Source organism: Balaenoptera musculus, chromosome 9, assembly GCF_009873245.2.
Source record: "Balaenoptera musculus isolate JJ_BM4_2016_0621 chromosome 9, mBalMus1.pri.v3, whole genome shotgun sequence".
NCBI classification, from domain to species: domain Eukaryota; kingdom Metazoa; phylum Chordata; class Mammalia; order Artiodactyla; family Balaenopteridae; genus Balaenoptera; species Balaenoptera musculus.
The window spans coordinates 66,887,198-67,031,376 of NC_045793.1; the positions used below are offsets into that span (position 1 = coordinate 66,887,198).

At 38.5% G+C, this 144,179-nt stretch overlaps 2 protein-coding genes across 5 annotated transcripts; both read left to right on the top strand.

Annotated features, from left to right (window-relative positions):
• Positions 1-318: 318 nt before the first annotated feature.
• On the top strand, positions 319-81,334 carry SCIN (scinderin). The gene is made up of 16 exons (XM_036864544.1): positions 319-916; positions 7,493-7,647; positions 12,351-12,512; positions 27,488-27,637; positions 46,094-46,186; positions 48,384-48,516; positions 48,919-49,007; positions 49,832-50,047; positions 52,221-52,342; positions 58,071-58,161; positions 63,473-63,643; positions 67,232-67,409; positions 67,712-67,833; positions 70,763-70,840; positions 72,538-72,598; positions 80,378-81,334. The coding sequence occupies exons 1-16, from the start codon at positions 718-720 to the stop codon at positions 80,503-80,505; spliced, it is 2,148 nt and encodes a 715-aa protein (XP_036720439.1). The 5' UTR covers positions 319-717; the 3' UTR covers positions 80,506-81,334.
• A 51,997-nt stretch (positions 81,335-133,331) lies between these two features.
• On the top strand, positions 133,332-137,170 carry ARL4A (ADP ribosylation factor like GTPase 4A). Of its 4 annotated transcripts, none has more exons than XM_036864501.1 (2): positions 133,332-133,700; positions 134,852-137,170. In XM_036864501.1, exon 2 carries the CDS (start codon positions 134,938-134,940, stop codon positions 135,538-135,540), a length of 603 nt encoding a protein of 200 aa, XP_036720396.1. In that variant the 5' UTR covers positions 133,332-133,700; positions 134,852-134,937; the 3' UTR covers positions 135,541-137,170. The 4 variants fall into 4 exon arrangements, with proteins under 4 accessions (XP_036720396.1, XP_036720397.1, XP_036720394.1 ...); XM_036864502.1 differs by having other exon boundaries at positions 134,855-137,170; XM_036864499.1 differs by lacking the exon at positions 133,332-133,700 and adding an exon at positions 134,234-134,402 and having other exon boundaries at positions 134,855-137,170.
• Positions 137,171-144,179: the final 7,009 nt, after the last annotated feature.

The following is a 144,179-nucleotide window of genomic DNA, read 5'->3' on the forward strand; positions in this document are numbered from 1 at the left end:
TGAGAACACCCCAGGAGGACTGCTGTTGTTGTTGTTGTTGTTGTTTTAAAAACAAAACTCTCTTGCCCAAAGGAGGCAGGTGACAAAGAGCTTAACCACAGCTCCCTAAACCCCTGGGGACTTAGAGAGCGCTGTCCCCCGGGTAAGACCACTATCCTTCCAGGTTTTCACTCTTTCCAAGAAACCTGACATGCTGTTTCTCATGGCATTTTCAAATTGGGAAGATCAGGACGGAAAAACTTTGCCCATCGGGAATGGCGAGACAGGCTGATAAAATGATGGAGTTGATGATTAACTGTTACCTGGATAGCCAGTTTTTTTTTTAAACGATGCGCCAACCTGAGTTTTAATTGTTGATCTCCTCCAGCTATTGCCTGGGAAAATGTCCTTCCTTGGAGGAGGCATTTCCAGGAGTTTCAGCAAGTTTCCTTAGGATCTTATGATTTCTGAGATTCGATTTCCTTCGGGCTGCGGGGGAAGGACGTAGGAGGTTGATACCAGGCGCTACGCTTCGGAGGAGAACCGATCGCCTACTCTAAAGCAACTCCGGCCTGAGCACTTAGCCCCTCCCGTTTGGGGGTCCCGGGGCTCCGCCCCCGCAGAGCAAACCCTATAAAACCGCTGCGACCAGGGTTCTTCCTGCCGGTCTGGGTTCAGTCCGACTTCAGGGTCAGCGAGGTACCCCGCCAACTTCCCGGAGCATCGCGTGCCCGAGCCATGGCCCAGGGGCTGTACCACAAGGAGTTCGCCCGGGCGGGCAAGCAGGCGGGGCTGCATGTCTGGAGGATCGAGAAACTGGAGCTGGTGGCCGTGCCCGAGAGCGCTTACGGTGACTTCTACGTCGGGGATGCGTACCTGGTGCTACACACGACCCAGGCCAGGCGGGGCTTCACGTACCGCCTGCACTTCTGGCTCGGTGAGAGACGGCGGGCGGCGGGGCCCGGGCGCGCCCAGGTCGGGGAGGGGCGAGGCCGCTGGGGGTTGAGGTTTGCGGGCTGGGGGGCGGGGCAGCGCTAGCCGGACGGGCCTGGAGACCCTTCGCGCCGGTTGAGCCCCCGTGGGCCTCCCCGCGCCGCCCCCCCTGCCCCACTTTGGGCCTGGGCACCTTTTCCCCGCCGGCGTCCGCTCCTGCAAACGCGGCTGCGAACGCGGGGCGCAGCGAAGTCGGGAGCAGTCTTACCTCACTAGCTTTGACCTTTGTCGTGTCCATCTCCTGGGTTTTGGCGCTGCTTCCTCTCGCTTCTCCCCCTTTCACTTTCCAGTCTCCAAACCCACCTCCCGCCCGGGGCGACCGCCCGCTGCACCGTGGCGCTGGCCAAGTTCGGCTCACCTTCCGACAGGTTCAGTCCTGGTTCCCCTGTCAGCGAGGAGATGAGCCAAACAAGTTGTGGGCATTCGCCGCAGACGGCGAGATTCCTTTAAGAAAATTATTTAGTTTTATTTTTTGCCCTTGGGCGTCAGCTTAGAGTTCTCTATTATTTGCGGCGATTAATGTTCTGGGCCGCTTTAAATCAGATTCCAGCCTGCCACGCACTGCTCGCAGGTTTGGCTAAGAGAAATTCCTGTTGATTAGGATGCTGGCGGCTTTATCAATATGAGTAAATAGCTTTATATGGCAGAGTTTGTATTTAGATGAGTTGCTTTATAATAATAATAATATGATTATTTTTAAATTTACTATTTATGTATCTCAACAAGAAGACAATTTGGAACAAAACAGCTCCTTCATCAGTAGTAATTATTTTGGGCTTCACCCGCGCCAGGCTCTCAGGACACCGGGCCTTGAGTGTTCTACTTTTCCCACCTTCTACTTTTACTCGTAAACATCCTGAATGTCTAACCTCTCCCTGTGAGATCCTGTGCCAGTGGGCACACCCCGTCTAACAACGCACGGATTGTCTGAGCCTTATTGCCTATTTTTAAAATCAGCTTGCCTCCCCTAGACTGTGTTTATTTTTAGTTTTATTCATGGGTTTATGGGGAAAACACACAAAACCACACACACATACACATTTTGAAGTCCCTGAAAGTCATTTTTTCCCCTAACATTTGAAGATTTTAAGAAACAAAATGGTAGAGAACATGAAGTGATGTTCTCAATATTAGCGAACACCTGGAGCCAACACTCCAAATGAGAAATCCATAGAGGGAGACAGCACTGTTTCATTATAGCACTTGATATTAAAATTTTGTGCTTGCTTGAGGAGGCTGAGGCTGAGATCTAAACTCATTTTGGTTTCCTAGTGTAATGTCACTGTTCCTATTATCACAGACAGTGATCTGTTTATATTTTATACCCTCCAAAAGAAACTCCCCACTGAAACCTTAATGTATAACTTATGTTCATGAACGAATGATGCCACATAGAATAATAATGTCCTTACCTTGGTTTTTCTGTTTAGAACTTGGATCTGGAATGAGTAAAAGTATCTGAAATACCACATCTGTCATTTTGGTGAATTAAAATGTGAAAGAACTTCATATCATGCTGTAGACAGCAGTGAAGTTTGACTTTGTCAGAGGATTCCAAGGGGGCTTTAAACACAATTGTTTTAATTCTATAGGTTCTTTCTCATCCAGGTAAGTTCTTCAAGTACTGTGTTTTGTAGGGTTTACAGATGCGAATTAACTCATTCATTCAGTGCTCACCAGTTTCAAAAAATGTAATAGAAAATGCTTTGGGCAGAAACATTTTATGGTCTTAAAGGTCTACTAAAACTGAACTTAATAGTGTGTTAATTAATAGGTTAATTCAATAACTTTCAACGTGCCCAGCATTGTGTGCTCAGCATTTTTGCATATGAATGATTTATGAACCTTCCCTGAAAATTTACAATCTCAAAGGTGCAATAAAACAAAAAGTGATATAACCCAGGTAAAATGTGATGAGCTCTGTGAAAGAGACACCACGTGTCTGCGGTTATGGGGAAGCAGAGAAGCCTTGATGGAAAAAAGGAAAATGAGGGGAATTGGGAGGGATCTTGTGCCAAGAGAAAATCACGGGAACCGTGGAAAGTTTAGCGCACGATAGTCAGCAGGACCTGTAGGTGGAACTGTTCAGCAGCTCTTCCTACTTCAGTTCCCTGAAGCAAGCTGGATTTCATCCAATGTATTCTACTCTAAGACCTAAATTCGGGTGAATTCATGAGGACTATTCAGAGGGACAGATTGAGAGAAAGTTCCAAGTGGGAGAGCTGAAGGTTCAAGGGAAGAGAAAGTCTGACTAAAGGAAGTCAGTTGGAAGGAAGATGAAAGACAGTAGAGTTAAAATCAGCCTGGGATAAAAAAGATGGCTGGTGTAGAAATGAAGAAACAGGCCAAGTAAGAGGAAGAAAGGGGAAACAGGAAGAAGTGGGACACAAAACTGGAGAACAGAGGAAGAGTCATCTTTCCTGGTCTCTCCCTCAGTGTCTTTCCATAGTACCCTTGCATATCTCAGATTATTTCAGTTTTTAAATTTATTTTTTGTTTCCTTTACAAAGTAGGAATTTGATGCATGTAACTTAGAAGTTGTTGCATCGGTCCTTCCTGAAAAAACATTTCAGCTTTGTACCTAGCAGTTTAAATGCATCTATCTGTGCTGGGCTCTTTGTAAGGCACGGGGGATCCAAAAAGTTGGGTTACAATATACAATGTACAATACAAGGAGCTTATAATATACAAGGGCTGGAGAGGTTGCTGAGAAACTGGAGTTTTATACATTGCTTGAGGTAGAGGAGAATATAAAATGTACAACCATTATGGAAAAGAGTTTGGCAGTTTCTTACAAAACTGTACATGCCACTACCATGTGATCCAGCAGTCGCATTCATGGGCATTTAATCCAGAGAAATGAAATTTTATATTCATGCAACAACACGTACATGCATGTCATAGCAGCTTTATTTGAATAGACAAAAACTTGAATCAGCCCAGATATCTGTCAACAGGTGACTGGTTAAACAAGTGGCACATCTATACCAAGGAAGACTACTCAGCAACAAAAAGGAACAAACTATTGATAAACACAACTCAGGTGAATCCCTTAGGGAATTATGCCGTGTGGAAAAAAAAAACAATGCCAAAAGATCTCATGCTATATGATTCCATTTATATAACATTTTGGAAATGACTAAATTTTAGATTTATTGTCACCAGAGGTTAGAGATGACGTAGGGGAGGGGGATTCAGGTGGGAGGTGGGTATAGTTATAAAAAGGCAACATAAGGGATTTTTTGGTGATGGAACTATGCAGTATCTTGACTATGATGGTGGATATATAAATTTACATATGTGATAAAATTGTATATAACTAAATGTACAAATACACACAGATGAGTTCAAGTAAAATTGGGAAAATATAAAAAAGATAAGTGGATTGTATCAATGTCAATATCCTGGTTGTGGCATTTTGTGCTGTACTGTACTTATATACTTATACTTTAATATACTGTAGTATACTAAACGGTACATACTAAAGTTTTACAAAATTTTACATTGGGGGAAACTTGGTCTATTGATCTGTGTGTCTGTACCAATTGGTGTCTTCCACCAATACCACACGGTCTTACTTAATTACTGTGGCTGTATAGTAAACCTTAATATCAGATGGAATTAGTATTCTTACCTTATTTTTCTTTGTCAAGGTTGTTTTAGCTATTCTAGGGCCTGTGCCTTTTCACATTAATTTTATAACAAACTAACTCATATAATCTGTAATAAACCTCAATATGATTTTGATAGGAATAGAATTAAGGCTATAGATCAATTTGGGGAAAATTGACATATTTATTGTATTACAAGTCTCACATTCCATGAATACTGTCTTTATATTTATTAAGGTCTGATTTTTTATTACCATTTTGTAGTTTTTAGCATGTAGATCATGTACCTGTTTTGTTAAATATGTATCTGAGTATTTCAGTTTCATTGAAGTGACTGTAAATGGTATTGTGCTTTTAATTTCAACTTTTGCATGTTCATTGTTTCTATATAAAAATGAGACTGCTTTTTGTTATTGATTAATCTTCATCATGCTATTTTGCTGAATGCACTTTTTCTGAAGAGGTTTATTTTGGTAGATTCCATAGAATTTTCTATGTAGGCCATCCTGTCATCTCTAAATAGACACATTTTTTTCTTCCTTTCCAATCTGTATGTTTTTTATTTCTTTTTCCTACCTTTTTGCAGTCGTTAAAACTTCCTGTGTTATGTTGAGTAGGAGTACTTGCCTTGTTCCCCATCTTTGGGAGAAAGGATTCAGTCTTTGATCATTAAGAATTTATGTTAGCTGTATGTGTTTTGAAGATGCTGTTTATCAAGTTGAGGATTTTCCCCTGTGTTCCTAACATGGCGAGAGTTTTTTTTATCATGAATGGTTGTTCAGTTAACTTAGTCATTAAACTTCTCTTTTTATTTATGTTTTATATATAAAATCACATCCCCAAAACAATTTTAGGAAGTTTACAGCATATTTACAAATATAATATAACATAACATAGTATAAAATAACATAACACAAAACAACATAACATGGAAGGCATTGGGAAAATTAGCATAGGGAAAATAAATGAAGTCATAAGCATAACTCATTCAGAACATTTGTAAGTTTTTGAACACTTATTAGAATTTCATCATAATATAACTGAATTTGATTTTAGTTTTCATTTTCAAAGGCTAGTATTGGCTTCATTAAGACCTTTCAACCTCTTTAGAAGACTCTGGTTTATTCATACTGACATTCCCTGGCCTTGCACAGTGCATAAGCATCAACAAATGATAGCATAATTTAACTAACTTACTTCTGGTTCATTCATTAGTCACATGCCTGCCCATTTTCATCTACCTAAAGAGATTAGGGTTTCAACTTGTACTCAAATAAGAATATTTATATCAAATACATCATCCTCAACACCTTTCATATTAACCTTGATTTAAGTTTCCTTCTTAAAGCCTCTCTGTACAAATCTGCATCTATGCCCTTATTAGTAATCTAATTTATGGATGGGAAAGTGGACGGAAGAATGACACTAGGCCCTTTCAGACTGCAAAATTGCATGTGTTTTTTATGTGTTAAATAATTTTCTTTGACCACAAGTTCACAAAATTGATATCATGTCAGATACTCTTCTAGCTACTAAATTTTTTTTCTGAGAAGACACTTACTACACAGGTCCCCTCTGAGAGTGAGAGGAGTTTTAAATAAATCCAATTCTTTATTTAATATACCTGACTGACTTGCTTTCTCCAACTTCAGTGAATACTCTTAATTGGGGTTCCAGTTGAACTATAGTATTGTTACAGCTTCTGAACATTTATGCATCAATTATCCATGGAGGAAAATAACATTCCCCAATCACCTCAAAATTTTACTGGTAATGAGAGTCTGAGTATAAAAAATATCTACTAGTATTGTAATTTCTAAGAGCCTGTGCTTCAGAGTCACAAACACCTGCCTCTGGGTCATGTTCTATCAAAGGTCAACATTATGACCTCAGAGAAATTACTTGGTCTCTCTAAGCCTCCACGTCCTCTGCTGTAACATGGTAGAGAATGGTTTCTGCTACATTGGGTCACTTGAAGATTAAATCAGATTATCCGTGTAAAACACTAGCGTAGTGCCTGGCCCATAGCAAGGGTGCTATAAAGGTATAAATGTTAGCTATTATTATTATTTCTAGAATCATTAATGATTTTCACACAGCTTAAGTAGTGGAAGTTTTTAAATGTCTTTTATAAATTTTGAGGTCCCATCAGGGCTGTCCTGGCTCTGATCTTTGTGTACGTCGAAGACACTGGGTTTAAGAATTGGTGTTTCGACCTCAGTGAGGTTGCCTGGATGGGATCTGCATTAGAATTATGAAAATTAACTGTGTGTTGTGTGTTAAATTCCCGGGGTAATGCTGCGTACATTAACATTCAAAAGATGTTAGCATTCTGGTTCCTTTACCCTCCCTTTTCCTTCCGAGAATATTATCTTATGCCAATAAGATAGTGAAGTGGGGACAACTGGACTCAAAAACAGTGGTAAAGTCAAGTTACATCCATTTTCCCATTCTCAAAGTGTTGTTTAGCTCTGGCCCATGATGTTTGTGTTCCTTACAAATATTAACATATTGACATTTTGGAAGCCTGGCGATTAATTCTGAGAAAGGCTAAAACAATTGAAAAATGTTTTCATAGCCTTATCATTGACTATACCAAATGAATGTGAATCCTACTGGAATATATTATTATATCTTCCTGAACATAGTCTGACAGTGGCGTTTCTTTTAAAATTAAAAAAAAAAAAAGAATTGGAAAGTGGGAACAAAACAATTCTTTTAGTTATTAAAATAGTATTTTATATTATACCATTTCTGCTGATTGTTCTGTTGAAGATGAACAATTTATGCATAAATTTATTGTATTGGCATATAATTCAAAGAAAATTTCTGAGTGTTTTCTTATCAGAAATTCTGCCTTAATCCTGTTTCTTGCTTGATAAATGAGGTGCTGTCATTGGCCGTTTCAGGAAAGGAGTGTACTCAGGATGAAAGCACAGCAGCTGCCATCTTTACTGTGCAGATGGATGACTATTTGGGTGGCAAGCCCGTGCAGAATAGAGAACTTCAAGGCTATGAGTCTATGGATTTTGTTGGCTACTTCAAAGGAGGTCTGAAATACAAGGTGAGCAGCTCTCTCAAACTGTTTTATGACCCCCTTTTCTTTTCCTATCCATCCATGCCTCATATCTTCATAGAATGAAAGTTCATTGAGGGCAGGGTTTTTTGTTTTGTTTTGTTTTTGTTTTAATCTGTTTTGTTCACTGATATATCCCCAGTACTCTCGAGACCCATAATAGGTGCTTGATAAATGTTTGTGGAATATATGGTATAATGTGTGAAATATTCTGACTTAATTTCGTTTGATAGGTTAATTTTTAATGATGCTAAGTCAATATGGACAACTTGGGCATTAATAGTTTTCATTTTTGCTGTTCGAAAGAATCACTTAATTTGCTGCAAATAATCCACAACTTGGGAATTTCAGTTGTTCTGGAATATATTAGTACAGTATTTATAACAACTATAACTTCAGTTAATACAAAGAACTATACACACATTTCCCAAATAGTGTAGTTTGATCTTGGAAATGATACAAATGAAACCACTGAGTTGAACATATGAGTGGTTGAGTCTCACAAACTCCTACGCATACACTGGCATATGCACCCCCCCCATACACACACATAGAATTTATGTGTTTTGGCCTGAAATAATAATCATCAAATGGCTTTACTTCTGAAACAAACAAACAAGCAAAATCCCAAATAATTAAATAGTCTGTGCCTTTAAGGCGACCTTCAACAAAGGATAGCTTTTCCTGGAATTCTCTCAGTGGCGCTTGCAGACTGGCCATCCTTCGCTATCCCCCCTGCCTCCAAGAGTGTTCAGTTAAAGTGTGAGGAACACCTTCTCTAGACAAACACTCCGGCAACAATCTTTCTCAAAATCAAACGTTTCCAACAGGTGTTCTGCAGACCGTACCACCCCACCCGTCTACCATATTAGCCCAGTGAAGACCTAAAACCTCAGAACTAAACTAGAATTCTGAATATACACTAAATTTGCCTACTATGATGCCCGAGTTTATTTCTTCTTTTTCCTGATCAGAGCCTTAGTTGAATATTTTGTGATGCCATTGGGATCAGGACAAAACACTTAAAAGTTCTCTTCTCTCTCTTGAAATCACTTTTTTACTCTAAGCTAGAAACTATTAAATATGAAACTATTACCTCTTATTTTATTTAATTCACGAGTTATTTTATGTGAAATGATCCTGAAACATCTCGTATGTCAATGAACCCAAGATTTTGAATAAGCTGGAGCTTGTAGTTACTAGAAGCATGTACTGTGCCATCATCCTGGTTATGAACCCATTTCTGCCACATATGGCTTGTTTGCCTCAGGGCAATTACATAAGCTTTCTGTGTTCAGTTTCCTCAAATGTGCAATGGGTGTAACAACAGCTTTCTTGTGTAGGTGTTGTAAGGATTAAGGATTAAATTAAATAATAAAAATACGTATGTTATAGTACATATGCCATCATTCGGATTTTATGCTATTATTAATCCTTCTGCCTATTAGCGGGACTTCTGAAATCAAACTTCTGGTTACATACTTAAAAGTGGACATGATAAAAGTAATTTTACAATTATTGGATAATTATCTCCTAATTATCAACATTAAAACCACCACAAATCAGCAGTTTTTAGAAAGAGGATGTTTGCAAATGGAGGTCAAATTTATCAGCAAAAAAAATCATTTTACTGTCTTATCACTAGTGACATTGAGCAGATGACAACGTGTGTAGTTGCAACAATATGTGATAGGAAATGTGGAAGCAGAGCTCGTTTACTACCCAGACAGCAAAGATTATTACGTTACACTTAATTTCATGCTTCTAGGAATATACTAAGCACTTCACATGTATTATCGCATTTAATCTGAAAAACAGCTCTGTGGTGCAGTTTCTATCATTATCATCCTATTAAGATAAGTAAATGGAAACTTAGGGAGACTATGTAACTTGCCAAGCTCTCACAGCTGCTGTGTGACTGGGTGATTATCTGACTTCAGCGCCTAAGCTGGTAACCATGATGCTATGATGCTCTCAACATAAGTAAATCGTTCAAATGCCCAGATGAATTTTTTATTTAAGAATACTCTATGGAAAGGATATTGTGTCTATTTGAAATGCGTAAAACTTGGCCAAGTCTACCATTCCCAAGTCAGCAACAACCACATTTAGTTGCTATATATAAGATAAAGATGCAGCTAGGAAACATTAAGATCATCTTCCCATGTCATTTAATCGACTTGAGTTTTTTTTTTTCCTCTGTGAGGGAGTTGGGGAGGGGTTACAGAGGACTAATTACTTACTACTGGGCTTCCCTGGTGGTGCAGTGGTTAGGAATCCGCCTGCCAATGCAGGGGACAGGGGTTCAAGCTCTGGTCTGGGAAGATCCCACATGCCACGGAGCAACTAAGCCTGTGCGCCACAACTACTGAGCCTGAGCTCTAGAGCCCGCGAGCCACAACTACCGACCCCGTGAGCCATAACTACTGAAGCCCGTGCGCCTAGAGCCCGTGCTCCGCAACAAGAGAAGCCACTGCGATGAGAAGCCCGCACACCACAACGAAGAGTAGCCCCCGCTCGCCGCAGCTAGAGAAAGACTGCGCGCAGCAACGAAGACCCAGTGTGGCCAAAAACAAATAATAAAATAAATAAATAAATAAATAAATAGTTACTTACTACTACTTCCTTATATTAAATCTCTGGCTAAGCACCTTTCCCAAGCTGAACAAGACCCAGCCCCAATCATGATTGTGAATAGCAACAATCAGACATCTGTCAGCCAGTAAAACTGTATTTATGGTGCCCTTGATTTAGGGGATCATCCATCTTGCTTTCATTCTGTGGAATAGGTAGAAAGAGGCTGGGAGTTTCCAGGGTACATTCAAACAGTATTCATAGAAGAATTACTGTCTGATACAGACATATATGAAACAGAAGTTTTTCTTTTGTGCATTTTTGGCATCAAATATCAGAGACAAAATTAATTTTTAAAATACCATTAAATGTTCACAGACTATATATACTCTGATAGTTCACCAGATGAAATTATCCTAAATGTTATATATGTATTCTCAGTCTAAGTCAACTCTATATTTTATAACTTTTTTACAGAACACAGTGTTCTTATGCTATTTTTTATCAGATTGCAGTGTACCTCTTATTTAAAAAAATTAAGGCGGCCAAGCATAGTAATATATCGGTGAAAAACTTGAATTTATTTTTATTGTATAATACTTTGTGCAGTCAAGAAATATGACAATCTTTTTAAAATTATGAAGTGGGAAATTATTATATATTTGTAAAAGCTTGCAGTTGTAATTGTCTGGAAGTCAACATTTAGCATATACTAACAAAACCTTTTTATTCATGAGGGCCTTTTGGAGAAGGGGAGAAGTCTAAAGTCAATGGAAATTTAAAGAATGTGCTATTGATTACATATGAACCTTCACTTCTTTCTTTGGATTTACTGTATAATGTTGATGTAATAAATTTGAAAGTTGGATTATTTTATAGGCTTCTTATACTGCTAATTTTCTTACCATATTATCAGGGAGGCTTTTGATCAATAAGTAACAGTTTTATTTACACTGCATCTTTATTCTGCACGTTACCTCATAGTTAATTATGGAAGTAAATAAAGATTATTGTCCTTAACACTTAATTCGGGAAAAGAATGAAAAAGGGAAAAGCTGATTTCAAATGATTCAAGAAGATGTGCTTGATGCAGTTAATCTGTTTTTCTTCAGTATTTCTTAATTCAGTGTGGTTGTACTTTGATTTTCATTTTGTTTTGGTTGGGGATGTGCAACCAGATTTAGAGTATAAATACTTAAGCCTGGCATATTTTGTAAACTCTTTTTACCTAAATAAATAAGACAGGTGATTTTTTTTTTATTAATTAATTTATTTTTTATTTTTGGCTGTGTTGGGTGTTCGTTTCTGTGCGAGAGCTTTCTCTAGTTGTGGCGAGCGGGGGCCACTCTTCAACGTGGTGCGCGGGCCTCTCACTATCGCGGCCTCTCTTGTTACAAGCACAGGCTCCAGACACGCAGGCTCAGTAGTTGTGGCTCACGGGCCTAGTTGCTCCACGGCATGTGGGATCTTCCCAGACCAGGGCTCGAACCCGTATCCCCTGTATTGGCAGGCAGATTCTCAACCACTGCGCCGCCAGGGAAGCCCCAACAGGTGATTTTTTAATGTTAAAAAACAAGGACCAAAATTAGGAGCAGTCCATACCTGGCCAGCACTCAGCTCCCTTCTCTGACCTGAGGCTGTGACCATGGGAGTTTTGGGCTGCCTGGTCCTCTAGGCTCTCCTCGTCTGTACTTCTGACCTCTGCCTCTCCGTTAACCTCCTGTCACCATTTTTTCTGAAATCCTTGTCTGCCTTCTCACTCAATGGTTTGAGAATCGTTAGTTCCCAGAGGACAAGAGCTACAGCTCTTTTCAGTTTATGCAGCAGGTTTTATACATGGAAGGTTTTCAGTAAATATTTGCAGTATTAAATTGAATGGTTAAAATAGGAAGGATAAAGAGCCTAAAACAAAACAAAACAAAAACCTGTTGATTTGCCAGGAAATTCTCTTCTGCATATTTAATTTTTCACATGCACTTAAGTGGGTATTTTATCTTGGCCTACCAGGCAGCTTGGCACCAACACCTGTGGTTTTCTAAGCTGCTGTGTCTAGTTCGAAGCCTCATCCTTTTCTGTTTGTTTGTTTGTTTGTCTTCTATCTTCCTTCCACTGATCAGGCTGGAGGCGTGGCGTCTGGACTCAATCATGTTCTCACAAATGACTTGACCGCCCAGAGGCTCCTGCATGTGAAAGGTCGGAGAGTGGTCAGGGCCACAGAAGTTCCTCTAAGCTGGGACAGTTTCAACAAGGGTGACTGCTTCATCATTGACCTTGGCACTGTAAGTTTTATACACACATGGAGATGTCTAGAGGAAAGTAAATTGTCTTCAGATCAAATCAGATGTATGTGTCATGGAAGATAATCACTTTTTCTACACACTTAGAAAAAGGTCATGTTTATGTGAGGTGCAATTATATCATATGACTAATTGGCAAGTATTTAAATGACACATAAAGCGGGACTTCAAAGTTTTTATTTTCTTTGATAGGTTTAGAATGGAGTAGTGATTTAGTTCTTCCTACCATAGAACAGAAATTGAAAATTTTAATATATTTCCCCTTCTCCTTGAACAGAGCTTCCTCTAATTATTTTTGTCCCTAAGTGTGTGTGGGAAAACATTGCTTGAGGGGGAAATTGATTCCCCCAGGAAGCAAAGATTCTAGAATTTAAAATGGACGTAGGATGAGTCTAAACCGCCTGCCTGAAGAGTTTTGGGAAAATATTTTAACAAATATTAGTATATCCCTTACATCCACACACATAATACTATTTCACACTTTTTTTAAAAAAAGATTTAATTTTATTTATTTTTGGCTGTGTTGGGTCTTCGTTGCTGCGCACAGGCTTTCTCTAGTTGCAGCCAGCCAGGGCTACTCTTCGTTGCGGTGTGCGGGCTTCTCATTGAGGTGGCTTCTCTTGTTGCGGAGCATGGGCTCTAGGTGCACGGGCTTCAGTAGTTGTGGCTCGCGGGCTCTAGACACGCAGGCTTCAGTAGTTGTGGCACTCGGGCTCTAGAGCGCAGGCTCAGTAGTTGTGGCACACAGGCTTAGTTGCCCTGCAGCATGTGGGATCTTTGTTCCCCGACCAGGGATGGAACCCATGTCCCCTGCATTGGCAGGTGGATTCTTATCCACTGCGCCACCAGGGAAGTCCCTATTTCACACTTTTTAATTTTCTCAGAATTATTAGAAGAAAAGGCACAAGTACAAATGTCAAGTATCATCTTAGTCGGATGGGCAACATCTGACTTTTCTTCCAGGAAAAGAGGCCTCTTTAATGTCAGGAATACTTATCATTATTATCATGACAAAGAAGTATTATTGCAAGGTCTTGTGCTAGACTCTAGTAGGTAGGATTTGAGTTGTGTCTTTAAAACTTTGTAAGGTTTTAAAAAACCTAAAAAAGTATTCCCTGCCACTGAAAACCCATGTGCAATGGCAAAGAAGGCAAGAAGCACAGAGCATGTTTATGTTGTCCTTTTTCTTCTAGGGATCATAATTCTCATCACACCACATACATCAGCATTCCAATCATCATCCATAACATTTCTAGGTCAAGCAATGTTCAGGGACTTATTGCTTCAGTTAGCATGAGGCTTGGACTGTCTATAGAACTTGCTCAAGGTGGCACAGCCAGTAAATAATGAAGCCAGGATTAGACCCTACATATGTCTGATTCCCACCTAAGCCTTTTGCTTTACTGCCTCTCCTTGGGCAGTATTTTGGGGAAGAGCATCAGACAGAGGCCAAAAAAGTTTATTTCATATATATAGAGAGGGGACACTGAGGATTTTAAAAATGCAGCTACACGAAGTTCGGTTTGAGCAATATTAATCTGGCAACAGCATAGAGATTAAATATGCTAAGGTTATAAATAGTTTGCAAAATGACACAAATTATAAACTTCTTTGGGTTCTCTAAGTTAGGATACACCTCTAGTTTTATTACTGCTAATGTATAATTCGACTGTCTTGGATTATACCAGCTGGGTGCACAGTTGAAATTATAATATTAATGCCCAAAGTACAATTCCCAGTGTCACACTTAGACATCTGCACCCAAAATGGCAGTACTCTTGCCCTGTATCTCACAGTGAATTTCATGGAAATATCCTTTTCAACCTTAGATGCTAACCTGTTCCCCTAACCAGGCTTAAGTCCTAACCTTCAGGTAGGCAGAAAACAGATACTAGTCTCTCCCTCCATTCCTCTGCAACCAAAACCACAACTTATACAAATAGATGATCAGGTATATTAGGCTATGCAGTTCCAAAAACAGCACTCAGAATCTCTCAAAGCCAATGCACAATAATTGTCTCCCTCAACTACTTACATTTTATAGCCCTTTATCCCTTTATAATTTATAAAGTATTTTTACATATAAGGTGGTATTGTTCATGGAGAAAGTGGACCTCAGTTTTCATCCGAGTTTAGTGTAATCTCAGGTTCTCATCTATAAAAGTCGGGTATTTGATTAGATGAGCTTTGAGGCCCCTATCTACTTCCCACTGATAATGTAATTCATCACTGCCATTACTTGAAAATGTTTCTTTTCTAAAAAAGTATTTTATGTGTAATGTAATTGCTCTACAAATGCAATAATCTCTTTGTCATGAATAATGTCCAATTGAGCTTTCCAACTCTCTGCTCTTTGATCTTGAGCAAGTCATTAACCTCTTGGAGACTTAACTTCCTTATTTCTTTTTCCTTCTTTTTTTTTCATCTTAACTGTGGTTTCTAATGACACTACTGACCTTAGCTGACTCTGATTCAGTCCCATCTGACACACAGTCATATCTGGAAATGGCAGTTACCATCTCAGTTTCACAAGAGGAAGAAACGCCTTAGAAGGTGTGAGCAAGTCACTTGCGTTAATGCAGGTTGAGTGGTGATCTGGGATAGGACCTGGGTTTTTCTGTTCCTGTCACATCCTTTTCATTCCACTAAGTGAACTTGGTAGTATAGAAGATGATGTGGCTCTCTAACAGAGTGTCTTGCAATAGTTTCAGAATCTGTTGAATTCAGAATTGATTATGTCTAATACAGCTTAGAATCTACTGAAAGTAGTATTATTAATGAAATTATTTATTATTTTGTTGAACAAGTATTGAGTTTCCACAATGGGCTAGATAGTTGAATGCTGTGATAGACCAATTCTAGCTCTAGTAACATATGCTCTCTTCCCATAGGTAGTATCTGCGCATAGAAGTAGTCCCCACAAATCCAGCCTCATGTAATAGGGACAGAGTCTCTATAATAAGATTCGAGGACATTCACCTGTTTAATAGTAAATTTTCTTTATTTTATGTAGTTAATTTTCTTTAATGAATTTCAAGTTACCTCCTGCTCTCATGGTTGGTTAGAGACATTTGGAATGATTTTGTTGCAGAGATACTTGAAGCTGATTTTCTCTTATGTTGTGGAACTTTCCCACACCTCACAGGGATATCCTAGTAAGAATCAAGCCCTGGATTCCTAAGTACTTTAGAACAAATACCCACATGATCTATGTTTGTGTTATTAACCTTTAACCAGTTGTTATGTCGCCAAAAGTTTCTAAAAGGTGATAAGATCTTGCAGTTACCTTGGGGACTTTATTTTTAGGGTGTGTCACAGTAAACCAAGAGAAAGGGAATCAAAATTTTCTCTATCATAGTATTTTTATAACAGTTACTAGTTAATTATTTCATGACCACTTTCTGCTTTAGTGGGCACAAAGGGAAGCCAATGCCATCTCTTCAATCTTGTTTTATTACCCAGGTATGAAAAAGATAGGTTGAACATCTAGAGCTGTCACCAAACTAAAGCCAGCTGGCCAATGCTAAGGTTATGGATATAACCTAAATCCCATATCTTGATTGTGTTTGAGGGAAGTGAGCCTTTTTTGATAAACAATCACTAGTATTAAGGTGATGTGCCATATACCTTAGAAACATTTACTGTGATAGGATTTTAGACCACAGTAAATATTCTCTAGACATGACAGCATAACCTTTTCAACCTAAAGCATGAGATTGTAAAATTATTCATTTAATTACAACATCAACATTTTGGAGGATGATTTGGATAAGTTGTCTTGTATTTAGTGTATTTTCAGAAAATAATATGGGATGTGGCTAGACTTCAGCAAATTGGAATTTACTGAATTGTTGGAAAATGCTTTTGAAATATATATTTTAATGTTGGTGAATTTATAAATCATTACTTTCCCACTATTTTTAAAGATATGAGGAATTTGTAGAAATTAATAAAATTACATCTCAATATTGCAACAAAGCATCAGTAACCCCAGAAAGTGAATGATAATGAAAAAAGCCCATATTCTTAGAGGTTGGTATCTGGAGTTAACTCTTTTAGAAATACATGTCAGAGCCAGCCACTAGTGGAGAATTAGGTTTCACAGGAGTAGGAACCTGTGGTGAGTTTTTAATCGTGGTGTTCTGCATGTTCGGTTTCCTTGTTAACTTGTTTGGTCAGTTATGCAACATTGCCCTACTGCCTTTGCTATTTGTAATCTATCCCGCCCTCTCTCATAGTCAGTCATGCTGCTTTGAAAAAGCAGCCTACACTTCCTCATTGACCAGTTGGCCTTCAACCCACGTCTTCTGACTTTCACTACCACTATTTCTTTGAAACTGTTCTTCCTATGAGCATTAGTGCCTTCTGCTAAATCCAGTGGACGCTGATCATTTCCCACTTGCCCCTGTGCTCAGTTGACACTTGATTATTCCTTTTTCCTTCAGTCTCACTTCTTCCCTGGCTTCCTGTTTCTCCTCCTTTCAAGCCATTCTTTCTCATTCTTCACATGGTCTGCCCACTGCCACAAGTTGTTGCTTTTTTAAGGATTCTACTTTTGATCATTGTCTTTTCTTTATACATTCTTCCTGAGCAAACTCATCCTTCCCCAGAGCTTCAACTGCTCACCCCCTAGTAAATCTCAGCATTATAGTCCAGCTCAGACCTCTTGCGTGAGCTCTCTGTCAGTATATCAGATTGCCTCCGAGATATTTCATCTTGTGTATATCATGAGAACCTCAGACTCGATAAATCTAAAAACAGAACTCATCAGTTTCACCCTCTCATTCCAAAATGATTCCTCCTCTTATTGTCCTTTTCTTGTGAATAGAACCACTGCTCACTCAGGCCCTCAAACCCCAGATCCAGGAGACATCCTGACAACTTCTCCCAAGTGCTGCACATGAGATCAATCACATTCAGTCTGTTTTTCCTTCTAAGTGTCCCTTGAATGCTTCCCGTCCTCTTCATCATCAAAATACTGTCTCAGGACCCTGTGCCTTACACTTTCCCTCAAGTCGCCATGCTTTTGCTTTTTTGCAGGTTTCCCTTGCTTAGAATACTCTCCTCTTCTACTCACCTTTCTCTGCCAAGCATCCAATATCATCTCACCCTCAAATTCAACTCAGATGTGCCTTCTTTATAATGTGTTCACTAATCCCCCTCTCCCCCTTGCCCTGTCCCATGTCACACCTTGTAGAGTTGGGCACGCTCTTAACTTTCCTATCACCATGCGGAGACTTGCCTCTCAGCACTTTCCACACTGCCTGCCCATACATTTATTAGCCTCACTCACTCTCTTTGTTCCTAGTCTATGGCCCAGAACTTACAGTCACTCAACAAACATTTCAACAAATGTCTGTCTGTCCAACTTAAAGCCACACAGTCTCAAATGCAGTCATGTGTATAGAGATGCAATTTTTTTTTCAATCTATAACTCAACCTTGCTTTATTGTCAACCTTCTATTTCCACAGGTAGGTTAAAAGTGTCTTGCCTTATTAAGGTGAATTATGTTTGTCATTAAAGAAAATCAGATTATCCCACCCACCCCCTTCCCCATCCCAGAGGATGCATATGTAATATTATTGCCTGGGATAGGGGACAGGGTTGAGAATGGAAGCATGAGTCTGGTTTGCAGTCTTCAGCCTCCCTCCTCTCTAAGCTTAATTGAGGCATCACCATTTCATTGAATCTTGAGCTCTGGGCTTTGGCCTCTGTCCTAAGACACTTGCTGGAAAATATTCATGGCCTCACTTTGGTCTTCTGAGATGCCCACATATCCACTGCAAGACCCTTTCTGGTTCTATCAGCCACTACTGCATCTGCCCTCAGGAACTCTACTTAGTTTTTCCCATGCCACACTGGAGTTGTGGGGACAGTGTATCCAAATGGTTACCAGTACCCATTGGTCCAACTGCCTGGACACTGCCCAGAGTTGTTTCTGCTCTAATGCTTGGGATCATGGATGAATGTATGACAGATAAGTAGGAGTAGACATTTACCGAGCTCTTCTCAAAAACTGATTGCACCTGATCAAGTTTCCTGGTTCCCTTGTAATCACCTACTTTTCTTGGACCAGACAAACTAGTCTTATACCATTTCACACTGTTGCCTTCTCCGTGGTTTCTGCAATACACTCTGGCCCCTGAGGCCAAGACTGTGGCTCTCGATATGCAAAACCAACTTTCTAGACCACGTCCTCACTCCTCCCCTGCAGAACACTTAACTCTAGGAAAATCAAGGTTTTTTAAGTTAAAACTATGTTGGCTTTCAGACTTTTGCCTCTACTATGACTTAAGAAGGCTTATTTTAAAACTGAAAGCTGAGCAATATCTTCTGTGTTCTGGATAAATTTGTCCTTACTCCAAAGTAATGCATCCCACTAGATTTACTGGGGAGAGCCTTCAGGCCACAAAAAAAGATAATGGGAAAGATAAATCTAATTTTAACTCTCTGAAATTTACCCTGCAATAAAAGTATGGATGAATGGCATTTAGTGTGTGCTTAGTGTATGCTGGGTGCTTGGAGTGTAAAGATGAAAACCAGATAGCCTTTGGCCTCCAGGTGCCATGAAGTGGTGAGAGACACAAACACATACACAAGTCAAGAGTATGACCAGGTAGAATGTGAGAAGTGCTGGAATGGAGCTACACACAGGCTGTAACTGGAGAATGGATGAGGGCCCTAGGAAAGATGGCTGTCAAGGTATTAGGAGCTATATTTTAATTCTCAATCATGGTTTCACACTGGCATCATTTAGAAGAGGTTTTAAAAATACTGATGCCTGTGATTTGACTCCTGAAGATTCTGATTTTAAGGTTTTAGGACGGGCCTTTGGTGTAGGGTGTTTTGTTTTTTTTTGACCGGGCTGCGAGGCATGTAGGATCTTAGTTCCCCAACCAGGGATTGAACCCATGCCCCCTGCATTGGAAGTGTGGAGTCTTAACCACTGGACCACCAGGGAAGTCCTGGTGTAGGTTCTTTTTAAGCTCCACCCCCAGATTATTATATTGTACAGTGAACGTCCCCATTTCAATATGGGAAATGTCTAATGGTGCTGGGAAATTCACAATCATATGTTCAAAGAACCAATAAGTCAGTTAAAAATAGTTGAGTCACCTACTTCTGTGGCTGGAAGAAATTATTTTTGATAAATAAATATATATGATTTGCCAAATACTTTGACTAGTACAGAGAACGCAATTTCACCTTCTCTTGCTACAAAAAGAATGCTCCAAAAGCTGTCACCTTTTCCCAGTAAGTGGCATCACTGCCGCAGCCAAGCTACAATTGTCCAAGTCATTTCCCCCATTCCCGGTCCTCTAGTACCCATCCAAAGGCATGGTTGACCGACCCTGTAGGCTTTAACCTTATAAATCCCTGTATTCTTCTCCTTTTCTCCATCACCACTGCTTTGTCCTACCTCACATATAACTCCTTCCTTTCTGGTCGCCCTGCCTTCAGTGACCATCCACACTCTCTGCATCCAACTTACATCCTTCAGTCAGAGATGTTTTTTAGAACACGTATACATGTCATTGAAGGATATTGAGTTGGCTTGGCTTTAAACAACAACAAAATAGAATATAAATAAGCATTTGTTTATCAAAAGGCAAAAAAAATCATGTTTTAAAGTTAAAAAGAAAAAGGTAGGTCCTAGAAGTATTGCAGAAGACATTATCATTTTTTTTAACATCTTTTTTTTTTTTTAACATCTTTATTGGAGTACAATTGCTCCACAGTGGTGTGCTAGCCTCCGCCCTACAACAAAGCAAATCAGCCATACATATACACACACCCCATTATTGGAGTATAATTGCTTTACAATGGTGTGTTAGTTTCTGCTTTATAACAAAGTGAATCAGCTATGCATATACATACATCCCCATATCTCCTCCCTCTTGCATCTCCCTCCCATCCTCCCTATCCCAACCCTCTAGGTGGTCACAAAGCACTGAGCTGATCTCCCTGTGCTATGCAGCTGCTTCCCACTAGCTATCTATTTTGCAATTGGTAGTGTATATATGTCCTTGCCACTCTCTCACTTCGTCCCAGCTTACCCTTCCCCCTCCCCATGTCCTCAAGTTCATTCTCTACATGTGCGTCTTTATTCCTGTCCTGCCCCTAGGTTCTTCAGAACCTTTTTTTTTTTTTAGATGCCATATATATGTGTTAGCATACGGTATTTGTTTTTCTCTTTCTGACTTACTTCACTCTGTATGACAGATGCTAGGTCCATCCACCTCACTACAAATAACTCAATTTCCTTTCCTTTTATGGCTGAGTAATGTTCCATTGTATATATGTGCCACATCTTCTTTATTCATTCATCTGTTGATGGACACTTAGGTTGCTTCCATGTCCTGGCTATTGTAAATAGAGCTGCAATGAACATTGTGGTACATGACTCTTTTTGAATTATGGTTTTCTCAGGGTATATGCCCAGTAGTGGGACTGCTGGGTCATATGGTAGTTCTATTTTTAGTTTTTTAAGGAACTTCCATACTGTTCTGCATAGTGGCTGTTAAGCAGTTCTTGGAGACTCTCCAGCCTAGAGGGGTATCTGAATGAACTTCTATATTTGGTTAACTAGATCTAAGGGAAAACTAAACACAGGAAAAATAAAGCCAATAGAAGCAAGGGAGAGGAAGAAATCTGCCCCCGCCCGTTTTATAAACTTTTAGATGTATTTAGAATAAAAAACTTAGAAAAGGACAAAAGAGTAGCAATTCCATCTGAATTCTTTGCCCATGTTATGAGTCACCATCACATGGCTGTTTGGGGGTCTCCTTTAACCTTGCCTCCCTTCAAGGGCATCATTGACCATTGTTTTATTTCTGCTCTTATTTCCTGTCCCCAAATGAGGTTTGGCTGCACTTTGTTGTTTGACTTGTTAACTCTGACCATGTAGTTTAAAGGAAATTTTAGAAACCTCTAGGTCTGCCCCCAGTGTGGTTGTTTCTATGAATATCACTCACTTGCTTTTATTTCTTGTTACTGGTGGTCCGAACTAATTGCCAGTAACAGTTTCTCTTTACTCCCTTATTTTTTCCTTTTTGAACTATCCAGTGTGATTTTGTTTTCCTTTAATAGTTTGTACATTGAGTTAATTATAGTTTCACAAACTTCTACTAGAGGTTGTTCGTGGGCAACGTGTACGTCAGCAAATTTCAGCCAAAATTTATGTGGACTTCATTCTAAATTGAATGGATATTTACAGGGAGTTTTTATATCCTTCCCTCCCTCCCCAAATATAACATTTAGTGTTGAGTTGTTAAATCCCTTAGGATCTTAGAAGGTAAAATAGTTGCCTCTGAAACCATGTTTGCTCTACAATTTTCAGTGTCTAGTACACTTAAATAAGATTTACAAAAGGTTTTTCATCTAAATCCCATTAAAGTATTACAAATAAAACAATTTAAATTATAATGAAAACTTTTTCTGGTTGTAATAATACATATCAACCTATCATATCAATTCAGATATTTTGTAGCTCTCTGCAGAATTTCTTTTTTTCAGCTCATGCCCTCTAAAAAAAAGGTTAAGTTACATTATAGGAGAGTTTTTCAAACATGGGGCCGATTGAGTACAAAGTTTCCTTGTGCACAGAGTGGTGAATAGTCTTAACCAACTACCTCTGAATAGAGTAGGTGTTGGGCTAACACAGTTTATTAATAGTACTACACACATTCATCTCATCACTGTACAGCTGTGTTAAAATAAGATGTCTTAAACACATCATCTACACGTAATGGAATGGAAATTGCTCAAATTTAATGAATTGCTCAAATTCTGTTTTAAATTTAAAACATGTTTTAATGTACTGCTACCATTATTGAACAAACTATATTTGTATAAAAAATTAATTAACATTGAATGAAAAGGGTTTTTTTTTTAAACATCTTTATTGGAGTATAATTGCTTTACAATGGTGTGTTAGTTTCTGCTTTATAACAAAGTGAATCAGTTATACATATACATATGTTTCCATATCTCTTCCCTCTTGCATCTCCCTCCCTCCCACCCTCCCTATCCCACCCCTCTAGGTGGTCACAAAGCACCGAGCTGATCTCCCTGTGCTATGCGGCTGCTTCCCACTAGCTATCTATTTTACATTTAGTAGTGTATATATGTCCATGCCACTCTCTCACCCTGTCACACCTTACCCCTCCCCCTCCCCAGGTCCTCAAGTCCATTCTCTAGTAGGTCTGTGTCTTTATTCCCGTCTTGCCACTAGGTTCTTCATGACCTTTTTTTTTTTTTTCCTTAGATTCCATATATATGTGTTAGCATACTGTATTTGTTTTTCTCTTTCTGACTCACTTCACTCTGTAGAGTCTGAAAAGGGTTTTTTAATTAATTTTTTAAACAGTTCTGGCTTTTAGCAATTTAAAATTAAAGTCCACATTTTATTGCATTTCTTGTCTGAGTTAACCACTGAAAATTAAGTCTAGTAAATAAGATAATATGTCACTTATAGAAATAGCACAAAATAAGGTGAAAATAATGAAAGAGTAAGCATAACACAAAACATTCATTTTCATGCTCAGTAAGAAATTTTTTTTGGTAACACTTTCTTTAGTGATTTAGTCATCTTTGAGTTAAAAGGTAAACTTCACTATTAAAAGTTTTATTATTATTATTATTTTTTTAAATAATTTATTTATTTTATTTATTTTTGGCTGCGTTGGGTCTTCGTTGGTGCATGCGGGCCTTCTCTAGTTGTGGAGAGCGTGGGCTACTCTTCATTGCGGTGCGCGTGCTTATTGTGGTGACTTTTCTTGTTGCGGAGCACGGGCTCTAGGGTCACGGGCCTCAGCAGTTGTGGCACGCGGGCTCAGTAGTCGTGGCACAAGGGCTTAGTTGCTCCGCGGCACGTGGGATCCTCCTGGACCAGGGCTCGAACCCGTGTCTCCTTCATTGGCAGGCAGACTCTTAACCACTGCGCCACCAGGGAAGCCCCTAAAAGTTTTATTATTTTTATGAGTATTTCCTAGATATGTTTTTGCTATTTTAAAGGTTGAAACTGGTCTCTAAGCAATGGTGAGGAATATTTTCTACAATTAAATTTATCTGTGAATTGATACTGCACATAAAAACTCCCAACCCAAAGTAATATCATGGAAAATATTTTGGGATCCAAAGAATATTGTAAAATTCTATGTTAAATAATAATTATATTTAGAAAATTATCATTAGCTATAATGCTTTTTAAACACATTTTACCAGGCTTCCTTAATGCTTTACAGATACTAATAAAATTTAGTGTGATTTTCACTAATCATTAGAGAAATGCAAATCAAAACTACAATGAGGTATCACCTCACACCAGTCAGAATGGCCATCATCAAAAAATCTACAAACAATAAATGCTGGAGAGGGTGTGTAGAAAAAGGAACCCTCTTGCACTGTTGGTGGGAATGTAAGTTGATACAGCCACTATGGAGAACAGTATGGAGGTTCCTTAAAAAACTAAAACTAGAACTAGCATATGACCCAGCAATCCCACTACTGGGCATATACCCTGAGAAAACCATAATTCAAAAAGAGTCATGTGCCACAATGTTCATTGCAGCTCTATTTACAATAGCCAGGACATGGAAGCAACCTAAGTGTCCATCAACAGATGAATGGATAAAAAAGATGTGGCACATATATACAATGGAATATTAGTCAGCCATGAAAAGAAAGGAAATTGAGTTATTTGTAGTGAGGTGGATGGACCTAGAGTCTGTCATACAGAGTGAAGTAAGTCAGAAAGAGAAAAACAAATACCGTATGCTAACACATATATATGGAATCTAAAAAAAAAAAAAGAAAAGGTTCTGAAGAACCTAGGGGCAGGACAGGAATAGAGACGCAGACATAGAGAATGGACTTGAGGACATGGGGAGGGGGAAGGGTAAGCTGGGACGAAGTGAGAGAGTGGCAAGGACATATATACACTACCAATTGCAAAATAGATAGCTAGTGGGAAGCAGCTGCATAGCACAGGGAGATCAGCTCAGTGCTTTGTGACCACCTGGATGGGTGAGATAGAGAGGGTGGGAGGGAGGCTCAAGAGGGAGGGGATTTGGGGATATATGTAGATGTATAGCTGATTCACTTTGTTATAAAGCAGAAACTAACACACCATTGTAAAGCAATTATACCCCAATAAAGATGTTAAAAAAAAATTTAGTATGATTTTATATAATCTCTTTGAAGAAGATGAGAGGCCATTTATACAGCTAAGGTAGGGAGAATATAAACATCTATTAGATGAATATAAAAATACAGAGCAAATAAATAATGAAAGTTCTTTACAAGCCTGAGATATCTAGAGAGCTAACTTCTGATCCACTTCCTATATTTCACTGTTATGTAAAAATTGGAAGTTTGCTTTCTCAGGTCTACTAAGAAAAGAATCATCTGCAAAATATCATGGAATAAGGTAGAAAAGGAACCTAAGCTAAGAGCCTAAGTGTACTGGCCGAGTAGGCTGCTTGGCTGCATTGGGTAATTAGAAATTACAGATTCCCTGTAACACCTGCCTGGTGCAACGTGCTCCCGGGAACCAGCAGAGGTTCTCAGCCTTGGTTTAACGCTTAGAATCATCTGGGGAGCATTCAATAAACGCGGCTGCCCAGAACACACCTGAGAGTCCCTAAGGGTAGGCTCAGGTATCCATTTAAAAAAAAAAAAAAAAAAAAAAAAAAAAAAAATCACCATCTTACTCCACCACCTGATTTTAATGCTCAGTGATTAGGCGTCGGCTGATCATTGGGAACCATTTATTTTCACTCTTTGTAACTGTTCATCTGGGCCTGGTATTCAAATGTGAGTCTCATGTTCAGATGCCCAGGTATAGAAAAGAGGTTAGAGCGGAAACAATAGCGGCACGCAATCCTCTGAAAAACGGAAAAGAAACACCCCTTAACAATGTTGAATAACTAAGTTAGATTCTAAAATGAAAGGAATTGCAAAGCACGGTCTCTTTTTCTTTTACTTCTTATAAAGGCTTGAATTCCTAAGACTTATATTTTATTCTTGAAGAGGAGTGTGGAAGAGGCGAAGCAGGATCATGGGAGTGGGGGGCTGGTTTAAGGGGACAGAGAGACTGTCGCTGGCCTGTGTGCTTTCAGGTTGTGCCCCCAGGGAGAGGGATCCTGCCCAATTTCAGGTCATCAGTGAACTATTTTTGAATGGAGAAATGTCTCTGGACTGGAAATGTCTTGTGATTAGAGAAAAGAGCCTGTCTCTCTGAATTTTGGGGTGCCCTTTTATTTGCTGTTATTAATTTATTTCCTCTTTTAAAAATTGCAAACAAAGTCACATAGAAAGTGGCTGCTGAAGTCTGTCTCCTTTATATTGTACTTAACCACAAAGCAACCCTCTCTCCGGATTGACTAGAGGAAGTATGTGTGGAAACGTTTTGAAAACTAAGTGTAGTGCAAACATATTATTAGCATGAGTTGTCTACATGTCAGTCTCTCCTTGCTAGTTTTCACTCATTCATCTCTTTATTCCCAACATCTAGCTCCTAATAGGCAGCTAATCAATGTGCATGACATTTAAAAAAGAAAAGGAAAAAACACTGATTTAGATACAGCAAACACTGAAGGCTTTCTTTCTGCAAATACATGCCCCTTCCCATGTATTAAAGGTACTGTGTATCTTTAAAAATTTTTTTCTGCAAAGGCAGAAACAGAGCTTATATTTTTGTTTTTGTACTTTAATGGAGCTATATTATTCTGTGGCTTTATTTTATGATATACCTGAATATTTTTAACATCGGTGTTTAAACATTGCCCTCAATTTCTAACCACTGAAGAATAGTCTGTAGTATCCACATAATGACATTTATATGGCCATCTCCCTATTGATGGGCATTTGTGTTTGTTTCTTTGTTTTTGCATCCCATGTTTGAATAGTTCTAGATTCTAGTAGTTTGAATAGTTCTAGAATCTAATAAAATAGATTCCTAGAAATGGAATTTCCTGATTTTAAAAGCATATATAATTTTTTGGTATGACACCAAAGTGCCCTCAAAAAAAGCCTGTGTCAGTATCTACCACCCAAACAGTGTGTGATAATACCCACTCCCACATCCTACCAGGCCTGGGTACTATTAAATTTCTTTCTTTCTTTTGTTAAACCACATTTAATGGAGAAAATGACATTTTATTGTTATCTTACATTTGTTACTGTATACTTTCTGAACACTGTACCTAAGTCTAAAATATATATTTTAATCTAAGTGGCAACTAATGTATATAATTTACAATATATCAAACTGCTGTTTCTATTTTTCTAAATTTCTGTTAAAGTATAATTTTGATGTTTAAGTATTTTTTCTATATATCATAATTTATATAACTGTAATCCTATTGTTGAACATTTAATGTGTTTCCAATGCCTCACTAATATAATCACATCAGTGAAAACCCTTGTACATGTGTTGTTTTCTCTTTATGAATAATTTATTAAAGTAAATTCCAGATAGTGATATTACTGGGTCAAAGTTTTAACTCTTTTTATGATTCTTGATAAGAATTGCTAAATTGCTTTACAAAAGAGATAGGTCATGTTTTATGATCATCAAGAGCATATTCCTACTATAACAGATTCTTGATTATCTGAAATATGTTAGATTTATTATTCTAAATTTAAATAATTTATATAAATTTACTTTTATAAATTGTACTTAGTGGATTATATACACAGAGAATGCTAAGGTATATATTTATATTTTCCATGTTTAAAAATGCTTACTTTATAATGCTAACTGAAAGCAACAGGATGCAGAATGAGGTATAAATTAAATATATAAGATTATATATACCTCAATAATAGATCAATTTAATTTAATTGTTTAGACCTTTTTGTTTTTCTCCTAATTAATCACAGTGTGTATTACACCAGGGCTGAATATCCTCCACATATTCCTGGGGTCAAAAGATCTGTCTTTTTCTTTTAGGAAATTTACCAGTGGTGTGGATCCTCTTGCAACAAATATGAGCGTCTGAAGGCCAGCCAGGTTGCCATTGGCATTCGGGACAATGAAAGGAAAGGAAGATCTCAACTAATTGTGGTGGAAGAAGGGCATGAAACATCAGAGCTTATAACGGTATTGAGTTGTGTTGGTTTTTAAAAGCTTGCCACTCTAAATTTTGTGTGCGTTAGTGTGTGTGTTAGATTTAACAACTTCTCTAATACTTAGGCTAAGGTTAGGTAAGAGGAGATATCAGTTTTCTAAGTCATGGTACTAGGAAAATAGAACATCACGACTGTTTTCTCCCACCATTGGGATGACTATCAAAGGAAGTCTTGTGCCTGTCTTCTGTGATATTCAAGGACAAATAGGTGGACAAGACCTTTGAGATCGACTATAGAAAATATTTTGGAAGAAACATAATAGTTTTTTCATCTGGGCTTCTCAAATTTTTTTTAACACAGTGATTTTCTTCAATTTTAAAATTAACAATTATTTCATTAAAAGAATGAAATAAAATCTTATACCAAGAGATTAAATACACCAATATTTTAAATATTTCAGTCATTTTAAACTAAGAATTACAGTATAGGCAAGACACATAATTTTAGTATAGTTGTTAAATCAGTATGAATTGTCTGTATGGCTTCTTATACCTCTGTCATTTACTTAATCAACGTCCAAGTCCTGGACATTTAGTTGTGACCAAGTGTATATATGGTATATATTCCCTTAAGTAAGATTATCAGTCAAAGGGTATAATCATATTCAGGTGTCTAGATACATGTTGGTAAATTGATTCCCATTTATTCATGCAACAAATATTTATTGAATTCCTACATGAGCCAGGCACTAAATGTTTGTACCAATTGCTGCTTCCTTGCCCAAGCACTGTGTTCCTTCATGACTTTACAGAGCAATGTCAGGATTTCCTGTTGTAGTACCTTTTTTTTTTTTTAAAGGTTTTAAAATTAATTATTTATTTATTTTTGGCTGTGTTGGGTCTTCGTTTCTGTGCGAGGGCTTTCTCTAGTTGCGGCAAGTAGGAGCCACTCTTCATCGCGGTGCGCGGGCCTCTCACTATCGCGGCCTCTCTTGTTGTGGAGCACAGGCTCCAGACGCGCAGGCTCAGTAATTGTGGCTCACGGGCCTAGTTGCTCCGCGGCATGTGGGATCCTCCCAGACCAGGGCTCGAACCCGTGTCCCCTGCATTGGTAGGCAGATTCTCAACCACTGGGCCACCAGGGAAGCCCTGTAGTACCTTTTTCAATCTTCCCACATGTAATAGTAGCAGGAGGTATCTCTTTGAGTTTTCCCTTCTCTAATTTCCTGGGATATTATGCATTTTCCCCCAATGATTTTAGCCATTGGGCACTTAAATTTTTCTAAAGACAATCCTGTAAACATATGTTTTTAATATTTTTTATTTAGAGCAATTTAATGCATTAGAGTTACCTGATCCGATGCTAGCCTACATACTCCAGCAATCGAAAATTATATAATGAGATCATTTTATTGATTATAATGTCTTTAAACTTTATTACTTTAATAACCACCAAACACAGACTTTCACATTAATGATGTTTTAGAAATAAGTTTAATTCAATGGGAAGATGATCACGGTACAATGCTAAGAGAAAAGGCAGGCTATAAAATTTTAGGTACAATATTATCTTAATATGTAAGTTTACATTATGTAGCTATATATTCATATATACATTTATATCTGGAAAGAAATATGCTGAAATATTACCAACACTACGAATATATGGCTTTGACTCTTGGGATATGGCTTCTTGTTATTTTCTTCTTCATTTGTCTTTGTGTTTTCAAAATTTATTGTAATGGATGTGTATTCCTTTTATAATTAGAAAAAAAAAGGCCATCTGAAAAAATAAAATAAGGGATGACTATTGAAACCTGAGTTTTCAATAGTCAGACTAACATTACTAATACATTAGACCTTGAAACTATTTAGAGCACATTCTTGATCTTTTAATATTTTTTAAAGACCTCTGTTCTGCAGATGTGATCACCATTTAAGTCATCTAATCCTCATATTTGGGAGCAAAAATCTATAAATAAGATATATTTCTAATTGATTATAACCTCTTGTCTCAATAGCTATACTTTGATAGAAGTGGAGCCAAGGACACAGTTCGCCCTTGTAGGGAGCTAGAGGGAGTGTTGCATTAACTGTCAGGCTAGCTTCTCCATGGTCATCTTGGAAAGTCCCTTAAACTCTCATTGTCTCTGGTTCCTCATTTGTAAAGTGAGGATTAGACAAAATGGCTTCTCTGGTCCGTTTAGGTTCCAATGATCTGTGATTCAACCTTGTCTCTCAGGCAATGGCTGTGTTTAATTACCAGTCATTTGTAGTCTGTTCTAGGAAACGAAACCACTGAGGCCGAGGGCCTTAACTGTGCATATGTATTTTTGATGGCTTTGCTTATTGGATTTCATTCAAAGTTCTGAGAAAGAAAAGCTTAAATAGTCGATGACTATATTATGCTGTTAAATTAAAATGAGAAAATGCAAACCTGAAGAAAAAAATTTGTAAAAATGTAACTTTGATTTTAAAATATCAGTGATAGGGATAAGGGACATACTGTTTAATATAAAATGCTATGTCTGTGTTTTAGGGGCTCTTTGTTTTTTGGTTTCTAAAAAATCCTAGAAAACACTGATTTTGTTTCCATTCAGTACGTTCAATTTATACTGCATTATGATTGACAGCTGTCACTCACAATTGATCTGAACTGAATTTTGAGTGAAAGCCTTTTTTTTTTTTGTTAAAAAGCGTTCAGTGGGGAGTTTTGTTTTCAGAAATGTTCTTTTGTGGCCTGATTACAAGGGTAGGTAGTTGTTTGATGAATTAACTATGGACTTATGATAAACAAGTTTGACTTCTAGGCTTTCTTAATGTTGTACTGTAACAGTAGAATTCAAAGAGCTCATGAACTTGGTTGGGAAAAAAATTACAGCTTCATTTTCACCAGTTTCTTTGTGAAAATTTTCTCCAATTGTGAATGTAGTTGATAAACCACAGTAGCATGAGCAGAACTTGTGACTTTTCAGATCACACTATAGGTATTGCAGGTAACCTCAAAGTATCATTTATGCTCATCACTACTTGGTAATTATGGCAGTTATTAGACCTGCTTTTCAATAATATTATTTAATGAGCAAATGAAGAAGCTTATTTATTACTTTATGTTTGCTTTTTTAAATATATTTTGATTTTTTGACAGTTGTATTCTAATATAATTGATTTCCATTGTAATACTAAGTATTTTATTTTATATGTTTAAAAAATACATTTATCAGTAGGGGTTCATAGGCTTCAAAAATGGTCCAAAATGATCCATAGCACACAGACAAAAAAGGTTACCTCATTTAAGATAATGGAACACTACTTCTTTTTCTGAGACTCTAATGGAACTGTTGACTTTGCTAGAGGATTCCAAAACTCTAAAAATCTTTCAAAATATCTTATAAAATTGACCTGTTAAATGACTCATTTTTAATGAGAATTTTAAAAAATTATTTATTTCCAAAAACTGAAAGTGTATATATAAAGGTTGGTAATGGCTTGAAATCAAGGACTTTTCAACCAGTTAAATGATGCAATTGTCATGACTCCATATTCAATGCTGAATTTTTGGAACATGTCTTTGTAACACATTCAAGTGATCAACACTGAAAATATTGAAAAAAATTTTTTCGGAGAGTCTTTTGAAAAATTGATCTGTATTTAGAGGTAGTTCAACTATCATTTGATCACAATATTATTTTCACACAATTTTAATATGGCTTATCTCTAGGATGATCATAAATTTATCCTTCAAACAAAACACTCTGGAGAGTAATAGTGGGCACTAACCAGACAGGACACAACATGCATTAACAAGAACCGTCTGGGGAAACAGGATGTGTGGTCAGCCTCTTATCTGTATCTTCAGCACTTTTAAAAGCTTGTATGCCTAAGTATGAAAGTAATCCTATAAGCAGAACTAACTAAAGCGTGTAATTAAAGTCATGTATACTCAGTGCTTGTTTTCTCCTAACTGTAAACATATTTACCATAAAAAGCTGCATGTAAATTATGTAAAGCTTTTTTCTTGGTCTTTTTTCTTTTCATATTTAAAATAAATAATCAATGAATGTGAAGGAAAATTAAATATCTCACTAGCCCGAAGGTCTCAAACTTTCTTTGTTGATTCTACTCATTCTCGAAACATTAGGAGGGAGGCTAAAAGTCCCTTGAGGAAAAATGGCTAAGGTGAATCACTTATCAGTATGTTTTATATACTTTCATTTTTAAAAAGATAGCATTGGGTAGATATCAAAAAGAGGATAAAGAAGAGCAAGTTGTTTGAAACAACAACAAAACAACTAATTCTTCTAACCTGGAAAGAGTTTTTTTCGATGTAATTTAATAAACTTGTTAAGTCTATAATCATTGTAAATGGTAGTGAAGGAATCCTGGCAGTAAAAATACTACAGGGAGATTGTTAGCAGATGCTATGTTGTTGAACTGTTATATTTCTTGCTTCTATAAAAACACTGAGGCTCCCTGGAAAGTCATATGCACAATCATTATTTTAGATTTTGGGTAAAAGAAGAAAATTGGAAAGAAAAATTAGAATGTCATATGATGTCTCAGTTAATAAGTGTTTTTTTCTTTTTGTAGAAGCATGTACAAAGTTTATTATTAGAGACATAGCACAACAACAAGTGGGAGAGCACGCAGAGGAACAGTTTGCTTAGTTAAGACAGAAGCAAGGCAGAGATGCACACCCGGAGAGCAAGGGTGTAGGCATCCTCCCTAATGAGGAGGAGCCAATAAGTGTTTATTGATCACTGGGTTGGTTCCCAGTAAAGTTCAGACTGTATTTTTTTTGTCTGATTGAGAAGATAAGCATGCGCCCGATCTAAAACATAGTCCTAGAGTGGTAACAGGTTGTGAGGGTCCTCAAATGCCAGAGAAAACACGGTCAGAATGATACCACCAGTGGTTGAAAGACTTCTCATGATAAAACTTATGTATTTTATTTAATTATCTTTTTAAATTTATTTTATTGAAGTATAGTTGATTTACAATGTTGTGTTCATTTCTGCTGTACAGCAAAGTGATTCAGTTATACACATATATATATACATACACACATTCTTTTTCATATTCTTTTCCATTATGGTTTATCACAGGATATGGAACATAGTTTCCTGTGCTGTACAGTAGGACCTTATAGTTTATCCATTCTGTACATAATAGTTTACATCTGCTAATCCCAAACTCCCAATTCATCTCTCCCAAAATTATGTATTTTAGACTATATGACAATAGCATATAAAATAGATTAATCTCCAGAGGATCTTCCAGTATAGGAATTATGTTCATCTTGTTACTATAAGTCATAATTGACTACTTGAAAATAAGAAAATTTATTCAATCGTTCTTTTGAGAAGTTGATCAGATATTTATGATGTGCTCATCTGGTTATCTTGTAAATAAAATCTAGAGTTGAATTGTGCAGATATTTCTTAAATTATCCTTTAGATGTCTATTTAGGCAAAGAGTAAAATTTTAGTTATACTTCCCCAAAGTACTTTGCCCAATGAAATTTATATCTTAACAGTGCTACTCTAAATTCCTTGAAGACAAGACATTGCCTTTATATCTGTGGAAGCTCACAGATCTAACTCATTGCTCATTAATATTTAGAAAGTTAATACAATTAACTGTGAACTTTGTGGTTCTAGAAAACCAGTTACATTTGTCTTCCTGTTTTCTAGAGGATAGTATTGCTTTAAAAAATTTTCTGTGTTTTAGATGATAGTGTTGGTGAAGATATGAACAAAGCCATATGGTGGATTAAGTTTTAAAACCAACTGCATTTATATAGGAGCAGTTAGTGTTTAGATAAGGATAATCCATAGAGTCTGCTAGTCTTCTTTCTACAGATTGATAGTTAAAACTCATCTCCTGGAAAGTGATAACTGAGTCTTGAGCTTATCTACCTTCCCACGTATTAGGTAGATTGCATACACTCCAGGTGAGAGTACCTAGCACAGTAAGAAATAAGACAGCAGGTGTCTAAAACTGTTCATTCTGTGAATAAAAAAGCATGTCCCCAGGAGCTGCAGTTGGATTCTGCCATCTGTAAAATCTTCCTTCCCAGGTCAGGTCACCTCCCCATTTAGTGTTCAGCAAACTTGGACACTATTTCTGTTTTCGTCCACTTAGTGTCCACTCTGTCCACTCCTCTTGCTGTTTAGTACATATCACTGCTGTCCACTGGCCTCGACCGCTGTGCGTGGCCGCTGCCTAGAGTCTCGGTGCTGCCTCTCCTCACCACTGGGTTAAAAGTGAATGTGCTCCGTGCACTCCAAGGAACTACACAGATGTAGAGCTTTGTTTTTGAAATCACCCAATATATTTGTCTTATCCTTAACATCAATGCTTAACATCAAAGGCGGTGGTGCTAACGCTTCCCAAGGTTGTACAATTTAAATTTACAGAAAGTCAAAGCAGGAGTGATTTTGAACATTTAATCATCGAAGCACTGGAAGAGTAATACAGTTTCAGCATGTAAAGCAAAAGATGAAGAAAAAGCAAGCTGGAATTTGGGAATTTAGAGTTTTGTCAACATTCCATGAAGCTTCTCTGTGGAAACGTTTGCTTTCATAGCATAACCTTGAGTTTACTGGATCTACATGGCATTATATTTTAATCTTTGAACTAAAATAACATTGTGTATTTGAATCATGCTTAATCATTTTGAAAATGATGCCATAGAGAATGGGAGAAACTTTATTTTCTGGGGATGATTTTTGATTAGATAAATCAATCCCCATTTATCTTTGTAAAATAGTATCAAATGAACCAAAGAAGCACCAATAATAGAAGTGGGGGAGCTGTTTTGAAAACCCCCTTCATGATCATTTTGGAACAGTGAGTATAGAGTATTTTTAAAGGGTCTAAAGATTTATAGGAAAATAGTATAAATAAGAATCAAAATCACAGCTTTTTAGCATCAGGGAATAAACATGGGTGTTTTGAGCCCCTTAAATGTGAAACATAGTTATTTTGTGGGTTTGTAACGCACACACACCACTCATTAAATTATTTTCTGTTGTCCTCTTACTTCACTGTTAGTCACAACTCTGTACTTTGTGAGGATGGAAATTTGAGTTGCCTGAGATACTAATTTGGTCAATAGGCACAGTAAACACTTTAACTCTAAGAGACAACAGAAAATGTTTTGTGAGAGAGGTACACTTCTCTTTGTGTGCTATCCAAGTAGTTTTAGCTTCCTTGTTTATCCCTCCTTTATTTTCCAACCTCCTTTTGTAAGTTTTTGGGAAATTGAACAATGTCTGAGACGTATTTTGGAATTTCCTATTTATATCGCATGGTGTCTGGCACATCAGAGACGTTCACCAGAATTTGTTGTCTGATTGAAATAACATTATTATGAGAGCCAAGTGGAGAGAGAAGGTCCATTTATGGGTTTACCATTCAAAGAATTTTAAGGTAAAGGGATCCAAAATATTTGCCACTGTCTCTAGATTAGTCCTCATATTACGTATAGAGAGGAAGTATCAGAGGTACCAGAAAATAGAAATCTTTCCTTTTCTTATATCTGTTGCATTGTAATTAAATCATTTCCCCCGTTTTGCTTTACAGCAATGATACTTAGTACACACCCCCAAATCCAAAGATTATGGTGATGAGTAGTGCATGCTGCAAAGTTAAGATGCTTCCAAGAGCACAATAGTTGCTGTAGCTATTTGTATCTACCATTTATTGATAGCTTACTTTACGTGCCAGGCACTGTTCAGGGCACCATTCATTTATTGTCATTTATTTTAATGAATCTTTTATTTGGATGTCTAGTATTTAATTCAGATATCCATTTTGTTCCTCACCAATTCATCCAGTGGGGGAAGTTGAAATATTCTGAACAAAGATAAGAAATAGAGTAAAAGTATAGTTAACCATATACAACAATAAGATAATAATTTTTCAAATAATCTTCCACTTTGTCACACCCAAGTTCAACATTGAACACTTGTGACCTTACTGATAAGATGTCACTTTTATATAATCAGTCCAAACTAATACTACTTGGCAAGCATTTCTGAATGAGGTCATTTCTCCTTTAGTTTGCTGCTGAAGTAAGGGAACAGTGATAGAACATATCAACAGGATAATGCAATTCAAAGACAGATGGGTTGTATGGAAGGGTGGATCTTTTCTATATTTGAAATGATAAACTAACACAAATATTAAACTAGAATGGCAGGTTTCTAGTCTCGCTATTATTTATATTTCTCCTCATGTTTGTTATAATATTAGTGATTTTATATATATATAGTAAAAAAAAACTTACAGTAAGACTATGTTTTCTTTCAGCAATTTTAGGTCAATTTCTTCTTATTCCTATGCTAAGAATTAACCATACTCAAATATCAAAGGGTCAGATCTCTAAGATTCAGTGATTCACAACTCCTTGACATTCATTTTGTAAATTAAATAGTTAAAATATATAATAATAGTTAACTGTAATATTAATTGTATATGTTTCCTGTTAACATCTTGTGCTAAGAATTAGCCAAGCCCAGATATTAGAAGGTTGACTTTTCAAGAGTCAATGATTCACAACTCCTTAGTATTTATTTTGTAATTATTGTTTAATATAATGAGGAAAAGTGTTCACGTATTGGAAAGAACTCCCTAAGTTAGAGACCATTTAGATTGTGATTTTAAGTCATGTTTATCCAGAGCCAAGGATCGCACTGTGATGGAACTGGGTTATATTGACAGTACTTCTGCAAATGCAAAACTGTTGTTATTGCTATTAGAATTGCTGTTATGTTTGCAAGGGTATCCAATGCATCACAATTTTACAATTACTTTGTTTTGGATGTGTGTGTGTGTGTATGTGTATGTATATATATTTATATATATATATGTATATATATACATATATACATATATATATATATTTATATGTAAGAAGGATTTGTCAGGAAAGCATGGTTTGTTCTTGTCAATACAGTATCCTCTCAGTGGAAACTCTCAATAGGAAATCCTCAGTTCTGGATATTCCATAACATTTTACTAATCAGAAAAGAGGTACTAACATACTATTAAAGAGAAAATCTGTTAGTATCTGTACACAAAAAAGCCATACAAATATACTGGGAAATGAAGTCCTATACCATGTGTAACTGTGAAATTAAATATCAATGCTCTATTTCAATGAAGGCTGGTAGCTAAAAAAGCTAACCAAAACTAAAAATAAATTTTGATGAAATCTGATAGAGGACATGTGGACAAGACAAATATGTTGACTAAAAACTGTTCCAAAGCAAGTAACAAATGCCCCACAATTGAATATCATTTGCTCTGCTATTCACTGTCGTGGTGCTCCATTGCTAGGTGATGGCATAATTTCATCTTGTCATGCCTTACAAGGGTAAGGGCAAATGGCTCACTGGTCAGCTGAATTTTCTGTTCACTTTTTACTCTTTCTAGCTGCATTTTTCTTTACATGATGCAAGTGCTTCTTATCATTGACACAGAAATTCCATAATCTAAGAAACAAATTTGTCATGGATTTTATTTGCTGCAGAGGAGGTCCACCAGGAGCACCACCAGGACAAACATTCAGTGTTTACCATACGACTGGCATTCTTCTGTGGGCTGTACATGGATGAGCTAATTTAATTCTTACAACAGCCCTGTGAAGTGGATACAGTTATTATGCCCTGTCTTGGTCTGTGTTCCTCCAAAAGCCAACTTGGAGACAAGGACTTGGGAGCAGATTGTTATTTGGAAGATGATACTGGAAGCGCGGCATAGGAGTAAAATGAGGCAATAGTTTGTTAATAAGTTATTTACTGCTGCAGACAACTGGGACTTAGTCCCTGAGGGGTCCTCTGAGAAACTGTATGGAGAACACTTCAGAACTGGCCCCCTGAAGGCTGAGGTGGCTGCAGGATTTAGCTGGTAACTCCCATCCCTCATTTGTTGAGGGTCACTCCTTGGGTTTTAACTCCCCAGAACCTCTAGCCTGCCTTGTATTTAGATACAGTACAGCCTAGTGGCCAGATAATGCCATCAGACAGACAGCAGAAGGCTTTGGACTTTAAGAAATTATCTGGCGATGACCTCTGAGGTAGACCAAGGTGAGATGGGCAGGGCCCCAGTAGCATCTCTACATCCTCACTTTATGAAGAAAGTAAGTCGTAGAGAGACTATGTAACTTGCCCATGTAGGAATGGGAATGGGAGACCTGTGGTTCACAGATCATGGCAGATCTTCATTCCAGAGCATGCAAATCTTAAATATGCAGAGAGGTGGGAATCTCATCTGCTGTGAAGTTATTTTATAACTTCCAAAACTTTGCTACACACTTTTGACAATCATACCTATTTTATTACATATCATAAGTAATAGCTTTTGTAGCACAATTTTTGCGCTCAGTGGGCTGGCTTGACCCTTCATATCTCTTAGTGTCAGCATTCAACCTTTCATCCATACTATGGAGGCATTAGGTGCAGGGTAATTGGGGTAGACATCTTCTTTGAAAGAAAATACATTCTTTTAATGTGAGTATAAAAGGTATGCAAATATTTTTCAAGAACCTCAGAGTACATGAAAGCCATTTTGAGTTTGCTCAATTAAATTTTGGTGCTTGGAAGTTTTCTTAATTATGTAGATAAAGAGGAAACTCACAACTCTCTTGCCATAAAACTCCACCTAATCTCATTAAATGTTATATGTGAATCAGGTTTATTTACCTCACTTAATCATCATAATCATTGTGAGTGGTATTACTTATCATACTATTTTAAATATGAGAATAAGGTCACAGAGTCACTTAGCTGTGGGTCCATCCAGCTCAGGTTGTCTGATTTTAGCAAATGAAGGGATTGTCAAAAAGACAAAGGTGGGGTTGCCCATTGTGAAGCATAGAGATTAGGAACCCCTAAGGCCAATGATGAAAGTGTCCATTCAAGCACTGATCGGGTAGAAATGTCCAAATGGCTTTGAGATCTTACAATAAAAGGGTTTAATAATCCCCAGAAGGAGCAGAGAGCCTAAAATCTTTACCTAAGAGTTGACCCAGGACAGTCTCCAGACTACCAGGCCTGCTAATTTGTCCAGGAGAGAAATTCTTTATGTGAAGGTACGTGAAAATCAGAAAGACTTGGCAGACCTGTCCTGATAGTTAAGATGAGTGAGCCAGGCTAACAGAGCTGAAGCCACTAAAGGTTTAAATCATATCACCAAACCAGGCCCCAGGGGCTCTTCAAATACACAGTGCCAGGGCTTCATTCAGAATCTCTGCGGATGGGATTCAAACCTGAGTGTTCTTTATCATAACTCCTAGGTGGTTCTAATATGCAACCAGTGAAAAACAGCTGCTGTAGTTTAAAAAGTTGACATTCTGGCTTACATATTTTAATAACTTGTGAGTTGGATTTCCATGTTAAAGAAACTTGTAAGTTAGCTTTCTGTAATAGTAACCTGTGGATTAGCTTTCCATATTATAATAATTTATGAGTAAACTTTCTCATGAGTTTGACCCTCTAAATCTAATCTCTAATACGTTGATGTTACAGTAATGTTGAGGTTCAGACCTGCATCATGATGAGTTTCCCAAGGCCACAGCATTCTCTGAGTCCTCCTGAGCTACACTGTCAAATACAGCCTCTGTGAGACGTGTGGCTAATTAGGGTTTGATTTAAATTTGCTAAAATTAAATAAAATTTAAAATTTAGTTATTTGGTCGCATAAGTCACATTTCAGGTGCTCAGTAGCTACAGGTAGCTAGTTACTACTGTATTGGACACACAGATATGGAATATTGCAGTCACAGAAAACTCTACTGGACAGCCCTGAGCTAGATAATGAAGCGAACCCTCTTTTGCAGACGCTTGGTTCACTTTGTCCTTTTATCCAAATATGTATTTCACATGCTTTCTCTCAGTCTAAAATACCTTATCCGCTATTTGATATGTTAAATTACCCTTTATTTGACATATCAATAAAGAGATAAAGGTATTTTAAAGGCGGGGAAGCACACCACTGAGAGAAAGCAGGAGAGCAACTGTTGGAACCATACCCAGATTAGGTGGAGCTGGCTAAAGGAGTTCTCGGCTCTTCTCAGAATTGCCTATCATTTTATATGTGTTTCTTCCCTATTATCAAATAGTAGTCTTACCAAAGGCATAAAATGCGTTGAAGTAAGTAAATACACCATAACTATGAAGCTGTACTTCACTTTAACAATTTCTTTCCATATGCTTGAAATGTACTGATTTTTTTACCAGTTAGGGAAAGGAAATAAGACACAAAAACTACTGAGTAATTAAAATTTTATCTCTTAGAACCTGGAAGCTTACTCTTTTTAGTGAAAAAAGAAGCAGAGCCGTTTACAGTAAAATAATTAAGGTAAGAACAGTGCCATGTCTCATTATCTATATAAAGCACTGCAGTAGGAGTTGGAAGCCCTGGGGTTTACATCCTCGCTTCCGTGTGTATAAGATTTGGGCCTAAGGCAAACTCCTAACCTCTTTCAGCCTCATTTTCCTCATCTGTCAAGATGAACTCGGGTTGGGAAGTACATAAGACCCTCTATGTTAAATGTCTGTAGGACTTGACACCGGGGTAGATCATTTTGATCCCAGGTGACCTGGAGTTTTGAGTTATGTACTGTTCTTCCTCCAGGCCACGTATTATCCCCTCTTTTCTTATTGTTCACTTTAATTACTTACTGTAGAGCGTCCAAGCATCTCGACTTTTCTGTCAGACATCAGAAGGAGGGAAAATGCATCTTGTGTGAGCAAGATTGCAAATGTTGGAATTTTGTATCCAAAATATGTGGAGCTGGCTAAAAGATTCAAAATAAAAACAATTGCAAATGTGAAAATTCAGTAAGGATTATGGAAATACGGCAAAGTTTTTAACTGCTTCGTCCTTCTTTCTGAGAAAACAAATTTACACATAGGCCAACTTATGTTTTAAAACAAAGCCACAGTGGGTCGTATAGAAAAACATACAAGACGCTGAGGACGGTCTTGGCACAGGTCATGAAAACCTGGAAATTCTGAAGCTAGAGGATTGTGAATCTAAAGTTGGATTGTGTATTTGCTTTAATGATTTAATATAAATATCTTCTGAGTTATTTTGAATTGAACTCCTGTTGAAGGCAAAGAGTAAACAGCAGGAAAGAAGGTCTATTTAGGCAGAGAACAAAATTGTATTTCCGCAAATTTCCAACCTCTTTAACGTACTTGGAATAGTGTCTTAATGTTGTTACGTGTTTCCGTTATGTTACTGACAAAACAGAGAGGAAAAGATATAGATGCTCCCATTTTTGTATTCACATCCCATCTGTAACAAAATAGCCCATGCGATCTTTGGAGCCACGTAATTTCCTAGCTAAAAACTTAAGAACCCTGGGCCCCTGCTGGCTCCTTCTAGGTCTTTACATTAACAAATGCTTCTCTGATCAAAATGCCTTAGAGCAGTTAGGAATCCAGTAATATTTACTATCCTTTGATGAACCGAGTGGATAAGGCTGAGGCAGAAGCCTAAGGTAGACTATAAGTTAAAATGAAGTGATATTAACTCTATTTGAAGTAATAAAATACTGCAGTTTATTCTACTGGGAGCAAAACAAATTCAAGAGGTCAGCGTTTTTCCTAATAAAATTTTTACAGTTTATTTATTAAAGAAAAATACATGTTTCTTGTTGAAATTTTACAAAATATAGTTGTAGTAGAGAAAAATATCACCCCAAGTCCCACCTTTGAAAAAAGAGTGACCAAATTTTTTCTAATCTTTGTTTTCACATATGCAGCTCTGTGCTTTTACAAGAAAGAGTTCATACCGTAGATAATGCTTTGAAATCTAGATTTTTATTTGAAATGTTATGAAGATTTTCCTGATAATCAACTAATTTTTGATATTATAATGACTGTATAGTTTTCCATTGTTTGGATGTAGCCTAATTTATTTAATCACTTCCTTCCATGTTGGACATTTAGGTGGTTTGCATTTTTTAATATTATATAATGCTGTGGTGAATTCATTAAATTAATTTTTTGCATACATTTAAATTATTTCTTTAGAATAAACTACTAGAATAGAATAATTGGATTAAATGATAGGCATGCTTTTAAGGTTTCTGTTACCTACTGGTCATCACTTTTAAGAATTTTCCTTCTCACCAGGGTGCCTGGTAGAATACTGAATCTTTCCCAACACTAGATACGGTCAGTTTTCTCCTGACCTTTGACAGTTTTGTGGGTAAAGAAGTATTGTTGCTCTGTTATTTTACATTTTTCGGTAGCTCTTTCATGTTTGTTGCACCCTGTTGTATCTTCTCTTTAAGGGCTGCCTGCTCCCACAACACTCTGATAATGATGAGAGAACTTCTCTCTTTTGACCTTTAATGCCCACAGCATAGGCAGAACCAAGAGGAAAGGGGAGTAGACAGAGAGGATCTGGAGAAAGATGAAAGCTACGTGGAGAGGAAGGCAGAGCACCGTAACCATAGTGTATGGGACGCGTGCCATCTGTGGTATTAGCTGGCATTGTTCTGATCCGAATGGGAGAAATAAACGTGGCCCCTGTACAGTCTCTGCTATGAAAAAACTTCTGCTTTATCTCCAGAGACAAGGCCTAAACAGTTAAGTGAAGATCTTTTGAAGTATCTACAAGAGGCAGCACAGCCTGTTAGTTGAGAACACACACTCTGGAGCCAGAGCTCAAATCCCGACTTTGTCACTTACTGGCTGCGTGACCTTGGTCAAGTTACTTAGTCTGTTTCTTAAGGCGTAAAATAGGATAATAACAGTGCCACCTCATAGGCTTGTTATGAAGATGAAATGACTTAATAAATGTAAAGTGCTTAGAATGGTGTCTGGTACATAGTAACATGTAAGCATCAGTTACATTAAATTTTTAAAGTACTTAGTGTGGCACATAATGGACTTGAAAAGTGTTAGCTGAATACATGTAACAAAGTAAAAGGCAATAAATATATAAACAGATTCCAGTATCTGTGGTTGAGACAAGTGGGGTACTATGTGTTAAAGGATAGTTTTCAAAGAAGTAAAATCATGAATCTCAGACAAATATAAAATAACCATGTCAAAGATGTTATTTAAGTCATTCACTAATAAAACAACTAAGATATTATAATGAGTTCAAAGAGGACCCAAAGAACAGACAAAGGTATGGGCAATCAGTGTTGAAATGAATTTGCTAGTAACTGCAAAACTGGCCTCTTCCACACGGCAGAAATTAGTTTCATCTCCACCAGACAACATTCCTGTGCATCTCTGTGGGCAAAATAATTTGCTGCTATCAGTCTTCTACTGGATTAAAAAATAACTCAAAGAGAAGGAAAGGTGCAGACCTCTGTAACATCAGATCACCAGAAGGGTCCTTTAGACACCATCCATAGAAAGAATCTTTTTGTCCATTTCAAAGACTTGCCTAGTTTCTCTTGATTTAGGAAAGTTTGCAACCAATTATTCTGAAAGTTACAGAAATGGCATTAAAGGAACCTATACCAGAATCTCAGTCTCAACACTTAGCAGCTTTGTGAAACAATTGCTTTGCCTCTTTGAGCATCAGTGACCTTTTCTGTAAAATGATGATTGATAACAGTATCTGGTTAATGGGAGCTCTTATAAGATTTAAATTACATGTGTCTAAAGCTCCTGATCCAGTGTGTGACTCATAGTAGACATCCGATGAGTGGTAACTATTACTGTGCTAATTATAATTAACTGAATCAACCAAAGAATAATTGTTCAGTTTTGCTTCTGCCACAGCCAGTCAACCTAGGTAGCAGTTACATAGAGCATTAGGTACAGCCCTGGGGAAGGAAAGTGCATGGCTCCCAGGGGACATGGGAAACATGAGCTTGATTAGAGAAGGCTACTTGCTAGATGCTGGGAAATAATGCCAAGTAGGTCACATCCAGCCTCTTGAGGAGCCTTGGAATCCAGAGAGAAGAGTTGGGGCTCTGTCAGTAAGCATCCAATTCAGAATCATCTGGAGTGCAGAATCCTGGGCTTCACCCCAGATCCACTGACTTAATAGCTGGCAGTTGGGAATCTGTATTTTATCAAGTTACTCAGATGTCGCTTGAGCACATTGAACCTTAAGAATCACTGCTGCAGATAAAAGATATAAATCTTTTTCTGGAGTCATATTCTTGAAGCATTGGAGTAAAGTGAAATAAGATGGGCCTTCCAGCCATTGCACAGGATAACTTTCTGGATGAAAAGATGAGGGGGGACTGAAGGCAGGAGGGAATTGACAGAAGTAGGCACACGCCATGACTTGGGTGATGAAGAACTTCATTAGGGTGGGGATGAATGTAGATAGGAAACAGTGACTCTAAGCATCATCATAAAGAAGGAGAATTTAATGACTAAGAGGCTAGGAGACTCAAAGTGGAGGACAGGAAGTATTCAAAACTGACGACATGATTTTAAGTCCAGGTGAATAGAGGAATAGAGATTCCCTGACACAAACAGAGAATTGAGAATGGTCAGTTTTGTGGAAAGATAAGGTAAGTTTGGAGCATGTTGGAGGATGGTGGTACTTTTAAGTAGAAATTTATAGAAAATAATTGAAGGAAAGGGGGAGCTCCAAGCTGGAGTGTCAGGTATTGGCTAGAACAATAGATGAAACTTTCATGGAACATCCTGAGATAAGGCTTCTCTCTTCGCCTTCCTCTTTAGATTGTCAAAGTATATGTTATTTCATACACAAAGGGTTACATGAGCTAAATGCTCATCACTTGAGAAACCTAAAATGGATGTTTTAAATTTAGGCATTATCCCACCTGTAGAGAAAAAGAAAAGCTGTATTTACAGTTTATTTCAAAGATCAAAATGTATGGCATAGTTGATAAGGTGAACGTATTAAACTATTTTCCTCTTTCTAGGAAGGATGTAAAGTTTTTAAGCGTTGTGCAGGGTGGTTGGAAACTCTTTTGTATATCCCAGTGAGGTGTTTGGTAAATGCTTAGTTGTTGAACTGAATTTTAAAATGGTACCTGGCAATATACAGCCTCCCTGTACCTCTGGAGTTAAGCCTGTTTCTGGTAAATTCCCTGGGTTCAATTTCCAACTATGCTACAGTCCTTTGAGAGGCTAATTAAGATCCCTAGCTAATATGGGAATTGTTGTCTGAAAATTAAAAGTTCGAGTATGCCCCAAATCTCAGACTTACTTAGTCCACTGGGAGACTTCCCAGGATTAAATATGTCCTTAACCCAAACTGTTGATTCCAAACGACTGTCTTGGTTGAAGTACAATTTCTAAAGGGTATATGAGACCTTTCACTGCTCTTGTAAGTTACACATATTTCTACCAAGGTAAAACTGTTTTTTAAAAAAGCACTTTTGGTTGTATTTTAATTTTTGTCTTGATCCTACTTTTAGTAAAAAAAGAAAAACTATATTATAATCATTTAGTGTGGTCAGTAATTAAAGGGTTTTATTGATCACTGTATAAACAAAAAGATGGGCATATTCTGAGAGGAAATAAGTCTTTAATGTATTTCTAAACTCGAGGCTGTGGCATGCTCATGCAAGGATTAGAATTTATATACATTTTTATTGTTGTCTGGTATTCAGCAGTATATATTTTCACACAATATATTGTAAGGAATACTGACTATAAAATGCATTATGCAAGGAATCTCATTGTATATTAAATATTTATTGAATCTAAGTGAATAGCTTCTTTGTATTTTCTAAACTTGAAATTATATCTATGTATTGTTATAAAAATCACATTGTTTTCAATAAATTTATATTTGATTCCCGTCCTTAACATCCTATGATATTTATGTCAATTAATTAAATGAATTAATTAAGGTGCTTTAGAGACTTTTTTTGTGATTTTGGTGTACAGAAATTCAAAGCAGATTCAAATGTATTTTCTACCAAATGCTTTACTTGAACTTTTGGATTGCATCAGATATGCAAAGAACAAATAAATGCATTCATTCATTCGACATTCATTTGTTCTGTGCCAAAAATACAGCAGGAAACAAAGCATGGTGTGGTTAACTTACACTTTATCTAGTCTAAATCAATAATGATAATAGTACCCTACCCTCAGATAGTAATTTTGACCAAGTCTTTGTGATAATAAATTAATAAAACCTATAGATTGCTTCTAGAGGCAGAGGTCATGGAAGAAATTCCATGTGTAGAACTGAACGTAGAACTCAAATTTTAATTAATTCCTACTAGTTTTCAATAATACGGAGACCTACTCTTTCAAGTTTGGGATTTCACTTTCTCCTTCACATCACCAGCAAACTCAGTGTTTACTAAATGCCATTGATTGATTTGACCCATGGTAAAAGGACAATTTAATATAACTGGTGAGACATGTCTGAGCCTGGTCATTTTGATTGCCAATATTTTATAATCTATGACTTTAGAAATGTAAGCTGTTTTACTTTTTTTTTTTTTTTTAACTGTGCACCATTAATGAGTGGTCTTTATCTTTTATTTGTGCACTTTTTTTTTCCAGGTTTTAGGGGAAAAGCCGGAGCTTAGGGATGGAGAAGAGGATGACGACATTATAGCAGACATAACTAACAGGAAAATGGCTAAACTCTACATGGTGGGTTCACTGTGAGGGAGTTCTGTTGTTTTTACTGGACTGCAAGCTGCTGGGGGGGGTGATGTACTGGGAGGGACTCTTTGCTGCAGATGGCAAGTCTCCTCATTGCCCTCAAAGAGAAATGTGTGGGCAGAATCCGTTCTTTGCTCTAGCATAGTTATTTAAATTCCTCTTTCTATTACTTTTAAAATTTTTATTAAAAACAGCAAATAATAATTTGCTGTGATTTAAATAAAATTATACATTGTTGCCGTATTCATTTGCAACAATATGTTTTGATACATTACATTCAATAAAATGTTTCCTTCATGAAGTACAAAAACTTTGTAAGCTTTTTCTTATAAGATCTTAATAAGCTATAAAATCATCCCCTTATTTAAAATATCCTGTTTAGCCATCATGGAGGCTTTCTTTGTTATAAGCGCAAGGCTATCAAATCAAACAGCTGGAAGGAAACAGGGTAAAAACTGTCCTGGGCGTTGGCAGACTTAATTCCATGTCAGCTCTGTGGGAAGGACTGCCTGGGTGACCTTGGGCAAGACATGGCCATTCTGGGTCTTAGTTTTCTTATCTGAAAAAAAAAAAAAAAGAAATTAAATTAGAAAATTACTCAGGTTCCTTCCAACTCCACAATTTTATGATTTTATTGCTGGTGAGGGTAACAAAATCCACAAGATGTACCAGTTGAGGAGACGGTTCAGATGGGATCCTTCAAGCATTCCCTCCCCTTGTAACTTTCTAAGCATGTGATTTGGAGCAGACCTTAATCTCCCTGCAGAACTGAATAGTTTTCTCATCTCTTACAAGAAAGAATTACATTTGCTGCTCGTTAAAGGGATCTTCTGGCTCAGACACGCTGTGATTTTAAATGAAGATCAAGTTACTAACTTGTATAGAAGAACTTCCTTTTTGTAGAACGGAAGGGGAAGTAGATTCTTTTCCTCCTAGATGGCAAAGGAAAATGTGGTTACCACTCCTACATACTGATAATTTTAATATAAGCCACACAGAAATTGTTATTCTAAAGACTTTGTGGCTGCTTATTTTTTTATTACTGTTTCTAAAACCCAAGTGCAACAGTTTAACAAATATCTTTTATGCCACATCATCCAACAAACCTGTTCTCCCTCTTGGACAGCATTATGGGAGAAGGGAAATAGTTTTAAATGTGAACATGTTAATCCTGAAATAATGCTCCCTCTAGTGGATCTGTAATGTATTGCATACATCCAACTCTAAAGTCCTTTTGAAAATATTTAATTTGGGATTCCTGAACAGAGCTGGGAAGCAGAGTCACCTAGGGTGATTTCTAAAAATACAGAGTTCAAGCCCTACCACAGTGCTGCAAAACCCCACCACTGATCTAGGTAGGGCCCTCAAATCAGCATATTTAACAAGTGCCCGGGTGGATTACCTTGCAGCCTACCAGGCCTTTGAAAAACAGTGAATTCTAACGTAGCAAATTTTGTAAGATCACCTGCAACTTAAAAAAAAAAAAAATTCTGTAGTCATTTACAAACTTCAAGAGTCTAGGTAAGTTTACTTGTGACACAATTTTATTTGTGACAGATGATATTTATTTTGATAATTTACACAAAGTATTTAAATGAGGTAAATTACAGGCCCCATATTGAAAAAAATCTGTAAGCATAAACTGTAATGTATCAATGCCTTCCTTAGCACAGTGTCTGGCATATGATAGTACTCAGTAAATGTTGAATGAATGAATGTTTAAGCTTCAGCTTTTTGTGTGTGTGCAATGAGTGTAAGTTTATTCCCTATTTAAAAGATTGTTGAAAAAAAAAGATTGGTGTATTAATAAAAATTAAGAAATAATCTTGTTAAAGTTCATTGTGTGGTGCCTAGTATATATGAAGTCACAACAAACCTTATCCATTATTATTATCATTATTATTTTCTGTGTTGAAACTTAACTTTTTATTAGTAATACTTTTACCCCAGAGGATTTTTAAAAAGCCTTTCTAAGGGTATAACTGGGCTCATGGGGTTTTTTGTTTGTTTGTTTTCTTTGAAATAGCTTTGTTGAGATATAATTTACAGATTATAAAGTTTATGCATTTAAAGTGTACAATTCAGTGGTTTTTATTACATGTACAGAGTCGTGCAATCATCACCATGATCAAAGAGTTTAGAACATATTGATCATCCCCAAGCAAGCTCATGGTTTTCATGTTAGGTTTCAGATGCCAGTGGCTCCATGAAAGTGAGCATGGTGGCAGAAGAAAACCCCTTCTCCATGGCGATGCTGCTTTCTGAAGAATGCTTCATTTTGGACCACGGTGCTGCAAAACAGATTTTTGTATGGAAAGGTAAAAAATGCCATTGGTATTGTTGATGTACTTCAGATTTATACATATTTCTTCGGAAAGGTAAATAAAACATCTTTTCTGACTTAAAGAAACCTTACCTTTCTGCGTGATCTGTAAAATGCAGACATCAAAACCATATTTTCTTCCTACCAGCATTATTTACCAGGGATGATGGGGTGAAAGAAAGCCTTTGGGCACTATAAAAAGAATCTTTTTTATACAGAGTGTTCATTACAATATTGTTAAATATATTTAGTATACTAGGAAAATTCTGCTATTCTTTCAGGGTTATAGTTAAATTCAATTATAATTATGTTTATTTTTTGGTGCACAAGTATTTCTTAATCATATAATACCTTGCTTCTCTGAAATTCTGTCTCTTTCATATATCTTGCATGTTAGGTAGAGATGCTAATCCCCATGAGAGAAAGGCTGCCATGAAGACAGCTGAAGAATTCCTAGAACAAATGCATTATTCTACTAATACTCAGGTATGTGTGGAAATGAACTGGCTAGAAAAAATGTTTTTAAACATGGGAGCTCATGACATCGCCACAAAACTCATGAAAGGATTTGGTTCAAAATAACGTATGCACGGAAGTCATTCTCACATGTGTGCCATGCTGTATCATGTGTCCCTAGAACTATATCTGTGTGGAGGATGGAATTTTGCAGAAATTGGAGGTCAGACCTTCCATGGGACTTTGTGATGAGAATAAGAACACATCCACTTCCTCCACAGCCTTTAAGTCAAGATGATCAACCACAGTTGAATTAACTGAGAGCATTTATCAGTTATTCCTTAGAGCAATTTGTATAGACATGGACTAATGCCCAGAGAATATTTGCCTTCATGGAGATCAACATAGACACTGGATAGTTGCTTTTCTTTTCTGAATCGCTCAGCCTCATCTTTTCTCTTCATTTTTATGTCCTGGCACAAGTAACACAATGAGATCATTTCTTTCAGGTCACAGACATCTTATGAACCTAGTGTAGGAAAACAGTCAAACATATTTGACTGTAATGGTAACATACGAAATAACTTTATTCTTCTCTCAAACATCCAGATTCAGTGGCAATTACTTTAGCTGTAAGAAAAAAAAAAAGCCAGGTTGCATTGTTTTAGCTTCGTATTTGATAACCTTCCCTTTTGCATTCAATTAAGGATCCCAGCTTCTAAGTTTACATCTGTCATCACAAAAAAGAGAATCATCTTTGTATTTCCTCAGGTTTTTTCGCCACTACTAGATTAATGTTTTTCCTTGGTCTCTTATTTTTCTGTTTATAATTATTATTATTTTTTAAATTTCAGATTCAAGTTCTTCCAGAAGGAGGTGAAACACCAATCTTCAAACAGTTCTTTAAGGACTGGAGAGATAAAGATCAGAGTGATGGCTTTGGGAAAGTATACGTCACTGAGAAAGTGGCTCAGATAAAACAAATTCCATTTGACGCCTCAAAATTACACAGTTCTCCACAAATGGCAGCCCAGCATAATATGGTGGATGATGGTTCTGGCAAAGTGGAGGTATTTACATGTTTTTGTTCATTTGTTTGTCCTTGTCAAGCCCATTTATGCCAAGATATGTGGAAATATAACTTCAGGAAACTTTGTAAATTGTGAATTTTTATTATTAATAAAAATGGTTCAAGACTGTATATTAAACCAGGGAGTTCAAAGCTGGAAGAGCTGTTGTCTGGCCTTCAGGCCTAGTTTACAGTGTGTGTGCTGAGATTCTGAGAAGTTAGGCGATTTGTGCAAGATCACCTAATTATCACCTTAGAGGCCTCCGTGCAACCCAGCCATCTCCATCTTGTTTCCTGGTCCAGAAATGCTCCTGCCCTTGGAACTGGGATTGTCCAGTGAGAGCGCATTGCTCCAAAAGCACCCACTACATAAGTCTGTCCTTCCCTTGCACCGTAGAGGCATTCACAAAGGCAAATTGGGCATGTGTCATGTGCCAAAATCACAGATATTTTTAGAGCATTCAAATTGAGTTTGTTGGTTATTGCTATTTTTGGACAAAAATTGTTAAAACCCTCCTAAGAATTCTCCCTAACTAAAATCTCTTGACATTTAATCTGCTGTTGGGTCATCTAACTTAAGGGAAACTGGATAATGTCACTTCCATTCTAGAATAATGTTGGTGGCTCTCCACAGTCTTCCTGGGAACGTCCATCCTCAGGTGGGCCTCCCAGACCTCCATGATTGACCCTTGCTGTCTGCACCTCAGCCTTCCACAGCCTTGAGCACTCTTCCCCTCTGCCATCTGGCTAACATTCCCATTCCTCCTTTGTAACTCCATTAAGTCACAAGCTGCACCTCTTCTGAGAAGCCTTCCCTCCACACTGAAATGACCTTTCTCTGTGCTTAAGCCATAAGTAATATTCTTCATAGAATTTATCATATAAGTACCACAGAATTGTTCACTTACTTACAGGTTTCTCCTCCCAGACCTCTTGTCAGTTCCTTGAGGGAGGGAATTGAATAATTTATCTCTCTATTCCCAGGGCTTATCACAATGCTTGGACCAAAGTATACAGTAAAAAGATTTAAGAGTTTTTTCTCTTTTCAAAGACATGAAGTGTGAATCTAAGCTGTGCAGGGGTTGTGGGAACTGCAAAGGGAGAAGTGCCCCCCCACCACCCCCAACCATGATCGCTGTCAGAGGGGTATTAGCTTCTGGGGCTGGGTCTGTCTCCTGCTCAGACATCCTTTTCTGGAGCTCAACACAAACATGGCAAACGTGGCTCCCAGCACCAAGTGTGTCCCAGCTGCAGTCTCCACGTTAGGGCACAGCATCTCTGAGATGCCCTCCTATGCCATCCCAGGGATATTAACATCCAGGGCTTTCTCTAGGTTTTTGGGTTTAGCCAGGCCATGCTGCCATTGTTCCTCTGGGATGGCGTGGGAAGGCTGCTCTCTGAAAACTCTGCACTGCTCTTCTGCACTTGCTCATCTCCTTATTTCAAAGCAAAGGGACCATCCTGAGCCTCCCCAGGACGCAGGCGGGACGGTGCTCGCGCACAGTGCCTGCAGTCTCTCACTCAAGTGTTACTTTCCCGTTTCATTTACAACTCTCATCTCTCCAACTTATAATCCTTAATTAAAAGTGTCTTTAATCTGTGACGAGGATAAGGAAATAGAAAATAACTAGTTCTGCCTGCTTTTATCTTAATCAGTCTCATGCCTAGATGGTGGCTTTTGAAAATAGAAGTCATGCAATTGGTATTTTTATTATTTGGTCACAATCTGCCACTCTTACCTGGGAAAACAATAGTCTCATGGCTTAAAACACAGGGAAAAAGAAATTAAAACAAAATTACTTCCCAACTGGTGAAAAATTTTATGTAAGTTAAGAGATGTATTTCTGAGCGGAATATTTCAGTTTGTTATTCCACTAGAGTGTCATGTTATTTTCACTAATCGATCAAACAATATGTACTTATTAATCAACAGGCTCAGAACTGAGCTAAGTACTGTGAAGGGTACCAAAGAACTATAAGTGCTTAAAAAGTCAATAACCAAATTGCCAAATTGATAAAAATTTCTTCCTGTTGCTTAATTTGTAAACTAGTTAGAAAAGTAATTTAAAAGTTGCTTAATGACAGATCTAAACCAAAATGTTTTTTAAACCTCTGAGAAGTATCATTAGATCAAGAAAATTTTGATTTTGGTACACATATTTCATTACTTTTAGATTTGGCGTGTAGAAAACAATGGTAGGATCGAAATTGACCGAAACTCGTATGGTGAATTCTATGGTGGTGACTGCTACATTATACTCTACACTTATCCCAGAGGACGGATTATCTACACCTGGTAAGTCTCCCTCTTTCATAAGATCTCAAGTTCCGTAGAGGCCACATTTTGCTCCAAAGTTAAATTTCATTAAATTCCATGCAGTAGGGGGTAGAATTATCCTATAAATACGCCCGTGAGGTTTGTATAGCATGCAAGTAGTATTCTTTCGATATGATTTTGACTGTATTCTGCAGCTGCTGTCCACAAGCAGAAGGGGTTAGATAAGTGTCATCCTTTCTAATCTAGGAGAAAGGTTCTGATAGCCCAAGGGTAGTGTTCCTTTAGTGGATATGCAGTTGAATAACTCATCTCCTATGCAAGCTAACACTCCAACTGGCATCAGGTACCATGTCTTCTTATTGTTAAAATTCACAGAGCCCATCTTGATTGGAGCTGCAGCATTTCAATGATGCAAATCCTCTAAGGCATGTATATAATTTATGATTCTATTTCATACTCCAGAGACCTCAAATTGATGCATCCTTATTCTTTGTCCTCATGAAATTCATAGCAGTAATGAAGAAAAATGCCATTGCATCCATATCTCGTATGGTTTTCGCATAATGACTTGAGTTAATTGAAGGTTAAGTTCACTTAGAGAGAGTCAGTGCCCATGGGGAGTGTCCAACCAAGTAAGTGAAGTACACATAGCATGCTGGACTATTCCAAAGGGACAGGGATTCTGCAACAAATCATGCAATGTGGGATTCTCAAACTTTTTATTAAGTGAGATCAGGAAAAGTAGAATATTTCTGAGAAGACTGAGAAAAAGAAAAGAATTTTCAAAAAAGATCTTAAAGGGGCTTCCCTGGTGGCGCAGTGGTTGAGAATCTGCCTGCCAATGCAGGGGACACGGGTTGGAGCCCTGGTCTGGGAAGATCCCACGTGCCGTGGAGCAGCTGGGCCCGTGAGCCACAATTACTGAGCCTGCGCGTCTGGAGCCTGTGCTCCGCAACAAGAGAGGCCGCGATAGTGAGAGGCCCGCGCACCGTGATGAAGAGTGGACCCCGCTTGCCACAACTAGAGAAAGCCCTCTCACAGAAACGAAGACCCAACACAACCATAAATAAATAAATAAATACTTTAAAAAAAAATCTTAAAGCTGAGGGGTGTAGGCCAAAGGCACAAGGGTGAAGCAGGATCCTGCCTTTGCCTACATGGTGATGGCGATCTTCAGGGAACATATTGAATGTATGCAGACTCAGGTGTCTGCTGATATCGTGACATTTCTCTCTGGTCAGCGTCCCACCAGATGACAGAGACATCTGTCCACACCGTGTGACCACTTAACACTTATACTGGCCAGTGCCTTGAGCTTAACCAAGTAAAGGAGATGAGATGATTATCCCTATCCCATAGTTCTTGGTACCCAAAGGGTGGTCTGTGAACCAAAAGCATGGCCATCACTACGGAGCTGGTTAGAAAAATGTCAGGCCCCATGTTTGACCCACTAAAGCAGAACCTGCATTTTAACAAGATCTCAGGATGATTCATATGCACTTTAATGATTGACAGGCACTGCCTTAGGCAGTGGTTCCCAACACTAGCTGCACATACTAACCTGGACAGTTTTTCACAAATCCAAACGCCTGGCCCCCACTTTATACCAAATAAAGGTGGTGGTATGACTCCTGAGATTCTAATGTACACCGTGGCATTAATGAGAACCGCTGTGTCCAGGGACATTTCTGACTCCACAGTCACATCATATCCTGTCAAAGATGAATGTATTTAGCTATTTAGCTCTATGTTTAAGATGCCATCTTCTTAGTAACCATTTTTTTGAGCAGCATGTTTGTGCCAGCAAAGTTCTAGATGTTTCAATATATTATCTTTCTTCCTCACAACCAGATTATTTTCAAGTGAAAGGTAAAGATAAAAAAGGAAGGAGGACTTAGGCAGTATTAAGTAATTTAACCCAAGGTCACAACTTTTGTAACTGGTGAAGCAACATTTCACACCTTGATCTGCAGCTCTCTTTAAGGCCTGTGTGCAGCTATACCTTGGTAGAAGCTGCGTCCTTATTTTGCAATTTCCTTTTCTAAAATTTTAATTCAGAAGAGTGTGTGCAAAGCGTGGCATTTGTAGGGATAAATTTATTGTTCCGAGTCAGCTTTTCTTTTACATTCTGTTTCTTGGTCTTCCTCTTAATTCTTTTTGGTATGTAAAAAATATAATTAGTTGTAGCACTCAGATCAAAGAAGAAAGACTAAATAAGTAATTCAAGAGAATGTTTTGAGGAATTAGCAGTTTGTAATCCATATCAATAACTATGTGGATATAACTAAAACAGATTAAATCAGGTCATAAATTTTAAACGCAGTAGCTATTCCTTCAATCCTACGAAAGTATTCATAGAGCGCTTTCTATGTGCCAAGCACTGAGCTAGATACTAAAGCTATAGTGGTGAAAAAAAAAAAAAACCTTGCCCAAGAATTTATACTTTAAAGAGAGAAAGATGATTATCAGGCATTTCAATGAAATATGAAGGGTTTAAGATAAAACCAAGCTGAGTGATCTTTGGGGAATTAGGGACAGACACTCAAGCTCACTCCTAGGCTATTGGTGAAGGGCTCTTAGAAGTGACATCTAAGTGGGAGCAAAAATGGGAGCAATGGAAGCAAGAAAATAGGGAAGTTGTTCCAAGCAATGCAGGGAAAATCGTACTCTCCTCGGTTCGTAATGATGTATGGCTAGAGCAAAGTTAAGGAGCAAAAGATAAAACCAGAGAAATTAGAAGGAGCCAAATGGTGAATGACCTTGTAACTATCCTGGGGAAGATGCACTTTATTTTCAGGGCATTGGGAGCCAGTCAAAGAGTTCGCACACGGGAGTGACATGATTGGTTTCCATCTTAGAGAAATTATTCTGGTTAATACCTAAAGAATGGACTGGTGGGAGATTGTTGGCAGAGAGGCCATTTGGAATTTGTTGCAATAATCCAACTGAATGATAATATGGCCAGAGATCAGTGTAAGGGAGGGAAAGGATGAGCAAGTGTGCAAAGTATTAAGGAGTTGACATCTGAATGACTGGTTACAGGGAACGGAGAAGATGACTGAGTCAAGGGTGGCCCCAGATTTCTCGTCTGTGCACAGGTGTGTAGTGTTTTATTCGCTGAGATAAGGAACTCAGGAGGAGGACAAGTTTGATCCTCACTGTAAAGAAATCAAAGAGAAAAAGAAGATGAAAATATGTCACATTTTTAATAGTCATGACCTTTGGGCTAGGACTGGGGCTGGGGGAGGTGGTCATTTAGTTTTCTTTTTTCATTTTGATGTGTTCAAGGTTTCTGTGATGAGAATGTATGACTTTCTGAGATATCAAGAATATAAGTTAGATGCTTGAGTCCTCTTGTGAGTTTTTGTCATTTAATATCATGGATGTTAAATATGTAAGTTTGTTAATATTGTATGGTTTGCAGAACTTCGAAAACTTCCATAAAGGTAGCAAAGAGGCATTTAGAAAATGCCTCTTGAAGACTAGCTTTCAAATTAAACAGGTTTCCAGTTTATGTGATAATTTCAATGCAGGGATGTAAATAGGTTAAATCCAAGAAGCAGAGTTGAAGGTGACAAACTAGAATTAAATCACTTTGTCTCTTTATTTCTGAAACCATTTATATTCTAAAATGATAGGAGAAAAATAATTTCAGCAGTGATCTTTTCTCTGAAATGTCAAGTAGTTGAAATTGAACAAACTTTGAACAGTGGCGATGATGAGTCTCTTGAAGCAGTAAATTCCATTTTCATGCAGCATTTATTTTTAATGAGTAACAAGCACCACAGATTTATAAAGAAGGAATCATATCAAAGTAGATTGCTTTTTTCCCCCCTAGGCACAGGATTTCAAAATTAGAGGCAAAGAGCAACTTTATTATATCTTGATTGCAGTGGAGTCCTTGACCTCCTGGGTCATAGCTCAATAAAGCAAATTGGTTTGAATCTGTGTGGATGGAAGCATGAGTCACTTTGACAGGAAGAGGAAGAAGGGCTCGAGATGAACAGTGAAATATTTATTAAGAGTGTCAGACGGCAAAAGTTTGGTGAGGGTTTTCAGTTTTGCTGGTTGAAATACTCCAGGAAAAAAAATAGTAAAATGGTGACAAAAGTTTGGTGATGTAGTCTATTAGTTAGTTGAATTTTTTTCCTGCAGAAAAAAAAGGAAATGAAGAAACATCCAAGAAGTTGCAGATATGAGGAAGGAAGGACAGGCGATAACAGAGCCTGCTGTTTCCTCAGCTCTGTGTTACTCCCGAGCCGGTGCTCCCAGTGGCTCCCGGAAGTGTTTGCTAGCATGATAAGCTCATGGAAAATTTAGGCAATTAGCATTAAAAGACTGTATCTTTATGGGTGCCTTTGTTATGAAAAGCATTTTTTATTTTTTTAAACGTATGCCTGACACGAGCATATCCTTCCTTTTTTTTTGCACCCCACTGTAGAACATTTTTATATCAATCACTTGACTCTGTTGGTACAATGAAATATTCTGAGATAAATGAGACGTGCTCCCTGAATTCTGTGTTTTGGGGGTGTGTGTCTGTGTGTGTTGACCAGGTTGGGAGGCTATTGTTAATCTGTTCTGGGTATGGAACAGGTAGCTCACTCTCAGACCTTCAGAAGAAAGGATATAATTAATTTTCAAAATCCAGTTCCAGGATTAGTGTTCTTCCCGCTAACCCCTAGTCACACAAAGATAGGAGGATTGGCTCCAAACAATGCTCAGTGCTTTCACTGGCTTTTCCCTCCCACAAAGTCATCAAACAAGCAGATCTCCCAGAGGTTGCTATATAAGTTAAGCCAGTGATTGGAGTTATAGCCACAAGCTACCCTAGAAAGAGAAGTTGCAGATGAACTGGATGAATTGATTCATTGACTCTTTTTTTTTTGGCTGTGTTGGGTCTTCGTTGCAGCACGTAGGCTTCTCTCTAGTTGCGGTGTGCAGGATTTCTCTCTCTAGTTGTGGCACACTGGCTCCAGGGCGCATGAGCTCTGTAGTTTGTGGCATGCGGGCTCTCTCGTTGAGGCGTGAGCTCAGTAGTTGTAGCACACTGGCTTAGTTGCCCCGTGGCATGTGGGATCCCAGTTCCCCAGCTAGGGATCGCACCTGTGTCCCCTGCATTGGAAGGCGGATTCTTTACCACTGGACCACCAGGGAAGACCCGATTCATCGATCCTTGTCTGGATCACTGGTAGTTCAGCTTCTTGTACGGTTTTATTAAAAATTCCTTTAAAGAATTGCTAGAATGACAAAATGGGGCTTCCCCATTGCCTACTTCTGATGATTATTTTCTTGATTTTTCTGGGTCCACACATTTGTTACTAAGATCACCAAATATTCATGGAGAGATAAAGTACTTCTAACATCCAGTCTAATAGACTTGGCTCGTATTCTACTCAAATGGATTATTTTCACTGTGAAGGTGGTTTCCCAAAATAGGCACCTCCAGCTTGAAATCAGACAGAATTGACTACTTAGCAAAGTAATTATGGAACTAAAAATGGACCTGTGAAATGGAGATTAAAGATACCTATCATATGTAGTTCTAAACAGTACATGGGATAGTTCATGGCCCGATGTTAGTTAAGTGCTTTAAAAAAACAATAGCTTCTATGGCTTTATCATGTCAAAACATCTGGTTTCTTCTTGATCTTTCATAATAACTTAAGTTTCTGCTTGAAATGCCTACATTAGAAGATCTTAAAACTTAAATACAAGCTAATTTATTTTACTTTGGTTCCTCCAGGCAAGGAGCAAATGCCACGAGGGATGAGCTGACGACCTCCGCCTTCCTGACCGTTCAGTTGGATAGATCCCTTGGAGGACAGGCTGTGCAGGTTGGGATATTTTTACCCCAAAACTTACACAAGTTAAAGTTTTCTTAGCCCAGTGTCTAGTTAAAACCCTTTTCCCAAGCTGGGATGGGAATTTGACACTTTGTAAATATTATCTTTTTTTTCATTTTAGAATTTAAATATTCCTATTCTCATGCCATACTCGTTCTCTCAGATTCTGGAAAAGAGGGAGCAAACAAAATTTAAAAAACAGAAACAAAAATAAACTATTCACAGATTTAAGAGCCCCAAAGAATCATTCCTTTAGAATCATATCAGATCAATGATAGCCACTTGTTATTAAAACTGTTCTACCTGAGTTATCACTTTCAGGTGATCACTTTCCAGTTTTCAAATCTTTATAAATGTGTAATGGCTTCTTCAAAGGTAGAAAGTAATTAGAAAAGGAAGTCCGATACTTTAGTACATAAAAACTGAGATGTGGAGAGTGAATTCGGTCTTCCAGCTGGTTTTCTTTCCATCTTGGATTTTAGTTCCTAAATAAAGCAAGTTAGACCTAAATTTAAAGGTGCATATTAACTTTTAAAAAATAAACTAACTTTGTTAATTGTTAATTAACAAATTAACAAGATGATTGAATTCTGTAAATGCAGTAACTCCCCATGAAGTTCCCCATGAACTATTACATTCATTTCTTTTTTTTGAATTTTATTTATTTTTTATACAGCAGGTTCTTATTAGTTATCTGTTTTATATATATATTAGTGTATACATGTCAATCCCAATCTCCCAGTTCATCCCACCACCACCACCACCCCCGCTTTCCCCGCTTGGTGTCCATACGTTTGTTCTCTACATCTGTGTCTCTATTTCTGCCCTACAAACCAGTTTGTCTGCACCATTTTTCTAGATTCCACATACATGTGTTAATATACGATATTTGTTTATCTCTTTCTGACTTACTTCACTCTGTATGACAGTCTCTAAGTCCATCCATGTCTCTACAAATGACCCAATTTCATTCCTTTTTATGGCTGAGTAATATTCCATTGTATATATATGTACCATATCTTCTTTATCCATTCGTCTCTCGATGGGCATTTAGGTTGCTTCCATGACCTGGCTATTGTAAATAGTGCTGCAGTGAACAGTGGGGTGCATGTATCTTTTTGAATTACGGTTTTTTCTGGGTATATGCCCAGTAGTGGGATTGCTGGGTCATATGGTAATTCTATTTTTAGTTTTTTAAGGAACCTCCATACTGTTCTCCATAGTGGCTGTATCAATTTACATTCCCACCAATAGTGCAAGAGGGTTCCCTTTTCTCCATACCCGCTCCAGCATTTGTTGTTTGTAGATTTTCTGATGATGGCCATTCTAACCAGCGTGAGGTGATACCTCATTGTAGTTTTGATTTGCATTTCTCTAATGATTAGTGATGTTGAGCAGCTTTTCATGTGCCTCTTGGCCATCTGTATGTCTTCTTTGGAGAAATGTCTATTTAGGTCTTCTGCCTGTTTTTTGATTGGATTGTTTGTTTTTTTTAATATTGAACTGCATGAGCTGTTTATATATTTTAGAGATTAATCCTTTGTCCATTGATTCGTTTGCAAATATTTTCTCCCATTCTGAGGGTTGTCTTTTTGTCTTGTTTATAGTTTCCTTTGCTGTACAAAAGCTTTTAGGTTTCATTAGGTCCCATTTGTTTATTTTTGTTTTTATTTCCATTACTCTAGGAGGTGGGTCAAAAAAGATCTTGCTGTGATTTATGTCAAAGAGTGTTCTGCCTATGTTTTCCTCTAAGAGTTTTATAGTGTCTGGTCTGACATTTAGGTCTTTAATCCATTTTGAGTTTATTTTTGTGTATGGTGTTAGGGAGTGTTCTAATTTCATTCTTTAACGTGTAGCTGTCCAGTTTTCCCAGCACCACTTATTGAAGAGACTGTCTTTTCTCCATTGTATATCCTTGCCTCCGTTGTCTTAGATTAGTTGACTATAGGTGTGTGGGTTTATCTCTGGTCTTTCTATCCTGTTCCGTTGATCTATATTTCTGTTTTTGTGCCAGAACCATATTGTCTTGATTACTGTCGCTTTGTAGTATAGTCTGAAGTCAGGGAGTCTGATTCCTCCAGCTCCGTTTTTTTCCCTCAAGATTGATTTGGCTATTCGGGGTCTTTTGTGTTTCCATACAAATTTTAAGAATGTGTTTTGTTCTAGTTCTGTAGAAAATGCCATTGGTAGTTTGTAGGGACTGCATTGAATCTGTAGATTGCTTTGGGTAGTATAGTCATTTTCACGATATTGATTCTACCAATCCAAGAACATGGTATATGTCTCCATCTGTTTGTGTCATCTTTGATTTCTTCATCAGTGTCTTATAGTTTTCTGCATACAGGTCTTTTGTCTCCCTAGGTAGGTTTATTCCTAGGTATTTTATTCTTTTTGTTGCAGTGGTAAATGGGAGTGTTTCCTTAATTTCTCTTTCAAATTTTTCATCATTAGTGTATAGGAATGCAAGAGATTTCTGTGCATTAATTTTGTATCCTGCAACTTTACCAACTTCATTGATTAGCTCTAGTAGTTTTTGGGTGGCATCTTTAGGATTCTCTATGTATAGTATCATGTCATCTGCTAACCGTGACAGTTTTACTTCTTCTTTTCCAATTTGTATTCCTTTTATTTCTTTTTCTTCTCTGATTGCCGTGGCTAGGACTTCCAAAACTATGTTGAATAATAGTGGTGAGAGTGGACATCCTTGTCTTGTTCCTGATCTTAGAAGAAATGGTTTCAGTTTTTCACCATTGAGAATGATGTTTGCTGTGGGTTTGTCGTATATGGCCTTTATTATGTTGAGGTAGGTTCCCTCTCTGCCCACTTTCTGGAGAGTTTTTATCATGAATGGGTGTTCAATTTTGTCAAAAGCTTTTTCTGCATCTATTGAGGTGATAATATGGTTTTTATTCTTCAATTTGTTAATGTGGTGTTTCACATTGATTGATTTGCATATATTGAAGAATCCTTGCATCCCTGGGATAAATCCCACTTGATCATGGTTGTATGATCCTTTTAATGTGTTGTTAGCTTCTGTTTGCTAGTATTTTGTTGAGGATTTTTGCATCTATATTCATCAGTGATATTGGTCTATAATTTTCTTTTTTTGTAGTATCTTTGTCTGATTTTAGCATCAGGGTGATGGTGGCCTCGTAGAATGAGTTTGGGAATGTTCCTTCCTCTGCAATTTTTTGGAAGAGTTTGAGAAGGATGGGTGTAAGCTCTTCTCTAAATGTTTGATAGAATTCGCCTGTGAAGCCATCTGGTCCTTGACTTTTGTTTGTTGGAAGATTTTTAATCGCAGTTTCAATTTCATTACTTGTGATTGATCTGTTCATATTTTCTGTTTCTTCCTGGTTCAGTCTTGGAAGGCTATACCTTTCTAAGAATTTGTCCATTTCTTCCAGGTTGTCCATTTTATTGGCATAGAGTTCATATTCATTTCTTGAATGAAATATTTATAAGAACTGACATCATCTATGTCATTTAGTTGATCTTTCAAGTAGTGCTTACCAAATCATGCAAAAACTTTGAAGATAAGGCCCTGTGCCTTATAAATGCTATATTTCACAGTTAAATATTTGATATACCCAATGAATGAATTTCCAGTGTCAGCCAATTGAATCCTAAATTGACAATGAAATGGTAATGCTTAGTTTTACCACGAGATGGCGGTGGTTTACAACAATGCATAAATAAACTCCTGAATTGCTGTTTTAAACATTCCTTCGTAGACTGTATTAACAGTACTGAAAAATTTTCAATTTACCTTTCTATCTCTTATTTTCATTTCACAGTGGAGAATGGGTCTTAATCAGTAGCCCTCTTTCTTTCATGTTGGCACTTGAGGTTTTCTCAATGTTATGGGAAGTGCCAAGCCAACGGCAGTTTTAGGAGCTCTTAGCTAACCTCACCCCAAGCTTTGGGGTGTGACTCAAAAGACGTTTTAAGGGCTTCCCTGGTGGCGCAGTGGTTGAGAATCTGCCTGCCAATGCAGGGGACACGGGTTCGAGCCCTAGTCTGGGAAGATCCCACATGCCGCGGAGCTACTAGGCCCGTGAGCCACAACTACTGAGCCTGCGCGTCTGGAGCCTGTGCCCCGCAACGGGAGAGGCCACGATAGTGAAAGGCCCGCGCACCGCGATGAAGAGTGGCCCCCGCTTGCCGCAACTAGAGAAAGCCCTCGCACAGAAACGAAGACCCAACACAGCCAAAAATAAATAAATTAATTAATTAAATTTAAAAAAAGAAAGTAAAAAGACGTTTTAATTTGTTACTCGCTTATTTGAATGTCTACTAGTTGAAAGATATTTGTGGAGTTAGTTACTTTCAGTGCTCCCTAGGCTTCCCTATGATGGTATGTGCATCAGCATTCCCATTCACTTGGCTTCTAGAAAAAGACAGACCAGGGTAGGAGAGATATTTCAATTTTAGCATAGGGCAAATAATTGAAAAAAACAGGAGAGTGACACAAAATTTGAACTCTTTATGTAAATACATGCATCATTAGATTATGCAAGAGATAGGAAATTCGGATCTGATCCAGTATCTGTTGTTAAACTAATAGGTGAAATTAAATAACTTGCCATTTATTTTCCTCCATTTCCTTATCCTGAAAAGTCCTTATATTGTATTTTAAAAAGAGCTTATATTAAGCAAATCTACTATTACCATTTCCATAGGTAAGCTAAAAAGTAGAAAGTCTATTCTGTTTATTTCTGCCAGTTTTTGATGTTTGGATTGAAATCTTTATTCATCCCCAGATTATGATGATTTTTTTCATCTGACAGTGGTAGGGATGTAAAAAGAATGAGTACACTTTTGTCTTATTTTTGGAAGAATCTGAATGAATGCACATCTCCTAACCTACTGAACGAGATCCAAAACACGTGAGAGACAGGTATACCCCTAAACATCTGGAAAGCTTGGTGCCCTTGTAAAAAAAAGAGTAATTTTCATAAAAGACAGCATACATCAGCACTTCGTTGTTTTTCCCCTTTTGGAGTTGTAGATGAACAGACTTGAAACTTTGTGCTTTCTGGAAGCAGAAAGTGGTGCAGTGTGGTGCTGTGTCCCCCGAGAAGGTGCTGTGTCTGGAGTAACGAATGGTTCCTAAGTCAGTGAGGAAGCTCTGCTTGATTATCATTAACCTATATTTTCTGTTGATTCATCGTTCCTCCTGCTCTTGACTTTTTATATATTTTAAATTTTGTTTTCAAAGAGAAAAATAAGGATGCCTTTGGAAATACGGTCTTCTTTCATTGCTCTCTTAATTAATTTCTTTTATCCCCACCGCCCCCAGATCCGAGTCTCCCAAGGCAAAGAACCTGCTCACCTGCTGAGTTTGTTCAAAGACAAACCGCTCATTATTTACAAGAACGGAACATCAAAGAAAGGAGGTCAGGTGCCGGCCCCCCCTACACGCCTCTTTCAAGTCCGAAGAAACCTGGCATCGATCACCAGAATTGTGGAGGTAACATCATGCATTCAATAAAACCTGCCCTGCTCATGGGCTTCCCAGTGGACCTGAGCCATCAACAAATACTAGTCTTTAAAAAAATTGGCAAGTAAACCCCCTTCATTTCTATAATTAATCCAGCGTTCACCATAAAAAGTATTAAAAGCCGGAGAATCAAGTAAAATGTTAACTTCAGATACCAGGCCTCTCATATTTTTCAACCAGCTTATAACAAAACAAATGAATTTTAAGAGTAATGTAACAAATCAAGCTGTCAAAGGCGTGAGGCAGCTTAAGCTCTGTCTTGAAAGGCCTGGGGGAAGATGGATTGAGGGTGATGGTCAGGTGACCACACTAGGGAAATTCAAGAGGGAGGGCCCTTATTTGTACAAGTGTAAGGACCGTGGAAAGCAAGCTTCACCACACTGGGCCGGGACCATAACTCAGCTGTTAAGGCCACACAAGCTGTCTCTGACAGCAGCTGTGAAAGAAGTCAAACCCCAGATCACAGTGTCAGACCACAAGACCACCAGGTATGGGCAAGGCCACCGGGCCCAAGTTTTTAAATGGCTGAGTGCTTTGACCTCAGGGAGGATTCATCACCCTTCATAACCCGGTCACCTTAGTCACCGTTGAAACCCAAGTCTCCCAAGTCACCCCTAACTGCCCTGCACTCTCTGTATATCCCCAAACCTGGACCATTTGCCAAGTTATTCAGCTGAGCCCTTAAAACCAGGTGGGTCATAGCATCCCTCCCCCCTCAACCTCTTCTCTAAGCCACCCCACCTTCTTGCTCCGTGGCTGTGTTCTGAGGACACAGATTCCCATACAGCCTTCTCAAGTGGAAGCTGTGTTTTCCCTCAGTGCCCGCTGACCAGGGACTGGTAGTGGGGTCCCCTCCTTGCTCGACCCTTGCCCTTTTGACTTCTTCTTATCCGTCTCCCTCCCCCATCCCCCTGTGCTGTCTGAGCTCCCGGTCCTTCCCCTCTTATTGTTTGGTGGCTTCAGTCGTTGTCTCACTGTCTCCATCAGTCTGGCTCCTCTCATCCAACAGTTGCGTCTTGACTCCACTTCATCTCACACTTGTGGTCCTGTACTGGACTCCACTCCACCATCTCCTCCTGCCCCTCCAGCCGGATGGGCTTTATCTAGTTTGCCAAAGCCCTGCCTTTTGCCGTCAAAAGCCTCTTGTCTGACCCCGCTTTTCTCAGCCTCCTGCTAGCATTTGCCAGAGCCACCCTTTTCTGTCTTCTCAAAACGCTATCTTTTTACGAGGCTTCTGGAACCCCTCACTTAGCAGGATTTCTTCCACACTTGAGGGCCACTCTTCTGAAGAGTATTTGCACTCCCATCCAGCTCTGCTGGGTTCTCCTCCTCTGCTCGTCCTCTAAGCTCTGGAACCCTCCGAGGCTCAGTCTTGGCCCTCTTCAGAGTGACCTCATTTAGTCATATAATTTAAACTCCGTTAGGTATTGATCTCATCCAGAACCTTCTGTGCATGGATTCTCATGTGTTCAATTATGACTACTTTTTTAAATCTATCAAATTGACGGTGAAGCCTTCACCTACAGGCCCTCTCAGTTGATTTCGGATGCAAGAGTCAAGGAGAATCGTTATGGTCCTGGTCCCTTCCCAGTGGGTACTTCTTTAGGAGGCATCGTGAGCTGCTTGCGATGCAGATTCTTTATTTTCTTGCAGCCTCCCAAACCAGCCTTTGCATTCCTAGCCTCTCTGAAATGCACTAGTCGAAACATTGTTTATAAGGCTTTCTGTTTTCATCTCCTGGGAGGCTAAAGCTTTCTTATGTTCTATTTTGGAACTACCGCCAGGATCCCACACCAGTCTGGGCATGGGCCTCTTGTCACCTGTCTCTTTCCTCTGTACCAGTAAGGAGACATTTGGATTAGAAATTGGAAGTCATAGTTCCTATAGATCTCCATCATCACATCTGATAGATTCCTTTGAGCTTGGTCCATGGAGCCTCCTTCCTACTGAAAGAGGATGATGACCACTTCTCTGAGTGTTACCAGCACCTGGGACACATCTTTAAAACCTCCAGCAGCTGTCCGTTGCTCCTCTAGTGCCCTCTCTGGGGACAGGGTCCTGACGAACCTGGTGAAACCCAACTCTCCACATGGTTGATGCCTTCCTCTGGCAGCTCGACACAGTTGGTCAAACGGCATCATTTGGACAGCCGATCACCAGCTCCTTTTTTTTAAAAAAAAATTTTTTTTGAGATCTTACCCATTTTTTTCTCCTTCCTGTTTTTTTTTTTAAATTAATTAATTAATTTATTTTGGCTGTGTTGGGTCTTCGTTTCTGCGCGAAGGCTTTCTTTAGTTGCGGCGAGCAGGTGCCACTCTTCATCGCGGTGCGCGGGCCTCTCACTATTGCGGCCTCTCTTGTTGCGGAGCACAGGCTCCAGACGCGCAAGCTCAGCAGTTGTGGCTCACGGGCTTAGTTGCTCCGCGGCATGTGGGATCTTCCCAGACCAGTGCTCGAACCCTTGTCCCCTGCATTGGCGGGCAGATTCTCAACCACTGCGCCACCAGGGAAGCCCCACCAGCTCCTTCTTGAGGCACTCTCTTCACTTGACCTCAGGACACCACACTCTTGATTTCTTCCTCTCTCATGGCTGCTCTATCACAGTCTTGTTTCCTGGTTCTTCTCCATCTCCCTGTTAGCACACCTCACATGGAGTCCCATAGTCCCACAGAGAGTCATATACATACTGTCACAGTCATACAATCCTATAGTCAGACAGAGGGTCTCACAGAGGCCAGTGCAGAGACACAAAATGACAAGGTCATAGACGCAGTCAAAGGCACAAGCCCATCCTAGGACCTCAGACTCACTCCCAAGCCTGAGACTCCGCACATGCCTCGTCCCTGCCCCGAGGCTCCACTGTCAGCCTCACCCTCAGGCTGGAGTCTGGTCTCAGCCAGGTGCCTCTCACTCACTCTGCAGCCACACTGACTGGAGCTGTGCTCGTCTGGCTCATCCCAGACGGTGTCCACAGCTTCTCAGTTGAAAGGAAGGGGGTATGTCAGTGCTGTGTTTTTAACCCCCTATAAACAGTCTCTTATAATTTGAGCTATAATTTATCTGAGCCTAGAGAACCTTTTAGTGAATCTATGTTATCTCTTTGCCCGTATTAGACCCCAGTCCCTGTTTTATGATTTTTCTGTGTCCCTTTGATTATTTGACAAACCTCTTTAGTGGGAAGAGAGAAAAACTGAACACTGTGCTTTACGTTTATCATTTGTGAATATTACAACCTCTTTCCAAACATCAATTATAGCCCATCCTCCTTCTTGCGGTCTCTTTGAATATTATCCTTGTTATGTATCACTTAAGTTTGCCTTATTTTATTCTCAGAGCCTTGTGCTACTGTCTTCGGGCGGGTGAGCGTTAAAGTGACACAGCGCAATGTGCTCCTAATGTTTCCAACCCCCTAGGGGTGTCCTGGTGCCCCCTGAATTAATATCCTGGGTCAGGACAGAAGTCTGTAGGTGGTTTGGCACTGTCGCAGCTTCTTGGACATATTTATTGAGGGAGCAGCAGTGCATTTACATCATTGTGTTATTTTTCTTCATACTCTAGGTAGATGTTGATGCAAAGTCATTGAATTCCAATGATGTTTTTGTCCTGAAACTACGACAAAATAATGGCTACATCTGGAGAGGAAAAGGGGCCAGCCAGGAGGAGGAGAAGGGAGCAGAGTATGTGGCAAGTGTCCTCAAATGTAAAACCACGAGGATGCAGGAAGGCAAGGAACCAGGTGTGTATAGGTGAGGCCAAGGACACTAGCCAGAACTTACATTTGGCATACTTGCTAATCATGTAATTTATTTATTTTTGTCATAAATAGGAACTTCGTAATGGTTGTAGGGCATTAAGAACCCATTCACTAGTTGCAAAAGTGGGTGATGGTACCTACTATATTTAAGTAACTTCTCCTGCTCTATTTAAGTAACTTCTTAACAGTGAAGTTGAGGTGAGATACTATCATTTGTTAAGGTAAAGCTGTACCGACCATATGCTTCTGAAAATGCACTGGCTAACTTGTTGTGTTTTCCACAGAGGAGTTTTGGAATTCCCTTGGAGGGAAAAAAGACTACCAGACCTCTCCCCTGCTAGAAACCCAGGCTGAAGACCATCCACCTCGGCTTTACGCCTGCTCCAACAAAACTGGAAGATTCTTTGTAAGTGTCCCGTGAAACCCTGGGGTAGAACCAGCAGCAGTGGGAGAGATAAGCATTCTGGTGTTGCTCTAACGCGTTCCTGCCCTGATTCTCAGTTTTAGTTTACCTGCAAACCACAGGTGACAATCTTTGCTCCACGCAGGGTCGGTTTAAGAGCCAGTGACGTAATGGATGTGAAAGCATCGGAATACTGTAATGTACTGTATTAATCAAGCTCCACTTAAATATATCAGCTGCTTTGCACCTGTGTCAGCATGTGGTCATTTCAGTACGAATATGCGTGTGGTTCGATTCGCTAATTTAATGATTTGATGCTTTCTGTATGCAACAATAGTGTCTCATCAAACTATGTAAATTTTACACTGCAGTTTTCCACGGGAATAAAGAGTTTCACCATGTTGACGGAATAAAAAATATTATGGAAATATTATGATCCTTGGGCAAAATCACAGAAAGCTACACACACACCTGCAAATTAACTGAAATCAGCAGGAATATATATTTTTTAAAATTAATTAATTAATTAATTAATTAATTAATTTATTTATTTTTGGCTGTGTTGGGTCTTCGTTTCTGTGCGAGGGCTTTCTCTAGTTGTGGCAAGCGGGGGCCACTCTTCAACGTGGTGCGTGGGCCTCTCACTATCGCGGCCTCTCTTGTTGTGGAGCACAGGCTCCAGATGCGCAGGCTCGGTAGTTGTGGCTCACGGGCCTAATCGCTCCGAGGCATGTGGGATCTTCCCAGACCAGGGCTCGAACCCGTGTCCCCTGCATTGGCAGGCAGATTCTCAACCACTGTGCCACCAGGGAAGCCCCAGCAGGAATATTTTATGTCATAGTCATAGTCCCATTCACAAGCTTTGAATTCTAGGCAATTCAAAGTAAAAGTATTTGTGTACAAGAGTGATTGTCTATGGGTCTCTAAAATATCCTGGGCTGTGGCCCCTCATCTCAGTTTAATCACAAAAATTCTGCTTTCTCTGTTTGACGTACTAAGTTTTTGTGTAAATCTTTCATTTAAAGAACAAATTCCTTGCCTATAAAATCTGAACTAAAGATTTGGTCACCAAGTCTTGGTAAATACAAGCTTTACTTTTCAACACACACATGAAAATTTAGTAAGTATTTTCCCAGGTACATTGCATGCTTGAAATAAAATGCTTTGAAGAAGAAACTGCTCATATGTGAACCACACTGGAAGCTTACATGTGATTTGACCTAAAAATTAAAGATTTAAATGGTGGATTGTGATAAATATTAGGTGGCTGGGCACCACAGTTGTTCACCTACTTTGCAGGAAATCCATATATTTTATAAACTTGCTGTCAGAAAAATCTGTTGTTTTACTCTTTTGACTGTTGATTTAATTGCATCCAAACAATGGCTTTTTCAGCATATGCTCCTATAATTTCTTATTAATATTATCTACAAATAATGCTGTAAATAACATGTTTGTTTCCAATGGAGATATATGTTACAAAAATAACACCTAGGCTTTGTTCTTAGGTTAAAAAAATCTATTAGTTTTTCGTTTTTGTCATTCACATATTTAAGAGAAATATACTTTTCCTTTACACCTACTCATTTTCTTGTTTGATATTTGGAACGCTAATCCCTTCACATTTTAAGGAAAAGGAGTGTTACTAACAAGTATTTGATCTCATCATCAGAAAGCAGGCTTTAGACATGTAGATTCATACAATACAGCAGAGCCTATTGGTTAAAAGCACAGCTTTTAGAACCATTCTGCCTGTTTGATATCACTTACTTGGCGATATTATTTACTGGCTGTGTGACCCTAGGCTGGTTACTTACCCTCTCTGTGCTATAATTTTCTCATCTGAAAAATGGGGATAATCCTAGTACCTACTTCATAGGGTTGTTGTGAATATTAAATTAGTTGTTGCATATATACAACAGTGCCAGGCATGGAGTAAGTGATATTTAAGGTTTTTGCTTTTTTTAAGCATTATGTAATTGGTAATTATTCTGTAAAAAGAAAATATAAACAAATTTGCCCTCTGTAAATGGTTAGTGTTTGTTTTTTGTGTAACAATCTCAAAATGTCATCAGATTACAACAAACAGGTATTGTCATGCTCAGGGGGCTTCAGGTTGGGGTCATGCCTGTTCTTCCCAGGACAGAGCCCAGGAGCACAGGAGGGCCCCTGAGTCGCATTTGCTAGTATGACAAGGGCAAGGCCACAGTCAACTTCACCTGCAGAGTCACACAGTAGAGGGAAGGAGCAAACCATAATCCAATTTACCATACCTTCCTAAGGATCAGGGGGGGTTTCATCCAGAATTCTTTTAAAAATTTGAACTTTAGATTAATGCATGCCTGCTGGTAATGGGTGCATTAAACTAACCCTCCCCATTACCCTTTAACGTTAACTACGGAGAACACAGTTTAACCCATTTAAAATAAAAATAATGAAGCTTTGCATATGGAATATTGTTATAATATCATCTTATGGAAAATGATTGATTCATAAAAATGACCAGACTTACTGATTTTATTAAAATAATCTTGACCTACAAAATGAAAGATGATTTAACACCCAGATCATAAACTTAAATGTCTTTAGGAACTAGGAAGGCAACAGAAATCTAGAAATCTGTGAAGCAACTTGTCATAAGGAAGTAGAATTAGAGACAACTGTGGCCAGATTGACTGTACATGGTCTCTCTAAGGCCATATGCAATGTTTATGTTAAGCACTGTCCTCTCCAAATAAGATACCCTGAGTTTGTGATACCTGATTAAACAGATAAACAATTATTTAAATCTTTAACTGCCCAAAAGGAAGAAAAAAATGGCTACCAAACTTTTTTTTTGCTATGCTCCAAATAATACAAGGCGTTTGTATCCCGTATATTAGAAAAATCACTGCTTGACTGTTTGGTCATCAAGCTTTTTTATACATTTCAGGTTGAAGAGGTTCCAGGAGAGTTCACCCAGGATGATTTAGCAGAAGATGATGTCATGTTACTAGATGCTTGGGAACAGGTAAAGCTGTATTTTGTTCACAGCAAGAGAGTGTACTTATAGTTGGGACCTGACACAACCTGCTTTGAGAAATAGCAAGTCTACTAATAAACGGACCCGTGGATTTAGGCTGTATTTAAAAGAAACTCTCCAGAGTTTGGCAAAAAATAAAACCAGTGTGGCAAGTTGGTTTCTTAATATGGAAATAATTCCACGGCTACCATCTTTGGCTGTATAGTTTTGGCCAAAAATCCCCTACTTTTCATTTATTTGTAAAATTCACTCATTCCTAATTTATTCATACATTCATTCAGCCACTCATTTAAGTAATAAATGCATTAGTTGGTTGCAATGCATGGGGGGGCACGATGCTTCAGGAAGACCAAAATATTCAGAATTTCTCTTGAAATTTGAAAAAAGTCCTAGGAGACCCCTTCCCTGGGGAAGGAATAGACACAGAATAGTTTTGAATCTACACAGTAAAATATATTACTGTTATGTATATATCTTTATTTGATAGAAAATTAATGGCGATTTTATATGTCACATCTGTTAGTTGTTTTCTCCTGTGAAAGGGAAAAATAAATATGTTAGGAGCTAAATCATATAGAACAATTATAAAACACTTATCTGAATTAGGCCTAGTCTTAGAGCCAACCACAGAGACTTGTTACTTTTAGGTTTGTTCTTACTTGCTAAGTCATTCAGTTATATTACAACTTAGCTTCTTGGTTTAGAATTACCATATTTGAGTTTGGGATCTAGTCACAGATTCTCCCTAAGTGAATGGATCACTTATTTCTAGATGTGAAATTTAAAACCTTATGTCAATAAAACACCTTTGTGTATTTAAGAATTATAAGAATGTTTCCTTATTCAGAAGAATTTAATCTTTTCCATTTGTAGTCAGCTCTGTTGCTTCCATAATCATGGATATTTCAGAATATTTCCTGTACTACATTTCATTTGTTTTTCAATCATACTTTTTATTTACGTGGCCAGGCTGTCATGGTTTGTTCTGTGCCTGCAAGCAAATATTCTAGCACTTTCAGTATGCATTAGAATGTAATCAAAACTAATTTGACCAAAATTTCTCTGCCAACAAGTGATTTTAAAGTGATTTAAATATAAGGGAATTCAGGAGAATTTTTCATCATTGAAGCAGAAAACCTACACATTTGACAAGAAGGATACATACAGAACATAATCTGTTTTTAAGAATCAGTATTTAAATATTAAACATTATAGCACTTTTACCAAAGTGTGACAGGATACAATACCATAGGACAAGAACCCTAGGGCTAAGTTAGGTGATCCTAAAGGGAGTCTGTGGTGCCCACAAACAAGCTACATATGGTTTCCCCAGGGTAATAGTATGGGTATACTGACTGCCTTACACACCCCACGGTTGAGTGCAAAAAACCAGCCAATGTGTGGTTTTAAGGAAAGCTCACTTAATAACTAGAAAATACTATATAAACATAAAATACCAGAATGTGAAATCTGGAGTCAAACTGGCTGGAAATAAATTTAGACGTCTCTTAGTAAGTGTATACATTAGGAAAATGATTGAACCTCTCTGCACCTCCATCTCCACACCCCTGACTTTGGGGTTGTTGTGAAGATTAAGTGGGATTGTATGAGAAGCACTTTGCATAAGGCTTGCACCACATCTACACTCCCAAAACAATGTGTATTATTATTGCTTCATTTTTCAGATTTTTATTTGGATTGGAAAAGACGCCAATGAAGTTGAGAGATCAGAATCTCTGAAGTCTGGTAAGCTAGATCCTGTGGGCAATTACGACAGTAATTCTGAACAGGTGTTACCAAGTTCCTGACTTCTCTTTTTACCACGTCCTCCAAAACCACGTATCAAAACCAAGAAGAATCTTAGCTTTCATCTTCAGAACTAAAGAGTAATGGAATTTTTTTTAAACTGAAGAATTTCAGAAAAGGAACAAGAAAAATATTTTGTTATCTAATTTAGGATGTAATTATATCAATTTAATCTGAAAATTTTTAATTCACTTAAACACTTTTTTTTTATTATGAAAATAGTAAAACCTCCATAACTGTGGTAACTTAGATTTTTTTTTTAACATCTTTATTGGAGTATAATTGCTTTACAATGGTGTGTTAGTTTCTGCTTTATGACAAAGTGAATCAGTTATACATATACATATGTTTCCATATCTCTTCCCTCTTGCATCTCCCTCCCTCCCACCCTCCCTATCCCACCCCTCTAGGTGGTCACAAAGCACCTAGCTGATCTCCCTGTGCTATGCGGCTGCTTCCCACTAGCTATCTATTTTACATTTGATAGTGTATATATGTCCATGCCACTCTCTCACTTTGTCCCAGCTTACCCTTCCCCCTCCCCACGTCCTCAAGTCCATTCTCTAGTAGGTCTGTGTCTTTATTCCTGTCTTGCCCCTAGGTTCTTCATGCCCTTTTTTTTTTCTTTCTTAGATTCCATATATATGTGTTAGCTTACGGTATATGTTTTTCTCTTTCTGACTTACTTCACTCTGTATGACAGACTCTAGGTCCATCCACCTCACTGCAAATAACTCAATTTCGTTTATTTTTATGGCTGAGTAATACTCCATTGTATATATGTGCCACATCTTCTTTATCCATTCATCTGTCGACGGACACTTAGGTTGCTTCCATGTCCTGGCTATTGTAAATAGAGTTGCAATGAACATTTTGGTACATGACTCTTTTTGAATTATGGTTTTCTCAGGGTATATGCCCAGTAGTGGGATTGCTGGGTCGTATGGTAGTTCTATTTTTAGTTTTTTAAGGAACCTCCGTACTGTTTTCCATAGTGGCTTTATCAATTTACATTCCCACCAACAGTGCAAGAGGGTTCCCTTTTCTCCACACCCTCTCCAGCATGTATTGTTTGTAGATCTTTTGATGATGGCCATTCTGACAGGTGAGATGATATCTCATTGTAGTTTTGATTTGCATTTCTCTAATGATTAATGATGTTGAGCATTCTTTCATGTGTTTGTTGGCCATCTGTATGTTTTCTTTGGAGAAATGTCTATTTAGGTCTTCTGCCCATTTTTGGATTGAGTTGTTTGTTTTTTTGATATTGAGCTGCATGAGCTGCTTGTAAATTTTGGAGATTAACCCTTTGTCAGTTGTTTCATTTGCAAATATTTTCTCCCATCGTGAGGGTTGTCTTTTCTCCTTGTTTATGGTTTCCTTTGCTGTGCAAAAAGCTTTTAAGCTTCATTAGGTCCCATTTGTTTATTTTTGTTTTTATTTCCATTTCTCTACGAGGTAGGTCAAAAAGGATCTTGCTGTCATTTATGTCATAGAATGTTCTGCCTATGTTTTCCTCTAGGAGTTTCATAGTGTCTGCCCTTACATTTAGGTCTTTAATCCATTTTGAGTTTATTTTTGTGTATGGTGTTAGGGAGTGTTCTAATTTCATTATTTTATATGTAGCTGTCCAGTTTTCCCAGCACCACTTATTGAAGAGGCTGTCTTTTCTCCACTGTATATTCTTGCCTCCTTTATCAAAGATAAGGTGACCATATGTGTGTGGGTTTATCTCTGGGCTTTCTATCCTGTTCCATTGATCTATATTTCTGTTTTTGTTCCAGTATCATACTGTCTTGATTACTGTAGCTTTGCAGTATAGTCTGAAGTCAGGGAGCCTGATTCCTCCAGCTCCGTTTTTCTTTCTCAAGATTGCTTTGGCTATTCGGGGTCTTTTGTGTTTCCATACAAATTGTGAAATTTTTTGTTCTAGTTCTGTGAAAAATGCCAGTGTTAGTTTGATAGGGATTGCATTGAATCTGTAGATTGCTTTGGGTAGTAGAGTCATTTTCACAATGTTGATTCTTCCAATCCAAGAACATGGTATATCTCTCCATCTATTTGTATCATCTTTAATTTCTTTCATCAGTGTCTTATAATTTTCTGCATACAGGTCTTTTGTCTCCTTAGGTAGGTTTATTCCTAGGTATTTTATTCTTTTTGTTGCAGTAGCAAATGGGAGTGTTTTCTTCATTTCACTTTCAGATTTTTTATCATTAGTGTATAGGAATGCAAGAGATTTCTGTGCATTAATTTTGTATCCTGCTACTTTCCCAAATTCATTGATTAGCTCTAGTAGTTTTCTGGTAGCATCTTTAGGGTTCTCTATGTATAGTGTCATGTCATCTGCAGACAGTGACAGCTCTACTTCTTCTTTTCCGATTTGGATTCCTTTTATTTCTTTTTCTTCTCTGATTGCTGTGGCTAAAACTTCCGAAACTATGTTGAATAATAGTGGTGAGAGTGGGCAAACTTGTCTTGTTCCTGATCTTAGTGGAAATGGTTTCAGTTTTTCACCATTGAGGATGATGTTGGCTGTGGGTTTGTCATATATGGCCTTTATTATGTTGAGGAAAGTTCCCTCTATGCCTACTTTCTGCAGGGCTTTTATCATAAATGGGTGTTGAATTTTGTCGAAAGCTTTCTCTGCATCGATTGAGATGATCATATGGTTTTTCTCCTTCAATTTGTTAATATGGTGTATCACATTGATTGATTTGCGTATATAGAAGAATCCTTGCATTCCTGGGATAAACCCCACTTGCTCATGGTGTATGATCCTTTTAATGTGCTGTTGGATTCTGTTTGCTAGTATTTTGTTGAGGATTTTTGCATCTATGTTCATCAGTGGTATTGGCCTGTAGTTTTCTTTCTTTGTGACATGTTTGTCTGGTTTTGGTATAAGGGTGATGGTGGCCTCGTAGAATGAGTTTGGGAGTGTTCCTCCCTCTGCTATATTTTGGAAGAGTTTGAGAAGGATAGGTGTTAGCGCTTCTCTAAATGTTTGATAGAATTCGCCTGTGAAGCCATCTGGTCCTGGGCTTTTGTTTGTTGGAAGTTTTTTAATCACAGTTTCAATTTCAGTGCTTGTGATTGGTCTGTTCATATTTTCTATTTCTTCCTGGTTCAGTCTTGGAAGGTTGTGCATTTCTAAGAATTTGTTCATTTCTTCCAGGTTGTCCATTTTATTGGCATAGAGTTGCTTGTAGTAATCTCTCATGATCCTTGGTATTTCTGCAGTGTCAGTTGTTACTTCTCCTTTTTCATTTCTAATTCTATTGATTTGAGTCTTCTCCCTTTTTTTCTGGATGAGTCTGGCTAATGGTTTATCAATTTTGTTTATCTTCTCAAAGAACCAGCTTTTAGTTTTATTGATCTTTGTTATCGTTTCCTTAATTTCTTTTTCATTTATTTCAGATCTGATCATTATGATTTCTTTCCTTCTGCTAACTTGAGGTGTTTTTTGTTCTTCTTTCTCTAATTGCTTTAGGTGTAAGGTTAGGTTGTTTATTTGAGATGTTTCTTGTTTCTTAAGGTAGGATTGTATGGCTATAAACTTCCCTCTTAGAACTGCTTTTGCTGCATCCCATAGGTTTTGGGTCGTTGTGTTTTCATTATCATTTGTTTCTAGGTATTTTTTGATTTCCTCTTTGATTTCTCCAGTGATCTCTTGGTTATTAAGTAGTGTGTTGTTTAGCCTCCACGTGTTTGTATTTCTTACAGATTTTTTCCTGTAATTGATATCTAGTCTCATAGCGTTGTGGTCGGAAAAGATACTTGATACAATTTCAATTTTCTTAAATTTACCAAGGCTTGATTTGTGACCCAAGATATGATCTATCCTGGAGAATGTTCCATGAGCACTTGAGAAGAATGTGTATTCTGTTGTTTTTGGATGGAATGTCCTATAAATATCAATTAAGTCCATCTTGTTTAATGTATCATTTAAAGCTTGTGTTTCCTTATTTATTTTCATTTTGGATGATCTGTCCATTGGTGAAAGTGGGGTGTTAAAGTCCCCTACTATGATTGTGTTACTATCAATTTCCCCTTTTATGGCTGTTAGTATTTGCCTTATGTATTGAGGTGCCCCTATGTTGGGTGCATAAATATTTACAATTGTTATATCTTCTTGGATCGATCCCTTGATCATTATGTAGTGTCCTTCTTTGTCTCTTGTAATAGTCTTTATTTTAAAGTCTATTCTGTCTTATATGAGAATTGCTACTCCAGCTTTCTTTTGATTTCCATTTGCATGGAATATCTTTTTCCAACCCCTCACTTTCAGTCTGTATGTGTCCCTAGGTCTGAAGTGGGTCTCTTGTAGACAGCATATATACGGGTCTTGCTTTTGTATCCATTCAACCAGTCTATGTCTTTTGGTTGGAGCATTTAATCCATTTACATTTAAGGTAGTTATCGCTATGTATGTTTCTATTACCATTTTATTAATTGTTTTGGGTTTGTTATTGTAGGTCTTTTCCTTCTCTTGTGTCTCCTGCCTAGAGAAGTTCCTTTAGCATTTTTTGTAAAGCTGGTTTGGTAGTGCTGAATTCTCTTAGCTTTTGCTTGTTTGTAAAGGTTTTAATTTCTCCATCAAATCTGAATGAGATCCTTGCTGGGTAGAGTAATCTTGGTTGTAGGTTTTTCTCCTTCATCACTTTAAATATGTCCTGCCACTCCCTTCTGGCTTGCAGAGTTTCTGCTGAAAGATCAGCTGTTAACCTTATGGGGATTCCCGTATTTGTTATTTGTTGTTTTTCCCTTGCTGCTTTTAATATTTTGTCTTTGTATTTAATTTTTGATAGAATGATTAATATGTGTCTTGGCGTGTTTCTCCTTGGATTTATCCTGTATGGGACTCTCTGCGCTTCCTGGACTTGATTAACTATTTCCTTTCCCATATTAGGGAAGTTTTCAACTATAATCTCTTCAAATATTTTCTCAGTCCCTTTCTTTTTCTCATCTTCTTCTGGGACCCCTATAATTCGAATGTTGGTGCGTTTAATGTTGTTCCAGAGGTCTCTGAGACTGTCCTCAGTTCTTTTCATTCTTTTTTCTTTATTCTGCTCTGCAGTAGTTATTTCCACTATTTTATCTTCCAGGTCACTTATCCGTTCTTCTGCCTCAGTTATTCTGCTATTGATCCCTTCTAGAGAATTTTAAATTTCATTTATTGTGTTGTTCATCATTGTTTGTTTGCTCTTTAGTTCTTCTAGGTCCTTGTTAAACGTTTCTTGTATTTTCTCTATTCTATTTCCAAGATTTTGGATCACCTTTACTATCATTTTTCTGAATTCTTTTTCAGGTAGACTGCCTATTTCCTCTTCATTTGTTAGGTCTGGTGGGTTTTTTCCTTGCTCTTTCATCTGCTGTGTGTTTTTCTGTCTTCTCATTTTGCTTAACTTACTGTGTTTGGGGTCTCCTTTTCGCAGGCTGCAGGTTGGTAGTTCCCGTTGTTTTTGGTGTCTGTCCCCAGTGGCTAAGGTTGGTTCAGTGGGTTGTGTAGGCTTCCTGGTGGAGGGGACTAGTGCCTGTGTTCTGGTGGATGAGGCTGGATCTTGTCTTTCTGGTGGGCAGGTCCACGTCTGGTGGTGTGTTTTGGGGTGTCTGTGGGCTTATTATGATTTTAGGCAGCCTCTCTGCTAATGGATGGGGCTGTGTTCCTGTCTTGCTAGTTGTTTGGCATAGGGTGTCCAGCCCTATAACTTGCTGGTCATTGAGTGAAGCTGGGTCTTGGTGTTGAGATGGAGATCTCTGGGAGATTTTCGCCATTTGATATTACATGGAGCTGGTAGGTCTCTTGTGGATCAGTGTCCTGAAGTTGGCTCTCCCACCTCAGAGGCACAGCCCTGATGCCTGGCTGGAGCACCAAGAGCCTTTCATCCACGTGGCTCAGAATAAAAGGGAGAAAAAAATAGAAAGAAAGAAGATACAATAAAATAAAGTAGAATAAAATAAAATAGTTATTAAAATAAAAAATAAAAAATAATTTTTAAGAAAAATATTTTTAAAAGTAAAAAAAAAACAATGGACGGATAGAACCCTAGGACAAATGGTAAAAGCAAAGCTATACAGACAAAATCACACACAGTAGCATACACATACACACTCACAAAAAGAGAAAAAGGGAGAAAATATATAGATATCTTTGCTCCCAAAGCCCATCTCCTCAATTTGGGATGATTCGTTGTCTAGTCAGGTATTCAACAGATGCAGGCACATCAAGTTGTTTGTGGAGATTTAATCAGCTGCTCCTGAGGCTGCTGGGAGAGATTTCCCTTTGTCTTCTTTGTTGGCACAGCTCCTGGGGTTCAGCTTTGGATTTGGACCCGCCTCTGCGTGTAGGTCACCTGGGGGCGTCTGTTCTTCACTCAGACAGGACAGGGTTAGAGGAGCAGCTGATTCGGGGGCTCTGACTCACTCAGGCTTGGGGGAGGGAGGGGTACGGATGCGGGGCGAGCCTGCGGCGGCAGAGGCCAGCATGACGTTGCACCAGCCTGAGGCGTGCCGTGCGTTCTCCTGGGGAAGTTGTCCCTGGATCACAGGACCCTGGCAGTGGCGGGCTGCACAGGCTCCCGGGAGGGGCGGTGTGGAGAGTGACCTGTGCTCGCACACAGGCTTTTTGGTGGCGGCAGCAGCAGCCTTAGCGTCTCCTGCCCGTCTCTGGGGTCCGTGCTGAGAGCCGCGGCTCGTGCCCGTCTATGGAGCTCCTTTAAGGGGCGCTCTTAATCCCCTCTCCTTGCGCACCAAGAAACAAAGAGGCAAGAAAAAGTCTCTTGCCTTTTCGGCAGCTCCAGACTTTTTCCCGGACTCCCTCCCGGCTAGCTGTGGCACATTAGCCCCTTTCAGGCTGTATTCACGCAGCCAACCCCAGTCCTCTCCCTGGGATCCAACTGAAGCCCGAGCCTCAGCTCCCAACCCCCGCCTGCCCCGGCGGGTGAGCAGGCAAGCCTCTCGGGCTGGTGAGTGCTGGTCGTCACCGAGCCTCCGTGCGGGAATCTGTCCGCTTTGCTCTTCGCACCCCTGTTGCTGCGCTCTCCTCCGTGGCTCCAAAGCTCTCCCCCTCCACCACCCGCAGTCTCTGCCCGCGAAGGGGCTTCCTAGTGTGTGGAAACCTTTCCTCCTTCACAGCTCCCTCCCACTGGTGCAGGTCCCCTCCCTATTCTTTTCTCTCTGCTGTTTCTTTTTTCTTTTGCCCTACCCAGGTACTTGGGGAGTTTCTTGCCTTTGGGGAGGTCTGAGGTCTTATGCCAGCGTTCAGTAGGTGTTCTGTAGGAGTTGTTCCACATGTAGATGTATTTCTGATGTATTTGTGGAGAGGAAGGTGATCTCCGCGTCTTACTCTTCCGCCATCTTGAAGCTCCTCCAACTTAGATTTTTATAAATTCCTTTTTAGGAATGCTGTTTTTTCTGGCACAGTTTTTTTTGTGTGTGTTTGTGGGGTTTTTTTTTTTTTTGTATTATTGTAAAGTAAAGAATAATTATGCTGTAAGAATACTTCCATAAAATTTGGAATTTTTTCAGGCAATAATGAGACTCTCGTGCACATTCCATGGCAGATGAGAGAAGACAATAAGGAATTGTTCATATGGAGTAGCATTGGCTACTTTAGGGCAATGAAAATTTGATTTATTACTTTTATTGGCAGGCTTTTCATTCTTTAGTTATTTTACTTTAATTGAAACTAACTAACTTTGTCTTTTAAACTCTTTTTAGCCAAAATATACCTTGAGACAGACCCTTCTGGAAGAGACAAGGGGACGCCGATTGTCATCATAAAACAGGGCCATGAGCCATCTACATTCACAGGCTGGTTCCTGGGCTGGGATTCCAGCAGGTGGTAAACTGAGTTTTGTAGGAAAAAGCAAGCAAACAAACATTATGGGGCAGCTGTCCCATTGCTGTTTGGTGGGGAGAAAGGGGGAGTTGTTTGTTTGACTTTAGAAAATTAACCTCAGCCATGTGGCTATTTTTTAATGCTTAGTACTGGTTTGAAATTTCTTTTAAACTGGAATTTTCTTACGTTAATGTTTTTAAATAACTTAAAGTAAACTTTTGTTATGGACCAGTATTAGCTCTGCTGGATGCTGGCTTATATCTTTTATATGACCTTTTAAAGGAGAAAAGCTACGCGCAGTCTAGGGGAGTTTGTCAGGAAATTTTACAATTCAGGAGTGATTAGCCAAACTTGTACTTTAATATATCAGAGAAGAAACTTATAAATGCCTTTGAGGTTATTCTCCTTTCTGTGTGTTGTGTTCAGAAGAATCGCATAGTTGCAGTAAGGTTTCCATTAAGATAGCTTTAAAAGTTTGTTGTTTTCCTTCTTTAGCCAATGTGACTTTGATACCATTAACTCTTAAGTGTCATTTTCTTTTCTTTTTTTTTAACTTTTTGGCCGCACCCCACGGCACGTGGGATCTTAGTTCCCCAACCAGGGATTGAACCCACGCCTCCTGCATTGGAAGGCAGAGTCTTGACCACCGGGGAAGTCCCAAGTGTCATTTTCTAGGAGAAACTTCACCTTTTTGGCCTTTTAAAAAGCCTTTGAAAGCACAGCTCTTTCATGACAAAATAATTTGTATTCATATCCACTTTTATATATATCTATATATTTGACAGTACATGTTTAATATCACAAAAGATATGTACAAAAATATCTCACTAATCCTGTCTTTCCTCATTAAAATACATCTTTTTGAAAAGGTTGTTGTGACATTTTATTCAAGTGTGATGTGTCAGTTAATTACACAGTTAACCTTAAGGTTACAAATACTTTTATGCATAAATAAATATGAATTTAATTAAAAAAATTCATTCTCATTACATAGTCAAAATTAAACTTTTCCATGGTTATATAATTTTCAACTTTAAATACCACAGTGCAAATGAAACCTGGGTCCTGTTAAAAAATACACAGAAGCATATTAACAGTTTTAAGAGGTTTTTTTGAGCAAAAATCGATTTGGATCGGGCAGCGCCAAACCGAACACTCCAGGGAGACTTTCGTGGAGAAAAGGTGGAAACAAAGCAAGGAAATTACTAGTGATTGGCTACAGCTTGAAGCCTAGTTGACTGTGATTGGTTGTGCGTAGGTTTGGATTTCGTAACCGTGAGGCATTTACAGGCTTAGATTTTGATTTGCATAAGTCGGCTGCCACGGCGTTGGAGCCGCCGCAGTCTAATTCCTCCTCGCTTAACTAGACAGAAAACAGGCTTTGGGGCCGAAGACGGCGCTTCAGGAAAACAGAAACCGGCTTTGGTGGTAAGCTACGGGGTGGCTGGGTGGGGAGGGGAAGCTATACTTCCATGGGAAGGGGAATCAGAACAGAGACGGCATCTGAGGAATTCTCACCCTCTCGCTGGGGAAATGAAGGGCTGTGTGTCTCAGATTTGGTCCTGGCCTGGGTCCTGGCCTGAGAACGTGGACCCCCGTCCATTATGGCCTGAAGGTGGATGGTCTTGTGGGGACCTGGGGCTTAGGTGGGTGGTAGGGAAGCAGTGAGAAGCTGTACTTCCGGGGACTGTTCATTTAATAAATATTTATTAGGCATCTGCTTGGTGTCAGGCGCTCTAGGGTACAACGTGAATGAAACTGACAAAATCCCAACGGTCATGGAGTTTATATTCCAGGCAAGAGGCTAAGAAAAACAAAATCAGTAAGTGATATATTATAAAAATATATTAGTTCTGTGGAGGGAAAAAGATAAGGAAGGAGGATAGGAAATACTTAGATAAGAGTGAGGTGGGGTACAGATTTCATAGGGTGCTTAGGCAGGAGCGAACCTAGTGATCACACCTGAGCAGACGGAATGCCAAGTACGAAGGCCTGGAGGTGGGAGCAAGCCCCATATAATGGGGCTGAAGTCTCAAGAAGCGGGGAGATTCCTTGGGGTTCTCTCCTGTCACCCCTGGGCTACAAAACATTCATCTTCAGCAGACCTGCTTTTTAAGCCTGAGTTGTGAAAAGGTTGCTTTCCCAAATCCCAAACCCAAGTACTCAGAGGCAGGGATGGTGATGCCCGACGAGGCAGGCGCGGCATCAGCACCAGCAGTGTGGGGAGGATGTAGCCATGGGGGGTGGTCACAGAAATTACCAGCAACAACAGCCGCTGTATCAGGAAGGCTCATGAGTCCTGTGTTAGTGAACTGAAGGGCTGCTGCTGGAGAGAGGGGATGAAGAGCATTTGTAAAAATTACCTGGAAAGGGTGAGCTAGGGAGTTGCTGTTCTCATTTCACACCTAAAACTGATGTGGCTGGAAAAAAACACCTACAACGCGTGTGAAGTCAGTCTCGGGGAGGGGAACCAATCTCTTCTAAAAAGGCGAATTTGGTGGATTATAGAAGGGCCGTTGTTCTATGATATTGTGTAGTCTTAAAACTCCAGTTATAAAAATAGAACTGCCATATGACTCAGCAATCCCACTGCGGGGCATATACCCTGAGAAAACCATAATTCAAAAAGAGTCATGTCCCACAATGTTCATTGCAGCTCTATTTACAATAGCCAGGACATGGAAGCAACCTAAGTGTCCATCAACAGATGAATGGATAAAGAAGATGTGGCTTATATATACAATGGAATATTACTCAGCCATAAAAAGAAACGAAATTGGGTTATTTGCAGTGAGGTGGATGGACCTAGAGTCTGTCATACAGAGTGAAGTAAGTCAGAAAGAGAAAAACAAATACCATATGCTAACACATATATATGGAATCTAAAAAAAAAAAAAAGGTTCTGATGAACCTAGGGGCAGGAGAGGAATAAAGACACAGATGCAGAGAATGGATTTAAGGACACGGGGAGGGGGAAGGGTAAGCTGGGACGAAGTGAGAGAGTGGCATGGACATATATACACTACCAATTGCAAAATAGATAGCTAGTGGGAAGCAGCTGCATAGCACAGGCAGATCAGCTTGGTGCTTTGTGACCACCTAGAGGGGTGGGATAGAGAGGGTGGGAGGGAGACGCAAGAGGGAGGGGATATGGGGATATATGTATATGTATAGCTGATTCACTTTGTTATAAAGCAGAAGCTAACACACCATTGTAAAGCAATTATACTCCAATAAAGATGTTAAAAAACAAAAAAACCTCCAGTTATATGTAAAACCACATAGAAATCAGTCTTTTGGATTTGAAAAGCAGTTTCATATAGCCTAATTAATAAATATAGAAGTTTCATAATTTATTTTCTATTTTTCTTGAAAAGAACTATTGCTTGCTAATTTTTAACATGAAACATTAGATAGCTTTCTTGCCTCTGATTTTCATGAAAGATTTTTGGGATGAAAAACCATAACAAATTTAACCCTCAGCTACTAGTGCTTTACAGACCTTTCTTTGCTTCAAATAATATAGCACACTGGTTTTTCTGTGAAATTTGTGACAGGAAAATAAAAATAGTGAATCTAGGAAAACCAAGTGCTAATCAGAAATCAGTATTCTAGTCAGAAGTAGCATATTTCAGGAATTTCAAATGAGGTTAGATTATGGCGTTAACTTTGAGCGAAAGAGCAGGAACCAAGGAACCTGTGTAAAGTGAACTATTGTTTTGTCATCTTAGCATTGTTTGTTTGTTTTGCGAGATCATCAGAGAATTGGCTTCAAAATAACTTCTATATTGGACAGATTACTCACAGAGATTAAATTTTAGTCAAAAGAATATTAGTATTCATTATATATACAGGATGGGTGTGTTGTTCAAAAAAATGTATTTTCAAAACGTTTTTTCTTGCTGTATCTTCAGATTTTTTTCTCCATTATGATTTCTCTCCTTTTAGTTTTAAAGAGTTATGTTAGGTATTTTAAAAGTATGTTATGGATTTTATATATTCTCTAAAATAGTTCTCTCTTAAAACCATCCTTATTGTGCTACCTAAAATATTAATGATGAAATATTTTAAAGATTGGACCCACATTTTATTGTATATGCCTGGATAAATTCCATATGGTTCAAAAATTTGAATGTGAAAATGAAACTGTGAAAATAATAGATGAAAAATGGAATTCCACTGTAATGGGGAAATCGTCTCTCAAGAACTGACAGAAGAAGAAAATCAGTAAGGACCCAGAGGTCTTGAACAGCATTCTCAGCCAATTTAACCCAATTGATGTGTACTGAACATTCCACCAATAATGGCAGCATAGCTGTTTTTTAAGGGCACTTAAATTATTTGCCAAGAGAGAAAATATTCTGGGCCATAAAACAAATTTCAACAAATTTGAAGTAAATCATACAAACTTATGTTCTGTAACTACAATGGAATTAAAGTAGAAATTCATAACAGGCAGATATCTTGCTAATTTGCACATATTTGGGTAAATGGAAAAATCACAAGGGAAATAAAATATTTTTATTTCAATGAAAATTGAAATACAGCCTATTAAAATGTGTGGGATACAGCTAACTCAGGGCTTAAAAGAAATTTTATAGCATTAAATGCTAACATTAGATGAATGGAAAGGCCTCAAATCAATGATGTAAGCTTCCACCTTAAGAAACTAAAAGAAGAGTAAATTAAACCTAAAGAAAGCAGAGAGAAGAAAATGACTAATACAGAAAATGGGGGAAAATAAGTAAACTCAGTAATAAAAGAGGGGTATCACCACAGAACCTATGGACACTGAAGAGAAAATAAGAAACATAACTTTATGCTTATAAATCTGACATTGATGAAATGGGAAAATTCTTTGGGAGACACAAACTACTAAAGTTAACTCAGGAAGAAACAGAACTTAAGTAGCAACACGTACACACACATTAAACAAATTGAATTCATAGGTAAACCCCTGTGGCAGAGAAAAGCCTAGGCTTAATTAGGCTTCACTGGTGACTTCTGTCAACATTTGAAAAAGCAATTAAACCAATGCTATACAAACTGTTCCCAATAATAGAAGATGAGGCCAGTATTACTCTGATATCAGAACTACACAAAGTGATTATAAGAAAGGAATACTATATGCCCGTATTCCTCAATACATAGAGGTAAAAATCTTTAAAGTTTATCAAATTGAATCCAAATTCAATGGGTTTTATTCCAGGAATCCATGTTAACATTTAAAAATTAAGAATTCTCCATATTAACAGACTAAAAGGGAAAAACCATATGAACGTCTGAATAGGTACAGAAAAGCATTTGATAAAATTCAGCAACCACTGATAATGAAAATTCTCAGCAAATGAGATATAAAATGGAAGTTCCTCAATCTTAAAACGGGTATCTATGAAAAAATGTACAGCTGACATATTTAAGAGCAGAAGACCAAGTTTTTCCCACTAGGATCTGCAACATGATACAGAAGTTTGTTTTCATCTCTTCTGTGTTTTACTGGAGGTCCTAGCCAGGCGGAGAAGGCAGGGTTTCTCAGTCTTGGTACTACTGATATTTTGATAGTTCTTTGCTCTTCGGGCTGTCCGGGCATTAGAGGATGACTAGGATCATCTCTGGCCTCTGCTTAACAGAAAACCGTAACCCCCATCTCTCCCACCCCCTACCTCCAGTGTACCAATCAAAACTGTCTCCAGACATTACAAATGTCCTTGTGGGGAGAGGGAAGCAAAATTGCCCCCAATGGAGAACCACTTCAACGAGGCAAGAGAAAGAACTAAAAGGTTCATAGATTGGAAAGGGAGACGGGAGTACTCTTGGTGAAAGTCATCTGGGTGTTAATAGTCTTTAACTGCTCCCAGGTGATTATAATATGCAGCCAGGATAAATACCTACTAGAGTCTTCTGCAAATCAAATACAGCTCTTTCTGACTCTAGGCCTGGCCTCACTCTCCAGGGAGACTAATTCGATTATTTTCAGTTGTAGGAACAGCCAAAACTGTAACTATTTATCCTTCACAGTATTTGATAACCAGCAAAACATCCCTTTGACTTAAAAACCCTGTTCATGTTCTACTCTTGCCTCAAATCAAAGTTGAGGTAGTGAATACTCTTTTAAAGAAAAATCTACACCCCAGCAGCATAAAGTTTACTTTCTGTTTACTCTAAAAATAGGAATAGCATTAAGGGTGAAAATTATCTATTTGTAAACCTCTTCAAGTACATTAAAACAGTGTTCTGCCTGATTAAAGCAAAAATTAAGAAATTAAAAAATATATGTACCTTCAGAGATGTATACATCCAGACAGCACAGTAGAGGGCACTCCTTGTCCATGTTAATAAACATGATCCTGAAAACACTGAAAAATACAGTCATATTTACTTTTATTTTAGATTGGACATGAATAGTGCTTCTAGGCAGGTCAAATGTGGCTGTGGAAGTATTTTATACTCTTCCAATTTGGGGGTTCAGTAGAGTGCAATCATATATTGCTTTTATAATGTATTTGCTACCTGCTAGGCTATCCTGTCATGTATATCCTGGTAGGTATATATACAGTATATATCTTTCTGAGATAGATACACACCTATATGTATCTATCTATCTCCTATATATCCTGGTATATAGCCTAGTGCTGGCGATACAACAGAAAGCAGATAGTTAAGGATGCCCTCCCTCAGTGGAGCTACAGCCTAGTGGGTGGAGAAGAGAAGATGCAAACACTAAAATACATATTCTACCATATAGCAATAAGTGTTATGAAGGAAAATAGGACAGGAAGAGAAAAATAAGGCCAGGGATTGTGAGATGAGGGATTCTAGTTTAGATAGAGTGAACAGGGAAGGCCTTTCTGAGGTGATATTTGGACAGAGACCTGAAGGAAGTGAGGGAATGAGTCTGTGACGGTTAATGGTATGTGTCACCTTGACTGGGCCAAGGGATGCCCAGATACCTGGTTAAACATCACTTCTGGATGTGTCTGTGAAGGTGTTTCCTGGAGAGATTAGTACTTGAATTGGTAGACTGGGTAAAGCAGATGGCCCTCCCCAATATGAGTGGGCATCATTCAATCTGCTACGGGCCTGAGTGGAACAAAAAGATGGGGGAAGGTTGAATTGGCTCTCTCTGCCTGACTGCTTGAGCTGAGATATCAGTCTTCTCCTGCCCTTGGGCTGACTTACACCATTAGGTCTCCTGTTCTCAGGCCTTTGGACTCAGACTGGAATTTATACCACTGGCTTTCCTGGGTCTCCAGCTTGCAGGTGGCATATTGTGGGACTTCTCGGCCTTCATAATCACGTGAGTCAACTTCTTATAATAAATCTTATTTTGTGTAGATAGATATAGATAGATACCAAGATCTATATGTCTGTCTGTCTATCTATCTATCCTTTAGGTTTTGTTCTGTGGAGAAACATGACTAGTGACCAACACAGAGCCTTGGGCACATCTCTGGGTGGAGACCAGCAGAGCCTTTCTGTGTAGAGGCATAAGAAGCTGCTTGGTTTGCTCAAGGAGTTGTGAGGAAGCCAATGTGGTTGGAGTGATGGAGAGAGATGGAGAAGTGTGGGAGATGAGATCAGAAAGGTAGTAGAAGCATAGATCATATAGAACTTGTGGCATTTTCATTTTCCCTCTGGATGGGATTTACTGGAATGGCATGATTTGTCTGACATTTTGAAAGGATCACTCTGGCTGCCGAGTTGAGAAGAGACTTCAGGATGACAAGCCTGAAAAGAGAGGCCAGTTAGGAGGTGATGATTCTAATCCAGGACAGAGCTGATGGTGCTGGTGGCAAAGAGGGATTGGATTCCAAAATGTTCTGAATATGGAGCCAATGGGAGGATAGCTGATTTGATAGAGGGTGTGAGAAAATGAGAGAAATCAAGTATCAGAGGAGTTGCCATTTACTGAGCTGGGAAACTGTGGAAGGAGAAGGTTTGAGTGGGGAAACAGGAGTTGAACATGTTCATTTTTGAGATGCTTATCCTATAAGCATCAGTTAATCGAAGTTGTTGAGCAGCTATTCTAGTTCAATAGAGAATTCATGGCCAGGGACATATATTTGCTATGAGTCAGTGTATAGATATATTTAAAGACTTAAGAGTAGATGTGATGACCTAGGGTGTGAGTGTCGATAAAGATGTCTAAGGGGATAAATGAGTTCTGGGATGTTCCACCATGTAGAGGTGTGGGAGGTGAGGGAGAGCCAGCAAAGAGGATGAGCAGATCCCAGTGAGGCAAGAAGGAAACGAAGGGAGTCCATGAGAGAATGCTTTCTTGAAGTTGTTAGTTACAAACTGAAGGTATTTTAAGGAAACAACGACCTGTTCTTTCTGATGATTTCCTAATAATATAACCAAATATTCTTGTGAATATTCTAGTGGATGCTTATGGGGTATTTCTCCCCAGATTGTGCGTGAACTAAAGCAGTGATTTTTCTTTTCTTTTTTTTTTTAAATTGGGGTATAGTTGTTTTACAATGTTGTGTTAGTTTCTACTGTACAGTGAAGTGGAGTTCCCTGTGCTATACAGCAGATTCTCATTAGTTATCTATTTTATACATATTAGTGTATATATGTCAATCCCAATCTCCCAATTCATCCCACCCCCCCTTTCCCCCCTTGGTGTCCATACGTTTGTTCTATACATCTGTGTCTCCATTTCTGCCTTGCAAAGTGGTTCATCTGTACCATTTTTCTAGATTCCACATATATGTGTTAACATACAATATTTATTTTTCTTTCTGACTTACTTCACTCTTTTTTTAAAATATATATTTATTTTTAAATTTTTATTTATTTATTTTTGGCTGTGTTGGGTCTTTGTTGCTGTGCGTGGGCCTTCTCCAGTTGTAGTGAGTGGGGGCCACTCTTTGTTGCAGTGCGTGGGCTTCTCATTGCAGTGGCCTCTCGTTGTGGAGCACGGGCTCTAGGCACGTGGGCCTCAGTAGTTGTGGTGCACGGGCTCAGTAGTTGTGGCTCGTGGGCTCCAGAGCACAGGCTCAGTAGTTGTGGCTCACAAGCTCAGTAGTTGTGGCATATGTGCTTAGTTGCTCTGCAGCATGTGGGATCTTCCCGGACCAGGGCTCGAACCCGTGTCCCCTGCATTGGCAGGCGGATTCTTAACCATTGCGCCACCAGGAAAGCCCTTACTTCACTCTTAAAGCGGTGATTTTTTCAACCAGGTTCCATTTTGCTCTCCTGGGGATATTTGGCAATGTCTGATGACATTTATGGTTGTCAAAACTGGGGGACATCTAGTGCTACTGGCATCTAGTGGGTAGAAGCCAGGGTTGCTGCTGAACATTGTACAGTGCACAGGAGGGCCCCTCACAACAAAAGCCTATCTAGTCCAAAATGTCAATAGTGCCAAGGCTGAGAATCCCTAACCTAGAATCATTACATTTCAAAATGGAAATCTATTGTTTCTTCAGAGAAATTTTAAGGAAACAAGCTAAAATGAGGTAATACCATGCAGTAGGACAGCTGCTTCCTTTTTTTACATGATGTTTCACATGAAGGACCAAATAAGAGCTCTTAATTAATTAACTAAACTTGCTATATTCTTGTCATCATGACATAGAGACCCTATACCTAAGACCTAATTATTTTAAAAATATAAAATATATGGATAGGGAATCCCTGGCGTTCCAGTGGTTAGGACTCTGTGCTTTTACTGCTGAGGGCCAGGGTTCGATCCCTGGTTAGGGAACTAAGATCTCACAAGCCACGCTGGCACAGCCAATAAATAAATAAATAAATAAATAAATATACAAAACAAAACAAAATAAAGGGGCTTCCCTGGTGGCGCAGTGGTTGAGAGTCTGCCTGCTAATGCAGGGGACACAGATTCGAGCCCTGGTCTGGGAAGATCCTACATGCCGCGGAGCAACTAGACCCGTGAGCCACAACTGCTGAGCCTGCGCGTATGGAGCCTGTGCTCCGCAACAAGAGAGGCCGCGATAGTGAGAGGCCCGCGCACCGCGATGAAGAGTGGGCCCCGCTTGCCGCAACTGGAGAAAGCCCTCGCACAGAAACGAACACCCAACACAGCCAGAAATAAATAAATAAATTAATTAATTTTTTTAAAAAAAGAGGCGACTGTTGTAATGACTTAAAATTCTTAAAAAAACAAAACAAAACTGCTCCCTGAGGCGCCCCCTCTTTAAAAAAAAAAAAACAAAAATAACCCAAAATAAAGTATATGGATACAGGTATAAGTTGATATTAAAAAAATTTTTTTAAAACAGTACAATATTGATATTCTATATTTAAAATTGGTATTGTTAAATCATAGTATATTTATTTCCTATTGCTGCTATAACAAATTATCCCAAATTCAGTGGTATAAAACAGCACAAATATATTGTCTTCTGGTTCTGGAGCTCAGGTTCTAGTGGCCTCCCTCCTGCATTCCTTGGCTTGTGGCTACTTCTTCCATCTTTAAAACTAGCAGTGTAGCATCTTCAAAGCTCTCTCTCTCTTTCTCTATATGACCTCTGCTATGTGACCATCAGTCACATCTCCTTCTGCAACTCTGACTTTCTTGCCTCCCTCCTTCCCTTATAAGGACCCTTGTAATTATCTTGGACTCGCCTGAATAATCTTGGATAACCTCCCCTTCTCAAGATCCTTCATTTAATCACATTTGTAAAGTCCCTTTGCCTTGTAAGGTAATACATTCACAGGTTCAGGGCCGGATGTGGTCGTCTTTGGGGGGTTGTTATTTCACCTACCACACTGGGTAGAAAGGTATACAATGAAACGAGTATTGTAGTCGGTTGGCATAGTGGATAAAGTCGATAACCTGGGAAGCTGGTAGATTTTCCCACTCTCTTCTATCCACTCCACCAATTAGACTCCAATTTCTAAAATAGAAAATAAATATCATTGTAGCTGGGGGAAAATCTAGCCAGCATTTCATCTCTTTCCTATTCCTTGCAAGGGGCTGTTGTAGTTCCAACCTGACCATCTTATAAACAGAGGCAGAGAGAAATTTCCCATACTATGTTCACATAAGGCATTTGCTGTTTTCACAATTACAGTAACACTACTACATATCCTTTTGTGAGACACTTTGGAGACAAGAGAGTGGGTATGATATTTCATTTGCGTTTAAACAAAAACAGAAGAGTTAGAACAATTAAACATCTAACTTACTAAGATAATTTTTGAGCTTTTGTTTTTTATTTTTTTGGTAATGGTTGAATTTTATTTTATTTTTTTGTACAGCAGGTTCTTATTAGTTATCCATTTTATACATATTAGTGTATATATGTCAATCGCAATCTCCCAGTTCATCCCACCCCCCCTCCCACTTTCCCCCCTTGGTGTCCATACGTTTGTTCTCTGCATCTGTGTCTCTATTTCTGCCTTGAAAACCGGTTCATCTGTACCATTTTTCTAGATTCCATATATATGTGTTAATATATGATATTTGTTTTTCTCTTTCTGACTTCACTCTGTATGACAGTCTCTAGGTCCATCCACGTCTCTACAAATGACCCAATTTTGTTCCTTTTTATGGCTGAGTAATATTCCATTGTATATATGTACCACTTCTTCTTTATCCATTCCTCTGTTGAAGGACATTTAGGTTGCTTCCGTGACCAGGATATTGTAAATCATGCTGCAGTGAATATTGTGATACATGACTCTTTTTGAATTACAGTTTTCTCAGGGTATATTCCCAGTAGTGGGACTGCTGGGTCGTATGGTAGTTCTATTTTTAGTTTTTTAAGGACCCTGCATACTGTTCTCCATAGTGGCTACATCAATTTACATTCCCACCAACAGTGCAGGAGTGTTCCCTTTTCTCCACACCCTCTCCAGCATTTATTGTTTGTAGATCTTTTGATGATGGCCATTCTGACAGGTGTGAGATGATATCGCATTGTAGTTTTGATTTGCATTTCTCTAATGATTAATGATGTTGAGCATTCTTTCATGTGTTTGTTGGCAATCTGTATATCTTCTTTGGAGAAATGTCTATTTAGGTCTTCTGCCCATTTTTGGATTGGGTTGTTTGTTTTTTTGATATTGAGCTGCATGAGCTGCTTGTAAATTTTGGAGATTAATCCTTTGTCAGTTGCTTCCTTTGCAAATGTTTTCTCCCATTCTGAGGGTTGTCTTTTCGTCTTGTTTGTGGTTTGCTTTGCTGTGCAAAAGCTTTTAAGTTTCAGTAGATCCCATTTGTTTATTTTTGTTTTTATTTCCATTTCTCTAGGAGGTGGGTCAAAAAGGATCTTCCTGTGATTTATGTCATAGAGTGTTCTGCCTAAGTTTTCCTCTAAGAGTTTGATAAGTGTCTGCCCTTACATTTAGGTCTTTAATCCATTTTGAGTTTATTTTTGTGTATGGTGTTAGGGAGTGTTCTAATTTCATTATTTTATATGTAGCTGTCCAGTTTTCCCAGCACCACTTATTGAACAGGCTGTCTTTTCTCCATTGTGTATTCTTGCCTCCTTTATCAAAGATAAGGTGACCATATGTGCGTGGGTTTATCTCTGGGCTTTCTATTCTGTTCCATTGATCTTTATTTCTGTTTCTGTGCCAGTATCATACTGTCTTGATTACTGTAGCTTTGCAGTATAGTCTGAAGTCAGGGAGCCTGATTCCTCCAGCTCCGTTTTTCTTTCTCAAGATTGCTTTGGCTATTCGGGGTCTTTTGCGTTTCCATACAAATTGTGAAATTTTTTGTTCTAGTTCTGTGAAAAATGCCAGTGGTAGTTTGGTAGGGATTGCATTGAATCTGTAGATTGCTTTGGGTAGTAGAGTCATTTTCACAATGTTGATTCTTCCAATCCAAGAACATGGTATATCTCTCCATCTATTTGTATCATCTTTAATTTCTTTCATCAGTGTCTTATAATTTCCTGCATACAGGTCTTTTGTCTCCTTAGGTAGGTTTATTCCTAGGTATTTTATTCTTTTTGTTGCAGTGGTAAATGGGAGTGTTTTCTTAATTTCACTTTCAGAATTTTCATCATTAGTGTATAGGAATGCAAGAGATTTCTGTGCATTAATTTTGTGTCCTGCAACTTAACCAAATTCATTGATTAGCTCTAGTAGTTTTCTGGTAGCATCTTTAGGAGTCTCTATGTATAGTATGATGTCATCTGCAAACAGTGACAGCTTTACTTCTTCTTTTCCGATTTGAATTCCTTTTATTTCTTTTTCTTCTCTAATTGCAGTGGGTAAAACTTTCAAAACTATGTTGAATAATAGTGGTGAGAGTGGGCAACCTTGTCTTGTTCCTGATCTTAGTGGAAATCGTTTCAGTTTTTCACCATTGAGGACAATGTTGACTGTGGGTTTGTCATATATGGCCTTTATTATGTTTAGGAAAGGTCCCTCTATGCCTACTTTCTGGAGGGTTTTTATCATAAATGGGTGTTGAATTTTTTCAAAAGCTTTCTCTGCATCTATTGAGATGATCATATGGTTTTTCTCCTTCAATTTGTTAATATGGTGTATCACATTGATTGATTGGCATATATTGAAGAATCCTTGCATTCCTGGGATAAACCCCACTTGATCATGGTGTATGATCCTTTTAATGTGCTGTTGGATTCTGTTTGAGGATATTTGCATCTATATTCATCAGTGATATTGGTCTGTAATTTTCTTTTTTTGTAGTATATTTTTCTGTTTTTGATATCAGCATGCTGGTGGCCTTGTAGAAAGAATTTGGGAGTGTTCCTCCCTCTGCTATATTTTGGAAGCGTTTGAGAAGGATAGGTGTTAGCTCTTCTCTAAATGTTTGATAGAATTCGCCTATGAAGCCATCTGGTCCTGGGCTTCTGTTTGTTGGAAGATTTTTAATCACAGTTTCAATTTTAGTGCTTGTGATTGGTCTGTTCGTATTTTCTATTTCTTCCTGGTTCAGTCTTGGAAGGTTGTGCATTTCTAAGAATTTGTCCATGTCTTCCAGGTTGTCCATTTTATTGGCATATAGTTGCTTGCAGTAATCTCTCATGATCCTTGGTATTTCTTCAGTGTCAGTTGTTACTTCCCCTTTTTCATTTCTAATTCTATTAATTTGAGTCTTCTCCCTTTTTTTCTTGATGTTTCTGGCTAATGGTTTATCAATTTTGTTTATCTTCTCAAAGAACCAGCTTTTAGTCTTATTGATCTTTGCTATCGTTTCCTTCATTTCTTTTTGATTTATTTCTGATCTGATCTGTATGATTTATTTCCTTCTGCTAACTTTGGGAGTTTTTTGTTCTTCTTTCTCTAATTGCTTTAGGTGTAAGGTTAGGTTTTTTATTTGAGATGTTTCTTGTTTCTTAAGGTAGGATTGTATTGCTATGAACTTCCCTCTTAGAACTGCTTTTGCTGCATCCCATAGGTTTTGGGTCGTCGTGTTTTTATTGTCATTTGTTTCTAGGTATTTTTTGATTTCCTCTTTGATTTCTTCAGTGATCTCTTGGTTATTAAGTAGTGTATTGTTTAGCCTCCGTGTGTTTGTATTTTTTACAGATTATTTTCCTGTAATTGATATCTAGTCTCATAGCATTGTGGTCAGAAAAGATACTTGATATGATTTAAATTTTCTTAAATTTACCAAGGCTTGAATTGTGACCCAAGATATTATCTATCCTGGAGAATGTTCCATGAGCACTTGAGAAGAAAGTGTATTCTGCTGTTTTTGGATGGAATGTCCTATAAATATCAATTGTGTCCATCTTGTTTAATGTATCATTTAGAGCTTGTGTTTCCTTATTTATTTTCATTTTGGATGATCTGTCCATTGGTGAAAGTGGGGTGTTAAAGTCCCCTACTATGATTGTGTTACTGTGGATTTCCCCTTTTATGGCTGTTAGTATTTGCCTTATATATTGAGGTGCCCCTATGTTGGGTGCATAAATATTTACAATTGTTATATCTTTTTCTTGGATTTATCCCTTGATCATTATGTAGTGTCCTTCTTTGTCTCTTGTAATAGTCTTTGTTTTAAAGTCTATTTTGTCTGATATGAGAATTGCTACTCCAGCTTTGTTTTTATTTCCATTTGCAGGGAATATCTTTTTCCATGCCCTCACTTTCAGTCTGTATGTGTCCCTAGCTCTGAGCTGGGTCTCTTGTAGACAGCATATATACGGGTCTTGTATTTGTATCCATTCAGCCAGTCTATGTCTTTTGGCTGGAGCATTTAATCCATTTACATCTAAGGTAATTATCGATATGTATGTTCCTATTACCATTTTATTAATTGTTTTGGGTTTGTTATTGTAGGTCTTTTCCTTGTCTTGTGTTTCCTGCCTAGAGAAGTTCCTTTAGATCATATGGTTTTTATTCTTCAGTTTGTTAATATGGTGTGTCACATTGACTGATTTGCATATATTGAAGAATCCTTGCATCCCTGGGATAAATCCCACTTGATCATGGTGTACGATTCTTTTAATGTGTTGTTGTATTCTGTTTGCTAGTATTTTGTTGAGGATTTTTGCATCTATATTCATCAGTGATATTGGTCTGTAATTTTCCTTTTTTGTAGTATGTTTGTCTGCTTTTGGTATCAGAGTGATGGTGGCCTCATAGAATGAGTTTGGGAGTGTTCCTTCGTCTGCAATTTTTTGGAAGAGTTTGAGAAGGATGGGTGTTAGCTCTTCTCTAAATGTTTGATGGAATTCACCTGTGAAGCCATCTGGTCCAGGACTTTTGTTTGTTGGAACATTTTTTAATCACAGTTTCAATTTCATTACTTGTGATTGGTCTGTTCATATTTTCTCTTTCTTCCTGGTTCAGTCTTGGAAGGTTATACCTTTCTAAGAATTTGTTCCTTTCTTCTAGATTGTCCATTTTTTTGGCATAGAGCTGCTTGTAGTAGTCTCTTATGATGCTTTGTATTTTTGTGGGGTCTGTTGTAACTTCTCCTTTTTATTGATTTGAGTCCTCTCCCTCTTTGTCATGATGAGTCTGGCTAAAGGTTTATCAATTTTGTTTATCTTCTCAAAGAACCAGCTTTTAGTTTTATCAATCTTTGCTCTCCTTTACTTTGTTTCTATTTCGTTTATTTCTGCTCTGATATTTATGATTTCTTTCCTTCTACCAACTTAGGGTTTTGTTTGTTCTTCTATCTCTAGTTTCTTTAGGTGTAAGGTTAGATTGTTTGAGATTTTTCTTGTTTGTTGAGGTACGATTGTATTGCTATAAACTTCCCTCTTAGAACTGCTTTTGTGGCATCCCATGGGTTTTGGATCATCGTGTTTTTGTTGTCATTTGTCTCTAGGTATTTTTTGATTTCCTCTTTGATTTCTTCAGTGATCTCTTGGTGAATTAGTAACATAATGTTTAGCCTCCATATGTTTGTGTGTTTTGCATTTTTTCCCTGTAATTGGTTTCTAATCTCATAGTGTTGTGGTCAGAAAAGATGCTTGATATGATTTCAATTTTTTAAAATTTACTGAGGCTTGATTTGTGACCGAAGATGTGATCTGTCCTGGAGAATGTTCTGTTTGCACTTGAGAAGAAAGTGTAATCTGCTGTTTTCAGATGGAGTGTCCTATAAATATCAATTAAATCTATCTGGTCTGCTGTGTCATTTAAAGCTTGTGTTTCCTCATTAATTTTCTGTCTGGATGATCTGTCCATTGGTGTAAGTGAGGTGTTAAAGTCCCCCACTATTATTGTGTTACTGTCATTTTCCTCTTTTATAGCTGTTAGAAGTTGCCTTATGTATTGAGGTGCTCCTATGTTGGGTGCGTATATATTTATAATTGTTATATCTTCCTCTTGGATTGATCCCTTCATCATTATGTAGTGTCCTTCCTTGGTTCTTGTAACAGTCTTTATTTTAAAGTTTATTTTATCTGATATGAGTATTGCTACTCCAGTTTTCTTTAGATTTCCATTTGCATGGAGTATCTTTTTCCATCCCCCACTTTCAGTCTGTATGTGTCCCTAGGTCTGAAGTGGGTCTCTTGTAGACAGCATATAGATGGGTCTTGTTTTTGTATCCATTCAGCGAGCCTGTGTCTTTTGGTTGGAGCATTTAATCCATTCACGTTTAAGGTAGCTATCCATATGTATGTTCCTATTACCGTTTTCTTAATTGGTTTGGGTTTGTTTTTGTAGGTCCTTTTCTTCTCTTGTGTTTCCCACTTAGAGAAGTTCCTTTAGCATTTGTTGTAGAGCTGGTTTGGTGGTGCTGAATTCTTAGCTTTTGCTTGTCTGTAAAGCTTTTGATTTCTCAGTGTAATCTGAATGAGATCCTTGCTGGGTAGAGTAATCTTGGTTGTAGGTTCTTCCCTTTCTTCACTTTAAATATATCATGTCACTCCCTTCTGGCTTGTAGAGCTTCTGCTGAGAAATCAGCTGTTAACATTATGGGGGTTCCCTTGTATGTCATTTGTCATTTTTCCCTTGTTGCTTTTAATAATTTTGCTTTGTCTTTCAGTTTTGTCAGTTTGATTACTATGTGTCTCAGCATGTTTCTCCTTGGGTTTATCCTGTCTAGGACGCTCTGCACTTCCTGGACTTGGGTGGCTATTTCCTTTCCCATGTTAGGGAAGTTTCGAGTATAATCTCCTCAGATCTTTTCTTGGGTCCTTTCTCTCTCTCTTCCCCTTCTGGGACCCTTATAATTTGAATGTTGTTTCATTTAATATTGCCCCAGAGTTCTCTTATGCTGTCTTCATTTCTTTTCATTCTTTTTTCTTTATTCTGTTCTGTGGCAGTAAATTCCACCATTCTGTCTTCCAGGTCACTTATCCATTCTTCTGCCTCAGTTATTCTGCTGTTGATTCCTTCTAGTGTATTTGTCACTTCAGTTATTGTATTGTTCATCTGTTTGTTTATTCTTTAGTTCTTCTAGGTGTTTGTTCTTTAACTCTTCTAGGTCCTTGTTAAACATTTCTTGCATCTTCTCGATCTTTGCCTCCATTGTTTTTCCGAGGTCCTGGATCATCTTCACTATCATTATTCTGAATTCTTTTTCTGGAAGGTTGCCTATCTCCACTTCATTTAGTTGTTTTTCTGGGGTTTTATCTTGTTCCTTCATCTGGTACATAGTCCTCTGCCTTTTCATTTTGTCTGTCTTTCTTTGAATGCGGTTTTTGTTCCACAGGCTGCAGGATTGTAGTTCTTCTTGCTTCTGCTGTCTGCCCTCTGGTGGATGAGGGTATCTAAAAGGCTTGTGCAAGTTTCCTGATGGGAGGTACTGGTGGTGGTAGAGCTGGGCGTTGCTCTGCTAATTGCAGAGCTTAGTAAAAGTTTAATCCGCTTGTCTGCTGATGGGTGGGGCTGAGTTCCCTCCCTGTTGGTTGTTTGGCCTGAGGCTACCCAGCACTGGAGCTTACAGACCCTTTGGTGGGGCTGATGGTGGACTCCAGGAGGGCTCACACCAAGGAGTACTTCCCAGAACTTCTGCTGCCAGTGTCCTTGTCCCTGCAGTGAGCCACAGCTGCCCCCCACCTCTACAGGAGACCCTCCAACACCAGCAGGAAGGTCTGGTTCAGTCTCCTGTGGGGTCACTGCTCCTTTCCCCTGGGTCCTGATGCGCACACTACTTTGTGTGTGCCCTCCAAGAGTGGAGTCTCTGTTTCCCCCATACCTGTCAAAGTCGTGCAGTCAAATCCCACTATCCTTCGAAGTCTGATTATCTGGGGATTCCTCCTTCTGTTGCCAGACTCCCAGGTTGGGAAGCCTGACGTGGGCCTCAGAACCTTCACTCCAGTGGCTGGACTTGTGTGGTGTAATTGTTCTCCAGTTTGTGAGCCACCCACCCAACAGTTATGGGATTTGATTTTATTGTGATTGCGCCCCTCCTACTGTCTCATTGTGGCTTCTCCTTTGTCTTTGGATGTGGGGTATCCTTTTTGGTGAGTTCCAGTGTCTTCCTGTTGATGATTGTTCAGTTGTGATTCTGGTGCTCTCGCAAGAGGGAGTGAGCACACGTCCTTCTACTCCGCCATCTTGAACCAATCCCCAAGCTTTGGTGTTTGAGAGTAGTGTTTTTCTATTCTTAGTCATGGGATATCTGTGAATTTTATGTATATGAAGAGCCAGGAGGAACACTGCTAGAATGACAGTATTCTCAGTGGGTCATCAGTGAGGTTAGCCAACAGCATTCTAATGGTGCATAATATTCAGCCAAGGTTTGAATGAGAAGAATCTTTATTTGAGATTATAACTTCTGAATATAAAAGTGTTTCAAAACAGGTCATATTTTTATAAGGTCAAGTATTATTTTACATGCACTTTTACTGAGGACACCAGAGATAACATCTTTGTTCTTTTTTTTTTTTTAAACAGTAGTTGAATCAGCTGCTCATTTGAGTCTACATTTTATTCTTTCTTTCTGTAATGTTTCAAGCCCCAAGAGGTCATCAGTTACTCAAAGCAGGAAATTTATATAATGCCTATATTTGCTGTAGGATCCACATAACCCCCTTCTTTATGTTCCCATGATGATACTCCTTAAGAGAAGAGGTCACTGCCAAACACAATATATTCTCATGGAATTTCATAAATGATACATTGGAGCAAATCATTTCGTATTCCAGCACCAAAACTAACACAAACTCAGAAGAACTTGTAGGGAAAAATAGCCACAGGATAATGATTCCCCAATTTTTAATGAAAAAGGAATTAATGAAAAGTATGGAAATTATGTTCTGTTTCCCAATAAGGATTACAGGTACACTGTAGTTTGTTAAAATATTCTAAGATCCTAAAATATCCAGCTTTATAGGTTTTTAAAATGCATTTTGTACTTGTTGGCTTTTAAGGTAATTATTAAGTGAGACCGAAAAGAAAAGAGTATAGTTTCATTCAATTTTCTGCACATGGTTTTTCTCCCAGAAAGTGAACTATTCAGCCTTGACAGAACCAGATCCCCAGGACAACATCTAATAGTTAAATATAACTGACAGTCCAACTGATGCTGTTGGACTTCCTTTGCTTTGTCTGAAAGCAGTGTGGTTGGTTATATTAACAGTGCAATGCTAAAGAACACTGTATGGTGTCCTGTTAGGTCTTTTAATTAATCCTCTAATTAAGAGAATGTCAGGTTTCTTGGGAAGAATCCTGGCTCCACCATTACTAGTTGAGCCAAGTACATTAGGCAAATCACTTAATTGTTTTTTAACCTCAGTTTCTCTAAAGGTTAAGCATGCCTCTGCCTGCCTACTCTCCTTACAATCCACATATTAGATGGTCTTCAGTGGTTAGCGTGGGTGCTGGGAAAAAAAAACCCAGCATAGCTGCTGGAAGTCGGGGGAGGTTGTTTAGCTGCTACCCCAGGTTAAGCCAAATGAGAAGAGAAGGAGGAGAGAGGAGAGCATGGCACAGTCTCAGGACATGCAGAATATTGTGAAGAAAGACTATCTGAACACAACCAAAATTAGCAGATATGTCAGAAAGTGGCTATGCTGAGGAAGGGAATTATAAACCTAATTGTCCAACTACTTATGGAAACCTTGATGGGAAAAGAGGGGATATTGGGAAAAGCTCAAGGATTGAGTAGAATGAATAAAACAATAATGGTGGTGAGGGTGGGGTGATGGGGAACAAAACTGAATGCCAAAAACTATTACTAGTTTGCAGTACTTTGTGCTCAATGAGATGGGTTATATATGCAGAGGCGAGAAGTAAAAAATAAGATGAGCAATACCTATGGAGAAAGTAGAGAGAATTCCTCTTTTTTTGGAATTTGGAAGGAATTTTTTTTTGGAAGGAAAAAACCCACTTCTTATAAGAATATCATCAACTGTTTTATATATTCACTCACCTTTTGCATTTAGCATATGTAGTCTCGTACCATCAAACACATCAGTAAGAAGTTTTGATTTTATCGAACATTTCAGAAAGTAGAGGGTAGAAGTTTAGAGAGCTTTGAAAAAAACTGAGTGTAATTTAAAGGACAAAGAACAATAAAAAAGCAGAAAGTATCACAGATAAAAAATATTTTTATTGATTAGTGACTTGGTGTTGATAAACAGCCTGAATTCAAAAGACATGAAATCTAGATTGAAAATATGTAATTTTGTATGTAACTTCAGAACTAAAAATAGTGTTTCTAAATATGCATGCTATTTCCCCAAAGTGATGTCAAAAAAACAAGCAAGGTTCTGTCACTGTAGATTGACTTGTTTTCATTTTCTAGAATTGTATAATATACAATATAAATGGAAGCATACGGTATATACTCTTTTTGCCTGGTTCATACTCTTCTTTCCCTCAGCACAATTATTTTGAAATTTATCTGTGTGTAGCATGTATCAATAGAGCATTCTTTTTTATTACTGAGTAGCAGAGGTGGGACTAGGGTGAGGCAAGGGAGGTGCCTGGGGTGCAAAGTGCAAGCAGGTGCTCACCCTCAGGATCCTGCAAAGGCAGCACTGGGACTTCCAAGACCCTGGGAGTGGGCACCTCCTTGTATTTTGCACCCTAGGCACCTCACTTGCTTTGTTCTAATCCCAGTCCTGCTGAGTAGTATTTTACTGCATGGATATATCGTAATTTGTTTATCTATTTACCTGTTGATGACATATGATTGTGTTGTCTGTTACAAATAAAGCTGTTAAGGACACTCCTAAGAAAAAAAACAAGCAAGGGAATAGCAAAATATGTTCATGTGTTATCTGTATCTGCTGATCATTCTGTATTATCCATTCTTCCCTTTTTCATGTTAGTATTAATAACAGAAACCCACCTGCATAACTTGCAGGTCACATTCTTCGTGTTCCCAGCAGCAAGGTCATCTGACTAAATTCAGGCCAATGACGTGAGCAAAAGTTCTTTGAATTATAAAGGCAGGTGTCTAGTCACTTCCTTGAAAAGGAAGCTCTTTGTCCTCCACACTTCTATTCCCTTTTCCACTGGCTGCGAAACAGCAAGAGCTTGAATAGCCACCTTGGACTCAGAGATGGAAGCCACAGGTAGCAGCTGGCAGAGCTTGCCTATTATGACTGGATCTGCTTGTTTAAGATGAATAGATAAAAAGAAAGAATTTTCTTCTTATTAGAGCCATTGGAGTCTCTTTTTAGAGCAGTTCACCCTCTACCCTAATTAATACAAACATTCGTATGAGAAGTGGAGTTTTACACTGTAAAACTGTTCTAACATATGTGGCCCTGCCTTAATGATAGACTTGCTGAGTGTGAGTAAATAGATATTGCAGGCTGGGAAGCCAGTAATCCTTTTTATGGTAAACATTAAATAAAACTGTTACCCATGGTAACTAAGAAGGCAGATCATGTGCCTACCAAGCCTGTATCTCCTGGAAAAGGGGTCAGGAAATTTCAGAATATTAATGTGCGTTGGCTGTTCCTTGCAGCTTTTAGCAATGCACTAAAAGAGAGAGACGACTCAGGCAAGAATTAATCAGTGTAAAGCAGAGCTGAAAGGGGAGTATAACTCTGCTCTATTCTCAGCAGGTGGCCTTTAATCTAAATTGACTGACGGATTAGTAACTTGGAAAAGCCAACTGTTTCTGTAAACAAAATAACAGTAGATAAAGTTGTCACCCAGGACCTTGCTCAAGAGCCTTCCCTTAAGGGTTCTCAACCCGAACCCAATCCAAAATCAGATTAAGGGTGAGCCAATGTGAGCCAGTCCGAAATCAGATTAAGGGTGTTGTTTTCATACTCAGTGTAACTGCTGTTAATTCAAGGGAGAGAGAGATGATAGAATCTTCAGGGTTATATCCAGATAAAGCCCTTGGCCATAATTTCTTGCACAAACAACTACCTGGAACCAGATAGACAAGGAATCAACTATGTTTTTGAGCAAATAATATTGCCAAAGAACTTGCAAGTCTAGTCTACAAAAGTTTGGGATTGTTTCACGGGAAGGCACCTCCTGAGATTCTAACCCTGCATCTGCAGAGAGTTGAGAAACTCGTGCTGCATTCAGTTTAAACCCTAGAACTTCTTGTCCATCATCACATCTAAAGTGACAAGAGGGTATGCTTTCCAATGTGCGCCATAGATGTGTCCTAGGGGATGATGGACAGAGAAGAATTTCCCAAAGGACAAAGCCAGGAGACCAAAAGGACAATGGACAAGGGAGTTTCCCAGAGGGCAGAGCCAGGATTTCATCAAGGAACTTACTCCAGTGCTAGTGAGGGGAGTCTTATTGATTTCTGCCCAGCAAGATTTCAGCCTTGCTAGAGACAAGCATCTCTGTGTAATTTCCATTCTTCTCCTCCAAGTGGGAATTTTTACTGTGGTTATTCTGGTTCTGTTCCACTGCTGTATATCAGTGTATTTGGGTGTTTGTGTGTGGGGACGTGGGAGCTGGGGGGAGTGGCAGGGAAATTATCTGCCAGTTTGTCAGTCACAGAACCAGATGAAGCCTCCTCAGGACTCATGGAAAGAACTTTGCATCACATAGAGATTCTAGATTTTGAGCTAAACTGGGTTGGACTCTACATTGTTCACCTTTGGAAAAAAGGTGCATCCTTCATGTAGGGTGAAAGAAACAAGAGATAGTTGAGTTACCATACAAATGGGTTATGGTAAAAGCTGCTAAGTGTCTCCTAGTATCCAATATCTCTTAATTCCTTCTAATCATAGAACCCACCAAAATTTTAGCAAATATGTGGCTGTCTAAGTAGAATGAAATTTCTCAGCCTCACTTGGAGCAGACTGTGGCCATGTGACTCAGTGCTGACATTTACCCAATGAGATGTTTGCCTAAAAAGTAATCTTGCTGCAGCAGCTTACCATGTACACTAATAAAGATAGCACTTCCCCTGCATTCAACAAGAATGATATAGGAAGGCATTTATTTCCAGGAATAATAGTGGAGTGCAAAATAATCAAAATATATATTCATAAGTACCATATGAGGCAAGCTTAATTCTATACTTGTTTAAGGCTAGTGAGAAGGAAATGTCTAAAGAGGACTTTTTCATGAAATTAGTAAAGAGCAAGGTTACTGGTTCAGTGTAATTTGTATTTGACCACGTTTCTGTAGTTTAGCTAGTGGCTTTTCTCATCCCCAATTTCAGCATAGGTCTACCCAAATAGTTGGGTCTCAGTTAATATTCATTGAATGGCAATCTCAAAAATGGGATACGTGGCGAGATAATAAAGTAGAATGTTTTGAGAGCCTAAAATGATTATTCAGTCCTGTCACAGAGAGTTTTAAGCTGCCCAAAAGAAGGAGAGAGAAGAAAACACAGCTAGACAATTTCTGAATGCATCACAGCAAACACATATGCACTCAGAAGGCATAAAAGAAAAATATGGTACATTTTACTAGATGAAAATATGCCGTAATAGTACCAAACACTGGAAAACTTAGAAAATAATGTATAATACATATAGCTAACATTATCACTACACAAATACTAATTTCCGTCATTGAAAAGGAACCCTTACAAATCAATAGTCAACAGCCCAATAGAGAAATGGTCAAAAGACATGAAGAGACAGTCCACAGAAAAGAATGAAAATGACCAGTAAATATGGAAAAGATGTTCTATGACACTTATAATTGAAGAAATTCAAAATAAAACATCAGAAACATATTTTTGTCTATCTACCAAACTGGCAAATGTTAAAACATCCAAATATTAGTGGTCATCAGAGTATAGGGACACAGGTTCATAAATACACTGTTAATGACTATGCAAATTGCTCAAAACTTTTGATCTATTGTGCAGTAATATTTTTGTAAAAAAATACACCTGAAACATTTTATATTTATCAACTATATGCACGAATCTAAGATCGAAGACATTTGACTGGGTGCCTGTGGAAGAGAGAGAGATGTGTGTGTTCTCAAGTAAGCTAATAGGTTGACGTTCCTGCAAATTGATATTTTGGTATATTAATCTAATATATAATCAGAGGCAAGGAAAGGAATATCCTTTACCTGGATCCAACAGGGATCCAGATCTACTGTTAGCAGAGATCACTCCCATTTTTTTCCGTTCTGATCCCCAAAGTACATACTCTACTCCATCAATCAGAGGTGCGCAGTTACCCTTGACCTTAGAGACTCATTTACTGAGATCATCAATATTTATACAAGCGTAATTCTTGGTATCTCATCTCCTATCTCAAGTAGCTTCAGATAAATTTTCACACCTCCTGTTTCTAACAGTCCTGGTAAAGAGAATTGCCTCCACATTGTATCTGTAGTGATGCTTCGACTCTAGTAATGGTTAGGAACCCACTGTAGCTTTACACATTAGGCATCTGTCCCCTGGGCTTATCACTCAGTCATACAGCAGTTTTCATATCGGTCATTTTCCAAAGCTACACACTGTAAACATATATCGTTGTATAAATAAACCAGCCTTTCTACTAAAATAATAAGCTGAGACTTATTTTTGAGAATTAAAAAAAAACATGGTAAGTATTTATTATGCATTTGAACTGGGTTTGAATTTTCAAGACTGCATATGTCAAAAATAGGCAGAATGACCATTCATTCCAGTTTGCTGTCGCCCCTGGGTAAGACAAACAACCCGAGGCTTATAAATGCACTTCATAAAGAATGATATAAAAAAGCCATTAGACCTATGAAAAGTGATTTAAACCAAGTATTCATTAGGGAGTGGCTAGAATCAAATGTGTCACATAGCAATACCAAGTAAAAATACTGGTGAGGATGTGGTATAACTGGAACTCTCATCCAAGGCTGGAGAAAGTGTGAATTGATGTGTGGGTTTTGAAAAGCTTTCACTTTCTATTAAAATGAACATACACATATGCAATGACCCAGAAATCCCACTCCATGGAATATACCCAACAGAAATGCATACAGAAGTGCACCAAAGGATGTAATTGAATTTCTAAGTGATAAATTTCTCTCTTGCATTGGCAAAGAAATGAAGATACTGATCGGCAATTTTCTTGTATACTGCAATCAGTAGAAGACAAATCAGAGGTATTATTGTTGTCCCCTGTGTCCGTTGTTGTGTTTCTCTTTTTCATACTGATATGAAAAGCAGCTGACTGTTCTTTGACAACATAAGTCTCCTCTTAAGATGTCATTCTCACTATATAATTGGCTATGATACTTGCATGTATTTCATCAGGTCTCCAGCTATTCAGAATGATGATTTCTAATATATTTTTCTCCTAGTGCAAGAATAAGAATTCAGTAGCCATAATGTTTTCTGTTGCCTGTGAAAAACGGGCTTTTAATTTAGTTAATATGACAAAGTTCATCTTATTTAGAGGGATTATTTTTAATGTTATTATAATAAAAATGACACCTTCATTACCAATGCTTGATCATAAAATGCTTTTCTATCTTTTCTGCAGTGACTGCAAACAGTACCAAATTAAATTATTATTCCTGAAAATTTACTATGACTCAGTCTAAGGTTTTAATAATTCATGAGTTAAGATTAATGTTGATGTTATCCCAATCATTCTGGCTAATGCCAACTCCTCGGTAAACAAGTAAACAAGAATGAACTAATTTCAGTTTTTCTAATTATCTGATATTGGCCTTAGCTTGTGCTAGATCTATAGCTGGAATATATTTTGTCAGATCTTTTTTTCCCCACGGGACTGATGAGCCCTGGCTGGAATGGACTAAGAACGACAGGGAATGGCCTTAACTCCTTAGAAAGGTCAGATGAAGAGATGAAAGTGGACAAGTTTTTACTGGAGCATTCACCCACCAAAGGTGCTATGGAGGTAAAAATGTCTCCTGACATATTGCCTTTCCAGTGAACTGGAAATAGCAGCTGCTTATGGAGTCGTCAGTAACACGGTACCTTTTAGAAAGTCTTGCTCCACATTTTAGGTTCTTGTTAGGCATGATGGAGCTCATGGTGGATAGAGCTTAGAGGGTAAGATAAAACAAGGAAGGGAGGCAGCTGAAGTAAGATTGATTGTCTCCATCATTTTAGAGGAGCCACGGGATTGGAAAGAGTGATTGTGATAAAAGGTGATGCTGAGGGGACTTGCCTGGCGGTCCAGTGGTTGAGACTTCGCCTTCCAATGCAGGGGGTGCGGGTTCGATCCCTGGTTGGGGAGCTAAGATGGCACACTCCTCGCGGCCCAAAATCCAAAACATAAAAAAACAGAAGCGATGTTGTAACAAATTCAATAAAGACTTTAAAAATGGTCCACATCAAAAAAAAAAAAAAAAAGATCATGATGCTGAGACTCCCTTGTATGATCTCTTTCTCTGAGGTGTTCTGGGTGGAGCTGTTGAATTTTTTAATTCCGTTGTGTGAACATAGGCAATGACACCACTGCATATGCTTTTTGAGAGCAGATTTGATCACCCCTTTGTCTATGGATTAATCCACTTCTCTATTGACAGTAAGCACAATAGAAAGGTAAATACAGACTTAGCTGTATTTTTACACCACCTTTAAAAATTAGAAGCCATAAATCGGGGAGCTGAACCTGTCCACAGGGTCAGGAGATTCCCTGAACTGGTGACGTCTGGAGTGGAGATAAGACCAGAGGTGTGCTAGAGATTGTGTGCCATTTTGGTGTGGATGCATAACACCACCATGCATTAAGAAGGAGATAAAATCCAGAAAAAGTGTCTCCATGGTCATCCAGGGGAAGAAAGTGGATTAAATAAGGCGTTATACTACTGTTTAACCTGGAGACAGATATCACAAGTAAACGTATTACAAGTCACTGTTTGTCTTCTAAGCCAGATTTAATATGTTGCTAGAGCCACAGCGGCTGGCTGAAATGGCACAGTGGCAGATCTTGGCCAGAGGCTGTTCCGTGCAAAATATGTAGTCCCCAGTTTACACAGAGCATTCCACCAGCAGCCTTGGGATTTTCATACACATAGACTGCTGCTCGTGCCTAGCTGGTGCTCATGAACACGATCATGCTGAGGATGCTCACTCATTCAGTATCACACGGGACTCAACAGAAGCAAAGTTTTCAGAGCGTAGGTATTGTCCTGTTTGGGCCGCGTCTATGACTCACTGGTAAACTGGCTGCTGAGGTTCCAGAAGGTTTCACAATATTGCTGTTGCTGTTGCTGCTGCTTCTATTGTTGTTTTGGGTAGTACCCAAAACATATGCTACACTTGTGCTAAAATATGCAGGCTATGGGGTAAGAGGAGCGAGAGTTCCAGGCTTATCTGCAGTTGCTCCAGGCTGTGGTGGATTATAATGGGATTAGTGCTACACAGCCCAGAAGGCAGATTTGACAAGCAACTTTCACTTTCAGATGAGAAAGTAACACTTCGGGGCTCAGTTTCCCAGGCAAATTGTGCAAGGATAGAAATTCTGAAGACTAGGAGAGGACAGTGGTTGTCCAACTGGAATCAAAAGCCCTGATGGTGCAAGTCTGGATGGATTTGGGGTGCCCCTGGTTGGGGCAGAAGAAATCTTTTCTTTCCGTGAACATCTGTAACCCTCCCTGAATACGAGATATCAAGAGTAGCCTGGTGTTCATACGCACACATCCTGTTTTGTCAGAGAAATTACCTTTATTTTCGGATTATAAAAATGTCACTTAATTTAAATTTAGCAGCCCTCTGATCCCAGCGTGATAATACATCGTAAAAAAACAAACACCAGCTCCAGAGAGCCTCTGAAGTCGTTCCAGTGTTTATGAGGTTCTCTTGAGAAGGCAACAAAAGGAGGATTAATATTTTAGAACACAGAGCAAGTCTTACCCCGAATCTTCTACTCTTCACAGAAGCTGCTCATTTTTCCTACTTTTTCTCCTTCTCTTCCCACACTCACTGTCCTCAGCTTCCTGCTCTTCGTGTTACTCTCCTTTCTGCCTCTCAACATGATCCAGCCCCAAAATAAACAGAGGGTAGCTGGCTGAGCTGACCAAAGGTGCTTTCTTCCCTAGAAGGGAAGAAGGGGTGGAAGAGTGGCAGATCTTATGTCGCTGTGATAAATTACCACGAACTCGGTGGCTTAAAGCAACAGAAATTTATTCTCTTGCAGCTCTGGAGATCAGAAATTCAAAATCAAGGTGTTCTCAGGTCAGTGCTCACTAGGAAGGCTCTGGGGAGTCTCTCCCTGCCTCTGTCAGATTCTGGTGGCTCCAGGCGTTCCTTGGCTTTTGGCAGCATAACTGCAATCTCTGACTCCTCCTTTCACAGGGCCTCTTTCACTGGGTCTCCTTGTAAGGAGACTTGTCATTGGATTTAGGGTCCACTCAGTTAACCCGGGGTGATCTAATCTCAAGGTCCTTAATTACATCTGCAAACATCCTTTTTCTAAATAAGTTCACATTCCCAGGTATAAATTCACACTACAACTCAAATTTCTTTGTATAATTATGCACAGAGTTAAAGCCTAAATGGATATATATATATATATATATATATATATATATATATATATATATATCTTCCCTTGTTATGTTCTCTGATATAGTCAAGAGTGCAATAGTCAAGAGTGCAAGCTGGTAAAATTAGCTGAGCTGTGATGTGGACGTAGGTAGCTTGGCCCCACAGCCTATAATGCTAACCTCTGTGCCCCATTTATACACTCAGGAGCCAATGCTCCTGAGTGTATAAGTTCCTCCACTTGGTAATGAAAACCCCTGCTACCCAGACCTGCGCTACAACTTAGAACAGCTTTTCCATAGTTGAAATACAGAATATGGTTCAGAGCGGGGGTTGAAAACTGGAAGGGTCTTCCTATATCAAGACAGTTTCAATCTGCCAGGACTAAGATGGTAGCACCCCGCTTCCCTGTCTTTGTCGGGAGAGGAGGGGAATTGCTTGGGCACCTTCAGAAATGTTGAGCACATAAGCAATGCAGCATGTATGTGTTGATCTCTCGGGAGTTAGGAAGATTGTGACCTTGTGACAGTTCAACATGAAGAAATGTCCTTGAAACCTTCTAAGAAAGGAGACTGTGACAGGGTGAGGCATGAAAATGGCTCAGCATCCCTCAGAGCTTTGGTGGTCGTGTCTCCCTGAAAGTATGGCTTGGTGCTTCTGGGAGGCCAGGGGTGTGGTTAACCAGGAGTCAGCCTGGATGGAGGGGCAGTTACACTTTGCTCTACCTGGGTGATGTGTTGTGATGCAAGAACGTTTATGGTGAAGAATGGAGGCTCTTGTGTGTTATCAGTGAGCACATTATTTTGAGGGAGAATCGTTTACAAGAAGAGTAATGTGTTTGGACTGGAAGAAGTAAAGCATTTTGGATAGTGAGAGGAAAAAAGTGAGCCTTTACCAGTAGCTTGGTCTCCTGTTAACGTATGTGGAGCAATGTCCTGCTAGCCTCTGCTCCCTTTTGTAGAAGCAGTATGATGGTGTGATGATGGGGAAACAAACACTAAAGCTCTTCATCCCCTGATGGAAAACTGGTGGCAGTTGGGCAGCAACTTCCTTCCTCCCTCCCTTCCTCCCTCCCTCCCCGCCTCCCTCCCTCCCTTCCTTCCTCTTTCTCTCTTTCTCTCCCCCTCCCCTCCCCCTCTTTCTCCCTTCCTCCCTCCCTTCTTTCCTTCCTTCCCTCTTGCTTTCTTTTTTTTTAATCATGTAAACTTCTCTTTGGCAACTATCTATTATGTAGGAATTTACTTTCCCCCAATTTTTTTTTGGACACTCATCCAAACAATTTCTGATAAATCAAATACAGATATTAAACAGAATGTATTAGCCTTGTGTGAATCAGAAAAGCTGCTTTCCTCATCATTCTTTGGGGAAATCCACTGAAGTTATGAAATGAAGGTTATTCTCTAGAGAACGCACAAAATGATTTCTTAAGAAATATTGGTTCTATCTTGAGAGCATTATGTGAAGTGAAATAAGTCAGAAAAAGAAGGGCAAATACTGTTTGATTGCTCTTATATGTGCAAGCTAAAAAAAAAAAAAAAAAGAGTAGAACTCAGAGAAACAGAGTAGAGTGATGGTTACCAGGGTCTGGGTGGGGGAAATGGGGAGATAGTAGTCAAAGTATACAAACTTCCAGTCATAAGATTATCAAGTCCTGGGGGTCTGACATAGAGCATGGTGATTATAGTAATAATACTGCATTATACACTTGAGAGTTGTGGACAGAGTAGATCTTAAATGTTCTCACTACAAAAAAGAAATGGTAATAATGTGATGGGGTGGGAGTGTTAGCTAGGGCTATAGTGCTATCATTTTGCCATATGTAAATATATCAAATCAACATGCTGCACACTTTAAACTTATACGATGTTATATGTCAATTATCTCCCAGTAAATCTGGGGAAAAAATAAAATAAGAGGGAGAAAAAAAGAAAAATATTGGTTCTAAGTTTAGGAGCAAACATTTGGCCAATAGAGACCTCCCTTCTATCACAGCAGGTGATGAATTTGGATGAAGATATAGAGAATGCTTAAGTAATGGTTTATTTACAAGTAGACTTTTAACTTCACTTATACCTTGAAGTTACTCTTTATTTAAATGTTTTCATCTTATGCTAGCTCACTGAAAATATAAATGCTTCACCACAGATGATGTCATCGCTTAGTGTTTTACGTTATTCATATTAGTGAAACTTGGAAGTGAAATTGTATATTTCATTCGGAGATATGGCTTGTTTTCCCAAAGCATATTCTCTGATGGCTGTCCCACTTGGAATGAGGTTAGCAAACATTAACTCTTCCTGAATCTTAATTTTTAGCTTATATTTCAAATTTTCTTTAATTTTCAGAAAGCATTAATTCTTAAATAATCTAGATTTTTGAGCCCCTGTTTATCTAAGAGTGAGGATTTTTGTGTTAACTTATCAGTACATGTCATAAGAGAATGATTAGCAAAGAACTACAGAATTTTGCACCATGAAAAATTAGACCTGAGAAACCTGCATGGAGTCTTAGTCTTCTGAAAAATACAATATGGAAATTCCTAGACAAGAATTTCAAAGCTACGTTTTACCAATCTCCACCGTTTTTCCCCTAATATGCGGAATAATGACATATTCAGCCACTTTCCTGGCACATATTTTATCCAACAAATATTTACTTACTATCTGCTAAGTGCTAAGACACTGGAAATTGGGAGAGGATGTGTAATAACATTTGAAAGTTGATGTTGATAGCTTAAAACATGAGTAAGACTTCATAAAGTGGTAATAAAACTATTATGTTCCAACTAGAGAGCTTTCATTGTCAAGGTGAGAGAAATATTAAAATCTCTCCTTTGATTGATTACCTGATGTATTCTTTAATCCTGATCTTTATGCTAGGCATTCATTTCTTCAAAATAGCTAGCACTTTTAAATCTCATTGATCTGTTTTATATATACTAACATCTTAAGAATGATATATCTGAGAAAAATAAGCAAGTGGTGCAGGGAAGAATAATGCCAGTAACATGATGGTGGTGATGGCAGGGGGCACACATTATTAATTTCAAGTAAAATTGATCCACCCCACACGATTCACCCCATATTTGTCTTCAGGTATGTACTAATTTCTTGGATCTCTGCATACTGTGTTGAATAGATATATATTTTAATATATACAATATCCTTTCAATCACTAACATATCCATGTTTATTTCATATTCATTCAACAAGTTATATTGAGTGTATATACTATGTACTTCAAACATGCAGTGGTGAGCAAAATAGGCACAGTCTAGTGGGAAAGTCTGAGGATTAAAGAGGAAATTATATCACATTTTAAAAAGTCATTCATGCTGAGAGTATATAGGAAGGTAGGTTTGGAAGTTGAGGGAAGGTGGGATAGGAGTGGCTCAAAGCAGGCATTCTAAAAGAAGTGACATTTAGGCTAGACCTGAAGTAGAAGTAGAATTTAGCCAGGCAAATCGGAGATATGAAAAATTGCTCCAGATGAAAAGAGCAGTAGGGACAATGACAAAAGGGCCTGATAGAGAATGCTGTAATATTTCAGGAATTCATAAAGATTCCTGTGGTAAGTGCTGTTATTTAGTCAATATGTCATTTTTATTTACTTTGTTCTTCGTAACAGAACTCTGATTTTGTTCAAAAGAGCAAAACACCCAGGTTAAAAGAAATATAAAAACAAACAGAAAACTACATTTTTCTTGTTTGACTTAGAGGTAAGGGCTATTTGACAGAGTTCTGGCCAATACATAAGTAGGTGTTGAGGTGATTTATGAGTAGGTTTTGCTTTCATGATGTAGGTGCTATCTCTTCATCCTTGTTGCTTCCTCCCGCATCTCCTATCTGGAATGGGGATGTACTGCTGGAGGTGAAGCAGCCATCCTGTTACCATGAGGTACCCATGAGGAGGAAAGCCAGGAGCTGTGGGTGGTAGCATAGAAGGATATAATAAGGAGCCTGGGAGGTTGATGATATCATGGAGCTACAGTTCTAGCCCTGAACCGTCTACTCCTGGATTTCCTTATATGGTAAATTATAATAATAATGTCACCGCCCTCCCCAATTCAGTTATTCAGGTCACTGTTTACATGTGGCTGGATGTAATCGCTAACAGAAACAGTGCTGCAGTGGCTGGTGCATGGCGAGTGACTCTTAAGGCTGACAAAGCAAGTAGGAGCAAGGTCAACGAAAGACCTTAAAACATGTTAGAGTTTAGACTTTATCCTTGGAGCCTGTGGGGTAGCAGTAAAAGATGTTAGATAAAGAAGCCAGCAGCTAAATTTGCGTAACAGAAAGCCCCCGTTGGCAGCAGTGTAGAGAATGTACAGGAGGGGGCAGGAAAGGAGGCAGGGAAAGCACTGTAACTGGGCAGCCATCCAGATGTGAGACAGTCACGGCATAAACTGGAGTAACCGCTTCAGGGATGGAGAGAAGTGAACAGTTCTGAGAGATACCGAAGTAGTAAAGCAGTAGGAAGAGCTTCACGAATGGCTGGATAAAAAAGAAACTCGATGAGTGAAAGGTGATGGCAGTTTTGTGGCTCCGTCAGCTGGGAGGATGGTGTGTCATTCCGTGAGGAAGGGAGATGGACGTGGGAACAGGTGGGGTTTGAGGGAGGAATCAGGAGCTCGATTTTGAGCATTCTGACTTTGTGATGCCTGTGGGATTTCCAGGAGGCTCTGTGAGTTAAGGTGTCAGAAACACAGGTCTGGAACTGAGTGTATCTCTCCACTGAGAAGATGTAGATTTCAGAGTCGTTGTCATTTAGATGACATTTGGAATCCTAAGAGGAAATGCAGAAGCCCATGGAGGTGTGGAGAGAAAGAAAAGGTAAGGTCAAGGACAGAGGCTGGGGAATAATGACATTTAAGAGGTAGGTGGGAGGGAAAATAAAGCTTTCCAAGGAGCCTGAGCGGAAGAGACCAAAGAAGGAGGGGAGGAAGGAGAGACTCTGGTTTCAGAGAAATTCAGGGAAAAGTGGTGTCAGCAGTCTCAAAGCTGCTGAGTGATCAAGGAAGATAAAACCCAAGAACTAATTGTTAAATTCAGCTCTAACAGTCTTTGCTTACTTCTGGGAGCAGTACAGCGGGGTCTCAGGGGCTGAAGAGGGACTGCAAGATGAGATAATAGAGCTAGTCCAGGAAACTTCTGAAAGAAGTTTGGCTGTAAGGGCAATGAACAGCTTGGTACCAACAGGGAGACAGAATTCTGGTTGAAGAAAGATGTTTTTGAGGATGTGAGAGCCTTGAGCATGTTTACGGGCTGAGGGGGAATAGCCAGTATAGACATAGAGTTTGTGAACACATGAGACAGTGAAATAAGTGATAGTGGGGACCCATGAAAAAGCGGGAGAAGATGGAATCCAGAGCACAGGCAAGATTAGCCTCGGGTAGGAGGGTCTCCGGTTCCAACACTAGAGAAAAAGAGAATGTGGCCAGAGTATGAGGTACAATGATCTGCCCTGGGCAGAATGAGATGGACATTCCAGGCAAATAGATAAAGTTTAAAATAACCACCATAGAGAGAGGGGTGTTTTGAGAAAAGAAAAACTTAAACAGGAGGGGAGTGATGTTGAAAGCCCATTTGTTTTATAACCACGAAATTTGTGAAAGTGCCAAGTTTTACGGGTTGAGTAATTGCATATTCCCAGAAGCATGCCAGGCATATGAGGAAGGCAGAGTCATATTGACTCTTTTGCCATATTTTCAGCTTCCCTTCTTTCTCTCTTTTTATAATTACATACCAAAAATTTTTTAATAAAATTTCACGTACTGGCATTGAAATTTTACGATGCTGAAAATAATACATAAGTACACATGTATACGAAAGAATTCTGCCTTAGGGGAAAGCACAGTTGGGAAGGAGTAACTAATTAGAATCCATTTTTTCCATCCTCTCCACCTATCATAGAAATTATGTTTTCAGTGCAGAGGAAGGCATGGTCCACAAATCAGCTAAGTAATCTGAAAAGCAATGTTTTTTCATATCCTGTTGAATATTTTAGGCTGTTTAGGGCATCCGGCGCTTTTGGCTGATGTTCCCCTCCCACCTTTTGAGAGCCCATCTCCTGCAAAGAAGCTGGAGGCCAGTGCTCCCATCGTTGCAGTTAGCTGGCGGCAGGCACAGGACCTAAACAACCATACCAGACTTGAATTGGGAGCTGGTGGCATCAGTGCTGTGGTATCCACTTGAGTGAGAGCAGTGGTGGGTGCACTCAGTTTACAGAGGTGCCTGTGGCCAAGGTTCTAGCAGTGTTGTCCGGGGCTCACCCTCAGCAGTGTGGGCAGTGTGGGCAGTGTAGTCTGCGGTAGCCTCACCCGGCAACTCCTGCAGTGGTATCTTTGCTGTTGCCGTGAACCAATGGTGGGAGTCAAGTATGGTTCTTGGCCGTGCAGCCTCTAAGCCAGGCTCTCAGGCCCTCCTGCAGATTCAAAGAGCTACCTAACATCTTTATACATTGCCTTTCTGCTTAGCTAATTAAAAGTGATTTCATTTGTTGGTAGCTAAGAACTCTGACTGCTATACACAGACTAAGGTGTTGGAGTTCAGGGTTTCTTGAAAAACAAAAAAATGATCTTCCCATGTTGTCACCTCTAATTCCGGCCTCAGTGAAGGCTGAAATTCCAGAAGATTAGTGGGTGATGCAGAAAGTTCCATGATCTCAGAAGAGTCCCCAAAGTTGCTTTAGTGGATAATTTTGGATATCTCAGAAATCTAAGAAAGAGCCAACAGTTTGCGCCTTCCATGTGTGAAGTGATTTGTTGTCAGAGCTCCTCAGGATGGAAAAAGAGAAGTCTGGCATCCTCATCTTTTTTAAGTCATTTTAAGTTATAGGCAAAGAAGATGCAGAGGGGAAAACAAAGCAAACTTAAATTTTAGTGTCGTATGTATTTGATTAAATATTTTATAGTGTGTTTAGGGCTAAAATCATGAAGTAATATGTGGGGAGATATAAGAATGGTTAAAGAACATATTTTTTCTCTTTTGCATTTTTTTTTTTTATAAATACATATCATCACGCATTTTTAATTCCCCAGAGCCTAGTACAGTGCTGGCAAGAAGGCAGTCTTTAAATATTGTACATATGTACTGATATTCTCTGTCTTTGCATAAATTCATGTTTAATTTCCAAGGCATAAATATCAGTCTGCAAAAGGAATCCATATACATAACACTGTCTGTGTTTATGCCAAAGTTTTCCCAGTCACATGAGTGTTCGGCTTGGTAAGGAGTCCACATGTTCAGCCTGGATTAGAATGTATACAAACAAAGCTGCCAAAAAACTGCGATTTGTGTCTCCATCCACTGGCACGATGGATTGCCAAATACCTTTGCTAAATCTTTGTTTTGTCCTCTTCTTTGAAGTTGTAGCAGGGCTATTTTTATACTTAATGTGGAATGGATTATCTGTGAGATGAAAGCACATAGTGGACACAATCCTGAACTGAACCCCTCAAAGGCATTCTGTTGTTTTGTGAAGTCTTACATATGTAACTGGAGATAGTCAGCTAGTACACGCTAATTATTTGCTTGTCAGCCAGTTACTCTTCAGATGACCAGACATTTTGATATAAAAACTCAAGGAGATCTATTAAAGCCTGATGATATTTTCCCTTTTTAGTAAAACAACTATAATGAGTTCAGTCAAAATGTTAGGTCTTCTGAACATGAATAATAGCCTACCTGCATATCCTGAAGAACTGGAATATTGTAAATAATTGGTTTTTTTACTCTTATAAATGTGCTAGATTTAAATACCCTTGTATATGGGCAAGTGTACAAGTCTTTTCTGAAGAAACATGATTTATTTGCACTGATTAGGTTTTAAGAGATTGCTGTTGTCTCCCCCCTTTTTTTCCACAGTTGTACAACCATCATCGAAATCAATTTTAGGACCCTTTCATCACCCTAAAAAGAAATCCCATGCCCATTAGTAGTCAGTTACCATTTTCCCCCACCCTTCCCCCTTCCTAGCTCTAAGCAGCCACCAATACACTTCATGTTCCTATAGGTTTGCCTACACTGGACATTTCATATATACGGAATCATAGAACATTTGGTCCTTTGTGACTCACTTCTTTCACTTGGCATCATGTTTTCAAGGTTCATCCATGTTACATCAATAGCATACATCAGTATTCATTTATTCGTACTGCCTGATAATATTCCTTTGTATGGATGCACCACATTTTGTTTATCCATTCATCAGTTGATGGACATTTGGGTTGTTTCCGCTTTTTAACTATCATGGGTAATGCTGCTGTGAACATTAATATACGAGTTTTTGTGTGAACATATGTTTCCGTTTCTCTTGGGTTGATACCTAGGAATAGAATTGCTGGCTTATATAATAATTCTGTGTTTAACCTTTTGAGGAACCGCCAGACAGTTTGCCAAAAGCAGCTGCACCATTTTGTATTCCCATCAGCACTTGTATATCATTTTTTTAATATCAAAATACTTTTATATTCTGGGAATTTATTAAAACTTTTAACACATATATACGGAATCTAAGGAAAAAAAAAAAGGCCATGAAGAACCTAGTGGCAAGACGGGAATAAAGACACAGACCTACTAGAGAATGGACTTGAGGATATGGGGAGGGGGTGGGGTGAGATGGGACAGGGTAAGAGAGTGTCATGGACATATATACACTACCAAATGTAAAATAGATAGCTAGGGGGAAGCAGCCGCATAGCACAGGGAGATCAGCTCGGTGCTTTGTGACCACCTAGAGGGGTGGGATGGGGAGGGTGGGAGGGAGGGAGATGCAAGAGGGAAGAGAAATGGGAACATATTGTATATGTATAACTGATTCACTTTGTTATAAAGCAGAAGCTAACACACCATTGTAAGGCAATTATACTTCAATAAAGATGTTTAAAAAAAAAAAAAAAAAAAAAACTTTTAACTTTTATATTCAATAATATAATACTCCTTAATATTTGAGTAAATTTTAAACAAATGGAATTTTAAAATTGTTTGGTAATTATCATTTCAGATTCAAAATATTAAAAGGAAATCGATTTTTAGAAGCCAGATTTTAATATCCATTTCTTCAAAGAAGAGAAAATATATTTTTTGCTTTATTACATATAATTATATTTTGTAAGTTTACAAGATGTATATGAACTTCACAAGATCCAATTACAGTCTACCTTTCATTCCTGCTTTACAAGCTAATCCAATGCCCACCTCTAACCTCCAACTAAATAAATGGAAAGTTCAAGTAGAAAATATTAACCATGTTCATTATTGATAATTTCCTTTTTTTAATAGAATATACACAATTCTTAATATTTTCCAGATATGTTTACCATTTACATATATGGATAAACAACACTAAGAAATAATTTTAATTTTACTCTCAGATAAATTGGTCTTCTGATACTGATAGTTTAGCATCAGTTGTTAAGGTCAGATTTTAACACACACACACACACACACACACACACACACACACACAGATCTATAGTCAGCCCAAGGTATTTCACTGAATGAAGTGCCCAAAAAACACCCCAAGGAGGAAATGAGGTACAAAGACTCTAAGGCACACTTAATTTGCTCATTTTTTCATTCTACAAATATTTTCTAAATGCCTGTCAGTTGCCAGGTATGGGACTAGTTGTAGAATTTATGAGAACTAAGGTTGCGTTTGAGTCTTCCTTTGATCCTGTACCATCTACAGAGGGTGCCCTTCCCACTTCTATCTCAGATCTTCCCTGTAAGCTTGTTGTACTTTCATAGCACAGCCTTTGGGGCCTGGGGTGACCTAGATTCCCTTCTAGTGAAAGGAAGACCCTCACTCATATCAGTACTTAACAGTACTGATTAAATGTAGCTGGATAGTAGCAAATTCCCCCTCAGCCTTCTTCCAAGCCCTCTTTTAGTTCTGTACATAGAGATCACAATATTCATACATACTGACCTGGATTGTATAACAGAGACTCAGTCTCCCCTGCCAGAGCAAACACACCTTTTCTTCTGACCCCCATCTCTTTTGGCAACATCTCTTCCTGACAACTGAAGAATTATATAAAGTAATGTAATTTTTTAAAAAAAATAATTTATTTATTTATTTATTTTGGCTGTGTTGGGTCTTCGTTTCCGTGCGAGGGCTTTCTCTAGTTGCGGCAAGCGGGGGCCACTCTTCGTCGCGGTGCGCGGGCCTCTCACTATCGCGGCCTCTCTTGTTGCGGAGCACAGGCTCCAGACGCGCAGGCTCAGTAGTTGTGGCTCACGGGCCCAGTTGCTCCGAGGCATGTGGGATCTTCCCAGACCAGGGCTCGAACCGGTGTCCCCTGCATTGGCAGGCAGACTCTCAACCACTGCGCCACCAGGGAAGCCCTAAAGTAATGTAATTTTTAAAATTGCTATGCATATAAAAACACAGGCTTCCCTCCAAACTTCTGTCCTCCCCTGTTGTCTAATAATCACACCTACCCTGCATGTATGCCAGAAACGCTGGGAATTTATCCTGCACTGACTTCTGTCCTTAACTTCGATGATTTCCAGCTATTTCTCATTCCAGAAGTTTTTAAAGACCTTACCCCCTAGGTAATCTGATTCAGTAGGTCTGGGTGGGAAAACTATAAAACCTTTTGACGGTAATTAAAGTTGTATTTCTAAGAGGCCATGCATTATCACGAAGTGTGCTAGTAAAAGAAATAGTTCAATGAAAAATAAGAAAGTTGGAAGCTAAAAAGTTTTAGTCATATAGAAAAGTAAGTTTTCCTGCACCTTTTTTTTAATGACAATAAGAGTATGGCTATAAAATAGATACAAAATCAAGCAAATCCAGATTTGATTTCATATAGACTTGCTTGGTATTGTACCCACCAACCCCGCCAGAACTCCTTTTAGCCCTGGCATTCTTATATACAACTAAAGAACTTAAAAAAATTGTTGACATAGGAAACAAAGCTACACAGAGCAGCTGTTGCCCAAGAAAACAGGCTTTATTTTAATGCCTGCTGCTGGTTTGCAATCATTATTTTCCTGCTACTTTCTGCTTCTTGATAGCGTTATAATCAACAGTAGCTTGCAGCTTTGTGAGTAAATCAAAATGTGTAGCCTGCTTAAACAATCATGATGTATCTAACTGTAATCTAAAAATTCCAACTAATAGAAATCTCTTCAATAAACAAACAGACATACCTCACCAGGTGATTTTGCTAACTTTTGAAAACCACTGGGCGGACTGCTCTATATATGTACACCTATGTCACCACCTCTTCAAACCTGCATACTTATTTCAGGCTCATTATCTTCTCTACCACACCAGTTTCACCTTTTGTGCTTCCTAATTTTTTTTGTGCCCCCTAATTTTTTTGTGTGTGCTTTCTACTTTTTGTTAACTTTTCCAACATTTTTCTAGTTATTATAGCTAAATACGTAAGAGCCATATGACACCTCCTTTATCTCATTTATCTAATCAATTTCTAGTACCTGTCAATCTTCTCTCCAAATTACTTAACTCCTGTTTCCCCCTCAATCCATTTTTTCTGTCATTAAGCTCTAATCAGGAGTCTTACCAAGCCTCCCAACTAGTGTTCCTCTCTCTATTCTTACCCATTTTTTTGACCAGAGTAATCTTCCTAAAGCACAGATCTGAGCTTTGCAGTCTTTAAATGAAAAAAATCTTTGATGACTATTTATTCTGTGACTGATATGACCTGCTTGGGGTACAAGTAAAGTCACAAATCTTATTTTTCAAAATACAGCCACCTCAGGATCAAATATTAGGTTAGCAGGAATACCCACACCTTTCTCTTGGGTCCTGTCCTCTTTCCCTGAATGATCCCATAACCATGGGAACTTAAAGAGCCAATCCTACCTCTAAATACTTTGTAATGATAGAGTCCAGGATAATATGGCCAATCTTCTAGTGCCTCTGATTTTCAGTCACTGCCATTTTGGTCTTCAGGCTTGCTGTTCCAAACAGGACCTACTATGCTAATGTGATTATCGGCCAAGATCTCCACAGAGGTTGCAATAGTTATGACATGAAAGAATGCACCTGCATCTGGAGTAAGTCCAGCATGTTAGAAAGAAAGGATGTGCGGCGCTTTTTGATTCACCTACAGTGTGCACCAGAACAAGGCTTTCCTTCTATCTATATCTTAGTATTGAATCTGGGTCACAGTGCAGACCCTTCCCCCCACTTTTCTTACAGAAGTTCCCACTTCTGGCCCATTCCTGCCATAGACCTTGGTTGAGCCCATCTCAATCTAAATGGAAAGATTCAATAAGTTACATGTACTTTATTTCTTTTCCCTTGTCTCTAGACAAAGTTTTGTCTTTCCCCAAATGACAGTTCCATCTGGAGTGGCAGTACTATTTACTGTTTATAAAAAAGGGTCCTGTTCTGTCTTGTTCCCCAGTCAGTCTTTACCTAATTGCCTTACATTTATTTAATGAAAAGGGGCATTTAAAGTGCTTCTTTCCAACCAAAGATATACCTCAAGGAGATTTACACTCACCCCCAGTCAGAAAGGCATCCTGCAAGTTTTAAATGGCAGCTGTGTCTGGATTAAAAAAATAATCAACCTAATAAGGTAACTTGCTGTGGTAAATTCTGTACCAGCAATGTGCTAGACATAGGGGTCACAGAGTCTAGCAGGAGAATAACACGTGAACACAAAGAATTTCAAAGTGATCAGTACTTAAGTAGTGGTAGGTACATGAACTAGAAATGGCACAAGGGAAAAGAGTGACTTAATTCTATTTGGGAAAGTTAGAGAAGCCTCACCAAGGTTCAGGTTTTGGAACTTTATACTGAGCAATAAACAGATCTCCAAGGGAACAAGGGTCAGTGCAGGGGTGGATATGGGACATATGGGCATCATATAAAAAGTGCAGAGTCATGAAATAGCATGACACTGTGAAATAAAATTCATATTTTATGGCAAGACAAGAAAAATTTAAAAATAAAAACTCTCTCTGCCCTGTGACCCCCCTCTCTTCCTTCTGCTGTGCCTTGTGTATCTGCATTGTGCATCAACCCAACCTCCCCATCGGCAGAAATACCTGCTCAGCCATAAAGAGCAACATTCTCCTAGCACCAACCAGACAGCTCCTTAAAAGATAACATTCCTTCTTACTCTTATTAAGGGGCCATGATGACCCATGACCCACTACTTGCTAGATTGTATAAACTGTCAATAATATGTCATTCAATGTACAGCCAGCTGTCTGTCTGAAAAACTTTGTGCTTTGACCTCAAACAGGCGGAATAGTTCTCAGAGCTTTCTGAGAGGCTGTTCCTGGGTTATAATCCTTAATTTGGCTCGAATAAAATTTTCCATTTCTTTCTTAGGTCAACTGGTTAATTTTTTCATCGACAATATGCTACAGAATACTTGGAGAAGTAGTGCCATGTAGATGGAGCACAGGAACAAGGGTGGGGGAGTGGCAATGAGAGAAGTGTGGCAGATGAGGTTAGAAAGCAAGCCAAAAACACTCATCAAAGGTCTACAAATTGGAGTATTCTGACTTCAGGGATACATGGGGGTGTTTTAGAGGCATGCAAATCTATAGTGCAAACGTGGTGCGTTTTGCTGAAATATTAATTTCACTTTCTCATAGGAGGGGGATTTATAGGGATTCTTTTTTCTTTACACTAAAATTTAATCTGCTTATTCCTTTAATAATAACTAGGCTTGTTTTATTAACGCTTAATTGAATAATTTTCTTTCTACCTCTACTGAAACTACTCTCTGGGAGGTCAGCAATGACTTCTTACATGGTAAGGAAATTTTGGCTAGTAACCACTGCTTCCAAAAGTTAGTTCAGCCCCAATCCACTATTATTCTTTTGCAGCATCTTAAACTTTTTTTTTAATTCATTTTTTAAAGAAAGCGTTAAAGGCATACATTAAAAAAGCATAAAAGTACACAAAATCATAAGTGTGCAGCTTAATAACCTATAAGAAAGTAAACACATCTATGTAACCAATACTCTGGTCAAGAAATAGAATACTGTCACCTACTTTTAAGGAGTCTTTGCTCTGGGCCAGACAGTCTACTAAGTACAGAACTTGAATTTTGGAGCTAACTGGGATGGGAGGTAACATTCAGGAGTCATCAATGGCTGAAGTCCAAGTTCCTTACTAAGATACACAAGACACTCCAATATAAGGGTCCATTTTCTTTTTTCTTTCTGAATTTGCCTCATGTCACACAACCCTATGGTTTTATTAGTTCATAAATTACTTGCTGTTTCCTTGGAGCACATCCCAATTCTCTCCTTCTGTGCCTTTGCTTATGCTATTTCCTTTTTCTTCCTGGAACGAGCTCCCTCTCTGGGCTCCTGTCCTTCGCCTGCCTTCCGCCAGCACACTCAAAGCTTTCTTTCTGTGTCCAGCTTCAACATCACCTTTTCCATGATGTGTGCCTGCTCTTCCTGACTGAAAATAAACCCATGTGATCAGACATTTCCACAGCATTACATGTACCCCTGCCCTTATATATTCCTACGCTGGAGTATTGTTATCTTAACTTTACTAGGCTAAGTTTGTTGAAGACAGGTTGATTTAGGAGTCATTTTATATTCACTTACTATTAAAATACCTTCTTAAAAAATAACCATGGTGGGCTTCCCTGGTGGCGCAGTGGTTAAGAATCCCCCTGCCAATGCAGGGGACACGGGTTGGAGCCCTGGTCTGGGAAGATCCCACATGCCGTGGAGCAAGTAAGTCCGAGCGCCACAACTACTGAGCCTCTGCTCTAGAGCCTGCGAGCCACAACTACTGAAGCTCACGCGCCTAGAGCCCGTGCTCCGCATCAAGAGAAGCCATCGCAATGAGAAGCCTGCGCACCGCAAGGAAGAGTACCCCCCGCTCGCCGCAACTAGAGAAAGCCCTCGCGCAGCAACAAAGACCCAACTCAGCCAAAAATAAATAAATAAATGAATAAATAAATAAATTTATTTAAAAAAAATAACCATGGTATTTTGTACACATCATTTTATCAACCATCACTTATATTTTTAAGTGATCACTTTCTGTGCCCAGAAACTTGAACATTGTTTTACTTAAAGTAAAATAACTGATGTCATACATGTGATTGCACTGAAGTATTCAATAATCATCTCAGATGTGATCAAAGATTTCCTTAATGTGAACTAAAACAAAATAAAATAAGGGTTAGAAATTTAAAATCAAATAAGGTGGAAAGGACTCTTTGTATTAATGGTTTACTGGTTAGACTTTAATTAGGACTTCTGCATCAAAATAGAAAGCTCATTTAAGTTCTTTAATGTTCTCCATAGGCAACCAAAATATATTATTTATAGAGATCGAGTGAGCAACATGTTGATATTCAAACACATGTGACATAATTTGTCATCTTTCTCTTAATCTTTTCCTATCATTCATCAAGAACAAAGTTTCCAGGAAAGCATGCTTTTTTTTTTCATCAGTACATGAGAACTCATTGAATGGAAGCAAAGACTCTACCTGACTTACCATTTTAAAGTAAACCAGAGTTCAAGCTGCCCTTAAATGTTAAATGTAAGACAATGAAAAGGTGGTTTATTATATTGTTTACCATCATAAATTAGTTACTCCTTCTTCAGGATTAGTAAACTGAATTATTTATCCTTTGTCTTTCTTCCAGATCACCTGCCACACCTGGTCAACTCCTGCAACACCATTACACACACACACACACACACACTCACACACGCACACACTCATTAGGGCAAAGAGCAAGTTGTAGTTTTCTAAGTATCTATTCCGGTACTAGCTTGCTGCTCTATCAAACGTTTGTGGAATATGTTTTTAAGTACGTGCATAAACAAACAAACAAATAAAATAGGTTTAAGAGAAATGTGACAAAACTTTTTCTTCCCATTATTTTCACTAGGATATAGACTATAGTCTTTCTAAATTGTCCTGGTATAATTATTTAGTAGGTAACTTTTTGCAATGAGAACTAGTCTACTGTTTGTTTTATATTTATCCATCTAGCTCATTTAAAGATACTTTAAATTGTTAGAAATTCTTTAATAATGTGGGAGTATTTGAGGCAACATTTTACCATGTACCATCTCATTAGATATTAAAATGTTTTACCTTAATTAAAACATCCCAAAATGTTATGATATCAATTCTGTTTTGAGTAAAAACGAAATTTTCCACACTGAGTTTACAGATGTTCATTTTAGATTAGAGAATTTGAAATTAGTTATCCAATCCCTTCATTCTGTGTTCGACAAAAAGAGGGAGCATTTGCAATTATATATGATAGTTCTAACCAGTCATTTCAAGAGTGATTGTTACATATTTTATACCAGGCTCATATGAACCCTTGACGTTAAAAGTATCAGGATACATTTAATTGAAAAGGGGGAATTTCTGCTTCTCCCTGACTCATGATGATAATGGTTTTCACTTCTTATCCAAAGGGAACAGTGTGATAATGTTAACCATGTACACTCTGATAGCTGTCCCCCTACCCTGCACCCACCACAGGATGACCACCACTAATAAAACAAAGAAGCAAATATTGGGTGAAAACAAACCAAAAAAAATGGAAATGCTTAAAAAAGAAAAACCTGGCTGAAACTTGAACTAAAATATTCAAAACATGAATGATTTGAAGGTAGAGGAAAATACTTATTCTCAAATTATAATTAGTTTCTGCCTCAAAAGGTGTAAAGATCTGAACACTCCTTTGGGTCCTTCTACTCTTGGGAATGAGAAAACCGCCTGAAAAGTTTCATTAGTTATAAAAACACAGCAAGTACCTGATGATTAGTCTTAAAAATACTGAGATGACTGTTAATGCAGATATTTTACACTGAGAAGCTAAGCATTCTATTTTATGAACAATGGTACATTCAAAGTTGTTTATCTAGGATCTTTTGGCTATTTAAGAATAAATAGGTACAAGTCATTTGTTCTGTTTTTCTCTGTATGGAATTGTGCCTTGAAATTATTATTTGTTTTTGTGGAGACCTGTGGGTTTCTGTTTGGGCAGTTCTTCTTAGGATATTAAATATTCATTTGATAAATTCACTGAGTTCCTACTATGTGCCAGACACTGCATTAGACACTGAGGATACAGTGGTATGTAAGACTGACATTATCCTTGCCTCCTAGAACTTACAATGGAAAAGAAGAAGGAGACAGTTAATGAGGGCACACAGTAAACAAATACAAATTTTGCCACATAGAGACAAGTGCTAGGAAGAAGAGATAAAGCAGAATAAGGAAAAGAGAGTGATGGTGGAGAAGGGTGGGCAGGGTAGATACTTCAGATAAAGTATTTAGGGAAGGCCTTTCTTGGGAGATGATATTTGAGCCTGGGGGGAAAGCTTTCTCCCAGAAGTAGAGAAACTATATGAGAAGACCAGGGACACAATAGACATGAAGTAGAGGGACAGCAGGGGGGTGGTGAGAAGCGTGGTGGATATACGTGTCTGCAGGGCTTGCTGGCGAATTAGATGTAATGAGGATGACTCCTGGGTTCTTGCTGTCATCAAGAGCAACCCAGCAGGTAAACTGGGTTGCCACTGGATACGATGAGAAATGTTGAGTCTGCAGAGCAGGTTTAGAGGTTGTTTGAGATGCTTATATTCATCTCAGTTGTGGAGTTCAGGGAAGAGGTCCAGGTCGGAGACAAATTTGAGAGCACAGAGGCTGTCTAAAGCCTTGGTACTGGATCAAATTACCTAAGAAGAAAGACCGAAGGACTGAGCCTTGAAGCACTCCAACGAGAGGGCGTGAAACCTGTGACAGAGAGGTTTAAGATGTTCAGGACAGATGGCAGAAATCTAAAAAGGACTGAACAGAACTAGACTGTTGAAATCAAATATAACACAGAGTGTTACTTAAAACTGAGAAGAATCAGAACTCATCTATTCTGATGTGATGGCCTTATTGGGGTCTTGTTGGACTGGACATTCTTACTGTCATTCATCCCAGAAGAGGCAGGTTCAAGGCCAGGAAGTAGAGACATAGAAAGTAGGCCTTGTATGTGGCGTGGCATGACATCTTTCTACCCCTGGGCCTGTTTGCAGTTGGGCCTGAAATAGGTGTCCAGAGGCCCATGGAGGCCCTCTTGGAGAAAGGGGCAGTCTGTCCTGGTGGAGTTAGACCTTGAAGCTGGCCATAAAATGTTAATGAGGAGGGTTTTGGACCTGTGGCCAGGTGAATTCTTATCTAGGCATTCATTCCAAGTGAATTTTGGGTTGTACTTCCCTTCTGACATCTTTTTTTTTTTTTTTAAGTCTTGTCAAAATTATACCCTGGGTTTATGCTACAGTGGATCAAAGTGAATTAACCTAAATGTGGACTCCCTCGAATGTAGTTGAAAGGAGGACAGACTCTGGTGCCAGACATAGGAAACAAATCCCAGTGCCACTGCCTATTGACTGAAAAACCAGTTAGGAGATGAATTAACCCGTTCAGGAGACACATCATGAGAACCAGATGTAAGCAGTGGAAATGGGAATGTAAAGAAAGAAATGGATTAAAGAGACATTGGTGGCTAATCATAAGTGAGGCATAGGAGAATTTTTACAATGGCTCTGAGATTTCTACTTGGGGTTCTTTTTTTTTTTTTTTTCTGGAGGAGATAAAGCTTTTATTTATTTACTTATTTAAATTTATTTTATTTGTTTTTTATACAGCAGGTTCTTATTAGTTATATATTTTATACATATTAGTGTATATATGTCAATCCCAATCTCCCAATTCACTACTTGGGGTTATAAAATAAATTACCATAAACCAAAAAAAAAGGACTAAAAGAGGTGGGCCATGTTTCAGTAGGAATGATAATGAAGTGTTAATTAAGTTTTGAACCTGCTGGGTGTTTGGCAGAGTTCAAGAGGCAATTGAAAATTGAGTCTAGCTCAAAAAAACTTTCTGACTATACGATTATGAAGCATGAATAAATTACCATGAGTATGAATGGTACTGATACACTTCAGAAACATAAAATGCATCTGTTTTTCTGCTATTATTTGGGGCACAGGAAAATGTCTTTTTTTCCTAGGCATATCTTTTTATTTCCAGCTTTATTGGGATATAATTGACATATGATATTGTGTAAGTTTAAGGTGTACAACATGATGATTTGATATATGTTTATATTGTGAAATGATTACCACAATAAGATTAGTTAAAACATCCATCATTCACAGTTACCATTTGTGTGTGTGTTGAGAATAATCAAGATCTAGTCTCTTAGCAACTTTCAATGCAGTATTGTTAACTATAGTCACCATGCTGTACATGAGATCCTCAGAACTTATTTGTCTTAAAACTGGAGTCTGTATCCTTTGACCAACAGCTCCCCATTTCACCTCCCCGCCCCCCAGCACTTGGCAACCACCATTCTACTCTGTTTCTGTGAATTCAACTTTCTAAGATTTACATATAATTGATATCATACAGTATTTTCTTTCTCTAACTTATTTCACTTAGCATAATGATCTCCTGGTTTATCCATGCTGTTGCAAATGGCAGAATTTCCTTATTTTTTAAGGCTGAATAATATTCCATTTTGTGTGTGTGTGTGTGTGTGTGTGTGTGTATAATTCTTCATTGTATTAATATGGTATATCACATTTATTGATTTGCTTATGTTGAACCATTCTTGCATCCCAGGAATAACTCCCACTTGATCATGTTATATGATTTTTAAAATATGCTGTTGAATTTGGTTTCCTAGTATTTTATTGAGAATCTTTGCATCTATATTCATGAGGGATATTGGCCTGTAGTTTCCTTTTCTTGTAGTGTCCTTTTGTGGCTTTGGTATCAGGGTAATGATGGCCTCATGAAATGAGTTTGGGAGAGTGCCTTCCCTCTTCAATTTTTGGAAGAGTTTGGGAAGGATTGGTGTTAATTCTTCTTTAAATGTTTGGTAGAATTCACCAGTGAAACCATCTGGTCTTGGGCTTTTCTTTGTTGGGAGTTCTTTGATTCAGTCTTCTTACACATTATTGGTCTATTCTGATTTTCTGTTTCTTCATGGTTCAGTCTTGGTAGGTTGTATGTTTCTAGGAATCTATCGATTTCTTTTAGGTTGTACAGTTTGTTGGCATATAATTATTCATAGTATTTTCTTGCGATCCTTTGTATTTCTGTGGTATACATTGCAGGGTCCCTTCTTTCATTTATAATTTTATTTATTTGAATCCTCTTTTTTCTTGGTTAGTCTAGCTAAAGTTTTGCCAATTTATCTTTTCAAAAAACCAACCCTAAGTTTTGTTAATCTTTCTATTAATTTTCTATTCTCTATTTCACTTACTTCAGCTCTCATCTTTATCATTTCCTTCTGTCTGCTAACTTTGGGCTGAGTTTATCCTTCTTTTTCCAGTTCTTTGAAATGTAATGTTAGGTTTATTTGATCTCTTTTTTCTTAATGTAGGCATTTATAGCTATAAATTACCTCGTAGAACTGCTTTTGCTGCATCTCATAAGTTTTGTTTTGTTGTGATTCCATTTTCATTTGTTTCAAGATTTTTTCTGATTTCCCTGTTGATTTCTTCTTCGATCCATTGGTTGTTTAGGACTGCGTTGTTTAATTTCCACATATTTGTGAATTTTCCAATTTTTCTCCTGTTACTGCTGTCTAGTTTCATACCATTGTGGTCAGAAAAGATACTTGATATAAATTCAATCTTCTTGACTTTGTCGAGACTTGTTTCATGGCTTAGCATATGATCTACCCTGGGTAATGTTCCATGTGGGTCTGAGAAGAATGTGTATTCTGCTGCTGTTGAAATGTGTTGTATATATGTCTGTTAGAGTCATTGGGTCTATAGTGTTGTTTAAATGCTGTTTCCTCATTGATTTTCTGTCTGGAAGACCTATCCATTAAAGTCCCCCTAGCACATTATTTTTTTCCCATGAGAAATTATAATCTCCTCTTTTTGGATGGGTTTGAACATATCATAAACTTAATGTCTCCATGCTCTGCGTACTGTTACTTCTACCTGCAATTCTGTTCCCCTACCCCTTGTCTAATATTGAGTTCTTTGAATATTCAGTTTAAAATTATGATTTTCTGTTAAGCTACTCTGACTGTCAGATAAAGTTTGTGCAAGCATAGGACTTGATAATAACTTCTATTTTACTACTCATAAGTCCTGTTGGATATCATAGCAATTATGTGCTTGTGTGTCTAGCACCTCCACTGAACTAATTCCTTCCACCAGAAAGCATGCCTTCTGTTTACCCAGACTTCCAAACTTGGGAAACTCTAATAAATATGTACTGAGACAAATAAAGTGAGGAATTCTAGAAGAAGCAGCAATATATAAAAATAAGGAGTGGCAAAGGTCAGGAAGGACATTAGTTGCAGTATGTGGATGCTTAGCTTAAGTATATGGTAGAAACTCAGATTATGGAAGAGAAAAAGAATGCCTCAGGCATCAGATTTGATCTGGGTCCTGGTATTCATAAAGGAGAAACAAGGTAAATTACTCAGTTTTGTTATTTGAAAGGAGAAAGCTTACTTTTCCTTTCTAATAATAAAATTTCTTTAAGATTAGTATTTCTTCAAAATGTCTAGTCATTAATTACCCAGGATACTTGTTGAAAATGCAGATCACTAGCCCTTCTCCTGATGATTCTGATTTGGCAGGTCTGTAATAGGGACCAGGAATTTGTATTTTACAGGCACTACCAGGTGATTCTCATTTTTAGCCAAGTTTGGAAAACCATAACTAAAGGCAGAGCTCCTCGTGTCTCCGTAATTTTTTCATGGTGCCTCAAGCCAAAAGAAATACCCCAGAGTTCTGTTTATTAAGTAGATAGATCCAGACAACTTAATAGTTGTAGTTGTTAACAGAGTCCAACAGATGGCACTGTGTTCCCCTCAAAAAGTTAAAATATCCCATGCCCTATGATTTCCCTGAGTTACCCCAGAGCACCTCAGCCCACAGTTTATGAGCTGTAGCCTAAAGGGAGCATTTTCCTGGCATAGCATCTAAATAAAATATTTGAATGGGCCTTCTATAGAAAGATTGTGAGACAAAGTAGACAGCGTATTCCACGAATTTCATCACTTTTTCTATCATTTGCTGCCATTTTCATATGGTTGTTACTGCTCATAGAGCAGGAGTATCATTCTCCCATAAAGAGCCTGAGAGCAAATATTTTAGGTTTTCAAGGCCCCAGATGGTCTCTATTGCAATCTTATCTTGTCTTTTCTGTTGCAGCCCTTTAAACATGTAAAAACCATTCTTATCTCTTGAATTTGACCCACAGGCTGTAGTTAACCAAGCGGGTTCTAGTTGTAAGCCTAGTATAAGACATTAAAGTACAATTTGGTATAGGTGATTCTGCAAGGCTGTAAGCTCTCAATATTTTCCTATCTCATCCTTTTTTGTTCAGGGAAGTGTGTGCAGTAATGCATCCCTGCAACTAATATGGGAATATGCAACTAATATGGCCTGCTTGATTTCAAAGCTACTATAAAAAGAAAGCTGTCACTGAATCTTGCTCTTATTTTTTTAATGAGAATTCACAAGTTTTTCTCCAGCTTAATAAAGAATATCTTTAAATTTCCAAGAAAAGGAGACTAGCCCTTTATCACTCGCTTGCTAATTATTGTAAATGGCTAACGAGATTCCACAATTATATCTAATAAGTCAAGCCTTAGCTTATACTAGATAAATAACTTGATAGAATATGCCGTTTGAGACTTCTAGCTTTATTTCTAAAATTAGTGTTGCTATTTTGAAAATATGCATTGTGCTTATTAGTCTTTAGGCTTTATGTCAGTTATTTTTTAAAGTCTAGTGTGACAAGTACTGTTCCTATGCTAGTCATAAAGGAGATAAACATAGCAATAATGGTCTTGAGAAAAATCAGGAAATTTCTTGAGGAAATTTCAGTCCATATCTAAAAAGTGAAAATTTTTTGAAAAGTGCACCATAAAAATTCTTCCAATATCTTACAGTCTCCACCCCAAAGATGTTTGTTCATTAACTATTTCCCAGAACTTTAAGTCAGTACTCCTCCTTATTTGTTGTCATAAGTACTCTTAAATTATCAATGATCCTATTTTGTAATTAAATTTATTCATGTGGAAATTTGGTTACTTTCTTTTTCTCTCATGAGACTCCAATATTCCACGAGCGCCATTCTATCCCCGGCACATAGAATTGTGCCTACTGCCTATTAAATGTTCAGTAAATATTTGCACATCTATGGGTCAAACACTCAGCTGCAATAAGAGTCAGAATTATCCAATGGAAAGCATTATGCATTTAGTAACTAGCAGACTTAAGTTCCAGGACCACCACTAATTTTCCTTGGGTTATTAGAAACAGCCAGTGGATTTCCTCATCTGTAAAACCCGGCATATTTCTACCTGTCGCCACCTCACGGAGACGTTGGTAGCATCACGTGGCAGAGAGCATTTATTTGCTCGGCAAAAGGAGTGTGTGTTTACAGACACCAAGCTGGCCCAGGACTCTCTGGGCAGCTACTGAGGCACGTCCACGTCACCCCGTTATATAAGGGGCCCGCCTGTCCGGTGTCCTCTGAAATTCCTGACCCGACGTCATCGGCCACCGCCCTGAGGACGCCATACGGTGTCCTGAGGATAGGCGGTGCAAGGTGGGACCCGGGTGTCGCCCGCCCGAAGCTCGCGGCCGGCTTTAGAAAGCGTCTGAGACAGCGGCGGCTCTCGGGGCTGAGACCGGAAGCCCCTCCCGACTGGCCCGCAGCCAGTCAGCGCTAGGCCTGTTCGAACGTGACCTTGTTTTGGCGTTGCTAGGAGACCCGGCTCCCGCACGCCCCCCACTGGCTGGCTAGCGCTGGAAGGGGGCGGGGCCGTGGCAGGCGCCGGTAGCGGTCGGCCGAGCACCGTTAGGGCAGCCCCGAGCCCGGCGCCCGGCCAGACCCTTGGAAGAGGTGTCTCGTCCCCTGCCACCGCCCAGGCCTCGCTGGCGCCCTCCCGCTGGTATCAGCGCGCTCCCGAGCGGCAGTGAGCCACGTTTGGGTCCGGACCAGGGAAGGACGTTAGTCAGGTGAGCAGCAGCGGGGCGGGCAGCTGGTGTGGCCACGCCCTGCCGAGGGAGACGAGCCGGCCGGGTGCGGGAGCGGCGAGGTGAGGGGATCGTGCTGCGGGGACAGCGGGCTTGCCCCGGCGGCTGCCGCAGGTCGGATCATTCACTCCTGTGGGCCGGCGCAGCCGCAGGGAGCACCCTCCGGCCAGCGGACAAAGGGTTAACGCGCCGGCGGTGACCGCGGGCCCCGGATGTGAGATCCTAGGCGCGGCGTCCGTGGGCCGCGCTGCAGGTGCGCCCGGGCGGGCGGAGCGAGCCGGCTGGCGGGGACCTGACCGACCGGCCGAGGCTCCCCTTCCCCTGCAGGGGTCGCTCGGCTCCCTCCGCAGGCGCCCTCTTTTCTAACTTGAGGGCAACAGGTGGTGCCTGTGGACCGAAGGAGAGCCCGGCTTCGCCGTGCTGGGAGCGGCAGTTATTCTCGCCAATTAGGTCGCGGGGGTGCGTGTGGCTTGGACGCGCTGACGCAGGTGACCAATGGGATTTGGGCTCAGGGGTGGGCCGTGTGGAGTGGGCGTGGTCGTAGTCTGGAGCCACGGTTTCTAGTGAGGCAACCGCCAGAGCTGCGTGGAGAGCTAAGCTGAGCGGCGGTGGGGTGCTTCTCTGCCCCCGCGTAGAAAAGCCTGCCAATGCTTTCTCATGTGGATCCAGTCTCCAATTCGGGAGGTGAGAACATTGTATTTTGGGGTGGGGCGGTTGGCGCGCGGAGGCTAATAGTGACCTTGGGTATGCTGTTAAGCGTGTAGAATTAGATCCTGAAGATCAGATTATGTGTTACAAATATTCTGCCAAAAAAGACACTTCTGTGGTAGTGCGACTTGGACCAGTTGCTGGTGACTAGGTTGTCTCCGGTACGAGGTCTTAGAGGTCTGGGGACCCAGGGGGGTAGAGAAAAGTACATATTACTACAATTTCAGTGAATGTTAAAGAATTTCAACGGCAATGATTATTCTGTCGTTTGCCTTGGATCGCGTATGTTTCTTATCTCACATGGTTTGTTTACTGAAGCAAGTTTTATTTATCAAGTTCCTCGTGTTGCTTAGTTTAGCAGGAAGAGAGAAAAGCAGTTGTAGTACATTATTTCACAAGAATAACTTACTCATTTTCCCCTTCAGCAGTCTGGTAGCTGGATCCCCTAGGAAGAGAAGTTCTTAAGCAGTAAGAAGAAAGCCCTTCAATTTGGAACACTTTGCAGCTGGAAATGGGGAATGGGCTGTCAGACCAGACTTCTATCCTGTCCAGCCTGCCTTCATTTCAGTCCTTCCACATTGTCATTCTGGGTTTGGACTCTGCTGGAAAGACAACTGTGTTATACAGGCTGCAGTTCAATGAATTTGTAAATACCGTACCTACCAAAGGATTTAACACGGAAAAAATTAAGGTAACGCTGGGAAATTCTAAAACAGTCACTTTTCACTTCTGGGATGTAGGTGGTCAGGAGAAATTAAGGCCATTGTGGAAGTCATATACCAGATGCACAGATGGCATTGTGTTTGTTGTGGACTCTGTTGATGTTGAAAGGATGGAAGAAGCCAAAACTGAACTTCATAAAATAACTAGGATATCAGAAAATCAAGGAGTCCCTGTGCTTATAGTTGCTAACAAACAAGACCTGAGGAACTCGTTGTCTCTCTCAGAAATTGAGAAATTGTTAGCAATGGGTGAACTGAGCTCATCAACTCCCTGGCATTTGCAGCCCACCTGTGCAATCATAGGCGATGGACTGAAGGAAGGACTTGAGAAACTACATGATATGATAATTAAAAGAAGAAAAATGTTGCGGCAGCAGAAAAAGAAAAGATGAATAGTGATAACCTTTTAGATCTGTGTGGAGTAGGTTTTCTGTGGTCTGATTTTGACAAATGGAAGAGTGTCTACAGCCTGGTTTGCCTGCCTGCCCTCCTGGATGCTGTTAAAGCTTTGTTTTGTTGAACAATCAGATGTCCAACTCTGTTGCCTTGTGGAAGATGAGTAAATGCAGTGCTTCTTAAAATGGCCTCTTCTCCCTACCCCACAAATCTTTTGGTACTACCATTTTGGGAAGCCAAGCAAAGATAGAAAATTGACCAGAAAACAGCTGTGGAAATTTGACCTGAAGTTACTGAAATAAAACTTTGAAGAGTGTCTGCCTAGTGTTTTGTGCTTACATCTTTTGGGGGGAAGCCTTTGCAAAGAAATTGCATGCAAGGCTTTGTATGTTATGCTAATGAATGGAAATGTTAAGGTAGATTAATATATACAGTCATACTGGTCACGTTGGTCCAACCAGTAAGGGACAAGGAGGCAGTGCTTGGTTTTTTAAGTTTGGCTGAATGAATTTTGACATTTTCTGGAATCAAATACTGTAATGCTATATCTTAATTCTAGATGATGTTTAAGTTGGTCTAACTTAAAGTTTAAAAAGAGGTATTTGGGGCATATTCAAGTGCATGGATTAGTTTTTCTGACAAAGCATGTTTTGGTGTATAGTCTTTTACTTTCTAGAGATAGCTATGCATCTTTTTACATGGTCAGGTTGAAAACACCTTTTTGGGGATTTAGGGCTGTTTTAGAAATAGTTTGTTGTCAGAGTCACTTTCAGTTAAAGAACCTAAAATAATTTACTTAACTCTTTTACATAGTAGATTTGGGCATGTAGACTAATCTTAAATGCATATGCTTTGACAAATGTATGGATTTATGAAGAAAGCAATTGATGAATTCAGTCAAGAGGGTGTAATTACAATACATGGTCTCTAAAGTATTCCAGTTGTAAAATATTTGTTTTATTATATTTGCTGGCTGAACATAGATGTGTTTTTTCATATATTTTTGTAGTGTTTTGAGAGAAGCAGAAGCTTTATAACCAACACCTAATGCACTGTGCAGTGAAAATGTAAGAGAGGTTCTTATGTGCTCTGAGCTTTAATTTTTTGTTTACAAACCGAACAGTGTTATGCAGGCAGTCTAGTCCTGATTATAAGGTAGGAAGAAATGATACAGTACTGCAGATAAGAATTACGATTATAGAAAATGAAGGAGAAAGTAGCAAAGCTATGTTTTGTGAAAATTCACTGGTACTGTTTACTTTGGAATCCAAAAAAAACCCTCTAAATTAAAAGGAGGAAAAACCTTTACCTAATTCTTATGTACAGGTAAAGACTTGCTTCCTGTGATCATATATAGCAAATCAACATGATTTCCATGTGTTAAAGCCAACATCTGTTTGTTTTGAAGATAACCAAAAGAAATGCACTTTGCTAGCAGGGTTTGGTTTGGGGTTTTTTTGTTTTTTTTAAATGGAGTTTTTGGAAACTTGGTTCATGTTCACACAAAATGAAGTAGCTTCCTGTGGAGCCTTCACATGTTAAATGTACCTGCACTAGTGACAGTCATTTAGAATGTTTATATTCATGGAAATGTGGATAACTACCAATAAACTACTTGAGGCCCTAGGAGAACAGTGTTTGGCTTTGAGTTTTAATGTATGTACTTCCACTTTTGATGAAGCTACTAATTAGTAGTTGAAAAACAACTTTTGAAGGCTGGGTTACACAGTCCTATAGTCGTGTGACATAGGCACCAAAGGTTGTTTTCTGGGAGAACCTTTTATTTTTTTAACCCTTCACTATATGAAATCATATACAAACATGAGTAGATCCATGATGGATTAATAAAGCTTGCTGAAAGAAAAGTCTGTGAATCAATTTAGATTTTCAGCCTTCCTGTACTTTTTATGTACTTCTGTGTAAAACAGCAATGTTTTAACTATCTCTTGAGAATTTATGTGTTACCCTTGTTTTGTAGCCTAAGAATTTGATAAGCAAATCCACATTATCTAAGTGTTTCATGTTTAGTGAACAACAAAAAGAAAAGAGAAAATGGCATGGACACTGTACTAGCTTTTATTTATAAAACACATTTTCAACTAGAAAACTCATCATAAAATTTTCCAGTTTGCTAAGTTCAGGTTCTCCACCACCTATTCTAGCTGTTAATACCATAGGATAGGATATAAGGAGTCTTGAAATAAACCCTAAAGAGTTTAGACAATGCTTTTACATCTAGTTTGTTTTTTTTTTTTTATTAAGGTACACCTTTTCTAAAGTGTATTTCTAAAATATTTTCTTATATTTGAAGTTATTTGGTTTAATACCAAATATCAATCAAGAACTGCAACTCTAAATCCAAATTAGTATCAACAAAGTAAAAATTTTTTTTAGTTAAAAAAAAAAGCTTTGATACTTAAAGAGCCTTAAATTTTAAATGCCCACAGTTGTTCTAAAATAGATTATAAACATTTAGAAAAAAAATAGTTGTACACTTTAAGTAGCCAGCAAAGATAGGTTCACTGAGAATTAATCATGGAAAAATAAATAAATCATTAGAAGCCAAAAAGTGGAGTTATTAGTATAAATATATGTATGTAGACAGAGAATGACTAATTTGTAGAAGGATGATGCTTTCTGAACAGAAGGAAGGGGCAGACTTAGAATGTTTTTGTTTGTACAAGGCATTTGACACTTAAAGAATGTTTCATTAATTATTCATGTTGACCTGGAAAGAGGTCTTTGGTACAGTGTTGCAAGGTTCTATTTAATACAGTTTCCTCAGTGATGTAAACAAAATGGTTTCTTCAGCTATAACAGTGACACAAAAGAATGTTTCTTTAAACTTTGGATGATGTAACACTCAATAGTTAGCTAATAGAACTTGGAATGTTGAGTATACCATCATTTGAGGTTGGAATTTTACATTTAAGGTTTAAATTTAGCAGAACATTCTGTGATAGTGGTGATGCTTGTGCAACATTGTGAATATACTAAATGCCACTGAATTATACATCTAAAAACAACTAAAATAGTAAATTTTATGTGTATTTTACCACAACAAAAAAATTTAGAATATTAAATATACACTTAGTTTCAAATAATCAGCTGAGTGAGAGCAATGTGATTCAGAGACCAGATTTAATTACACGTTATATGGAAAACTGGGATGCTTAAATTAAAGCTTAATATGAACCAGTATAGCATGGTAAACGAATCACAAAGTTAATATTAAAATATATGACAATCAGAGAGAATAGTCTCAACAAACCATAGCTGAAGTATATGTCAAATTCTGTGTATGTAAGTTAGAAATATAAGAATACCTATCTTGGAGGCTAGTTTAGGTGGATGTTAAATGTTTTTTCTAAAAACAGCATGAGATTTGAGGTCAGATCAGGGTTCAAATCCTGGCTCTCCCACTCTTACACAGGTGACCTTTTGTCAAGTTCCTTGGAACTTCTCACCGTGTGAATTCCTTCCTGGTAAAATGAAGACTCTTGCATAGAATTTTGAGAGGATTGAATGAAATAATGTAAATGTAAACATCACCACCAAGCATTTGATAAGAACTCAATGAATGGTAGCTATTATTGTTAACCAGTACAGATCAGTATGTGTTGAGAGGCAGTATGGTATAGTTGGTAAATTTTTAATTCCAATACTATAAAATTCAGGCCTTTTTAACAAGTTCTTTTTTAGAAGTACAACATCTGCTTTATAGTAGGCATCCAGTAAAATCTTGTTTAAGAACTTGAATCAATGCCAGCTGAAACAGTCTTCTAAGGGTCACATCTTATAAATTTATTTTTTATATGTACACGTACGTATACACACAAGAAGGGAGCTTTGCTTGTGAGCTGTGCTAAATATCTTTAAAAGTGCAGCATTCTAAAACATGGGTGGTTGAAGAGAGGTGCCGAAGTTGATTCATTTCAATGATGCTCTAGTTTTAAATAAAACTTTTTATTATGACAAATTTCAAGCTTATACAAAAGTAGAAAACCGTAATGAACACCCAGATATCTCTCATGTACTTTCAGTAATGATGAACTTTCGTCCCATTTTCTCTATATTCTCGTCTTTTTCTGTCCCCTTTCCTCTCCCCCTACCCCTGTATTATTTTGAAGTGAGTCCTAGCAATTATATTTTATTTATAAATGTTTTGGCATGTGTCTCTAAAAGATAAGAACCCTTTAAAAAAAACACTCTCCATATCATCACATATAAAATAAAACTAATAATCCTTCTTCAAGATAATCAGATATCTATTCAGAGTTTACATTTCCCTGATTAAAGTTTTTACAAGTTTTTGCAGTCAAGATCCAATCAATAACAGTCCATGTGTTGTGATTGGTTGATATGTCTCTATAGGTCCTCTGCGCCCCCTCGCATCACACCCCCTTCTCCTTCCCTCCCTCTCCTCCCTCTCCTCCTAATTTTCCCTGTCCCCGCCTTCCCTCTCCCCTCTCTCTCTCTCTGTCACTGCAATTTATTTTTGTACAGTTTCCCACACGCTGGATCTTGCTGAATGCATCTCCCTTTCGGTGCTTAACATGTTCTTTGTATGTGCTCTCACTTTTCTCTGTTTCCTCAAGACTACTTTAGATGGTGTTTTAGGTGGTGTTTGATACTTTCATCCGTAGGTACTATGGTCTGGTTGTCTCTCTTTTTGTGCTGGTAGCAGTCATTGATGGTCATTGTCTTAATCAATGACATCTAATAAAACTCTGTGATGATGGAAATATTCTATATCTACACTGTCCAAAGTGGAAGCCACTAGCCTCATGTGGTTATAGAGTGCGTGAAGTGTGGCTGGTGTGATTGAGGAACATAATTTTAAATTTTATTTAATTAAATTTAAATAACTGAATTGGACAGGACTGGCTGATAAGAAACTGTCTGGACTTCCCTGGCGGTCCAGTGTTTAAGACTCCCTGCTTCTACTGCAGGGGGCTCGGAATCAATGATTTGGTTATCCTGAGGTTCAATTCTTAAAGGAAAGGCAAGATAAATGCTTGTTTCTTTTGATTTACAAATTTTCAAGATAATTGATTCCTTAGCAACTTCTAAAGGTGACCAGTGAGGTTTGTTTTATTTTGAATACCATGATAACCTTACACATTGAAACATATTTGATATATTTCAGTCCTTTGCAGGTATTATCCCTATTCATGCTTAAACTGTCCTGTCTTTGAAGAACTAAGTTCTTTTGACATAAGCCTTGTAATCTTTAATAGTTTCTTTACTTTCTAGTTTTACAAGAAATTCCTGCCTTACCAGACTTGTTGTTTTTCTAGGATCCCAGGTTTCTTTTAGTGGGAAATGGTATGAAGAGTCCTCTCTGTAAACCACTGAATTTTTCATTGTTTCTAGGCCTTTTCAGTGAATGGAATAGGACTTTTTTAAAAAGATGCATCAGTAATTGACGCTGATAGTTCCAATTCAAAGCTTAAAATTCATAATGGTAGGGTCTTTACTTAACCTCAGTGATACTACTTAGTACCTCTTTTCACCTATGCCAAAAATCCTGGCTATCCGTGACACACACGTATTCCTTTGCTTTATTCCACTTTAATCTCACTACATTCTCAAAATAATACTACTACCAAGAATTTGATTACTGTAAGTGGTTTAACAATAGTTGTAGTTTCTTTTGTCCTTAGGTTATACCTCACTAGGATATACAGTAAAATTCTTGTTCATTTGTTTTTTTCTTTTCATGTGTGGTTATGCCACCACCTCGTACATGTTTAGGTACATTTGTTTCCCAAAATTTTTATTTGCTATTAGAAATGTTGACTCTGGTTTACTTAGTATATACAGTTCTTCCAGTATGTTTAAAATATTCAGGAATTCCCTGGTGGTCCAGTGGTCAGGACTCTGCTCTTTCACTACCCAGGGCCTGGGTTCAGTCTCTGGTCAGGGAACTAAGATCCCACAAGCTGTGTGGAATGGCCAAAAAAAAAAAAAAAATTCAACTTGGGATTAAAAATAATTTACATACCATACATTAGAAACCTCTCTTTTATAAACTAAGCTACATGAATATTTTCCTCAATCAAGAAAAATACTTTTCTAAGCAATTTTTTTTTTTTCATTTTTAGTTTGAGACCCATACTTTGCAGAATTGTTCGGTGAAAATTTAAGTTCATGGAGTTTGCATTGGAAAACATCTGATACAGAACAGTCTCTGATTGAGAAGGGACTCTTGCCTTCCTATTGCAGCTCTATGTAATGTCAACAAGAATATGAAGTCATTATTTTTCTTTCTTTTTAATGCAGAAACTGAGTAACTGAATAGCAAGGGATTAGAAACCATGGGCTTCTAGTGGACCAATGTATTTTTCAATATTAACATGAGAAGTGCTTATTTCCCTTAATCCATCATCTATCTGTAGATACCCTGAAATGGGTCAATGACAAAATGGAATTCGCCAGAACAACATTTTTCCAAAGTGACTAGACTTCAGAATGGCTTAAGGAGCTTTTTAAAATTCCTGGACTCGATCTCAGACATTGTGAATCAATTCTCTAGGGGATGGAGCCAATAATTTATATTCTAACTCTTCCTAGGTTTTTCACACGCCTAGATCAGCCAGATTTACAAACCATTGCTTTGTTGGACATGACAGAGGGATGGTACTTAGAGTGGTGAAAATAAAGGGATCATAAACAGAACTGGCCTAGCAGAAATTTACCTGGCTACCTTTGATCTCTTTTCTTCTATGAGATGGGATTTTTTTCATTGGCTTGACCTTGATGTCAAAATAACTAAACTGAGAAACATGTCTAATCCAGGGATGTTTCAGATCAGATGGCTTAGGGGAAATCTGAGAGAGCTCAGGGGAAAGGAATAGGTACTTTTCCTTCTCTTGAACTTGCATATACTTTATGCTAAGAGGCATAAAATGTCCGAGAAATTCTCAGGGAGTTCTGCTCATCTCACAAAAGATAGAGACCAGTTAGAGATTTAGAGAAGTCCTAACTAGTGCCTACAATGTTGTTTTTCTGTAATCCTCTTGGTAACTTTGAGTGTCACAGGTTTTAGTGATCATGATCATACCCGATTATTTTGGGACTAACAGGTACGATAAAGAAAAATCAAAGGCATATGACCGGAGCAACACCTGAAGAAAATGGGCAGTGCTGAATGGACTATACTAAATCCCTGACACATTGGATTATTCAAGTAAATAAGTAAAACACTTTGTCTTTCAATTTGGTAGACAAAAATTGTCCTTCTTGCTCGGCCCTTCTGTCAACAACTTCCCATGCTAAAAGCTGGGTGCTTGTTTAAAATTTTACAGGGTGAGTTTAAATCATGATCGTGACATGTATTAGCTGTGTGTCTGAATGCAAGTTACTTCATTTCTGGAAGCTGCACAGCCTTCTCACTTTAAAATGGTGATAATCTCCTGCACCAGAAAGTAAGCTCCACCAGGGCAGGGGATTTATCCATTGCTATATCCTTAGCCCTTGAAACACTCCAGGGCACATGCACATACTAAACACTTACATATGTACATAATTTACAAATGAATGAAGCTTAATTTTAACGGGGGAGTCAATTTAGTAAGCAAAAATAAAATGTGAAAAGTGCTATGAAGGAAACAAAGGGCTGAGGAATGGAAAACCATACGGCTGACTTTCTTTTGATAAAGTAGTTGAAGAAGAGTTTTTCAGATCTATCTAAAGAGCTATGGGAAGGCTAGAGGGAAAAGGATTTCAGGCAGAGGGAACGAAGGACCTGACATCAAAAATCACTTAATGGAGTTTAGTACTGAGTGTAAACTAGTATGGTGAGAACTAGCGAGAAAAAGGAGAATGGCAGGATGTGAAGCTGAAAGATCAGGAGAAGATATTTATCCAGTCTGACAGTTGTGTCTTTAACCAACATTTGGTTATCTGGAAGTCTGTCTTCTGTTTTTTAATCAAATTTTGCCCTTTTGTATTTCTGGTTTTCTTCTGACCGACTACCATACATATAACTACAATTTCAGTATATTTGGAGCTCTATGGGATATCATCATTCTCCAGAGAAAATTTACTTTTTTTTGCTGGCAGTTAACAAAGGTTAGGCTAGATTATCTCTCTGGGTTTCCTTTTCCTTTTGGGTCTTCCCTCCAATCCTCAATGTCTTTGTAGCTCTCCGATCCTTTCAAATAGATTTAAAAACAAAACTTGTCTCGTTTTTCTAGTTTCTCTTAGCTGGAAGGTTGGTCTGAAAAGGAGTAAAAAAAAATTAATTTTAATTCTAAAAGCAATAGGAAAGTTTTACAGTTTTAAGAATTGACATAAATCTGATTCCCATTTTAAGATGATCTTAAATAAATTCTTTCTCTTACCATCTCTTCTCTTAAAATGTCTTCAAAGTTGGCTTTCATCTCCATTTCCACTGTTACCTTCCTGATCTAAATTCTCTCTAGTTACTAGCTTCAATTACTGCTTTTATCTCACTTTCTTAGTCCCTGAAGTCCCTCTAACATATCAGTGTTAGGTTCTTTTCCCCAAGATCCTGTTTATTTTAGGTCTAGATTTGGAACTTAAATTTAGCTGTGCATTCCTTTAAGTAGATAGTTTTATTAGTCACATTTTATAGAAGAGCAAGTTAGCTTGAAGTGGTTAAGGAACT

Excerpts from the sequence above, each read along its gene's own strand:
- SCIN (XM_036864544.1), top strand. The coding sequence starts at position 718 with ATGGCCCAGGGGCTGTACCACAAGGAGTTCGCCCGGGCGGGCAAGCAG. Across the intron at positions 52,343-58,070 it reads GGACGGATTATCTACACCTG|GCAAGGAGCAAATGCCACGA; the intron begins GTAAGTCTCCCT and ends TGGTTCCTCCAG. Across the intron at positions 58,162-63,472 it reads TTGGAGGACAGGCTGTGCAG|ATCCGAGTCTCCCAAGGCAA; the intron begins GTTGGGATATTT and ends CACCGCCCCCAG.
- ARL4A (XM_036864501.1), top strand. The coding sequence starts at position 134,938 with ATGGGGAATGGGCTGTCAGACCAGACTTCTATCCTGTCCAGCCTGCCT.